Source organism: Cupressus sempervirens, chromosome 1, assembly GCF_028749045.1.
Source record: "Cupressus sempervirens isolate cs-2001-9-10 chromosome 1, ASM2874904v1, whole genome shotgun sequence".
Classification (NCBI taxonomy): domain Eukaryota; kingdom Viridiplantae; phylum Streptophyta; class Pinopsida; order Cupressales; family Cupressaceae; genus Cupressus; species Cupressus sempervirens.
Genome location: NC_143118.1, coordinates 356,795,809 through 356,939,987, shown reverse-complemented (window position 1 = coordinate 356,939,987; position 144,179 = coordinate 356,795,809). Strand labels below are relative to the sequence as shown.

The following is a 144,179-nucleotide window of genomic DNA, read 5'->3' as shown; positions in this document are numbered from 1 at the left end:
CCCTCAGCTGCAAACACCATATCTTTAGGTAGGTCTTTCTTAACCCAAATTTTCTTACATCTTAAAATAATTAAGTTATTAATGACTGAAAGAAACAAAGAAATAACTCCCTATGTGCAAAATTATAGATTATCTTCTTCAATCTCAAAAAATTATATCGAATTTAGTATGATTATATCTATGATCGCATCTACTTTATTAGGATTAATAATGAATCCAATTGTTGCAATTTCCCAGGATACATTATTTTAGAGATTGATATTTTTTTAATAGAATTTTCACTAACTATTAAAAAAGGAAGAATTGCCCTTATATTCATATTCTTAAAATCATAGGGAATAGGCTAGACTTAAATTATCAGATGAACTTCTAATTACAAAATCAACTTGATCATTTAATTAGAAGTTCATTTTGGTTATAATATAGAATTTGTTCATTTTGTAACAAAACAAAATATAGATTTTCTATCTCAAAAAAAAGTCGTTCAAACATGTGTAAATAAAATATTTATAATTGTGAACTTCTCTTATAAATAGAAGTTAAGAATTAGAAGACAGGGATGGAGATAATCTAATCTCCATATTGAATTGAATTGAGATAACCTTGCTATTTATTATGCATCCAACATGAATTGAATATTCTAAACCTCTTAAATCTTCTAAATATCTTGTCTGTCCAAGAGAAAAACAAAGATTACGTTTTCATTATGGACTTCCAGAGCACCGATTACTTCAATATGTTTGTATTGGCAGAAGAGCCAAGGGACCAATAGGTCAAGTTCTATTACAATTATTGGAAATGCGCTTGGATAATATCCTTTTTCAATTGGGTATGGTGCTTACTATTCTTGAAGCCAGACAACTAGTCAACCATAGGCATATCCTAGTCAATGGTTGTATAGTAGATATACCAAGTTATCATTGCAAACCTCAAGATTTAATTTCTATAAAAGAGAAACAAGGATTGATAAATATAATTAGGAAAAATATAGAATTTTTTCAAAAGGATAAAATGAGGGTGCCCCCCCATTTAAATCGGATTAAACAAAAGTCATAGTATAGTGGATTAGTTAAAAAAAGAAAGATAATAAGCATATTGGTATGAAGATTAATGAATTATTGGTCGTAGAATACTATTCCCATCGTGTTTAAATTATTCCCAATTTAAAGGGAGTGAAAAGAAAGGATTTCTGTACATCTCTTCCTTTGTATGTTCCTATCGGGTTTATATTCACGAGAAAATGATGCAAAAAAGAATACAAATATGCGAAAAGAGAGGGATTCGAACCCTCGGTAAATAGAAGCCTACATAGTACTTCCAATGCCATGCCTTGAGTCATTTAGCCATCTTTCCTACACCTTTATTTGTCAACAAAATGAAAACAACAAGGTTTTTTTTTTTTTCTAATTCATGCCCAAAAATGAGATATTTGACCTTTGCATAAGTCAAGTGTTTTTGAATAAAGACAAAAGAGTATTTTACCAAAATTGCTTTTCTTCTTATTTCAAGATATTTTCTTTCATCAATCTAATATTATTCTTTTAGAATATTCAGGTTTTTATTGCCTGATCCAATTGTGAAATTAAGTTAGATCTATTGATATATCCTATAATTATTATAGGATAATTTCCTATAATTATTAAGAATAATTATTTGGTTAGTAAGTCAATTAATGGTACAAATTGTACCATAATGACACAAATTCTATCATAATAATATGCTCAATAGATTCTATACTTATATAATAAGTATGCACAAACACAATCAATCATCATTTTTTCATTTTATGCCAATTTGATGTTTACTTGTTTGATCGTTGCGGTGGTGAGTAACTGAGCACGAAATAAAAAAAATTTCTCAATTTATTTTTATTGATTGCTATCGATTTAATCAAATTTTTCAAATATTCCCAATTTTTCTTTATTTAGTTTACATATTTGCAATCGTAAGGAAATTTATTATGCTATTGTGCATTGGCAAATGATTTTGTTCATGGAATCATTTCTTTATGGGGAATGAAAGAAATTATCAAATTTATAAATTGACCATACCTAGATCTTAGAGAAACGACAATTTTATGGACAAGACTTTCACAATTGTAGCGTATATTTTATTACCTTTAGGGGAGAAAAAGGCATTTAACTATTACAGAGATGGTGTGATTTGATTTTTTTTCTTTCTACTTATTGGGATATTCTATTTATTAAAAGTAAAAACTGACATTTAGTGAAGTGAGTTTTAGAAATAGAACAATTCTTTCTATTGTGTATCCCCAATTTACGCAACCTCAGATGCTTTGATCTTCTAAGATTCTAGTATTAAGTGAAAGGTTATATCTATTACATAGATGTTAATGGTCAAAACTATATGATAGGTGTGGATCACTCTCATCCAAATGGTTTTCCAGATTCAAAAGATTCAAGATTCAAAATTCTTTGCGATGTCTTGGAAGAAAAATATCTTCAAAAATGAAAGAACTTGAACTTTTTGCATTTACATCCTGTATTTTTCTTCGTCATTGAGATCTATGAAAAGGATTGACATGAATCTTTTTCTTCTTTAGTTTGAATAAAAGGCTTGCAATTTTATATACAAAGAATCGTTCATTAAAGTGCCCCAATACAAGTGGAATAGATCTTCGGGATGCCTCACGAAAAACTCTACATATATCATCATGTTTCAGAAAGACACTTTTGAGATACAATACAATCTCCAATAATTTTAAGTCAAGATCTCCATTTTTGGCATATGGGAAAAGTAAGTTGGCTACCACAGTTTTGTTGCCTAATTTTTTCTTATCAAACAAACGAGACACATTTCTAAACTTGGAAACCCAAGGAGTTAACAACAATTTTTCGAGCTTGAATTTCATTCTCCAAGTATAAATATTTTTGGCCATTTCTCAATAGGTTAATCTTTCTTTTTCTAATTTTGGTTCCACTACTTCTTCTCCCTCAAGTTTTATCTCCTCCTTTAACTCTTCCTCCCTTGTATAAAACCAATTGGGTTATTGTTGTTGGAATTATAGATGGAGTAACTAAGGGGGGGGGGGGGGGGGGGGGGGGTGGTGGGGGTGAATCAGTTACCACAAAAACAATTCCACAGATCCCTTGGATGTCTTAAAATTTAATTACTACTGATACACAGTAGCCAAAATAAAATGCTCTAACTCGGTAGATTAACTTGTTATTGATCTTAAGAATTCACAATTATTAACATGCATACAAAAGGAAATAACATGAGCACAAGAGACACCAGATTTATCGTGGAAACCCAATATGGGAAAAACCACCAAGTAACTAGCTACCAATTTTCACTCTTCTGAAGTGAGCTCTGTTAAAGGTTACAAAACACACTGTAAGGTGTGACCCTATTAGAGGATTTAATCACCTTGTTAGGAGTGGCCTTGCTGGAGGACTTTAGAACAATTCAATGGAACTATCCACCTTGTTAGAGGGTTTACAAAATTGTTGTTAAACCAACTCTGTTAAGAGATTTAAGAATCACTGCTACAATGGTTAGAAAGTAACAATGAAATGACCTGAATAAGATGCAACTAAATTTTCTGATTACAGATCTCTATTCTACACCATTAGATCCTCCTTGATCAAATATAGCTTTGCTACTCCTTAATATTCATATCACATCAAATTCATCACACTTAAAATTTGCAACTTGACCTTTCATATATACCATTCAGATTATCAAGTCAGCTCAATTACAAGTTACAATCACCTATAATTATTACCATGGTCGGTTGGAAATAATACTTAAAAAAATTAAGCATTAAATCATGTTAGAAAGGTTAATCTTTCCTTGGATATATTTTAATTGGGATATTCCAAGGGTCCCTACATGTAGTTTGTCCACTTGTACACATGTGGAGGACATGTCATTGTTTATCCTTTATTCCACATGTAAGGACAACTCTTGTTTATTTCTTTATTTAGTTTATCCTCCTTAAGAGGATTGTGACACTTTGCACACACCTATTATGAATGTGGCATTCATAGAAATGGGAGTTACAAATGCAACTCCTCTCTCATCTCTATATAAGAGATGCTCCTACTTCTTTCTTCACAACATAACAACACTCTTAGCACTTGATGTTATTGTATTGAGCTACTTTTGCTCCAACATTCTCTCTCTCTCTCTTCTCTAGGCATTTGCCTTCATTCATAATACTCACAAGGGGTTTTCTTTGCTTTCCCCTTATAAATCCTTGTCTCCATTGTTGAACCATCTTGGTGTATGCTCTTGGAGTTGCTTATCTTATGGTAACATTGTTTCACACTTAACTTACTTGGATTGTTTCTCGTTCCTTGCTCAACATTATCATTTCTTACATGGTATCAGAGCTTGGTTATCTAATCCTTGTTTTAAGTTTTGTGGTGAAGGTTGCCATTCATTGGAGCACACCTTATTTGGAGACGTTATTGAGAGAAGAAGTTTGTGTTGTGATTTTAGCTCTTTTTAACTAATCTTGTGCATGCATGTTTCATATTTTTTTTACTAACCCTCTTTGGAAGGCTTGCCGCCAAAGGGTTTTCTTGTAAAGTTTCATATTTTTACTAACCCTCTTTGGAAGGCTTGCCGCCAAAGGGTTTTCTTGGTAAATTTCAATTTTTTTTTGTTTTGGACGGCATGCCGCCAAAACAAAAAGTATTACATTATTAAAGTTTTATATAACTCTCTATTATTTCTTACTTCATTTAAAAAAAAAAAAAAAAAAAAAAAATATTCCTATATATTGGGTTTTTGTTATATGCTCTTCAAAATTCAATTTCTTCCATTGCTTATTCTCACATCAATTATCATTGCATTTTTTTTAAAAAAAAAAAAATAAAAAAAAATCTTGAATTGTTTTGGGCAGCCGCGCCACCCGCGCACCACCCCCGCGCCGCCGCGCGCAATCGTCGCCGACTGTAAAGACCCCGCGCCGCCGTGCGCAGCCGCCACAGTTTGCAGAGCCGCCGCGCCGCTGCACGGAACCCTCTCGCCGTCGCGCCACCGCCGCGTGCCACCAGTCTGCAACGCCGTCGCCGAGCCACTCGCGCTGCCACCAATCTGCAATGCCACGGCCGACGCCCTCTTCTCTGTGTCGCCCCCTGCCTCTGCCGTGTCCGTGGCTAAAATTTAAGCTCCGCCACTGCCGCTCGCCGCCTAAACCCTTTATATTAAACGTTGGTCTTTTTTTATTTTAGAGACCCCACGCGACACCCCCCTTCCACTGCTTCTTGGCGCGGCCCGCGTCCCGGCCACGCGGCAACCGCCGCCTGCGCGGGCAGAGCCCGCATCCTTATCTTCTTTTTTTAAAATCTCCAAACCCTGCCTTTTTTCCACCGACCTCCACCGCCCACCCTTTTAAAATAAGCAAAAAAAAAACTTGTTTTATTTATTAAAACCTAAACTTTTATAACATTTTTATCACATTTTTTCTTTTTTTTTTTAAAACAAATAAAAATATTAATTCAAAAACAAACAAAAGATATCTTCTTACTTTTATATATTTAAAAAAATATATATATATATAAAATAATTTTTTTTTCCATTAATAAAATTAAAATTTTTTTCTCATTTAACAATTTTTTCCATTCATCTAATTTTCCAATTAAGGATTTTTTTTTTCAAAAAAAGAGAAGAATTTTTTTTCTTAATCATGTCAACATTAATTCCAGAAATCAAACTTAATTATTCTAATTATCATTCTTGGAAAACTCATATCTCATTTATTTTTCGTTTTAAACATCTCTTCGAAATAGCCACTGACCCTTCTCTTGAACCCGGTTCAGTGGCTACTCAAGACGAGAAAGATACTTGGAAAGCTAAAAACGAAGAAGCTTTAGGGTTAATTGGTATTTCCATTATTCCAGATTTATATGTTTTAATTGCTCACTGTTCTAAAGCTCATGATGCATGGTCCATCTTGAAAACCAAGTATGACAGTGGCGATGAATACCGCAAAATACAATTGCAAGATCAACTCGAAGATCTCAGGTATGCAGATTTTAAAAGTATGGATGAATTCCTCTTAAAATTTGATTCTCTTAAAAGTCAAATTATGGCTTTAGGTGTTCAATTAGAGGACATTCGTTTAATTCATCTTATTCTTAAAAAATGTCTTCCTAGACAGTTTCAACAGTTTATAACTAATATTCATGCACAGCTTGCTATTCCTACTTTAACTTCTTAGTTAACTTATGTTATTTTTCAAACTTTATCAAGACAGGAAGAAGCTAAGCTAATTCAGTTTGGTACCCTCAAATCAACTGAACATGCATTTGTGTCTAGAAATTCAACTAATACTTTTCCTTCCAATAATACTAATTACAAACAATCAAATTCTAATTCAAATAACTCCAACAATAAATTTCATGCCAAATATAATAATAATACCAATCATCCTAATAATACTCGTAATACTAATAATCAAAGGAATCATTCCAATTCCAAACCTCATTGTTCTTATTGTGGCAAAGATGGTCATCTTGTCAATAATTGTTTTAAAAAGCAAAATGATAAAAAACCTATGAATCATAGTAACAATCATCAAACCTCAAACCATAAAAAAGGTAATTCGACTAGTCATGCTTTTACTTGTAGCTTTAATCTTTGTAGACCTTTAGAATGGATTGTTGATAGTGGTGCATCACAACATGTCGCTTCTCATAAAGAAATTTTTGATTCTTTACAACCTGATATTGCTAACATTCCTATTCAGTTAGCTAATAATCAGACTTGTAAAGTTGAAGGACTAGGTGATGTTACTATTCCTAATGGTAAATTGCATGATGTTTTATATGTACCTGACTTGAAAACTAATCTGCTTTCTGTTTCACAGTTATGTCAGAACTATAAAGTTGAATTCTACAAAGATACATGTTATATCATAGATCCTCAAACTCTCAAAGTGATTGCTCATGCTAAAATGGATAATGACAATTTGTTCAAATTCCATGAATTTTCTAGTTCACGATATTCTTTACATACTTCTATTGATTTCAATATATGGCATGAAAGACTTGGTCATTTAAATTCTAATTATATTACTTTCATGTAAAAGCATAATATGGTTGATGGCTTGCCTCACATTATTCCTTCCAAGATTGCCTGTACAGGTTGTATGAGTGGTAAGATGCATAGGGAGCCCTTTCCAAGTGGAAAATCATGGTGAGCAACTCATAAGTTGCATCTTGTCCATAGTGATCTTTTGGGCCCCATGGAGAATACCTCCATCCAAGGTTCTCGGTATGCACTTACCTTTGTTGATGATTTTTCTAGACGAACTTGGATCTATTTTTTGCATAGCAAGGCTCAATTTCTTGATATATTTATTGAATTTCAGTTATATGTTGAAAGGCAATCTGGGTTTAAACTTAAAATTCTTAGAACTGATAATGGGAAGGAATATGTGAATAATGCTTTTCATTCTTATTTGAAATCATGTGGAATTAAGCACGAGCTTACTATTCCTTATACACCACAACAAAATGGTGTGGCGGAAAGAAAACATCGGACCATTGTTGAAATGGCTAGAAGCATGTTGCATGCTAAGAATTTGCATTATAAATTTTGGACTGAAGCCATGTTTTGTGCAACTTATATTCTTAATCGGACTCCTACCAAAGCTCTCAAGGCTATCACTCCAGAAGAGGCTTGGTCTGGTAGGAAACCAAATTTACATCATTTACGGATATTTGGTTCTCTTGCTTATGTTCATATGCCTAAACAGAAAAGGCATAAATTAGATGCTAAGTCATCTCCTTATATGTTTGTTGGCTATGATGAAAACACTAAGGGTTATCGTGTTTATGATTCCACTACTAACAAAGTTCAAATTGCTAGAGATGTTTGTATTGCAGAAAAAAAAGTTCATGATTGCTCTACTACACAAGATGAAGAATTCAGTGGCACTAAAATTGTGCTGGTGGAGGACCAACCTCCTTCTCTTAACCCTACTCTTTCTCTTAATCAAGTACCACCGATTATTTCTGCTCCTACATCTCATGATACTCAAGTAGATACTAATGATACTTTTATTACTCATGATTCTTCCTCTAGTGATAATTCCATTACAACTAAACGTAAACCTAAATGGGCTCAAAACCTAATCAATGAAGCTGATGATTATATTTCTAAATCTGGTGGAATTAAACATAGAAGGATTAATTATTGTAATTATGCTTTGATGACTACTATTATGAATTCTAACGATCCTAAGTCTTTTGATCAAGCTAACTCTCAACCTATTTGGTAGAAAGCCATGCAAGAGGAATATGATTCTTTACTTGCTAATCAAACTTGGGACTTAGTTAAATTACCTCTTGGCAAGAATCTAGTTTCATGTAAATGGTTATACAAAACCAAATTGAATACTAATAATGAAATTAGTAAATTTAAAGCTAGACTAGTTGCTAGAGGTTTTTCCCAAATTGAAGGCTTAGACTATAATGAAACTTTTGCACCTGTTGCTAAAATGCCTACTATCAAATTAGTTCTTGCTTTAGCATCTAAAATGAATTGGCCCATTCATCAAATGGATGTTAAAAGTGCCTTCTTAAATGGTGATTTACATGAAGAAATCTATATGGCTCAACCTCTTGGATTTGTTAAGAAAGGTAGTGAAAATCTGGTTTGCAAATTGAACAAATCTATTTATGGTCTTAAACAATCACCTAGAGAATGGTATTCTAAAATTAATTCTTTCTTCATTTCTCAAGGTTTTACTAGAAGTAAAAATGATCCTAATTTGTATATTAAACATACTAACGATGATATTATCATTGTTATTGTTTATGAAGATGATCTAATTCTCACTTCTAGTTCAGACATTTTGATTTCTGATATTAAATTCCAACTTAAACAGAAATTTCAAATGACCGATTTAGGTATCTTACATTATTTCTTAGGTATGCAAATTTTTCAAACCCCTAAAGGTATCTTTTATGCTTATGATCTTTTAGAAAAATTTAAGATGAATGACTCTAACCATGTTTCAATTCCATGTGAATTAGGAACTAAATGAATGAATGATATGAATACTCCTTTTGTTGATGAAACTTTGTATAGACAGTTAGTAGGAAGTTTAAATTATTTAACTCTTACTAGACCTGATATTGCTTATAGTGTTGGTTTAGTTTCTCGATTTATGTCTAAACCTCAACAAACTCATTTTAAAGTTGCTAAATGCATCTTAAGGTATATTAAAGGAACTATTACTATGGGATTATTTTATGATGCAAACTCTGAATTTATTTTACATGGCTATACTGATTCCGATCTAGGTGGAGATCCCAATGATGGGAAATCCACTTGTGGTTATTTTTTCTTTGTTGGTTCAGGTCCAATTTCTTGGAAAAGCAAAAAAAAACACTCTATTTCCCTATGCTCAACTGAAGCTGAATACAAAGGTTGTACCAATGCAACTAAGGAAGCTTTGTGGATTCGAAGACTTCTTGACGATTTGGGTCTACCTCAACAATCACCTACACCTATACATTGTGACAATCAAAGTGCTATTGCCTTGGCAAAGAATCCAATTTATCATGCACGCACCAAACATATTTTACTTCAACATCACTTCATTCGAGAACAAGTTGAAGACAATCAAATTATTCTTCTTTATTGTAAAGGAGAAGATCAAGTGGCTGATATTTTAACCAAACCACTTTCTAAAGAGAGATTTCAGTTCCATTGTAAAAATTTGGGTTTACAACCTGTTGAAGTAAACTCCCCAAGTAAAGATTAAGGGGGGGTGTTAGAAAGGTTAATCTTTCCTTGGATATATTTTAATTGGGATATTCCAAGGGTCCCTACATGTAGTTTGTCCACTTGTACACATGTGGAGGACATGTCATTGTTTGTCCTTTATTCCACATGTAAGGAAAACTCTTGTTTATTTCTTTATTTAGTTTATCCTCCTTAAGAGGATTGTGACACTTTGCACACACCTATTATGAATGTGGCATTCATAGAAATGGGAGTTACAAATGCAACTCCTCTCTCATCTCTATATAAGAGATGCTCCTCCTTCTTTCTTCACAACATAACAACACTCTTAGCACTTGATGTTATTGTATTGAGCTACTTTTGCTCCAACACTCTCTCTCTCTCTTCTCTAGGCATTTGCCTTCATTCATAATACTCACAAGGGGTTTTCTTTGCTTTCCCCTTATAAATCCTTGTCTCCATTGTTGAACCATCTTGGTGTATGCTCTTGGAGTTTCTTATCTTATGGTAACATTGTTTCACACTTAACTTACTTGGATTGTTTCTCATTCCTTGCTCAACATTATCATTTCTTACAAATCATAAATTAACAAATTTGTTTACTGGCTGACCCTGCTCAGTAAACACTGCTTCAAAAATAATTTCTTGAGTTAACCATCTCAACTCAGTTAACACTACAAATTTTGCGAAATCCTTTGGTTGCCAAGTGAACTTGGTAAGAACTAAATTTCCTTCGCTGACCATGAGAGCTCGACGAGAACTAAATTCTGCCACATTTTCCTTTGATAATTGAGTTAGTTCGGTAGACATTGGATTTCCTTTGCTAACCTTGAAAGATCAGTAACAACTGTCTGCACAAGGTAAAGTCTAAGAACACTCAGTAGACACTGTAAATCTTCTTGTAAACCAACTGAGCTCGGTAAGGGCTAACAGATGACTTGTATGACATTTGTGTAACATCAAAGACAACACACAATTGGATAATTGTATCTTGGATAATTGTATCCAACAATTGGTCATAATAGCAAGGATATTTTAGAGGCTCATAAAGGTCCATTTATAGGGTAAGGACATATAGGTCTTTACGAGATCTTAACTACTTCATGGCATGCTCAATTAGCTCTTAACCTAGTACGTTAGGATCTTTAACTATTATCATAGCTCATCATATGTATTCTATGCCTCCCTATCCATATCTAGCTACTAACTATAGTACCCAACTATCTCTGTTCATGCACCATATGTGGATTTCTCATAGTTGGTACTGCTGCACATGTAGCTATTTTTATGGTAAGAGACTATGATCCGACTACTCAGTACAACAATATTTTAGACCATGTTCTAAGACATTGTGATGCAATTGTATCACACCTCAATTGGGTGTGTATTTTCTTAGGTTTCTATAGTTTTGGTCTCTATATTTATAATGATACTATGAGCGCTTTAGGACATCCTAAAGATATGTTTTCAGATATTGCTATCCAATTACAACCTATCTTTTCTCAATGGATACAAAACACTCATGCTTTAGCACCCAATTTGATAGCTCCTGATAATAGCAAGTACCAACTTAACTTGGGGAGGTGGTGACTTCTTCACATATTTTCTCATAATCTTTGTTTTCTTCACATATTTTCTCATATTTTTTTTACATATATTATTACATGTACAACTTAACTTTTAATAGACACAAATACAAACCATCATACTTTAGCTCAATTTGGGTGCGAGCTTGAATAGATTGCAGGTCCTTGCCCCCTCAAGCCTAGATCTACTGATCCATTGACCCCATTGAGTAATCTAGAATATTAGATATTAGGCAAATACCTTTCCTCTAGCCAAATTATTCTATTCCCATCTAATCACTATTCAGCTCAATCTTAAAAGAAAAGATTGGGCTGAGTTTGCTTCAATTAAGGAACCAAATAGACGAAAGTCACTTGATTACAAGTGATCAATCATATCAAATTAAAATTTGATATCCTTCCATACTTCACAAGCGGAAGCTAGTTTAGGACTCAATTTAGTAGCTTCACAGATCACTTTATTACCTTCACGCGCAAGACCACATCCTTCATTACAAGCTTGTACACAAGCTTCTAAAATGACCTGATTAGCCATTGCACTAGATGCATTTTCCCAAGGGTGCCCAAAAGTCCCTCCACCAAACTATAATAAGAAATCATCTCCAAAGATCTCAATCAGAGCAGGCATACGCCAAACGTGAATACCTCTTGAAGCCACATGCAAAATACTCGGCATAGAGACCTAATCTTGAGTGAAATAAATACCACAACTTTGATCTTTTTCAATAAAATTATCATGAAATAGATCAACAAAACCCAACGAAATAGATCAATACATGGAAGTGTATACCATGATTTCTTTGTTTGTCAATATGAAGAAGTAGGTTGTTATCTCAGCAATAATGAGTGAACGAAGTACTTTTCATAAAATCTCCAATCAAATAATCATGCATGACTGTAGGAACTCCCAATTCTCTGGCAAATACAGCTCTTTTAATCATTTCTTCACATGTACTTGCAGTCACATTCAAGTAATGTCCCTTAATGTCACCTGTCTCAGCTTGAGCTTTATAAATTGCTTATGCACAAAAGCAGAAACAATCTCTCTAGTGCATAAATAAATGAGAACTCATTTTTTCATCATCCTTGGTAAAATCAAGTCCACCATGGAGACATTCATAAACCACTCTACCATAATTCTTGGTAGATAGACCCAATTTTGGTTTGATAGTACATCCCAATAAAGGATGACCATATTTGTTTAATTTATCTCTTTCTACTTGAATATCATGTGGCGGGCCTTGAAAAGTTAAGAGGAAAGAACTACAAATTCTAACAATCAATAGATCTTGAAAACCAAGTAGCTTGGGAAACAAATTGAGTTTGTTCATCGATATAAGGTTAATAATCAACTCTTTTATTTGATGAACTAAGAGTCAATGTATTCACATTTTTTTGAATTTGGCGGATCCACTCTGCCATATCTATAGCTCCCATGGGAGCTATAGATATGTAAGGCATCCCATATTCTTTATTTAAATATACTGCTGTCATTAAGCCCACTTCACGATAAGGAATTAAATTTCATTAAATTTTTGAATTTTTCAAGTCTTGCTTCTATAGTAAATGAATTAGTTAACATACCTGCTAGCCATTTTTTATTTACATAATGACGTCAAGCTGCTAAAGTAGCTAATTTAACTGCATCAATTATTTGATGTTTTCTACCAACTGTCATAAATTATTTTCCTCTTTTTGCTCTATCAAACACAAAATCACAGGCTTTTGATAAAAAATGACTGCTATAGGTCAAATTTATAATATGATTATTTTGACGTTCTTAAAAAATGTAAGGTGTCATTTTAGGATTCCTTTTTTTTGTCTCATGACCAAAATGAACTCCTATTTTTACCATCTCTTTTAAATTGATGTTCTAATTTTTTTTCATCATTTTATTTTTTTGCTTTTTAATATGAATTGGAATATCTACACTCCAATGGAATGGGTTAGATTGCTTGCCATAGCATACTTGGCACAAGTATTCATTTGATTTTTTATTTATTTTTATACAATAAAGCAAATTGTTAGATTTCTTTCTTTATAAATTACTTTTTTAACTACTTCTCATTTTTATTTTTTCTTTATTTTGACTAGTTTTTTTTAGAACTTTTTTGTTTTGTTTTTTGCAATAAAACTTTCAAGAATTTTTTTTTCACTTTTATGATAATATATTTTTCTTACTCATTCTCGGATCCATTTTACTCCATTTTTCCAAAGGGTTGAATCAAGTACCAACAGGTATCATTCTTCGAAGAATAACATTTTCCTTGAGCCTTTCAACCAATCAATGCGACCTTGAAGATCAGATTTCGTTAAGACCTGAGCAGTTTCCTGAAAACTTGCTTTTGATAGAAAACTTTGAGTATTCAAAGATGCGTTTGTTATTCTCAATACAATGGTTTGATAGTTTATTGTTTTTTTGAGAGCATGATCCTTTCTTTATGCTTGTGATAATCTAATGAGTTCTTTGGGTACAAAAATACTATTTAGTCCATTTTCAAAATTTTTATTTTCAGACTTTTTGACATCTACAACTAAAATTTTTGATGTAATTTGGTGCACAATAATTTCTATATGCTTATCAAAAATTTGTATCCCCTGGGATCGATAAATCTTTTGACTTTCATTGACCAACTGATTATGACTATCCTCCATAGTTATTCTAACACTGGTGAATGACCCCCAAAAGTTTCCAAAAAATATTGCTAGGTATCTATTCAATTCTTTAATTTTATTTTTTTGATTTTTCAATATAAAGTATTTAAGTGGGCTTCTAATAATTGTTCAACTTTAGGAAGAACTTGAATTATATCATTAGATTTTAATCTTTCATATGACATGGTGATTAATGTATCTCCTTCATAAAGAATTTTCTCATAATAACTATTATGAGTTGCTCCTTGAGTACCCAAATAGGGTTTAGCTAATCTAATGCTAAAAGATTCCTCACGAATAACTACAATTTGACCAGATCCTTGGAGTTGTTTATCTTCAAATATCCATATACTTTTGCCAAAAAATTGTCCAAGGCTTACTAGTGGCAATGTTTTTAAAAAACAATGGATAGGGAGAAGTAAAAATTCAAATTTGAAATTAATATTTCTACATGAATCAAATTTATAAATTTCCCTCTTTTCGTCCATAAAACAACATTTAGTTACTTGAAAAGTATTCGAGTCATTGTTAGAAATTGAACGTTCATTTAGTAATACTTTTTTTATAAGTCATCAAATGACAGTATGGAAAATGATTAGCTAATCTAATGATAAAATATTTCTCACGAAAAACTCCAATTTGACCAGATCCTTAGAGTTGTTTATCTTCGAATATCCATATACTTTTGCAAAAAAATTGTCCAAGACTGACCACTGGAAACATTTTTTCAAAAAAATTGGAAAGGGAAAAGTACAAATTCAAATTGAAAATAATATTTCTGCATGAATCAATTTATAAATTTCCATCTTTTCATCCATAAAATAGCATTTAGCTACTTGAAAAGTATTCAAGTCATTGTTAGAAATTGAATGCTCATTTAGTAATACTTTTTAATAAGTCATTAAATGTCAATATGGAAAATGATTAGCAATACTATATAAATAACCTAGGAGACTTGACATTGCAATTTTTTTATTTGCATCTGACTTTTTTACTATATTTAAGCTTTTTAAATCATAAAACAAAATGATTTGCAAAAAACTAGAAGTAGACAAAATAATACAAAATTGATTTTTTTTATTCTCATTAGGTACTGAATGAATAGTTCCCTTACTAAGTAATTTACTTTGATCATTTGAGAAAAAAAGAATTAGTGTGACCTAATTTGTTATGAAACAAAAATGGAGAACTTGCCATATTGAAAAAAGGGTATTTCAACAAGCTAATTTGAATCATATTGATAATGATCTTATTTGTTCTTACTGAAATGAGAGAAGCATAAGCCTTTTTTATTTTTAATCTGGGTCTTCCATCTAATTGATTTTCAAGAAAATTCCTTTCTTTTTCAATCGAATATTTTATAATTTTTGAACGATGGTCATTCAAAAAAGCAAAAATGTTGTTATTTTCATTTTTATAGAAAATATGTTCTATAGGCATTCTAATAATTTGTATATGCATTGAATTCCTTGATCCACCGCTTCTGATCAAAAAATAAAGTTGAGATTCTTAGAATGACATGCTGCTTTTTCCATTTTTTTAAGGATCAGTCATAGTCTTATTAATTTTACCAATGGTATAGATGAATTTAATAGTTCATCTGAACATGTAAAAGACCATAGTTGCACTTAAAAGTTGGCTACTCTACCATTGAGTTGGCAACCCTTATTTGTATATATATAGTTGAAGTAGAGCAGTTACTTGATTCAATCGATCTAAAATAGAACCTTTACAATAAATCATCAAGGATATTAATAATCAAATCAAACTTTACCATTTCTTAATCAAATCAATTGATCTTTCTAGATCGGATTATTTACTGATTCATTGAACGAATTCACCATAAATAATAAGTAAATAGCAGATTTATTATATCACAAAAATATGCTATTGTCAATCTCAAAATGTTGGGAAGGATTGTTGGATTGACATTATATTAAGATGAGAAATGATTCTAAATGTAAAGAAAATATCATTAGAAATGGCAGTAAACTGTAAAAAAAAGTACAAATTTATTTTCTATTTAATGAATAAAAAATTATAACAATTGTTTATCATTTTTTGTTTCATTTATTTAGTCCGTTCTCACAATTCTAATCTTTTTCATTTCTTCTTCTTCTTCAATTGAAGAACCACTTAACAAAATTATTTATGTGCTTCCCTGTATAAGATCTTAGGGGAAGAAAATACATGAAATGAAGATATAATAAAATAAATATAAATGGATAATAATAAAACAACCATGATACAAAAATTATATAATAACTAAATTTTATATGATCTAAAGCTAAATGTAGACACATTACTTAGAATACCCCCTTTCTAATAAATTTAAAAAATTGAAAGTGTTTTAAAAATGATAATTTTTTGTAGAAAAATACCATGACACAATTTCTGTAATTTGAATTCCTAATTTGAGAAATTATACAATAGCACTATAAATCAAACAAGTTTTATTCTTATTGATTGAACCCAATTTTTGAAGAGCTCTTCCCTTCGAGATTTAACACCAAATTCAATAGGTAGCTCATTGATTTAATTTCCATTAACCCTAGATTTTGCCCCTAGCTGAATTTTTTTTTGATACTAAGCTCCTATATCTTTTTTTGATAAATATTGAGCTAAGAGTATCTTCATGTCAAAATAGCGGATGTCATAATCCATAGAACTAATCATGTTGCTTAAGTCACACATTTCTTTTTACCCCATCATTTTAAGACAATTTTTATCATACAGATAGAGCTTTTATCCAATCTTAAAATAGATATGTAATTATGAATAATCATTCACTCAATTTCTAGAATACATTTTTTTTGAATTAATTGGTCTAGTTAGCTAGGTGTTCAACGCTTCTTTAGTTGCGTACATTACTTCGACAGTAATGGTTTCAATCCTTTTTTTTTCATGCAAATTTTTCAGTGTTTCTTTCCACCTTTTCTCTGGAAAAATGAGGAATTTTACTTAATTCTAGTCTACTTTTAGGATTCCAAATTGAGCCTTATATCTATAGATATAGATTTGGATATTATTTCTTTAGTATCATGACCACCAAAAATATCTAGAAGATGGTCCTCCATACCTAGAGCAAATGAGTTATAAATTAAATCATCCATTTGATTAGTACCTTCGTAACCTAAAAAAGGTTAGTATCCCAAAGGAAAGTTTTGTATATGAACTAGTGCAGAAATAACTCCACATGGAATATCAAGATGTTTACCAATACAATGTTCCATTTGAGTACCAAATATTGCACATGGTTCCATGTGAGTGATCATATCTCCTACCACAACATGATCATCTGTGATCAATATTTCATTGCAAAAACTTTGAATTTTCTCTTTGAACCATTCTGCATCGTGTTTACAATAAGTACCTGCATAACTGACATGAATCCCCATTTCTCAAAAAAGTATCTTAGTGATTGAAGCAGCATGAGTTGTATCACCAAAAAAATTTATTTCTTTACCCGTCAAATTTTGACAATCAATAGAACTTGAAAACCAATCAGCTTGGGAAACAAATCGAGTTTGTCCGTTGATATAAGGTTCATAATCCACTCTTTTATTTGATGAACTAAGAGTCAACATATTCACATTTTTTGAATCTAGAAGGTCCACTCTGCTATATCTACAACTCCCATGGGAGCTATAGATATGTAAGGCATCCCATATTCTTTATTTAAATATACCACTGTCATTAAGCCCACTTCATGATAAGGAATTAAATTGAACCAAGCCAGCAGTGACTCCACCAGTTGTCAGAGATGTAAGAACTAAAATATATGGCAATTTTTTTCCCTTTTGATGTGTATGCAACACATCAGCTATCTTATTCATTTGCATTAAGCTAAAAATTCCTTCTTGCATATGAGCTCCACTAGAAGCACATATGAGAATTAATGGAAGAAGATGCTTAGTAGCATACTATATTAAATGGATTATTTTCTCACCCACTATCCATCCCATATTGCCTCCCATGAACTAAAAATCCATAACTCTAAGTGTGATAGGAAGGCCATTTATTTGACCTGTGCTTGTTTGAATAGTGTCGAGTAAACCTATTTCTTTTTGACAAGAATTGTTATAATCGTCATAACATTGTTCTTCTATTTCTATGAATTCATCCTTTCCTAGATTAAGTGTACTCTTAATTAGTTTTACACTAGCGTCGACATACCCTTTTTCTTCTTTAGTTAAAGAAGCATAAGTTAAAGGATATTCATCTTCAATATCCTCAGTATCTTCAATATCTTCTATATAAGTTTCTTCATTTTTCTCACAATTTTTTTCTTTGCTATCTAGTGCTAGTTGTATCTGTAGTTCTTTCCTCTTAACTTCAGGTGAACAACCTTAAATAGAAAATACCTATTCGCTTGATAGATGATCCCTGTAGAAAGATAAGATTGAAAAATTCTTAATATTGGACTCAAAAATATTTCTAATCACTTCATTCCCTATTTCTACTGATTGCGATCCTAGAGGAAATCAAAATTCACCAAGCTCAAACAAAACGGTGACTAAAGAAAACCAAAGTCACTATTACCTGGCTATTTGACTCCAACTTTTGTTATTCTAGTAGTTGAACATTTAGTTTAGCTATGATGAAAATTAATATTTTGATATCCATGGATCTTTGATTGATTCGATTAGATAGATTGGTCTAATCCTTTAAAAAATTCTACATTCTATTTAACCATCTTGAATGGAAAATATGGTTATTTAATCATTCCAAATTCAAATTATGAGAGTGCGCACAATTCCTTTCCTGACCTAGGGTATTCATAGGAGAGGTTTAGAACCTATATAGTAAATAGAGTTTTTTATATAAAAAAATATAAACGAGATTTAAAAGATCCTTCAACTCTATTGAATATAATGATAGAACAAATCACACTTTTACCACTAAACTATACCCGCCACAATTTTAATCAATTTTTTGTCCAATAGGGAAAAGAAAAAATAATTTTTAGATTCTAATAAGAATCTAATGCAAGTTTCGATCATCATATTTTTCCATTCCCGAAATCTCAATAAAAAATAGTTTCTTTTCACTTCTTCCATCCCTTACCTTTCACTTCTTTTGTCCCTTACCTTATTGTTTTGTTTTTACTCTTACAAGAAAAATCCTTAATCAATATTGTAGGGAATACTCCATGACTAATAGTATGATTTTCTTTAGTAACTAGTCTAATTATAGATAGTTGCTATGATTATTAATACATTCTTTAGAATAATTCAAGTAATTTGGAATTTGTTTTTCTTTATGACAGATATAGAAAATAAAAATCATCCACTCTTAGTCTTTGAAATCTCTTTTTTACCCTTCAATATGGTCTATAAATTTTCAATCCAATCTAGAACATCTCATCTAGATTATAATATGAAATAGTTGGAATTAAAAAATAAATATAGATGTGCTTATCTATTAATCTTATAATAAGAGATAATAATATATTACATAAAAGGAAATATAAGAAATGATATCACAAAGTCAAATTTTGACAGCCCTTTTTATTGCTATTACTTTTATAATAATGATTTTAGCTTTCAGATTAGGTGGAGCACTGCATACGATTCCTGTAGTAGCGGTGAGCGAAATACGATTAGCCTAAACCATTAAAACAGGGTTCTGTGAGAGCAATCTAAGCATCATGTTGCTAGGCAAAGTCTATTTGAAATAGTGGAATACAAAACCCTAGATGGTGAAAGTCTAGTAGTCGAAAGCATCGTGACAGTTTACGCTCTAATGCAAGTAGCATGGGGCACGTGGAATCCCTTGTGAATTAGCAAGGACCACCTTGCAAGGCTAAATACTCCTGGGTGATTGATAATGATTTAGTACCATGAGGGAAAGGTAAAAAGAACCCCCGACGGGGATTGAAATAGAATATGAAACCATAATACTTTCAAGCAGTAGGAGGAGTCGACCTGCTTTGATTTGTTATTTGACAGAAACAACACAATAAAAAATGAATGCACTTGTTTGTTAGAAACAACAAACATTAAATGTGGAAAATTATTTTGTTTGACAAAAATTGAATAAAGCAAGTGTTGATTGCATGCTTATTGAAGAATGAGCTGACGACTTATATGTAGTGGCTTGGTTAAGGGAACCCACTAGAACCATAGTGAGAGTGAGTCTTCATAGGGCAATTAAATTGTCACTACTTATGGACCCAAACCTAGCTGATCTATCTATGACTATGATGAAGCTAAGTAGAGGTCTGAACCAACTGATATTGAAAAATTAGTGGATGAGTTGTGGTTAAGGGTTAAATGCCACTCAAACCTAGAGCTAGCTGGTTCTCCTCAAAATGTGTTGAGGTGTAGTAGTTGACTAGATCTTCTAGGGGTAAAGCATTATTTTAGTGTGGGCTATGTGAGTGGTACCAAATGGAGACAAACTATGAGTACTAGAGATAAACAAGGTCAGCCAGTAAGACGATGGGGGATAAGCTTCATCATTGAGAGGGAAGCAACCAAGATCACCAGCTAAGGCCCTTAAATGATCACTTAGTGATGAAGGAGGTGTTGTGGTTTCACAACACACACCCCATTTCTCCTAGAAATGGGGACCCCCTAGTAAATTTTTTGTCTCCCAGACCCCTAGTCCAGGGCTTGGGTCATTTTGGGAACTCCGTCTGGAGTCTAGAGCTTGGGTCATTTTGGGAACTCTGTCTGGGGTCTGGGGCCTGGGTCATTTTGGGAACTTCGTTTGGAGTCTAGGTCTTGTCTTTGTTCTTTAATTAAGAAAATCTAGTTGTTAGAATTGGGAAAGGTTGGGAAAAGAGAGTGTTTTTGTGCTTAAGAGCACACATGCACACCTATTTATGTTGTGCAAGTGCATTAAATGTTTATGTGCACCCTTGTCTCCCTTTGGAGATGCACAACACAAGTGCGCATCCCCAAGGGTACACACTTACCTAAAGAGATAAAATCTTTAAAAAGCTATAAAAAACCCTAAGTAAAAGGTGCAGGCATGTGCACCTTTTCATTCTTCCAACCTAAGGCTTAAAACAAATAAGCCTAAAGGAAAGGTGTGCATGTGCGCACCTCCTTATGGTGCATACATGCACACCTTTCAAAGGCCCTAAGGCGCACATAAGGGTGCACAAGTGCGCATGTTAAACAAGGCATAGACTTAAGGTCCCCTCCCTTTATGCACATGTGCACACCTCACCAAGGTGTGCAGGTGCGCAACTATGCCAAAATGGCCTTAAAATGACCATTCAATGCACTTAGCACACCTATCAAGGTGCGCCAGGTGTGTTATTTTGCGTATTAGGGGCATATAGGGGGATTCAATTATTTTTTCACTATTTTGGAGCATTTGGGCTAGGTTTTTTGTCAGTTAGGGTTTGTTTTGGGTTATATGTTTCAACTCTTCGGACTAATGTTTGCTTCTTTGTGTAGGTAAAAAGGCATCCTTAACTTGTCGAGGTCATAACTTTTGACCTAGAGCTTGAAATTCACAACCATTTACATCATTGGGAAGAAGAACTAAAATTCTAATTTCAGTCCCTAAAACAGTGAGCCTTCAACTACCAAATTTTAGGGACCAATGAAAGTTTCAACTTAAAATTTTGAGTAGAAGACCTCCGAAAAAGCCAGTTAAAAACACCTAGAAATCTTGTTAAAAAAATATGAAAAAGTTTCAAACATTTGATCATTTTGGATAATATGGATCACGTGGTCTCTGATAAAAAAGGATCGGCTAGTTAGAGAGAAGAAAAAATCAAGGAATGGACTTTACAGTGCACAAAGAGGTGCATAACATGAAGGTGCGCAAGTGCACATAACATGAAGGTATGGCGCATAATGCACTTGAGCACAGATTATCATAGCATCTTCATTGTTAGCAACAATATAGATCTCACCTAAGCTGGTAACCTTCACCTTCAAAGGAGTCACACGAAAGTTTTGATTCATGAATTTGTACTAAAGATCAAAGATACAGAGGTTGGACACATGAACCAGAACAAGTTCCTCATTTTATGAAACTATTAATGATGAGATTCAACACATGTACCTTGGAATTTCAGATAGAAGAAGCAGAAGGTGTTCAAATCTATGAAAATGTTTGGCTGTAAAGAGGGTATAAATCCTTGAAATGGGCAAAATAAGTACACTAGAGTACTCCTAGACCTCGTCTAAGAAAAACCCAAAAATTGTTTTCAAAACTGAGAACTTTGATTTTTTTGGCAAATTGAGCACCTTGCACAAATTTCACTAAAGTGTGCTTCTCCAAAGGTGCACTGAAAGTTTTGAAGAAGTTAGAGGTGCAGTGATAGTTAACTACCAGTTCTAAATTTAGAGCTTTCCATGCACTAGAAACGCGTTTTGACGATAGTTTAACTCCTACAAACATCTAGAGAAGGTTGAGCTTCTATTTTTGGCATCTCCAAAGACTTCTACATCATCTAATGACTTTGTTCTTCTTATTTTCTCATTCCTTTTTTTAAGACATGTAAAGGCTCATGCACCCATTAAATGATATAAACAATGGCAGAGTCCTACTTAGCACCAGTTAGAGAGTCAATTTGTACATAAATAGTTTTGTTTTATTAGTTTTGAAGCATATATTTGCATGAAGAGATCTCTCACTCAACACAAATTGAGGAGAAGATAATTTCCTATAAATTGAGGAATTAAATATATATTTCAAGCCATTATTTCGATGCAATAATAAATGCTATTGGTTCTCTCATTCAAAGTGTAGTTATTCTTGCCCGAGCATGTTATATTTTGTGAATGTATGTTCATGGAGTGTAATGGAGACAATAGTTTTGTTGTGTTATTTTGATTGAGCGATCTTTTAATTTTGGTGTTTGCCACGTATTTACAAATTCCACTAATGTACTTAGTTCTAAAAGAGATCACCTATTGTTCCTACATAGCTTTTTGTCTCACATGAGTGCACTTTACGTGGCCTTGCAATTTGATGAAAAGCGAAACATCTTACAGTTACTGAATTCCCATCAACGATTGCATTAGTGGAATTAAGGAAGTGCAACTCCTATTTTCATTGGTTACTTAGTGATATTTTCAAAGGCTTAACTTGTAGATGTGTTGTTTCCATGGTTTATGTCTGTTAGGAATTTTTCTTTCATGCTATTTGCTTTCATCTCTTATTTCCTTATCTTTGTTATTTACTTTGCTAACCCTTGGTTAAATTAGGAATTCATATAGTTGCATTGTTAGATTGTATTCATTTCAAACATAAAATACAAAAATATATCTCTTTTGTGGTTAATTTTGAAACAACAAGTAGATTGATCATCTTATCCGAAATTGGTTCGAACCAACAAAGGCCTCTTTGTGAAAAAACACATTTATCTTCAACTGAGCAGATTCCAGTAGGTCACAAGATCACCCAGAACCTTGGAGTTGATCCTAGATCATCTTTTCAAGAGAGGAGTTTGAAAGGATTCCTTCTGTTAAGCATCGTGCAAAACAATAGCTCAACAGGAGGTAGGAATGCAAAGATAGCTAGGAGGTTCACCTAGAAGCAATGATCCTTGAAAGAGTGTGTAATAGCTTAATGCTTGAGTGCTCTTGCACCGAAGATGATTGGGACTAAGCGATCTTTTGAAGCTGTGGGATGTAATAAAAAATACATAGGTAGGGGAGCGTTCTACCTTAGAGAGAAGTATTTGTGCAAACAAAGTTAGACGAAGCAGAAGTGAGAATGTTGGCTTGAGTAACACAAACATTGGTGAGAATCCAATGCCTCGAAAACCTACGGATTCCTCTGCAAGGTTCATTCATAGAGGATGAGCCAGGGCCTAAGATCAGGCCAAAATACATAGTTGATGGACAATAGGTTAATATTCCTGTACCACCCTTTGTTGGTTCCAAGGGATGAAGTAGGCTAGGTTAGCTATCTTAATTATGGTTTTGCAGTTTAAGGTGAGAAGGTGACCCTAAAAAAGTAGGGTCAAAATGAGGTAGAGAAAATGTTAAAGTAACTAAGATTGTTTCTACAAATGTATTTTCATTTCCATTGTAATTGATGATTTCCAAATGCAGATTTGGATCTCATATATGTATAATATGAGAGGAGGAGACATGTCTATTCAAGAGACATGAAGAGACATGTCTCTATAGTTAATCACCATTTAGTTTATAAATAACTATATGCATATCTCATCTTATATATAATATTAATATATTAACCATATATGTAATATAACATAATATTATTATATTATTATATAATAATATATAATGCATAATATATATTACATATTATATTACATATATCATATATATTATATATATTAGATATATAATGCATAATATATAATATATATTATATATATATATATATATATATCACCAATAACAATTTATCTGAAAAACATAAGCATAGATTAATATATCAAATAATCAATGTTTTACTTCTACTAACGCTAAAACTTTAACACTCCCTCTTTAGCAAGCGAGAAGTAAAACATCATTAGATTAGAATTAGAATCATTATGTAATCAACACAATGTATATTAAAAATCTCTTAGCAACATACAATATTTCCTATGATCTCTACTTGCACTTAACCAATGTCTAGAGATGTCCATAGCGATTAAAATTTTCATGATCTCTACTTGCACTTAAGCAATGTCTAGAGATGTCCATGGCACAATTACAGTTCATGATCTGTACTTGCACTTAAGCAATGTATAGAGATGTTCATGATACACTCATGATCTCTACTTGCACTTAAGAAATGTCTAGAGATGCCCATAACACATTCATGATCTCTACTTGTACTTAAGAAATGTCTAGAGATGTTCATGATACACTCATGATCTCTACTTGCACTTAAGCAATGTCTAGAGATGTCCATGATACACATATGATCTCTACTTGCACTTAAGCAATGTCTAGAGATTCCCATAACACACTCATGATCTCTACTTGCACTTAAGCAATGTCTAGAGATGCCCATAACACATTCATCATCTCTACTTGCACTTAAGCAATGTCTAGAGCTGACCATGATAAAAAACCTATCATTTATAAGATCGTCACCTTACAAAGATTACCTTCTGTTTATATATGTCAATGAAAATACATTTCCAGAAATGATCTTAGTTACTTTAACAGAAAATACCTTGAGCCAATGTCCAAATTCTAGCATGGCATATAAAAAGTAAAAAGATAGACAACATGTTGGGCAACCCACGTCATATTCCTAGGAAAAGCTCAAACAACCTTTAACAAATGGGTACCTATACGTAAAACCAACATAGGTAGGTAGATAGATAATACCTAGGGGTGCGAGATAACTATCTCTAAGAAACTTGACAAAATAGCACTGTAACTTCAGGAGAAGGAGTGCCTCCTCAAAGGAGGTCGCAATGACTAAGCCCAAGCGACAGTTTACCAAAAAAGTAGGTCTTCGCAAAGTTGTAAGACCTTGTATGGGGGCTGGCGCCTACCTAGTGTCGAAAGGTTAAGGAAGTTGGTGACCTGATGATAGGGAAGCCAGTGACCAAAGCCTCAAAGAAAAGTGAGCTAATCTAACTAATCGTGCTTGAATAATGGAAAGAGCTATCGACTTATCTCTCCATCGAACTAAATTAGCTAGAGGTGTGCGTTTATGAGCCCATGCAAGAGTTTCAATTAGTTCCTACCAATATCCATGCCAAGAAATAAGAAACAAAAATCCAATAACCCAAACAAGATGTCCAAATAGGAACATCCATGCCCAGATAGATAAACTGTTCATACAAAAAGGATTGTATCCATTAATTAGTTGTGAAGAATTTAAAGAAAGAAAATATCTTAACCACCATATTAAATAAGTGGAAGACTCATTAAATTGAGCTACATTTCCCTTCCATAAGGTGATATGTTTCCAATGCCAATAGAAAGTAACCCATCCAATGGTATTCAACATCCAAAAAACTACTAAATAAAAAGCATCCCAAGCCAAAATATTGCAAGTACCTCCTTGTCCCAGACCATCGCAAGGAAAACTATAACCAAAACCTTTCTTATTTGTCATTAGCTTAGAATTATGTGCATCTAAAGCACCTTTTACTAAAATCAATGTAGTCGTATGCAAACCTAGAGCAATAACATGATGAACCAAAAAGTCTCCGGGACCAATTGTTACGAAGAGTGAATTTTTATTATCATTAATAGCATTCAATCAATTGGGTAACCATAAGCTTTTTCCAACATTGAATGCTGGATCATTTGTTGAAGATAAGAGCACATCAAAGCCATATAAGGCCTTACCATGAGCAGATTGTATCCATTGAGCAAATATAGGCTCAATCAAGATTTGTTTTTTTGGAGTACCAAAAGCGAGCATAACATCATTATGAACATAAAGTCCCAAGGTATGAACACTTAGGAATAAACTAACCCAACTCAAATGAGAAATTATGGCTTCCTTATGCTCCAAAATTCTCACCAATACATTATCCTTATTTTGTTATGGATTGTAATCTCTAATGAGAAATATAGCTCCATGAGAAAATGCCCCTATCATAATGAATTTGACAATGTATTGATGATGAGTATACAAAGCAACTTGAGTAGTAAAATCTTGTGCTATGAATGCATAGGCAGGCAACGAATACATGTGTTGAGCTACTAAAGAAGTAACAACTCCCAAAGAAGTCGTAAATTGATCAAATCCTCTTGTATTTTTTTTCATTAAATTTTTGAATTTTTCAAGTCTTGCTTTTATAGTAAACCAATTAATTAACATACCCTCGAGCCATTTTTTATTTACATAATGGCATCGAGCTGCTAAAGCAACTAATTTAGTTGCATCAACTATTTGATGTTTTGTACCAACTATCATAAAGTGTTTTCCTCTTTTTGCTCCATCAAGCACAAAATCATAGGCTTCTAATAAAAACCGAGTGGTATAAGTCAAATTTATAATATGACTATTTTGACATTCTTTAAAAATGTAAGGTACCATTTTAGGATTCCATTTTTTGTCTCATAACCAAAATGAACTCCTAATTTTACCATCTCTTTTAAATTGATGTTCCAATTTTTTTCGTAATTTTATTTTTTAGCTTTTCAATATGAACTGGAATATCTACATTCTAATGGAATGGGTTAGATTGCTTGCCATAGATTTGATTTTTTTTTTTTTTTATACAATAAAGAAAATTGTTAGATTTCTTTCTTTATAAATTAGTTTTTTACTACTTCTACTCATTTTGATTTTTTCTTTATTTTGACAAATTTTTTTAGAACTAAAGATTGAAAAAGCTAATGGAATCTAATCCCTTAGAATCAGTAGGAGACCTGTTCATAATATGGTCTTAAATCAAATATCCAATTTATCGCCACGTCGGTACTTTAAATATGCAGTTACAGGAATTAGACCTAACACAATTTTGGATAGCAAAACTTCAATCATTTTTTTTAAATTAAAAAAGAATAGGTAAGGATTAATAGCTAATCTACATAGTACCTCAAATTGACTTGGAATCTCAATTCCTATTGAGGTTATTTTCTATTTCAAATAAGTTCTATATTGCTTAACCTAATGAATAAGACCAAGGTGAAAATAAGAAAAACTAATAAAAAACCAAAATAACTAATTATAGTAAGCATGGAAGAAATCAATAAAAAAAAAACAATGGATGATATATATTTTTGTCAAGCAATTACCTCAATTTATTCTTTAGGAGTAGAAAAAAGAGTAAAAATAAAAATGATTAGGAATATAAAGAAAAGATAGTTAGAAATGGTAGTAAAGTAAAAATATTAGCAGAAATTTTATTTTCTATTTAATGAATAAAAAATGATAAGAATTGTTTATCATTTTTTTGTTTCATTCATTAATTTCATTCTTGCAATTCTAATCTTTTTCATTTCTTCTTCTTCTCCTGAAGAACCACTTAGCAAAATTCCTTATGTACTGCCCTATATAAGATCGCAATGGAAGAAAATAAATGAAATGAAGATATAATAAAACAAATATAAATTGATAATAATAAAACAACCATGATAAAAAATTTATATAATAACTAAATTTAATATGATCTAAAGCTAAATGTAGACGGATTATTTAGAATACCCCCTTTTTAATAAATTAAAAAAAATTGAAAGCGCATTTAAAATGATAATTTTTTTTGCAGAAAAATACCATTACACAATTTCTATAAATTGAGTTCCTAATTTGAGAAACTATACAATAGCACTATCAATCAAGCGAGTTTTATTCTTATTGTTTGAACCCAATTCCTGAAGAGGTCTCCCCTTCAAGACTATAAACCATATTGATTGATGGATCCATTGTAGTAATGAAAAAGATTTATCCAAATTAGATTGAATCGATTGAGAATATCATCATCTCATAGACTGGTGCAAGACAATTTACTAATTGGCCACCCTGAGATGTCACAAAACTTTTCTTTAGCTAAAGAAAAAAGAATTGATTTAATCAGAGTTGTTGAGTTTAATTCATTGGTAAAAAGATTGGTAATGAATAAATCATCTAGCATTTTGGCTCTAACCATGGGAGGTCTCATTTTTACATGCATAAAAAAACCTAAAAAAGAAAAATAAATCTTCGATAATTCAAGACTGCATATCCTATATGGTTGAAACCAAAGACAAAAATAGTCTTGCCAAAAATGAAATAGATGATATCTACATTTTTTCACTTGAAGATGCATACCCTTTAGAGCTATAAGGGATCTTTCTCCATATCTCACATAATGGATGAAAGAATCCTTCAACAACTAGATCTTTTTTGTCGATTTTTTTTGAAGAGGAAATATAACAATAGCTTTGATCTTTTTCTCAAAATAAGTTCAATTTGGAAAAGATTCATATAACAATGATTGTGAATTAAAAAATCATTTCATAAGAGGAATTAAAAATGAGTCACATTCATACACATAAGAATTCCATCCCAACCCATAAAATAATGACAACTTAAAACGATTTACATACTAAATATATTATGATTGCTCAAAAGCCCATAGTTCATATGAAGAGAAAAGTAAAGCCAATCATTAATTGGTGCAAGATAAGATAAGATAAGATAAGATAAGATAAGATAAAATTATTAATGTCCACGAAAAATCAAAATGGTTTATGGGACTAAGCATACAAACAGAAGAGCCAGCCAAGTAAAGGCACCAAATGGTGACTGAAAAGGAACAAAGCAACAAGAAGAAAGAAAGACAAGGTAAGGACTAAGGGTCCTTCATTGTCAGAAAGAAATCCGTAATAGAGAGGTACATCCGTGGACAATCCATAAACAGAAGAGCCAGCCAAGTAAAGGCACCAAACGGTGATTGAAAAGGAACAAAGCAACAAGAAGAAAGAAAGACAAGGTAAGGACTAAGGGTCCTTCATTGTCACAAAGAAATCCATAATAGAGAGGTACATTCGTGGACAATCCATAGTCTTCGGATGCCGTGAAGAACCCCTATATGACTGATGCTGCTTGTAGAGATTGGTACAATGTCTGACAAATCTGGAATGTGAAGTAATGGAAGACCTTTTGAAACCCCCTCAGAGGAGATAAGGGAGAGAAAAAGGTGGTAATGAGCTGATCAGAAGTTTGTCTTTGATGAAAGGACTGCAGGGTATTCTCTTGAAGATGGGTGGCCTCCTGAAGATAAAGTGCTAAACACCGCTGATCAATATAACTGAAGAACATCGAGAGATAAGAACAGTCTCTAAAAAGGTAATAGAATCTCCCTCTGATCTCATAGTAATGAGGACAATGAAATATGAAGTGAGTCTCAGTCTCAGCCTCCATCAGAGTGCATAACTGGCATAATCGATCAACAAGAGTAAATGCCATAAAGTAGAGCCCAAAAATCACCATGAGTGTTATTCATTTGGGATACAAAAATGATAGAAAGGTCATCTAATATAGATACAAGCCTACCATGTCCCTGAAGTGTATATGAAATCTCAAAAGAATAGGTGAAATCTGTAAAAAATAAACATATGTAAGCAAAGAGAAGTCCAAACAATTTTGTATTAGGAGTCTTTATAATGATTTATATTAATTTTGATATTTTTATTTAATAAAAAAATTAATCATTATTTTAATTAATAAAAAATAGATAACAAGATTTTTTGGATTTTTTTATATAGAGGGTTTTTTATTAGTGATGGTTTTTTTGGTCATACCATCAAACTCATCCTATTAGTTGTTTCTGGTACTCTTCTATCTCAAGTATATATAGCTCTCTTAGGTTTTGTATCATATCATCATATAGTAATGGAATTTGGCTCTGATTTGATCACTCTTGGTTCAGTTTGACTCTGAATTGGTATGATCCAAAATAGTTATGTGTATTATTAAAGTTCGTAGGAGATCAAATTACAATAGTTATATCCAATTTAAGGTCAAGAATCATAATGGTTTTGTTAATCACCTCTATATCTCAATTCAGTAATATATGTTTTATAATATAAAATGCAAAAGATAATAGAAGCTGTAACATGGGTTAAGATTCTAAAGAACAAAGTAACATTCAAAGCTGAAAAAATAAATATATAAGTATAATAATCTAAGAAGAGAGTACAATACATAAATCTAAGTAAGAGTGATCTAGATCTGGCATAAATGTTCAAAATTTAACCAACATAATTATAATAGTTTTTTTGAATAAAGTGGAAGGATGTCCATTGTCCCTTGGATCTTCATTTTCAGACAGTGTTTATATGTATACATTGTGATGAATTATAACACTTAGTTCACTACTTTGAGATAAATATGACATTAAAGAGCATCATTAACTTCTCGCTCCTTGCTACATTTTGAGATCTCTTTATTGCTTTCTCTTTTTAGACTATTGTCATTATTTGTTGATTCTTAAGCTGAATTCTCCCTAGTACTAAGGCATAGTAAGGTTAATTTATTCAATAAATCTTCTATTTAAGACTAACAAATGAAATGAGTGTGTATTTTGTAGCAAAATTCAGAAGCTACAAAGATAGATACTATATCAAAGCTAAAGTAATTCAGAGGTAAGAGGAACCTGGTCAAGCAAAATTTAATCAAGAGTTCAAATTTCCTAAAGAAGCAAAGATGGAATCATAGAGAAAGTAAAAGCTTTCAAGTTGAAAATGTAATCTGAGTATTGACACAAAAATGAATACAAGTAAATCACTATAAAGTAATGATAAATATGTAAACTAGGGTGTGCCCCTTTTATATTGTAAAAGTGCATAGGACAAATGTCCTGGGCAAGACTGGAGGTTTTCTTCTCCATTCTTTCCTACCAGTGTTCGTTTGAATAGAGACAATGTAAATTTTTATTTAATTTTATATAAGTAATATGGCTACGGCCTTTTACCAATAAAAAAAAGAAGATTTTTTTGATTTTATTGTGATGAATTTTTTTACTTATATATTTTTTCAATTATTACAAATCTATTTTATTTATTATTATAAAGATTTATGAATATTATTTTTGTTGATTTTTGTGTATATTTTTAAATTTATTCAAATACATGATTTTTTTTATCAAAATAAAAATATTGAGAAATTATTTATTTAATTTTAAATATAAAAAGTAATCTTAAATTTAGTATATAAATTTTTGAAGATATTATTATAATTTATTTATTTTAAATGTGAAGATATTATCATTGTATTTATATTTTATTCACTCAAGGATATATATTTTTTATTAATTAAAAATTAAAAATTTAATTAATTAAAAAATAGATAACAAAATATATTGCTGCTTTTATAGCTAAAAGAATAATTAAATTAGAGAAGAAATAAAATTGTTATACTATCATTTACCAAGAAAACATATAAAGTTTTTTATACTATCATTTTACTTATACTTTCAATACATATATTTTTCACCCAAAAAACATAATTTTGGGGTTTTATACATTCTACTATTATTTTATACAATATGTTATTGTTTATTTTAATTTTCAAATTGATTAAAAATAAATATAATTAGTAATGATTATTTTACCGAATAAAATATAGATAAGAAGAGTTTTTTCAAATAAAATTAGAAATATATAATGAACATCGTTTTCTTAATATGAACAGATTTTATGACCATCGCAAAATGGTTTTACGATTTTCTAAATTTTTTTTTTATGACTTTTAAAGTAGTTTCACACGCGAGACAAACTTTCTAGTCAAAAAGTACAAGGGCAATCCCATATTAAAAGCCTATCAGCTAATAATTATATTCTTGTTTTATCAAATTAAATTCTCCTTTTGATTTTAAGGAATTAAAAATGATTATTATTTATGTCATACACCATTTTTACTCATTATACAAAGCATATTGTTTCTATCAGCTTATCGTTGCATGTACAAAAATGCGCAACTGCTAGTATTTATTTGTTTGGAAACAATGTTGTCAAAAAATATTAAACATTAAACAGTTTTTTAAATTTTTATTAAACAATATTTATAATACATGGTAGTTTTATTGTATTGTCGTAGGCTAAATACTATTGTAATAACTTGTACTTAACTAGTGATTAAACTTTTTTATCTCAACCAATTACATATAAGTATTTTCTTTTTAATTTTATAATATTTATTTGTGAAAATTTTAATTTCTAAAATTCAAAAAACTATTTGAGGAAGCACAACATGCATAAAGCATATTAACTTTTTAAATATGAAAGAGAGATATGAACTAATAAATTGGTTAAAATTTATCATAGATAAAAATTTCTACATTTTAATTTTGTGGAAATAAATATTTTTTAGGTTAAATATTTATTTTAACATGTACACTATAATATTTCATCATTTTATATTTTTAATGCTTAATATGTTATATTTGTGATAGAGTATCAATATTTTATTATGTAAAAATATTATAAAAATAATATATTTTTAAAAATAAAGTACAATTTGTTATGAATACAGAGGACCAAAATTTCTACATTTTAACATAGTTTTCTTCATGATTATATTTTTAATGAATAATATTCTATATAATATTTTTAAATTTTTAATTTTTTTAATACTTTAAGGTACAATCTATTTAGTTATAATAGAACATGACATTTATATTATTAATTATAAATTACTTTTAGTTATAAATTATTAGTCCTTGCCTTGCATAAGGCAGGGTAATAATGTTTTTGGTAGGGGCACCCAATTAATTTCATTTATATGACAAACTATCATTTCCTAAGGTTAAAACATGTATTATTTAAAAAAATTATTTTTTGTGTTCTAAATCCTAATTTTCTATTGGTTGAAAGGCATTTTGCTAGGGGTAATTATCTTTTTAATTATTAAAAATAAAGAAAAAAAACTAGACAAATAAGGGTAATAACTATGAGAATTGTCATTGTCAGAAAGTATCCCATCAACTATCCCATCGTTAGGTCAACATCGTTCGGTGAAGTGTTTCTTTGTGACAGTTGGTGTCCTATAACTATGCCAGAATAACTTGTGGGACCAGTGCAGTGTCTTATGTTTGACATTTCCTTCTTATCTAGAGCCGCTACTTCTCTCTCAACTTTTACACCAAGAGATGTACAAACACAAGAATGCCTATGTAGCAAAAAAATCTGTATTGTTCTGTGATTTTGTCCTTAACTAATAAATGTCAAAAATGTCATCTCAGATATAAATTTCTGTTGCACAATAGAGGTGTATTCACACTAAATAACGTTTAAATTATCCAATTGAAGTATTTAATTCACAGACTTGAAACAATTCCTTGCTAATGTGCCACTGCCAAATTTAACTTCAACAATTTATTTTTGGCTGAAAAGCATCTACTGCACAAAAATTATGGACTGATTGATTTTAGTATTCAAAGTTCAAAGACAGAGCATGCAAGGATTGTTCGGTTGATTAATTTACTTTATATATGCGGTATTTGCTAGTTTTGAAAAAACTAGTGGGATTAGTTTAATTTTTATAAATTAGGTGAATTTAAATCAATAGTTATAAATATGTATATCATGAATTCATGTATTATTAATAGTTTATTTAAAATAAATATAAAGTTCATTTTAAAAGAAAAAATGTTAAATATTAATATATTTTATATTAATTTTTTGTATTTTAAATTATATTATATTTTATGTACACGAAATATATTATTAATATATCTTTTAATGAATAATTACATTTACAACTTATGTATTTTTTTTTTTGATCAATAAATAGCAAAAGCCTTAATTTTATTTATTAATATAAGTTTTTACATATCCACCGTTCAAACGGGCACTGGTAGGAAAGAATGGGGAAGAAAACCTCCAGTCTTTCTCGGGACAATGTCCTTTATTTTACATATATCTTAGGGGCATACCCCAGCAATTATATCATGTCTTAATATCACTTTTACAATTACCACTTTGAACCATTTATCATACAATTTACAAATATGGTATTTTCCAATGGATCTCATGGGCCTCTGTTATAATATGGCGAGTACCAAGAAGATTATTTTTGACAATTGCTGCTAAACTTGCTTTTAACCTGTTTGCTTCTACACAAAACCAAACAAGAGATACTTCCAAAGAGAAGGAATTAGTATTGTTAGAACTCAATATAAAGTTTTGGGTTAATACCTCATGATAATATCATAATTCTTCGATTTTGGAACATTTAATATTTATTATTTTTGTATGAATTATTTAATCCTTCGTGCTCCGTATTGAGATCTATTTGATGTCACTGGATCAGAGAAAGAGATAACAATTTATAGTGGAGATTTGTAATAACTTCACATCCTATATTTTAGCAAAACATCCATTTATCTATGTTGACACTCATATATACATGCTTACTTACTAACATATATATATATATATATATATATATATATATATATATATATATATATATATATATATATCAATGCCCCACATATAATTGCATATGTTCCTCTTTTCTAGACTGCATAGTTATTACCAAATCCTTACCATTCTGTTATCCATTGAAAACTATATCAAGTAACGACTAAGTGCTGAAAAAAGGCCTATATGGTAATAACAAATGAAGACACAGAAGGGCTATTATAAGCTGTGAGTGAATTTTCATAGATATAGCATCATTGTCTGCATAGAAACCTTCCAACAATCATTGGCAGCATGAAAGTAAAAATAGGAAGTGAAAGAAAAAAACTTATACAAGAAACAAGATGATTAACAACTTGATCAATTATATGCCTCAATGGTTCAGATTAAAACATAAGATTAGTCAATTAATCATGCTATGTTATATCTATCCCATAAGATTGTTTTACTATAATATGGGGCAAAGAAGGATGCCACAAAAGAGAGGATTTACTATGAGTTTATTAGCTCTTGCATATGCTATTAACCTGTACATATTTATCCATATACATATATTTAAACCCTATTTCCAACAACGTAAGTTCTACAGAGTTTCAATGAGTTGTTGCTTAAGGAAAATCTACTACATTTTAATCAAAATTTTCTCTTATCTCACTTGTTTTGAGAGATTCAAAATGAGAGTACACAGAATTACTCTGCTTCTACAGTTTTCTCCTTAAACACCATGATAATTTTTGAGATATCCATTGAATCTTTTGACTGGAAGTTGGGGGGAAACACATAGGCTGTTCTGGCTTTATTGGATTTGTCCAAATTGGGAATGCAAAAGGAGAGTGAAGGAAGATTATCAAGATCTGAACCCGGTTCTATGTAAGCTCTGGTAGATTTGAGATAAGTAAGAAGCCATTCCTGGCTATTATCTTCAAGGATTCCTCTCCATTGCAATAGAAAGTGGATGCTTGTCTCCATGTTTTCCCACTCCTTGTTGACGGTGGGACGGTCGCGTATAAGGATAACAGGGCGAGTGGGGTGTAAAGTGGTATCAAGAATTCTAGGAGGTAAGGCCATGTAAAGTTCAGGAAGAGGAATGAGATTTTTTTTATTGATACTCATTATTGCCTCTTCCAATCCTATTAGCCATACAAAATTGAAAATATTGTAACAGAGGCGAATAGTATCCCATTTATCAATTTTTGCCCTTATCATGCAACCTATGAACGATCCTATAATATCATTGTTTGTTCTCCATGTGTATTCATACCTGAAAATGCTTTCACCAATTGCCCTGCTAATCACAACTCTTGTCATGTCATCAATTGGATTAAGGATCCAAGTCCATCGTTCCGGTGTAATATTCCCCTTAAATGCCATAGTTTAGTTTTCATTTGTATGATACAGGTTGATGAACGCTTCCATAGTTCTAGTTGAGGTGAGGTAGAGAGAAACTAGGGATGCAGATTTAGCTTACTATAAAGGGCCGAAGGTTCTAGAGAATTTGAGAAGCTTCTAGAGGTTCTAGAAAGTTCCTTTCAAGCTTCCTAGAAGTTCGAAAACCTAATTTTGATCTATTTATTAAGAGGTTCAAAAAATTCAAAGTTATTCGTAGGGTTAAATTCAAAATCTTATACCAAACTTTAATCTTGAATTTATTTGTTCTGAAAACAATATGTTATCCCTTCCATTTCAAGTTAATATTCGAGTGTTTGAGGACTAATCTATAGTTTTAGCCTTTTAACATGAGGGGCATGAGGATCTAATAATAATTTCATATAGCCCGCTATACATGAATCTAATAATTGATCTATTATATAATAATCTTATATGAATCTATGCTTATATGTCCTAAAGTACATGGAACTTGAGTATTGTTAGGGTTCTTAAAAATATTAATTAGTTAGTTTATTATTTGATTATTTAAAAGGATGTTGTTGCCATTTGCTCCTTCATTAGCCAACTTATCCGCCTCACAATTTCCTTCACAGTAGATATGTTGGATAATAACTTCTTCTATTATGTCTAATTTTTTATTTACTTCTTCTAATTTAGAGTTGATTTTCCAATTCGGAGTGGATCTTTTCCTAAGGGCATATAGGATGATTTGTGAATCTCCTTCGATTATTAATTTTTTAATTTTATGTTTACTACAGTATGAAAGTCCTTCGTTTACTGCTTCTAATTCTGCCAAGTTATTGGTTGTAATACCTAGGGGTTTTGCTTTTTTGACAATCCATTGTCCCAGATGATCTCTTAGGATAAAACCTGATCCATATACCCCTGGGTTTCCACGGGAGGCTCCATCAAAATTAAGTTTTTTCCACCCTTGAGGGGGTGGTTCCCATTTGCATTCTTTTCGTGCTGAGGTATTCTTGGAATTGTAATATAATGGAGGATTAATTAACTGAGGCCAGTGTTTTTTGATTTCTGCATCCCAAGTTGTAAAAGTGCCTTCTTGTTTATGAGTAACTTTGAGGTAATTATTTAAGACTTCAGTTATGGCTATTTCCATTTTATTGACTAATTGAGAGATTGTCATTTCAGTGTTATTGAATATTCTTCTATTTCTCTCTTTCCATAATTCCCAAGTTACAATTGCAGGAGTGGCATTCCAAATTTTATCATAAATGTTTATCTCTCTACTTTTGGGCCATCCATTGATATGATCCTTCCAAGTCTCAGGAAGTGGCGATGTCCAGCTGATTTTTCTCTTGATCCTATGCCAACATTCATTGGAGAAGCTGCATTGGTAAAGTAAATGATTTACTATTTCATTGTTGTTGTTGCATAGAGAACATCTAGAGGGACCTTGGAATCCCATTTTAGTTATTCTATCAGCAGTGAGAATACGGTTTTGGAAAGCCGCCCATAGGAATATTCCTGCTTTGGGCAAAATGGCAGGATCCCAACAGAGGTTCATAGGGATGTTGATTTCCTCCCATCTTTGGGAGTTGATGATCGCATTGTATCCTTCTTTAACTTTATATGTTCCGTCATTAGATAGAGTCCATCTTAAGTTATCTTCTCTGTTAGTAATATGGATTTTTCGGTCTTGGAGGATACCTTCTAGCTTGGATTGATTGATTATAGAAATGTTAGTATTGGATAGGGGTTTCCATTTCCATGGAGTGTCCTCATTTGTTGGATCATGTTCCACATAATCTCTTAATTTTGTCCCCCATCTCTCTTTGAGGAGGTTCACTGTTTGATTGGAAATGTTATACGTTTCAAGACGAGGAAGCCCATTCCAGGAATCTTCCCAAAAGAGAGCTTTTTTGCCATTTCCAATGTCCCAAGTTGCATTTTTGAAATGATATGACGACATGTTGTTAGAAAATTCCAAAATTCTGATCCTCGGGGAGGGTTTTTAATTCTAAATAAGGAGGTTGGATCATCAGGATTTAGGTATTTATTGTATAAGAGTATGGACCATTTACTATCCTTGTCCTAAAACATGCGCCATGCCAGTTTAGCCCCTAATGCTTCGTTTTGCCATTCTAGGTTTTTTATGCCTAATCCTCCCATCTTCTTTGGTCGACATATATTTTCCCATTTAATTAAGGCCGCTTTCTTTTTATTTTCAGTCCTGTTCCAAAAGAAGTTTCTGAGTTTTTTTTCAATTTTTTTACTGGTATTTTTAGGAATTTGAAGACAAGATAATTGATATGTCAGAAGTGCTGATAGGACTGCTTTAATTTTGGTAGTTCTGCCGGCTTTTGTTAACCATTTCTCATTCCAGCTGTCTGTGTGTTTATTAATTTTGGAGAGGACATCTTGCCAGCCTAGATTTTGATTTTTATCATCTCCTATGTATATCCCTAGGTATTTACATGAAAATTTTCTTTTTTTATACCCTAGTAAATTGCATATTTGATCTTCCTAATTGTTTCCTGTGTTCAGAAAGAAATTTTTTGATTTTTCTGCATTAATTTTTTGTCCTGACGCTTTGGTGTAATTATCTATGATGGTTTTGTAATTTCTTGCTTCATTGATAGTGCTAAGTCCAACCATAATAATATCGTCTGCAAATTGCTCATGAGTTGTGTTTTCAACATTTTCTGTTACCGGAATTCCTTGAATTTCGGATAGGATTTGAGCTTGTTTGATAGTTCTACCCAAGGTTTCAGCCATTATTATAAAAAGAAAGGGTGAAATTGGGTCACCCTGTCGTATGCCTCTTGAAGCATTGAAGAAACCTTCTGGGGTTCCATTGATGAGTATTGAAAATTTTGGTGTAGCTATACATTGGTAGGAGGTTTATCCATCTTTTTGAGAATCCAAATTTCTCCATAGTCTTGCATAAAAATCACCAGTCTACTTTATTATATGCTTTTTGAATATCTAATTTGAGGAACATGCATGTTTCTCTGTTTGTCTTTGCTGAGTAAATTGTTTCCTGTATAATAGATATTCTGTCAATTATGGATTTTCCAGGCATAAAGCCTATTTGTTCTTCTGATATAATTTTAGATAAAAGAGTCTTGAGTCTGGCGGCTAGGGCTTTTGATAGGATTTTGTATATAGTATTACAGAGAGCTATAGGTCTGTAGTCCCCTGGGGTTTCAGTATTACTATTTTTTGGTATTAGTGTCAAGAAAGTATGATTAATTTCTTTGAGTATGTGTCCCCCATTTCTAGTAGCTTCTATGGCAGCCCAAAGCTCTTCCCCGATAAAATCCTAGCATTTTTGATAAAAGAATGCTTGGAATCCATCCGGACCGGGGGATTTATCTGGGTTCATGCTGAAGAGGGTTGTCCTAATTTCCTCCAAAGTGAATGGTTTATTTAAGAATTTGTTGTCATCATCTGAGATAATTCTGGGCATATTACTGAGCATTTCCTGCTGGGCAGTAATGTGAGATGTTTCATAATTATTGAGACAGTCTTGAAAATACTTTATAATTTCCTCAGAGATCTTAGGAGGTTCCGAGGTTAGGTTTCCTTTAGAGTTTTTTATTTGAGTTATGAGTCTAAGATTACGATTATGAAGAGTACTGTTATGAAAATATACATTTACAACTTATGTATTATTATTTATTATTTATCTATAATTTTTTAGATAATTAAAGATGTATATAATTTTTCAAATTTCTCAAAAAAATTAAATTAAATTCTATAATTTATAAGTTGTTGTCCTAATGATTTTATGTTGAGGATTTATTTGAGATTTTTCATTCTCATTTTCTTTACCTTTGTTCACATGTACAATTTTTTATGGAATGTGCATCTAATAATTGGCTAACTTTCAAAATTAAGTTAAATTTATGCTAGTAGTTACAATGTCTCATTTGCTTGGTACATTTTCAGTGCAAAAGGTAGGGACTCAAGCTTGAACAGAGCTCTTGTTTATATTAAAAGATATATTTAAAAAGAAAATTTGAAATAGAATGATGAGTTTTTAATCTTTCTAAATTCAAAACTAGTTTTTTTAATGTAAAAGCACCATTTAAAAATGTTCAAAATTAATGAAATATTAATAAAATTATATTAAATATTATCAAATTTTTAACTTTACTATTCTACTTAGTTAAACTAGTTCGACAAATACATTATTTGTCATTATTTATTATACTCTACGACGCAATACATTATTGCATTGAACTTTACATAATTAGTGAATCCTTTTGTAGCAATTATTTTTTTACAAGATTTTTAAAAATATAATACATACATCCATCTAATTACATGATAGAATTAATTGATTATAAATCATTATAATAGTTAAATTATTATTATTATTATTATTTTAATTCCGAATTCTAAATAAAATAAACTTTTTAACACCTAATCTATTATATTAATTTTATTTTTTTCTAAATTATAGATAAAATAAACTTCAATAAAATAAATTTCAACACCTAATCTTTTATATTTAATTAATAATTTTCTAACTAGACAAACTATTATATCAATAATTAATTATTAATCATTATTTTCTCTCTTTAAATAATAATTATATACCACATTCCACATTTGCATCGACTATACATTTTCCTATAAAAAAGAATATAAGTTCTATATTTTACCATTCTCATTACATCTATATAACAATCTTAGATTACTTAATCAAATATATTAAAAACGAATATTTTACAATGATAAATAAACTACAGTAAATGGATAATCATACAACAATTCTTTTGAGGTTTATTGAAAATGAGTTCACCACAATTTAAAAAAAAATATTGAAACAAATTACTCTATAAGTTAGACATTTAGGATACTAATTGAACTATGGCCGAATTCAATTTACGCTAATCACATTAAAAAATATACATTAAATTTTATTCAAAGAAAAATTGTTAAACTAACCTTTTGAAAATAAAATTTCAATCATAGAAGAAATTTACTAAAATAATTGATATAATTAAAATCGAATATATAAGTAACAACTTATATATTTTTAGAATTTCTAAACAAAAATACTTCTAAATTCTTCTTTCTAACTAATCTAAAAACATTCCTATTCTAATCATAATATACAATTTAAAATATTTTAAATCACTAAAGCTAAACTCTATTCTTAAACATGTAAAATTTCTATTACTAAACAATGTTTGCAATTTAATAATGTCTCAATCAATAGCATAATTTGCATACCGTAGTGCAACTACCACATGCCACTAGTGGTACTTATCTTTATTTTGTATTTTTTAAAGATTTTTTTTTCTTATTGGTTCTTCATATGTTTCTTAGTGATTTTTTATTTTACATTCATAAATTTTAATAAAATTATTTTATGATCAATAAAAAATAAGTACAAAAGAAATATTGGAATGAAGTTAGTTCATTTCTACCTATACTGGACAGAACTCATTTATGTAATGGTGCAACAGGTACAAATATCACAAGGTTTAGGGTTTCAACTGTAGAATGACATTGGCTTTTCCTAATTGTAGAACAAGGGTTTCATTGATCGTCTTGGTGGAAGATGGCCTTTTAATCAAAGAAATCAATAGTGGTTTCAAACAAGACCAGTGGCTCATCAAATGGGATTGAATAATGGGTTTGGACATAGGTCTGTTGGAGGTGGAACGACAGAAGGGAATGGAAGGGATGGGAGAGATCTTGGCGAAATCCTCTACTCCAAGGTGGGTTGTTCCCAATAAAAAAAAAAATTCAACTTTTAGAAGATTGTGCATAAATTTTGGAGACAAAAATCCCAAATGAATCATTTGAATAACCCTCAACCAGTAAGTGATAATGTAAGGCTCGTTAGGGCTTCTTCTCTATTAGTTAATAATAAGCAATGATTATATTCCATTTCCTTCTAGGAAGAGAAGGCCTTCATCATGAAATGGACCGGTCCTTGGCCATCTTTGGGTAAGCTAAGAAATTGGTGTGAGGACTAGTAGAGGAAGGATTGCATTTTGAAAATGATGGCAAATGGGTTCTATTTAGTTACTTGTTCCTCTAAGAATGATAAGAAGTGGATTCTTAATGATGTATCTTATTTAATTGATGGTAAAGGCGTCTATGTAAGAGATTGGAGTTTGAACTTTGATCCTCGAGCAAAGAAAGCGTTAAGGAGCTTCCTATCTTGACAAAGCTTCATAGCCTACCACACAAATATTGGGATGGTGAATCCTTCATCTATCAAAGGAATTAGTTGATAAACAATGCTTCTTTATTTATGTGAGGATTCTAGTCCAAATGTAAGAATACTACCAGGCCCCAAACTATATAGTGTTTGGGCCTAGCAGAGGATAATGGAGATATGATCTTATTATGGAGAAGGATGATTTTGTGAGTGTAGTTAAGAATGGATTAGAAGATTTAGCCAAGGGAAAGGACTAGAAACAAACATATTGATTGATGAGATTGTGAGGGATACATAAAAGTGTGATGTTATTGATGCTAAAAGTACCTTCTATAGGAGGAGAGCATGATCTTGAATGAATCTCATACTAGTCATAATGGGAATAGTGAATGGGTTTCTACTAGAATGAAAGAGATCTCACAGATCTTTACTTTGAAAATGAGTTGTGAGCTTGAATTTGACAAGTTCTATAGTTTTGTCTAAATGGTAAAGAAGACTCCTTTATCTACAAGAAGTCCAATATGGTAGGAGGACAACTCTCCAGGAAGATGGATTGTAGAAGTCCAAAGAAATCTAAAAGACACAGGAAGTTTGTGATATTATGTGCAAAGAATCAACTTATGTTCAAGATGAGTTAGCACAAGTGGAGTCATTTTTTGTCTAGGGTGTTCTTGAAACTAATGAGAATAATGGCTCTGGATCTAAAGAGGGAGGAATTAAGGTAGGAAATGATAGGAGTTTTAAACCTTAGGAGGAATCTGACACCATTTTCTAGTTGATTAATGAGACGGCCTACACCTTATCCAAGGAACTAAGTGAAAGTAGCGTAGAACCTTCCTTCAAGGACATAAAAATCTGTCCAATAAAGAATTTGGATAGTTCTTGGGATAAAGGAAGAAATAGTGGAGGTAATATAATTGAGTGAGAATCTGAATTTAAGACTCAAGATGATGAAGGGGAAAAGGATGACCTTGGCATTTTTAGAATTTGGGCATTTTGGAGAATAGAATGGTTGGTCAAACTCCTTCATCCATGACAAAAACAAAAATAGGGGAAAAGAAAATAAGGGGAGAAAGAACCTTTGGCAATTTGGTTGAGTTGATAGGTGTTGTCATTAATGGCAACATTATGATGTATTAAGGTCGTTGATGTAAAGAGATAAGTTCAGTATAAGGTAACTTAGAGAATTGTCTAAGTATGAAGTAGGAATACAGTACACGGATAGAATATTTTGTCCGGCGAAGTTCATAGAGAGAATACAAGCTTGAGGGATTAGAGGAAGTTAGATTGGAAATCATAGAAGACATGGTTAAGGCCGCTAAACATTATGTTGAATTTTGCATATGTTTTGGTTAGATTTGTTGAAGGCAGTTTTACATCGCTGGAACAGAGAAGTCAGTAGAGTATTGACATGTTGGTTAATTAATTGGTTTGACTTATCAAATCAAGAACTTGACAAGATAGGTACGACATCCTAGATGTTAACCCTCACATGGCATATCTTAATTTTGAGTTTTGGTAACGGGTCAAGAAGATCAAGGCTGACAGTTTAAAGACTTTGATATAAAGGAGAGAAGCTTTTGATTAGCAAAGTGTGTAGATTGAAATCCAATGGAAAAATCTCAAAAAGAAATGCGGGATAAGATAAGATAAGATAAATCTATTAATGTCAAACAAGAGACCACAAAGAGGGTCTAAGGGACTGGAAAACAAAATATGAAGATGCATTTTGTTAATATTTATTTATTTTTCAATAAAGGTGGCATCACATTAGTAATTTGTAATATTTGAAGTTGCCAATGAAACATCCAAAGATATGGTACCAAAATAATAACCAGGCTCCACTCGGTGCATCTATTCTATCCACAAACTACACATCCAAAACCAAAATGTACGAAAGACAATTTCCACCTGTATATAGCAAAAGGATATGCAGTAAACCATTCTTACAATATCTTAGATTCTTTCCTTCTCAGTCCCTTCGTGGAGTGAGGAATTAATTGGCATAAGGATTCGTTAGCCAAAAATCTGTCAGAAATGAAACAAAAGGAGGAAAAATTAAGGCATAACCAATGCTGACATCATTATGCCTACCTTACAACATTTTGGATGCACATAAAACACATCAGGCTGTTTCCATCAAAAAACTTTTGCAATTATCTTAATCAAAGCAATATCATTTCTATACCTGCTAAAGCACAATATTTTAATGTTTCACTGTACCTAGTAATATCCAGTTTAGTTACACAAATACAGGGATTAAGGTAAATTATAAAGGAGATGTTGCCAGATATAAAGTATTTCTATAAAAATCCATCTCTTGTATGAATTGGTGGATATACCAAAAATAATAAATCAGTCTGCAATGTTGAGCAGCAATTACAAATCCCACTTGGAGGGTGGGGTCTCCACATTTGCTCATGTTGGTGCTTACTTATTAACTACACCCCTCTCAATACTCAATGGTGAATGATGAAGCTATCTCCATGAAGATATACTCTTGCACATACAATAATACAAAGGGGATCCAACTTCTTGGGAAATAAATCTTTCTACAAATAAAAGCAGGTATCACTGGCACTATCTGTGCTGCTGCAGAAAAAGACTTATTTCTTGCCAACAAATCACAGCTTTTATAGTGAGCTCATTCAAATTAATTCACTAACATGTAGCAAATCCTATAAATTTTTCAAGATGTTTCCCTGATCAATAAATAAATGTTTTGGCCTCTCTGCCAAATGACTAAAAAAATTGGAAGCAAATACAAGAATAAGCATCAGATGTTTACCTGGGAAGGAATAATGAAGTATTGTGCAATAAGGAACAAAACAATTTGGAGCCACACTAAACATTGACAGAGATTCATGCATTGGATTTTATCTAAGCCACAGAATTCGGATGTTCAAATATTTGAAAAAGAAACCCCCCATTTACTCAGATATTGTAAAATTGTTGCTAAGTGTTGATTTGCAAATACGAATCCCCTTTTTCAAAGGAACTTCTCCAATCCATAGACCAAGGACTGCAGAAAAAATTAAACTTCAACAGTATTGAATCTCTAAATAAGTTCTATTCATTTGCTTTCACTCAAGCCAAAAAAACTCATACTTTCAGAAAGGAAAAAAATGTGGAGATGACATGACAAGTACCTTTAGTCGAACAACTCTCCGAATAGCCAAAAGAAGGCCTGGCATTAATGACTGCAAATTTGTAGTGTCATGCTTTATGGATAAAACCTGCAAGTATAATGGGAAGATTAAGGCATGCTATTTCAACATAGAGTTATCCTTAACAATCAAGTCTAAAAGGAATGCCAAAAAAATTGAACTTTATTTCATTGTAACTACCTCTCCAGGTGCAGAGAAGTGTACTTCCATGCTTGAGCAGAGCCCTGGCAAAACCATACTATGTACACGTACACCATCTCCAACAACTGCACCCCTTGCCTTTGTTCATCAAATGCCCACAGTTTCAACTAACCTTTAGTTGTTTACTTAAAATGACCAGTTTACAAGGTGAAAATTTCATAGAGAAATTTATAGCATTTCGCAATAGAATCTTTTATACAGATATCACCAATCTCAATTAATAGCTACCATCTTAATATAATCCTCTTGTTTCATATACAAAAAAGGTAACACCCATTATGATTTTTGCATATTAGAGCTCCATGACTGCAAATACAGAGTAAGAAAAATGTAATCTCTGGTATCAAAGGCTACACCTAAATAGATGGGAACTTTACAAACATGTACCTTATGTAATTCTTTGTAAATTTCTGTTGAAATAAATCTAGCAGTAAGTTTCTCTGACTTATCACTAAATATTTTTCTATACCAAAAAGAATCATGCATAAACCATTTGAATAGAATATTTCAGAGTCAAAATTAGTATACATCATAACTATAGCTATGGTATTGTGATCGTGGTCATCTAACCTTCATAATGGGGTTGGCATTATTACAATCTGAAAAATATAGCATAGAATGATTTCCAAGATATTCAATGCTAAACTAAGGAGTGAAAGTCTCCTTAAGTAAGAGTTACACGAGCTTTACCCATAATGGATAAGCGTGACAACTACGAAAGAAAAGGCAAGAATTTAACTAAATGGATAAAGAAATATTCCTATAGTGTAGATTCTAAAGACTTATTTGATCATTATAAACTAAATATTACAATATTACTTTACTACCCTCCATTGATAGTCAATCTACTAGCTACACCAACTTATTACTGTTTGAGTCCAACTTGGTTCTCTTTGTATCTAGAATACAAACATATGCAATAGAATTGAAGATCTTATGATGTCCTCCTAGACCAAGTTTACTCTAGGGTCTTCTCCTCCTATGCTTTTGGCAAAGAACTATTGAGAAGATAGACTACAATGTAAATTACCTCAATCCAAAACTTCTTGGGAATACTCCTGTTCTCCAACATACACTAGGTCCTCTCCATGATTGTATAGTGATGTCTCTCAACTACTCCATTCTACTGTGGAGTACAGGGTGTTATTGTGTTACCTCTTGATTTTGTATTTAGCACAAAAGTTATTAGATTTTATTAGAACATAATTGCGTCGGTCAGATTTCAAGGATATTGATTAGGATCATCCTTGCATTAACTAATCAACCTAAGTATGAAAATCTGAGCAACCAGATTATTGTTATCTCCTGGATTAGACTGTACATCCCTGATCTATATCGATCATATGTGTATCAGGATGGATAATGTGAAATGACTCACTACCATAAACAGATTGGAGGATATGAATGAATCGTTTAGCCTGTTGCAAAAGGCACAATGGTTAATCCACAAACTAACATGTTTGTTTGTTAATTAGAATTTTCCTGTGTATCTTCAAAGAGACATTTGCCTAAACAGTCACATCCATTCCTCCTTATGTCTTTTGATGGCACTATATATATTGACCGATCACAAAGAGGAGAATATCGAAATCAATAAATGTCCTGCCTTGTTGGGGATCGAATAAACAATAGTTCAGATTCAGACCTGTAAATCTTTATTCAGTATTTTTCAATATTGATTTAGCATAATCTTCATCATGGTATCAGAGCAAGGTTCCTTTGAAGAAAGCTTTACCGCTTAAGGAAGATCCTAAAGACCTGAATACATAGAAGCATGGCAGGATGGAACATTCACTGCAAAACCCTCTGCACATATTCAGGTATATATATCATTCTTGCAAATCTGTCAAAGAAACAGAGCACTATGCTAAAGAATAAAGAATGCATATGGGGTGAGATCAAGGATATACTGGAATTGATATTTATTCTACCTGTCTGAGTCTGTACTTTCGAGCAGCCTGATGGAGTCTCAATGATCCACCCGAAACAGTCGCTAGGATTACCTCGAGGGACTGATGGTCATCTGCAGAAGTCCTTCGGCTATGGTGTTAAAAGAATTGTCCATCTCAATGAAGAAAATCTCCACTCAATCTTGTCAAAACACACGGGAATCAGAAATGGTTGGAGTCAATGAAGGCCCGACTAAAACTTGTTCATCTTGGCCATCATTTTTTAGTGAAAAGATTTAGTCTAATGTCACTCCAATGGTAGAAGCCCTGTACATGAATTTGGAGCCTAGGACGAAATGCTTTGGCTCACGCATATGTATGCTTGGTATTGCTTGGGAGATGAAGATTTTCTTGAGAAGGTCTTCAAAGGAAGATAAGTTCCCAAGCAATATAAATATCACAAGTTCTTACTCCTTGTTAGTATACGTCAAAGTCACTTTTTCGGTGCAGATGTTCTTGGGATTGAAGAACTATCCAAGGGGAGTACAGTTACAATAGACATGGAAGCTTTTCCCTTGATTGATTTCATGATTTTCCATATGTATCTCAAAAGGGTAGTGGGGAAATTGTCGGCTATACTTGTTGTTTTAGGCGGTATACTTGATCCTAAAGATATTGGTGATCACTGAGCTACTTACATGAAGGCTATATGATGAAACATTTGCATGGTTCTAACTTTGCATAGTGTTCTCAATAAGGAGTCATGTTTGATGCACATGCAAATGATATAGTTAATTGCATGTGTATAGTAAAGCTCAGGTAAAGGGATAGTAGCTACTCCTTGGATACATGAAGATTCCATAAAAGGACATCTAATGATCATAGTGTAGAGCCCCAAGAAGCCCTTTTCCACCTTGACATCTTCACTGAAATTGAGGGGATTCAGTCGGGAGGGAGTTGCAATGCCCCTCAAAAATTGCAATCCATTCCATGTGAGTCACAGTGCCTCTCAGAGCAACAACAATGTTCCTTTGCTCGCTTAATCTCCTCTTCATCCTTTGCAACTGCTACGTAACCAATATAGTTGCACCCTTCACCTTCCACTCTCTTCTTCAACAGCTCTGGGCTGTTCACATCTGGCATAGCGTAGATATACATGGTGACTTTACAAACAATCCTCCATAACCAAGTCTCGAAAAATACTCTTCCAGCTATACTTGCAGCTCCCATAATGCTTGGATCTAGGCTGCAGTTCAATGGACTCGTAGCAGGCTCTCACAAACACTCCATATTTTATGATCTTGACTAACAAAGAAAGACTCAAGGGACTCAACATTCCTTCCCTATTTTTAGACCCCTGAATTTCTCTCTGTGACTCTAAAAAACACAACTCCTCATTGTTCTCTGATGGAGTAGTAGAGTCCTCATGATTGTCCAGATGAGTGAAATGGAAGGTCTCATCTGAATAAAGAGTGGAAGAGAAAGTGGAGCCAATTCGGGAGTGGGGCTCTGCACAACAAGGTATCTGTCTGTAAGACGAGGAGGTTCTTTAGTAATGGCAATGGCGTTGATATGCAAATTACTTCTTGATTGTTGTTTCTTGCTGAAGGCACTGGCAATTGTAGGACAAGAAGATTTCGCGGATTTTGCTGCACAAGATAAGTGGTGGCAAGAGTGGGCAAGCATCTCTATTTGCAATGAGAGATGAAATAATAAAGTCAAAAGCTTGGAAATAACTTTATAATGAGTGATTATAAAATTAAGAGAGTCGATTATTGAATTAGGCATTAAATTATATCTTGTGGCGTAATAAAGCATACTTGAAATGTTATTATTAATCCATTGAGTTTTTTCTAAAAGTTTATTAAAGCAACTATATTTATATAGGCTATAAATATAAAGTTAGTATTCAAATAAGAAGAAAGTATTTTTCAATTAGGATCCCTACTTTACAAGCTTATCAAGTAGAATCATTGATTTTCACATATATTAATTGAAGCAAACTTCATATGGTTATAGTTTGAGGAGATATTCTACACATAATTAAACAAAATCAATACAAGGAGTTCCATTTAGTTGTAGAAGAGGCAACCTTGGAAAGAGGGGGAGCATATATGCTTCAGTCAAATTTTGATGAAACAGGTTAGCCATCCCAACAATAATTATTATACATATATTTCAGAGTGAAGCTAAAATAGCAATGAGAGAAGAATAAAAATAACTAAGTTTTCCATACTTGAATATGATGCAAAATTGTTCAACAATATAAGATTGGGAACTTCGCATTGTGGAGGGGAATGATAAACAATGTTCCATTCCCACTTGAAACATCTTTATCCATTAATGTGCAAATAAGTATTTCTCATCTTTGAGTATTACATTTATCTACTCACTGTATTCTTTCTATTAATAATATTTCTATATGTGGTATAAAGAGCCATTTGCTTGATCTTTTCCTTTGTCTTTGAGGTTGTTCTTGAAGGAAAATTTTGGTCTAGAATTCATTAGTCATTTAATGATCATGCTAGATAGAGTGAGACTGTTGAAGTGAATATCTTTGATGATTGAGATTATATCTTTCTATGTGAAGAGGAAGCCTAACATTTCACTTGTGCTACTGCGAATCATGGTATGTCTTTGTAACAAAAAGAGTTGCTAGAAGATCTACCAAGTGGATCTTTAATCATAATTATTCAAAGGAGACATGGATCACTCATATCAAAATAGTTATTATAAGGTATATATGCAGATAGTAGGTATACATGCTAGTGACATTCTTGGTGTTTTGCTTGAAACAACAAGGAAAAACCAAGAAGCATAAGAAATTGCACTCAAGGGAAAGAAAAACTTGATAATTGAAGTTACGAAACTGAATTGAAGATGGACATCAGATTCAGAGGGAGTTTGATGAGAAGGTCAAGAGGTTGATGCATGTAATTGGAGCTTCAGATAGAACCCATATTATCATGAATGTTGGTGTCCCCAAGCTTGGAGATAAATCCATAGTTTATTTCATTCACTCATGTTACTATGAAATCAAACAAGTTTGCATGCGAGGGACTACTACTACAAATAATATTGTGATTGGAACAAAGAAAGTTGCTAGAGGATCTACCTAGTGGATCTTTGATCATAGTGAATCAGAGGGAATAAATATTGGAGATGGTCGCTAGACAAGTTACATTATCACTATAGAACGAACAATAGATATTCTCACCAAGTCCCCTACCAATGTAAAGGTTGTCAATTTGAGGACTGCTTGGAGTTGCCAAGAGGGAGTCTCGTGCATTTGAAGACTAGCTTGAAGTTGGTAAGAGAGTCTTGGCAACAATGATTTGTTGAAGTGTACTTTATTGGATTCTTCTTTGTGAGAGAGAAGCTTAAAGTGGAACACTTGTTCCACACTCTGGGAGTAGTTCTGAAAGATCCACCCTCTAATATGGTTCATGGTGGATGTCACATGTGTGGCACCATGGCACCATGACAACACCACATGAGAGAATTTGTGGTAACTTTGTGCACAATCTTTTACTGTCATGTGTGTGACTCCATGACTTTAATAGGCCTTCTCTCGTGTGTACATACCTAAAAGGTGATGATCTTTCAAATAATGAACACTTGTATTCAACATTGTAAGGTGACAACTTTACAATGTTCACTATCATGACGAATATCATGTTGACTTGATATTCATGGAAATATCTTGATAGTTAATATCTCTTTGACTTATTGATAGATATCATGTTGACTTGATATCGTTTGTGTATCAATATGTTCTTAATGAGATAATCATGTGTTATAATGTGAAGCCTAATCATACTTAGAGGTTAATTTTCCCCCACTTTATTCAGTGTGGTTTCCCCTAGATTTTAGCAAGACGGGGTCAAGGGGCATTGCCCCTTGTGGGGTCTTGGGGCAACGCCCTTGTGGGGATTTTCGTGAAAGCTCAACCGACTTTATATTTGTAAAAGGTGTTGACTGCTATTTTTCTATTGGATAAATTATTCTAGCCCTAATTTTGTAAGCGACAAAAAGCTTGTATAAAATGGCTTACGGTTAGGGATTTCATAATGTAATGATGAGATTGTAGCTTCTTGTGACAGTATTGAGTTGTAAGGGATTGCGGATTGTAATCATTGGATGATAATAATATTGGACTTTTTGTTGGTGGACATAGCCTAGGGATTGGGTGAACCACGTTAAACCTTTGTGTCTTGTGTTCTCTTTTGTGCAATTTATTATTTTCTGATATTGGTTATATTTGCATGTAATTATTATTTGTCCATGGTTAATCCTAAAATCATGGTGGATATTATGTGACATTATATCCATGGACATGCCATGATATGTTATGGTAGACATCATGCAATGTGATATTAGTGCACATAACATAACTAGGATAAATGAATGTCATGTGACTTGATGTTTTGTATACTCCTTGATATCACGAGTTAGGTGATATCTAAACCAGTTCATACTTAGTTATCTTCCCTAGCTAAGAGGGAGTGTTAAAACATGATAGCATCGATCAGAATTCAAGGATATTCAAAAGGATCATCCTTGCATTAACTGATCAACCTAAGTATGAAAATTTGAGCAATCAGATTATTGTTTTCTCTTGGATTGGGCTGTAACTACTTGATCTATATCGATCATATGTGCATGAAGATAGTTCATGTGAAATGATCCACTAGCATAAACAGATCAGAGGATATGAATGAATTGTTTAGTATGTTGCAAAATGCACAATGGTTAATCCACAAACTAATGGGTTTGTTTGTTAATTAGAATATTCCTTTGTGTCCCTTCAAAGAGACATTTTCCTGAAGAGTCACATCCATTCCTCCTTATGTCTTTTGATGGCACTATCTATTGAGTCATTGACCGATCACAAAGAGGAGAATATCGATATCAATAAATGTTCTGCCTTGTTGGGGATCAAATAAACACTAGTTCAAATTAAGACCTATAAATCTTTATTCAGCATTTTTCAATATTGATTTAGCATAATCTTCATCATATTTGTTTGAACATAATTCACTTCCATTATTAGATCTAAGAGTTATAATGTTGCATCTTTGTTGAACAGACCAAATAACTAAAAGGGGGTTGAATCAATTATTCTGGCACAAAATTATAAGACTTCGGCTCTATCAGTAAACTTATAAATAATATCAACTGCAAGTTTTAATCTATTGGTTAAGCACATTAAACATCCATTGAAAATGTAAACATAAAAAGCACAAAAACATTGACACAAAGAACAAGATTTATGTTGAAATTCAAACTAGGCAAAGCAACATAGAAGCTAAGTCCCATCAAATGAACACTAGTTACGGTGACACTGGTTAAGGTGATTTTTACAAGAGGCTCACTATTGGTAATGCTCACTGCAATATGGGTCACCATCGATAGGCTTCACTGCCAATGTTGATAACTACCCATAGATATAATGAAGGCTCATTACCAAAAAATCAACTTAGAACCAAAATACAAGGAGTGAAAGTTAAATCCACCACTAAACACAGTCACTGATACTCAACAACATAGTCTGCCACTGCTTGCACCAATTCACACTTACATCGCATATACATCACATAAAAGCATCATGTACACACACCAACTAGAATCTTCACTCTACTTATACTACTTACTTCCCTCAAACCTGTTGACCAAAACAATTTAAAACATATCACACCAAGATCTTCCTGTCGTGTGAAAAAATGAAACATAGATCACCTTGACCAAACAGTCATCCTCGAATCATCACACATGCGATGCCATCTACACAATCTTTAGTGCCAACGGACATGGCAAACACGTTACAAAGTGGTTGCCAGAAACAAAACATAAAGAAAGATCAACACATGTAGAATAGATGCTTTATTCATATATGCACTTACTGATTACAATCTGAATACGATGACTACAATGATCACAATGATTACAATGATGATTCCAAAGTCCATTTCAGGCGTGTACATATACCTTTCTCAAGCGTCATGCGCCCGTTCGGATACTATACCCGTTGGCTACACTATACATTTTACCAACTACAACTACCCATAGATATAATGAAGGCTCATTACCAAAAAATCAACTTAGAACCAAAATACAAGGATTGAAAGTTAAATCCACCACTAAACACAGTCACTGATACTCAACAACATAGTCTGCCACTGCTTACACCAATTCACACTTACATCGCATATACGTCACATAAAAGCATCATGCACACACACCAACTGGAATCTTCACTCTACTTATACTACTTCCCTCAAACCTGTTAACCAAAACAATTTAAAATAGATCACACCAAGATCTTCCTGTCATGTGAAAAAAAATGAAACATAGATCACCTTGACCAAACAGTCGTCGTCGAACCATCACACATGCAATGCCATCTACACAATCTTCAGTGCCAATGGACATGGCAAACACGTTATAAAGTAGTTGCCAGAAACAAAACATAAAGAAAGATCAACACATGTAGAACAAATGCTTTATTCATATATGCACTTACTGATTACAATCTGAATACAATGACTACAATGATCACAATGATTACAATGATGATTCCAAAGTCCATCTCAGACGTGTACATATACCTTTCTGAAGGGGTGACTCAAGCGTCACGCGCCCGTTCGGGTACTACTCTACTCGTCGGCTACACTACACATTTTACCGACTACAACTACCCATAGATATAATGAAGGCTCATTACCAAAAATCAACTTAGAACCAAAATACAAAGAGTGAAAGTTAAATCCACCACTAAACACAGTCACTGATACTCAACAACATAGTCTGCCATTGCTTGCACAAATTCACACTTAAATCACATATATGTCGCATAAAAGCATCATGCATGCACACCAACTGGTATCTTCACTCTACTTATACTACTTACTTCCCTCAAACCTGTTGACCAAAACAATTTAAAACAGATCACACCAAGATCTTCCCATCCTGTGAAAAAAATGAAACACAGATCACCTTGACCAAACAATCATCCTCGAATCATCACACATGCGATGCCATCTACACAATCTTCAGTGCCAACGGACATGGCAAACACATTACAAAGTAGTCGCCAGAAACAAAACATAAATGCTTTGGATAAACCCAAAAATACAATTCACCAAATGTTGCACACCAAGTAGATCTACCAACACTACGAAGATCTACCCCAAAGACGTAGACAAATAAAACATTTAAACCAATTCCATCGATGAACACGTCAACCAATACACAGGTTGTTAGTAAATGTTGACCAATACACAACTGATATGCCATACCTATCGGTACACACCACACAATACACAACCGACACACCAAGAGGTTAGAACAATGTTGACATCAATGACAACAACATGGATATCATCAACCTCACATTCTAACAATCTCCTCTATTGTCATTGATGGAAATACTCGTTAATAATAAAGCGCAACAAGGATCTCAATATCCAAACAACTCCCCCTTTGACAACAATGACAAGGGCCAAACAAAATTCCTCCTTGCTAAAACATTTTGCTCTCTTGAAGAGGAAGCCTCCAAGCATTGATCTAGAGAAGTATAGACATGCAAAGAACTGGACCAATGCACACACTAGTGCATTTAGCAAACACTAAAAAGGGGCAGAATGCCCAACTTTCCCTAACATAAAACTATCCTTGCACAAACGTTTGACACATATGTCTGCAATTTGATCCTTTGTGGGGTACATAATCTTAACTTCACCTTCTTCAACCTTTTGTCCGATAAAGTGATATGTGATGTCAATATATTTTGTTTTACGATGCATTATTGGATTCTTTGACATATGTATTATTGCACATTATATGAAGCAGTTAAAAATATATTATGATTTAGTAGTTGACAAAGTTACAAAATCTTGCTTCTTGCTTGACCAAGCATCTAACTGTGAGCCAAGGAAATTGGCTCCGCCATTGGTACTTCTTTTGTTATCCAAAAAACTTGCCCAATCTACATTTGTATATATTGTCGGTGTAAAATATGATTCTATGGAATACCATCATCCCATATCTTCATTTCCTTTCAAATATTTGAAGCTTCTCTTTATTGCCACAACATGTGATTCTCTCAGTTCTTGCTGAAAGTTGGTTGCCAAGCATAAAACATTCATAATGTCTAGCAAAATAGCAGTTAGGTACAATAATCCTCCAATCATCAGTCTGTACTTGTATCAACTTTTGGTGAACTATCCTCCTTGGTCAACTTACATCTAGTAACAATAGGATTGCAAACAGGTTTTGAATTTTCTAAATCAAACTTCAACAATTCTTTCACATAGTTGGATTGAGAAATAAAAGTAAATTTATTGTTTTGAACTACATACAATCCAAGAAAGAATTTAACACACCAATCATTGACATTTCAAATTCCTTCCACATTTCTTCTACAAATTTCTTGCATAAGTCATCTTTGTTAGAATGATTTAGAACGACTGAGAGGGGGGTGAATCGGTTATCCTCAAATCCATACATTGAAACGCTCAAACACGATTTGTTATATATTAGATGTTCTAGGTCATCCATTCTTATCTTCAACATGTTTTACATATTCCAATAATTCAATTGTGTCAGCTGAAAATCAAAGTTTTCTCATAAACTAAAAAAATGTTGTTACTCGGCTAACACTGTGCTGAAACTTGGTCATCACTGAATTACTCGGTCAATACTAATTGTTCTTCTTAGCATACTTTCTGATACTTGGTCGATATTGATACTCGATCGACACTATATTTTGCTTAGCTTATATTGTTGCTTGGTCAACACTAGCATCACTTGGCATATACTTCTAGTTCTTTAATCTTCTACTCTTTGATCGGTAAAGCCTATGCATTTGGTCTTCTATTGATCACTCTTTCTAGGCTTCAATACAACTATCGTCTTCACTTAGGTTACGTGTCAACAATCACATTGTCTTGTCAAGGTCTAACTAATCAGTGCCCATTGTAGTTTCTCATAACCCAACCTTTCCTCTAGGTCCTTTTGTTATCTCACCTTTTTAAATCCTCTTCATCAATCAACTTGATATGGTACTCTACTCAAATAGCAAATGTCTTACCAATAAGGTTTGACATCAATGACAGCATAACAATTGTTCTGATTGTAGTTCCAACAATCTCCCTCTTTGGCATTGATGGCAACACTTCTAGTTACCATGCAATCCAAAACATGTAATTGCTTTGAGCAACTCCCTTGGTTTCATTCTAATTCTCATCTCAGTGTTTAACAATCTCCATTTTAATTTTATTTTGATTCTCATTCATGCAGCTCTGATATGCAACACACAAATCATGAAATAAATTAGTTCCCTCTTGATATACAACTCCTGAACTTCTGAATTCCTTGATTGTTGGCAACACCATTCACTGATTTGTCTTCGTTAATGTATTCTCCCTCTTTCCAACATCTCTTTTTGTTTTCTTCTTCATATGGTAACTCTTCATGAATATCTCCCTCTTTGACAACAATGCCAAAGACACTTCATCTTTCTCATACATCTTCACCATATAGATATCTTCATGTCAGTGTTTTGAATTTAGTTCTCCAATTGTCATCTATCTTATGAATGATACAACATCATGTACTTCTCTCTTCACTACTTTAGGCAGCTCCTAAAGTATAACTTTTTGCATCAACTTTAAAATATTCTAATCAACACATTTGATCCAAAGTTCCATCTTTGCTTAAATACCCTCAGCTAGGGGAATCATCCCTAATTTACCTCTTAGATACTCATGTGCATCCATAGGTAAAGCCTTAGCGAAAATATCAACTATTTGTTCCTTAGTGTTTACATACTCCAATCTTACTTCTTTATCTTGAACTAGTTCCCTCGAGTAATGATACTTGATAGCAATACACTTGGTCTATACGTGCATCACAAGATTCTTTGATATATTTATAGCACTTGTGTTATCACAACAAATAGCAACTAGATCAATGATCTCTTCATTCCTTTTAACAATTGTTTGATCCACACAATGTTAGAACAATTCACTCTTGCTGCTACATATTCAGCTTTTGTTGTTGATTGTGAAATGGAGTTCTGAATCTTGCTTGTCCATGAAACCAATCTCTTTGCTAGAAAGAAAACTCCACCACTTGTAATCTTTCTGTCATCAACATTTCCTGCCCAATCAGCATCTGTGTACACTTTCAGTTCAAACTTGTCATTCTTTTTGTAATATAGTCCATAATCCTCTGTTCTTTTCAGATATCTTAGAATTCTTTTCACTGTCATCATGTGATTCTCCTCATGATTTGCAGAAAATCTTGCAACAATCCCAACTTCTAGTGTAATATCAGGTCTATTATGAACAACATATTGTAACTTCCCAATCATTGATGTATACAATGTCTGATTCACATTAGTAGAATCATGATTCTTAGAAACTTTATATCCACTAGCCATAGGCGTGCTGACTAGTCTAGAATCTTTCATCCCAAAGGTTTTCAGTATCTCCTAGATGTATTTGAATTGGGTAATGCAGATAGCTTTCCTCATCCGATATACTTGTAAACCAACAAAGAATTTGATTTCCCCAAACATAAACATTTCAAATTCCTTTTGCATCTCATTAGCAAATGATTTGCATAATGCATCTTGTGCTCCAAATATGATATCATCCACAAATATTTCAGCCAACAGTATCCCTTTACCACCTTCAGTTTTCAAATACAGATTATTGTTGTCATTGGTTCTTGCAAAACCAACCTTTTCCAAATAGTTGTGCAACCTTTCATACCATGCTCTAGGGGCTTGTTTCAGTCCATATAATGCTTTATGTAGTTTACATACCATGTTCTTCTTGCTTAGATCAACAAATTCTTTTGGTTGTTCAATGTAAAGCTCTTCTTCTAGTATTCCATTCAAAATTGCAGATTTGACATCCATTTGATAAACTTTAAATCCTTTGTAAGCAGAATATGCAAGTAGAGTTCTAACTTCTTCCAATCTTGCAACTGGGGCAAATTTTTCTCCATAGTCAATGCCTTCTTGTGCATATCCTTTGCATACCAATCTAGCCTTGTTCCTTGCAACTTCTCCTTTCTCATTCGGCTTGTTCTTGAATACGCACTTAGTTCCAATAACATTTTTATCCTTTGGTCTAGGTACTAGTGACTAGGTTTTGTTCTTCTATATTTGTTCAATTTCTTCATTCATTGCTTGAATCCAATCTTCATCATCCAAAGCATCCTTCAATGTTTAGGTTCAAATTCACAAAGTAAACATGTGTCATTGCTCAATCTTTTTCTTGTCATGACTCCAGAGTCTTTGTTTTCAATGATTTGTTTAGGTGCATGATGTCTTCTTACATACTTTGCTAATGTAGGCTCTTTTCCTCTTTCTTCTTTTTTAGGTTCATCTTGAAAATTTATTTCAAGTTCATTTTATATCTCTACTTCTACTTCTGGTTTCTTGGCGCTGGCTTCCTGAAGCTTGGTAGTCTCATCTTGTATCTCAATATCATCCTGTTGACACTCAACACCTACAACCTGTTGCTCGATAGCCTGCTACTGCAACTTGGCATTCATAGTTTGTTGTTGCTTAGTAGCCTTGTTTTCTAGCTTAGGTAAGGTGCAGGGCACACCTTCATTGACATTTATGAATGTGGTGTAATCTTTAGATTTTGTCTTGCATTCAACTTCATTCTTTTCCGCATATTTATCAACTTTCATATTTGCACTTTCCACAACTTTGTTACAGTTAGAATTCAAACATGTATAAGCTTTGCTATTAGTGGAATATCCTAGGAATATGCCTTCATCACTTTTAACATCAAGTTTTCCATTTCTATTGTCCTTCAGTATATAACATTTGCTTCCAAGGACTTTAAAGTATTTCACATTAGGTGCATAGGCATAGCATAACTCAAAGGGTGTAATATTTGTACCTTTCTTGACTTGATTCAAAGTATAGTTTGTTGTACTTACAACTTCTCTCCAATATTTCTATGATACATTCTTCTCCATCATCAGTGTTCTAGCACAATCCATGATTGATCTATTTCTTCTTTGAGCTATTCCGTTATGTGGAGGGTTTCTAGGTGTTGGCATATGTCTCTTAATTCCTCTATCATTGCAGAATATGTTGAATTTATTACAGATAAACTCTCCTCCTCTGTCAGATCTCAAGCACTTTAGACTTCTACCTATTTCCTTTTTAACTCTTGCCAAATACAACATAAACATTTGAAAAGCATCAGATTTTTCTTTTAAAAACATCACAATCATCATTCTAGAGTAGTCATCAACAAATAGAATAAAATATTTGTCACCACAGTAGCTTTGCACTCCAATAGGTCCACAAATGCCAGTATGAACTAATTCCAAAATATCATTAGATGAGTATGTCTTGCTCTTAAATGTCATTTTTCCCAACAGACATTGTTTACACAACATTATCAAGTTTCTTTACACATAGCATTATCAAGTTTCTTCAATCTTGGTAATCCTCTTTCTCTTTTTATTTTACTAATGCTTACCAAATTATCAAAGTTCACATGACATAGCCTCTTATGCCATAGCCATATTTCATCAAATTGTGCAAACAAGCAAGTCTCATCAGATAAATCTAGATAGAACAAGTTACCTCTTGTTTATTCTCCACTTCCAATTAGTTCACCATTTGTATCAAATATCTTGGATTTCTTGTGATGGAATTTGACTTTGTATCCTGATTTGATCAACTGTGCAACACTCAACAAACTATAGTTAAGTCCTTCAACCCAATAAACATTGTCACACTTGATCTTATCAGTCAGTTTTATTGATCCTTTACCTTTTACAACACATGGGGCATCATTACCAAACTTGGCACAACTACCTTTGTATTGTTCATGGTTTCAAACTTACTTTTATCACCAGTCATGTGATGTTAACAACCACTATCAATTATCCATCTATCACCTTTCACATATGAAATTAATGTAGTTTTCTCATCTTCATCAGAATCTTCTTTCATAGCAATATAGACAACTTCTTCATCATTACTATTCGACTCATTGTCAGTTTCTTCTTCAGCAATATAACAAAATTTCTTACCTTTGTCTTTGTAGTCGTTTTTTCTTCTATTGTCCCTACAATCTCTTCTGCCTTTATACTTTCTTTCCTTCCTGTCATCCTTGTCTTCTCTGTCAGGATATCTTGCAGCAATGTGACCAACCTTGTTACATGAAAAGCATATTATACGAAGCTTACCTTTGAATTTTGCTTTGGCTCTTGGAAGTCTTCTAGTCATTAATGCTTCAAGCTCATCAAGATCATCATCAAAAATATCACTATCACTATTCACACATTTTTCTTTCTTGTTTAGAACCAATTGAGATTTGAAAGCCGATTCAATAGCAGTAGGAGTAAAATTATCAAAGTTTGACAATTCAAAAGCAGCAAGTCTACCAACTAATCCTTCCAAAGTCAGATTGTTACCAGGAGTACATCTCAGTTCTTGTATTGTAGAGACTCTAATAGCATAAATAGGAAGTAGGGTTCTCAGTATCTTGCTAATCACAGTTTCATCATCAATCTTTCCGTTGGACCCTCTTGTAGCATTTACCACCTCTTTTGACTTGTCCACAATATTAAGCAAAGATTTCACAATCTATCATTCTCATCTCATCAAACTTGCCTCTCAAGCTTTCTAATTTTGCTCTTAAAACATTTGTGTCTCATCCATAGATAGTTTGCAGTGTATCCCGCATTTTCTTGGCATTAGTGCACTCCTTTATGTCATCAAACTCGGTATAGCTTAGGGCTGATGCAATTTTCCACATTGCTTGATTGTGTTCTTGCTTCTCTTTCATCTGTTGAGCTGTCAGAGGTCTTTGTATCTCTACCTATGTATTTTCCACATAGTGCGCTCCTTCTCCAATTCCTACTAGATGCAACTTCATCAGACTCTGCCATGCAGGGCAGTTCTCCTTCTTCAGTCTTGGTACCTCCTTTTTGTACATCTTGATCTTTAGCTTCAAGTACCTTCAAACTTTTCTCTATGAAATATCCTTACTAAAGATTTAACAACAAAGATATTTAATTCTCAATACAATAGAGATGTAACTCAAGCTTTTACAACAAATGACTAAGTCAGAATTGAAAAAGAAAGCTACAACACAAAAGCTTTATTATTCAGTCTTAGGATAATACCAAACTCCTTTATTCAATCATGCAGAAACTTGTAAATGAGCCAGACCCTAATCTATACCAAACATTGATGCTATAGATTGCCCTTCGTTGGAAAGAAATAGACAAACTTGTTGTAGAGATTTGTTGGCGTCTGATATCCAGCACTGAAGAAGAGATTAGAGGTTGTTGAATAGTTGAACGACAAAACTTAGTTGTACGTCCAAGGCGGCAGGCTAGGGTTTGTGTCCCATCTGCTAACAGACTTGTAGAACAGTAAAAATCAGAATAACAATAACATAATCCTCTTTTGAACTTACTCTTCCTTATAAGGTTACCACAACCCTAAAGCCAATACCCTAATTAGGGTACAGAAACATGAACTCCACTACGAAGCCAAAAAATGATAATTTGAGCCACAACTTCAAAGTTTAGAATATATAAAATGATTCTCTTTTAATTCTCATACGGCCCCCTCTATGACTGAAATCTAGGGACTTAAGTGAAACTGGCCCTACCACCAAAATAACTTAGTTTCCTCTTTTTCCATAATTCGCCCAAATGTTGAAGTATAAAAAGTTTACACTTAGCAAAATAATATAATTACTATAGTTGCTAAAGAGGAGACATGACAATCATCCCTTCCCAAGATTGTTGGTCCACAAGCAATCGTCTGTTTGGGTGTTGCAATATTTCTTCTCCTTCCCAAGAGGCATCATTGAGTGGCAAGCTCTTCCATTTGATCAAGTATTCATGTAGAGTCTTGTTCCTCAATTTCCTTTCTCTCCAATCAGCAACACCTTTTGGTTCCATACTAATTTCCCTTCTTTATCCAATGGTGGTAACTCAGGGGAAGCTACAGTCACTTGACCCAATAACTTCTTTAGGAAAGACACATGAAAAACGTTATGAATCTAGCTCCCTGCTGACAGTTCTAACTCATAAGCAACCTCGCCATTTATCTCGAGCACTTTGTATGGCCCATAGATCCTTGGATTCAACTTTTCTGTTCCACTGCTCTTGAAAGTTGATTGTTTGTAAGGATGCAATTGTAGGAAGATCAAATCCCCTACTTGAAAAAACCTCTCAATCCTATGCCTATTAGCATACTTTTTCTGTTGATTCTATGCTAGCAAAATGTTGTCTCTCAGAGCCTTAAGTATGCCTTGGTAATTCTGGATAATTTCCTTGGCTTTTGGAACCCTATTGTCTTCAAATGCTAAGTCTATAAGTGACGAAGCCTCATATCCATATAGAGCCTTGAACGGAGATATACCAATGGTCATATAATAGCTAGTGTTATAACATAACTCAACAAGATAAAGCCATTTGACCCATGCGTGCTGCTGCCCCAAAACATAGTTCATGAGGTTACCTTCCACCCATTTATTGACAATTTCAGTTTGCACATTTGTTTGCGAATGGTAGCTAGTGCCAGGTGTAAGTTCAGTGCTTGCCAAACGGAACAATTCCTGCCAAAATATGCTCATAAATATGTTGTCCCTGTTACTAACAATGGTTTTAGGCAACCTATGTAACTTGAAGACCTCCTAAAAAAGCAAACCAACAACCTAAGAAGCAAAAAAACCAATGGGAACGGCAAAGAAATGGGAGTATTTGGTTAATCTGTCCACTACTATAGAGATACAATCCTTTCCTTGCACTTGTGGTAAACCTGTGATGATATCCATAGATATTTCTTCCCGCTTTTGTTTCAGAATCGGAAGAGGTTGCAAAAGGCCCGCAAGAAAGGTGTATTCTATTGTATTTTGTTGGCACACAAAACATTCGCGGACATATTGCAGCACTTCATCCTTTAGTCCCTTCCATGAAAACTGTTCTCTCACTTGTCTATAAGTCTTGAAGAACCCTTGATGCCCTACAAGGGGAACATCATGGAGTACATGCAAAACTTTTCATTTCAATTTAGACTTAGGTACACCCCATATCTAAGCCATAAATACAACCTATAAGTATAGACCACTTAGAACACTACAAAACTTGTAGACCCAATAGTTCATTATACATTCTAATCTTGTAATATATCGTATCACCTAACATTGAGTATTTGTCTTCTTGAACTTTTCCCTCTATTATTTCACAAGCAAAAGTACTTTTAGCATACTTGGTCAACAGCTGCATTTTCCAATCAGCTGAGATTTCAGCAAGGAAAAATAGAAGGGGTCTTCTAGTAAGTGCATCAGCCATCACATTCTTTTTCCCTTTGATATATTCCACATCCAAATTATAAGCTTGGATCTTAGTGACCCACTTCTGTTGGCGTTCATTAAGATCCTTCTGTTCCAAAAAGTATTTGAGACTATTATGATCAGTCCTAACTAACAATAAACCTCGTACCTACCAAATATTGTCTAAACTTGGCCAAATTATGCTCATAAATATGTTGTCCCTGTCATTAACAATGGTTTTAGGCAACCTATGTAACCTGAAGACCTCCTAAAAAAGCAAACCAGCAACCTGAGAAGCAAAGAAACCAATGGGAATGGCAAAGAAATGGGAGTATTTGGTTAATCTGTCCACTACAATAGAGATACAATCCTTTCTTTGCACTCGTGGTAAACTTGTGATGAAATCCATATATATTTCTTCCCGCTTTTGTTTCATAATCGAAGAGGTTGCAAAAGGCCCGCAAGAAAGGTGTGTTCTACTGTATTTTGTTGGCGTACAAAACATTCCCGGACATATTGCAGCACTTCATCCTTTAGTCCCTTCCATGAAAACCGTTTTCTCACTTGTCTATAAGTCTTGAAGAACCCTCGATGCCCTGCAAGGGGAACATCATGAAGTACATGCAAAACTTTTCATTTCAATTTAGACTCAGGTACACCCCATATCTAAGCCATAAATACAACCTATAAGTATAGACCACTTACAACACTACAAAACTTGTAGACCCAATAAGTCATTATACATTCTATCCTTGTAACATATCATATCACCTAACACTGAGTATTTGTCTTCTTGAACTTTTCCCTCCATTATTTTACAAGCAAAAGTATTTTTGGCATACTCGGTCAACAGCTGCGTTTTCCAATCAGCTGAGATTTCAGCAAGGGAAAATAGAAGGGGTCTTCTAGTAAGTGCATCAGCCACCACATTCTTTTTCCCTTTGATATATTCCACATCCAAATTATAAGCTTGGATCTTAGTGACCCACTTTTGTTGGCATTCATTAAGATCCTTTTGTTCCAAAAGTATTTGAGACTATTATGATCAGTCCTAACTAACAATAAACCTTGTGCCCACCAAATATTGTCTAAACTTGGCCAAATTATGCATTATAGGCAACATTTCTTTATCATAAGTGGAATATAATTTTTCTGCATTTTGGAGCTTCCCGCTTTCAAAAACAATGGGATGTTTATCTTGCATTAGTGCAACACCAATTCCTTGACCTGAAGCATCACATTCCACTACAAAAGGTTTGGTGAAATCAGGGAGTGCAAGTACTGGACAAAAGCTCATGGTATCTTTGAGCCTTTCAAAAGTAATTTGGGCTTCAAAAGAGCACTGGAAAGCCCTTTTCTTTATAAGATCAGTTAATGGTGAGGCTAGCTATGAAAACCCTTGTACAAATCTTCTATAATAGCAACACAAACCCAAGAATCCCCTTAAGATCAGAAATGTTTTTAGGACTAGGCCATTCCTAAATAGCTTGTATCTTTTGTTAATGGGATTTGATTCCCTCCATACTAATCACATAACCTAGATACAAAATTTATGACATTCCAAATTCACATTTGGAAGCTCTAGCATACAATGATTGCTGCTCCATAATACTCATAACAACATATAGGTGTTTCAGGTGCTCTTTCCAAGTTTTACTATAAATCAGATATCATCAAAAAATACCAGCACAAATTTCCTTAACTACTCACGGAAAATATGGTTCATACAAGATTCGAATGTAGCGGCTGCATTCGTGAGACCGAAAGGCATCACCAAAAATTCAAAGTGCCCATAATGACACCATGATGCTGTCTTCTGAATGTCCTCTTCTCTCAAACTTATTTGATGGTATCCTGAATGTAAATCAATTTTGGAGAAGAAAATTGAACCATGCAACTCATCCACTAGTTCATTGATCCTGGGAATAGGATGTTTGTTCTTAATAGAGCGCTTATTGAAGGCTCTATAGTCAATAAACATCCTTAATGTGCCATCTTTCTTCTTGACCGGTACTGCTGAAGAAGCAAATGAGCTAGAGCTCGGTTGGATGTGACCCATTTTCAGGAACTCCATCATCTTTTAAATTTCTTCTTTGAAATGTTGAGGATGCCTATAAGGGTTGGTTATGATTGGTTTAGAATCTTCTTCCAGTTCAATCACATGCTCAAATCCTCTATCTGGTGGCTGTCTTGGAGGGATACCCCTAAACACCGCTCCATGTTTATCCAGCATAGATTGTATATCAACATGGTAAGAATGTTTGTCATTCACAACATTATTAGAAACAAAACAATGAGCTGTCCATTCAATGGCATCATGACGAACAAATGCTTCCATTCTTTTAGCAAAAACTACTTTGGGTCCTCCATCTTCCATAGCTTTCAACACTGTTTTCTTACCATCCACCATAAACTCCAATTGCCTTTGTTTGAAGTCCTGCACATACCGACCTAAAGACTTAAGCCACTAGAGACCCAAAACAACATCCACATTGCTGAGATTGAGAACATAAAAATCTCCTATCAAGTTATACTCTCCAATTTGAATGTTAAGATGAAGTAAAACTTAAGAACAACTCAAGGGAAATCCATCAGCTACAATCACATTAAATCCAAGAAACTCTTCTACTTGCAATCCACACCTTCTAATATGACCCTCATCAATGAAATTGTGGGTGGCACTGCTGTCCACCAAGCATATTGTTCGCTATCCCTTAATGACTCCTTTCAGCCTGAATGGTCTACATCTTGAAATTCCTGAGAGAGCGACAATCTGTGAGTTTTCTCTAACTATAGTATCCTCAAGCTCAATTTGAGGAGGCTGAGACTCCTCATTATGTTCCTCTTCAACTGCCTCTTTAAATTCATCCTCATAATACACTTCAATTAAAGGAAGTTTCCCTTTTCCAAGGCAGTGATGCCCAGGGTCCCATAGTTCTTTGCAAGCAAAGCATAGCTTCCTCCTCCTAAGTTTATTTTGAGATTCTTGTTCAGTCTTTGTAGGAGCACTTTTAGGCTGATTGAAATTGATGCTTTTCTGTGTATTTGTCCCTTTTTTGTCATATTTCCAAGGGCTGAAATCCTTCTTCTGTGTTGGTGAGGTGCTGAAACTTCAATATCCATTGCTAATCCAATAGCATCATCAAGTGATACAGGCCTATGACCTTTTACTAACCCCTTAAGTCTGTCACGACTCACTTAAGCCTTCAACAAAGAGCACGGTGACTCTTTTCTAAGGCATATCAGGAACCATCACTGTAATCTTTTGAAATTCACTTATATAAGTTTCAAGTTGTCCTGTTTGGGTTAATTAAGCTAACTCTCGGTAGTATACTTCAATATCTTTCCTCTCAAAATGTGTAACCAACCCTTTGACAAATTTTTCATAAGAATCAATCCTAGAATGATCTTGGAAAATGATCCCATGGTGCCACCAATTGTAAGCTACCCCTCCTAGATGCATGGCAGCAAATTGTATAGCTTTTCCTTCTTCCATGGGCTTAAGTGCCAGGAACGTGTCCAACCGGTGAATCCACGACCTTGCTGATAACTCTTTGGTTCCATCAAAAGTTGGAATATTTATCCTCTTCAAAGCATCCTTGTATTCCATAGGTTGCATGCTCTGCCTAGCTAAATCTTTGGGCCTCCCACTTGGTTTGTCTAGAAGGTTTCTGGCCTTATCTTTACGCTAATTCATGAACTGATTCAAGTTTATCCGTTGTCTCACATCAACTGGTAACTGTAAGTACTCATCCTTGGCTACCATAATGTCATCAGTAATATGAGTTTCCTCTTCCGCTGCTTCTGGAATAGGGTTCCTTTCCACTATAGGAGAAAGGAAAGTGGGGCGTACAGGTCGATCAGACCTTGTATCTTTTGTTCTATTGTGAGTTTCTTGCCTTGCCGTATTCCAATTGTGTTGGCTACTAGATCTTCCAAAGTCTTGTTGCCTGAATTTACTCCTTGGATTATATCTAAGTGATTCAATTCCTTTGGAGTGCATAGAAATTTGTTATAGGGACATGCAACCAAAAAGCACAAAAAAGAAAACTAAAACCCCATAGGCTAGCAGGGTTTGTGGCTCTAATACCACGAAAATATCCTTACTAAAGATTTAACAACAAAGATATTTAATTCTTAGAACAATAAAGATGTAACTCAAGCTTTTACAACAAAAGACTAAGTCAGACTTGAAAAAGAAAGCTACAACAAATAATAAAAAGCTACAACAAAAAAGCTTTATTATTCGGTCTTAGGATAATACCTACGTCCTTTATTCAATCATGCAAAAACTTGTAAATGAACCAAATCCTAATTTGTACCAAACATTGATGCCATAGATCACCCTTCGTTGGAAAGAAATAGACAAACTTGTTGTAGAGATTTGTTGGCATCTAATATGTAGCACTAAAGAATAGATTAGAGGCTGTTGAATAGTTGAACGACCAAACTTGGTTGTACGTCCAAGGCAGCCAGCTAGGGTTTGCGTCCAAATTGATGACAAACTTGCGTAACAGTAAACATCAGAATAACAATAACATAACCCTCTTTTGAACTTGCTCTTCCTTATAAGGTTACCACAATCTTAAAGTCAATACCCTAATTAGGGCACCGAAACATGAACTCCACCACCAAGCCAAACACATTATAATTTGAGCCAGAATTTCAAAGTTTGGGATAAATAAAATGATTCTTTTTAAATTCTCATATGACTCCCTCTATGCCTGAAATCTACTTAAGTGAAATTGGTCCCACCACCAAAATGACCTAGTTTCTTCCTTTTCCATAATTCGCATAAGTGTTGAAGGATAATAAGTTTACACTTAGTGAAATAATAAAATTACTATAGTTGCTAAAGAGGGGACATGACACTCTACAAGCACCAATGTTCTGATACCAATTATTAGAATGATTTAGCATAACTGAGAAGCGGGGGTGAATCAGTTATCCTTGGGTTCAAATGTACCAATTCAACTTTTAATCACTTCAAATACTTCAAATCTAATCATTAGTAACTCCGTCTCTATAGCAAATAATCAACAACGTAAAACTTGCAGTCCACTATCCTTGTTGTAACAAACTTTGCAGAATGTAAAACATTAACAATAAAACATCTCAAATAACATCCACACAAGTATAACACCAGGATTTAATGTGGAAACCCAATTTAGGAAAAACCACCAGTAACATGCTACCAATTTTTCACTCCTCTGAATTGAGCTCTATGAGAGCCAACCCTATTAAAGGTTACAAAAAACATTGTTAAATGTGACCTTGTTAAAGGATTTAATCACCCTATTAGGAGTGGCCTTATTAAAGGGCTTTAGAACATTCCATTAGAATGTCACCTTGATTAAAAGATTTACAAATGATTGTTAGGTCAACCTTGATTAAAGGATTTCAATACTGATAGAATGATTAGAAAGTAATAGTTGGTTGATTTGATATATACAACTCACTTTGCAAATATAGATCACAATGTAGCTCATATGCTGATCCACTGACTAACCTCCATTATCATCTATGTTTTTGATTTTCTTGGCAATCCTTTAAGCGATCACACTTCACCACTTCATAACTCTTCTCAGCCTCCTACTTAAGTTCACCAGTCAATTGCATCAACAACTACTTGCCAACCTCTCTTAAGGTTACCCTTATGCTTCCTTAAATAGGTAATTCTGATCTTTTCTTGCTTAAACATCATCGTAGATCTTAGGGTTTGGTTAGATTCATCAAATCCTTCCATCTTTTCATTTCCTCCTTTCTCTTCTAGAAACTTCTCAAAACTTCTCATTAAAATCGATACATAGAAACACTCAAACACGATTCTCAAAACTTCTCTTTGAATCCATACATAGAAACACTCAAACACAATTTGCTATATATTAAATGCTCTAGGTCATCCATCCTTATCTTCAACACGTTTTACAAGTTCCAAGAATTCAATTGTGTCGGCTAGAAATCAAGATTTCCTCATAAACTGAAAAAATGCTATTACTCGGCCAACACTGTGTTCTAACACTTGGTCATCACTAAATTACTCGGTCAATACCAATTGTTCTGCTCACCATACTTTCTAATGCTCGATCGACATTGTATTTTGCTCGACTTATACTATTGCTCGGTCAACACTAGCATCACTCAACATATACTTCTAGTTCCTTAATCTTTTGCTCTTTGCTCGGTAAAGCCTATGCCTTTGGTCTTCTATTGATCACTTTTCCTAGGCTTTAATACAACTATCTTCTCCACTTAGGTTTTGATTCAACAATCACATTATCTTCTCAAGGTCTAATTAATCAAGTGTCCACTATAGTTTCTCATAACTCAACCTTTCCTCTAGGTCCTTTTGTTATCTCATCTTCTCAAATCCTCTTCATCAATCATCTTGATATGGCACTCTACTCAGATAGAAAATGTCTTACCAATAAGCTTTGACATCAATGGCAACATAACAATTGCTCCAATTTTAGTTCCAACAATCTTTTCCTCCAAAGATGATGTCATCCACATACACTACAATAATCAAAATTTTATCTGAGTATATCTTGAAGTATAGATTTTTGTTTGCCCAACCTTTCTTAAATCCTTGTTTGATCATATATTTATCTAATTTACCGTACCACGTAGACTTGAAATCCATCTAGTAAACATTGAGATTTTTTAATGCTGCAAATGCCAAGAACATCCTAACAGCCTCTATCCGAGAAACATAAGCATAGGCCTCATCAAAGTCAATTCCTTCAATTTGAGAGTAACCCTTGTATGTCAATCTTGCATTGTTTCTCACAACCTTTCCATTTTAATCTAGCTTGTTCTGGTACACCCACTTTGCACCTATCGAATTTTTGTTTGTCAGTTTGGGCACTAATTCTGAGGTCTGATTCTCTTCTATTTGATTAAGCTCTTCATTGCATTAATCCAACTCTGATCATTGCAAGCTTCTGCTGGAGTTTTAGGTTCAATTTTTTATAATGAGCAAAATAAAGCTCCCTCTAGAGACAACTCCGCTATTCTTATCTCCAATAATTTGATTTTCAAATGATGTTTCTAGACATACCTTGGTCTCTTGCTTGTAGATACAAGTCTTTGCTTTGTTTCTTCTTCTTTCTTGTCCTCCCTTTTTTTCGTATCAAATTCATACTCAACAACTCTCACAATCACATTGTCTACTATCTTTTTCAACCTTTTGTTAACACCAATACACTTTGCTTTTGGTGAAGTAACCTAAAATTATCCCTTCATTAACTTTGCTATCAAATTTTCTCAAGCTATCTTCATCTCACCGAATTTAGGATTTTCTTCCAAATTTTTTGGAGTATTTCGATGTAGGTGCGTTTCCATGCCACAATTCGTATGAAGTCTTGCCATATTTTTGTAGCTACAAAAGCTTGTTTAGTGTATACACATTCATGTGCACAACTTCTCTCCAATAGACTTCTAGTAGACTTGCCTCCTCGATCATTGTCCTTTCTACCTCTTGTATTGTTTGATTCATTCTTTCTACAACACCATTCTGTTGTGGTGTTATTGTTGTCAATAACTATCTTCTGATGTAGTTTTTCTCGTAGTGTATTTCAGATTCATCAGAATTGAACTCCTTGTCAAGTTTTAAATATTTAATCTTCTTAACACTTCCATTTTCAACTCTAGCTTTGAATATCTTGAACTTCTCAACTAGTTCTGAATTTTCTCTTAGAACTACAACCCTTGTATATCTTGAATAATCATCAATAAAAAGTACAAAGTACCTCTCACCTTGAAAACTTCTTGTTCTGGTAGGACCACAAATCTTGGTATGCACAAGCTCTAGTAAAGTGGTAGAGGGGTGATCTTTTTCCTTGATAGATTCTCTCCTTTTATTTCCTTCTTGACATCCTTTGTATTTAGCATTATCTAGTTTGCTCAAACTCGGTAAAGCTCTAGCAACATTGGATAAGCTTATTCTTACCAAGTTGTCAAAGTTGATGTTGTAGATCCTTTGATGCTAAAGCCAACTTCCATTATGCCGAGATATCATACATCCTTCTATAGCTCCATCAAGCTAGTACATGTTTCTACCAGTCCTCTTGCCAACTACAATAATTGCTCTAGTTTTTTTCCTGATCTCATAACCTTCATTCATGAATACATCATAAACTTGATAAGGGCACAATCCAAGACATAATTTACACAATAGGAAAGGAGACTTTTATTATCAGAAATGGTATGCTGTTACATTCATTACAACCTAAGTTACCTATACAAACTTTGCACTGGACCTAAACAAGCACTCATTCATGAAACTTCTGACTCTAATGAGATTTGGCATAGAAGATAAGGACATATACACTTTTGTGCCCTCATATCCATCGATAAATTGGTAACGAGACTACCCAAGCTAAATCCAACTACGTAAAGGGTGTGCCTTAGGGAAAAACACCAAAGGGTCCTTTTAAAACAGTTTGAGCAAAACTAAAAATATACTGGAATCAATCCACTTTGACCTATGTGGACCTGTCTACACCTCCAAGGCAGGTTCTCTACATAATGTAATTTTTGAAGATGACTTCTCCAAGAAGACATGGATCTACTTTCTAAAGTGTAAAGAATCAAAAGAGATACTTAAAAGGTTTAAGGAGTTCAAAGCACTAACATAAAACTCCTCTGTTAAGAAAATTAAAACATCAAAAACTGAAAATGGAAAAGAGTGCACTTCAGAAATCTTTAAAGAATTTTGTGTTACTGTCGGGATTAAGAGGGAGTTTACTGTACCCTATAATCCTCAACAAAATTGGGTAGCTAAAAGGAAAAACAAAACTATTGTGGAGGCTGCAAAATCAATGATGTATGACCAAAACTTAGACACCTCATTTTGGGCAGAAGCATCTAGAGCAGTTGTTTATATCGAAAACAGATGTCCACATTCACATCTTGATAACAAGACCCCTAAAGAGGCTTTTACTGACTTAAACCTGATAAAGCCATCTAAGGATATTTGGTTGCCCTGTATATATTCATGTACCCAAAGAGAAGAAGCCAAAACTAGAACCTTACGGGAGGAAATGAATTTTTGTCGGCTATGGTGAAACCTCAAAAGCCTATAGAATTTACATTCCTGGACAAAGACAAATAGAATTGAGTCAAGATGTCATATTTGAGGAAGACATTGCCTTCAAAAGGGAAAAGAGCTCAAATGAGTTTGAATTTCAAAACTCACCTTCAAACATGGAGGAAGACCCTTCTCCTAAGATTCAGAAGGAATATCCAGAAGAAAACTCAAATGAAATCCAACCCAATCCTAAGAATCAAAGGGAGCATCAAGAGGAATATCAAAACATCAACAACAAGAAAAGACCATTGTCGGCTAGGAAGATTGTTGAGGAAGTTGAAAACTTTGTAGCACCCAGGGGCATTTTTAGAGAAAGTAAGAGGCCTAGCAAATTCTCAAGCTATGTGGCCTTAATGAGTGAAATTATGAACTCAAAACCTAACAATGCAACAGAAGCTCTTCAACAAACAAGTTTGGAAAGATGCCATGAAAGAAGAGTATCAATCCATTTTGAACAATGATGTTTGGGATATAGTACCTAGGCCTAAAGAGAGATTTGTTGTCTCAATGGCTCTTCAAAATTAAACACGTTGTAGACAACAGTATAGAGAAACATAAAGCACATTTTGTTGCTAGAGGGTTCTCTCAAAAGGAAGGAATTGATTATGAGGAAACATTTGGCAATTGCTGCTAGATATACTTTTGTTAGACCAACCATAGCTATTACAGCAGCTAAAGGTTGGAAGATACACCAGATGGATGTGAAAATTGCATTGTTGAATGGGACTATCGAAGAAGTCTACTTGGAACAACCTGGAGGGTTTGTGATTCATAATGCAACATCTCATGTGTGCAAATTAAAGAAAGTCCTATACAAACTAAAGCAGGCTCCTCAAGCCTGGTATGAAAGGATTGACAACTATCTCATGGATCTAGGGTTCATAAAGACTGTTGTAGATCCAAACCTTTATTTTATAATTATCAAAGGTGACATGATAATACTAATCCTTTATGTTGATGATCTACTAATTGTAGGAGAGGATCATATTATTTCTCAATGCAAAAGGGATTTGGCTTTAGAATTTGATATGAAGGACATGGGTATTTTACACTACTTCCTAGGTTTGGAAGTTTGGCAGAAACCTGATGATATTCTTCTAAATTAAAAAAAATACACTATAGATAATTTGAAAAGATTTGGGATGTTAAATTGTAGGCCAATGTCCGCACCCATGGAAACAAACTTACATAAGTTAAAAGAGGCAGCAATAAAATCCAGATTTGCAAATCCTACCCTTTATAGATAGATTATCGGATCCCTGATGTACTTGGTCAACACTCGACCTGACATTTGCTATGTAGTGAATGCCTTGAGTCAGTTTATGTGCGAGCCATGTAAATACACCTTGTTTCTGCAAAACACATACATAGGTACCTACATGGTTTCATTGGATATGGTCTCAAATATAAGAAAGTTGATCTAGATCTACACGGATACTTAGATTCAGATTGGGCTAGGAGTGTGACTGGTCGAAAGAGAACATCTGAATGTTGCTTTAGTTTGGGATCAGCCATGATTTCTTAGATAAGTAGAAAACAATCTTGAGTAGCACAAAGCTCTATAGAAGCACAATACATTGCAGCCTCTATGGAAGCTAGAGAAGTAGTATGGCTCAAAAAATTGATTGTGGGACTATTTGGTGAGCCCCTGAAGCCTATCACTATCCACTGCGACAATCAAAGTTGTATTAAGCTCTCTGTGAATCTAGTGATCCACGATTGGTCCAAGCATATAGAGATTCCTTGTCACTATGTGACGGATATTGTTGAAAGGAATGCAATCCAGTTGGAGTATATTAGTACAAGTGATCAAACATGTAATATCCCCATCATAAAATAAATGTATTTAATTAAACCTTGTTAATGGGCCGATTGATTTAATATATCTCGGACCCATTTTTAATTTAATTGTTTCCATAGGTAGTTTGGCCGTCGGCTATCTTTGTACACCCTTGGAAGGTTTCTCCACAAGTATTTAAGCACGACATGTAGGTAGTCATAGGTATTTTTGGATTATTTCTTTGTACTGTGAATTCCAGTTGAGATTCTCTGTTGTTCGCCATTTCAGAAGTGAAAGATCTTCCCTACTCAGCCATTTCGGTTTCGGTGGGATTCAACCCTCACCCTATTCCGTCGCTTGAAACACTTCGCTAGGATCTGGCAGGTCAGAGCTCCATTCTTGTTGCAAGCTATTTATTATTTTATATATATATATTCTGTGTTTTGGTCACTTCAAGTTGGCAGTATCTGTGCGTTGGTTTTGTGTGTTGGATTCGTTTCTCTCTAGCATCACAACATCTCCATACCTTTCTCCATTGTCAGTACAGCCTCCTATCTCCATTCGTACCTCCACCCCTTTACATCTCCAGCATCTTACTTCAACATTGTCACCCTCCTAATCACCCTTCGTACAACCTGCAATTGCTAAGTGTACGGTCTGCATTATCCCCACCGTACAACCTATAGGATATTTCATACGACTGTCAACTTGGCCTCCCTTTCACACTGCATGGCCTCAGCTGTTTGAAAGATCCTTGATGGATCTCTTCTGCTGATCTGCTGTAGCTTTATATTTATAAATTTGTTTTCTTGTTTATTTATGTTTTCTTGTAGAACTAGACAAAAGTAAAAGTTTGTTTGTTTTTGATGGTTTTATAACATAGAAAGGAATAGGGAACAACAACCATGAAACAAGACTAAAATAAATAAGGTATTCAGTAAAAATCAGAATTATTGCAAACCGTACCAGGCAGATTTTTCTGAATTATAGAACCAAGCAATAAATCCAATGCATTTCCCAAAGCTCACTACAAATTTGATGTCAAACTAGAAGGTGAAGATTGTTCTTGAATCCAACATACATTTGGAGGTGAATACAAGTAATACTCTATACACCACGTGGTGTATCTGCTGCAAATGGCGTCCCACAGGCTGCAATGAACCACATCCCAACTGGAAAGATGATTTGCCACGTTGAAACCCCAATAAGAATTGATGCCTCTATCCTTAATCAACATGCACAATGCCTAAGAGATTTGGTGCCAAAGATAGCTGAGGGCTACGTCCTAGCCAATCACTAACTTGGGGTTTGCGTCCCAGACTAGAAATTGCCCATTCAGAGAAAATTCATAAACAAGTTGTCAAATATGCAAAAGATGATCTTAGAATGATGCTTCTATCTCCTTATAACCCCTCTCAATTGTAAATCGAACCCTAAGTGTCTCCAAGTGGCGTTGGGTAGTGAAAGTGTTATAATTTCTTATATTAAAGTGGTCATGTTACTAGAAAATGACCCTTTTACTCATAGACAAAAGTTTGTTCACTGAATTGCCCTAAGACCAAAGAGGAAGATTTAGAGAATTTCGAGACCTTTCCAACAAGCTATCACACCATAGGATGTGCATCCAGATGAGGCCAAAAACCCCTTATTACTCCAAAATGGCTAATAACTTAGCCTTATTTAATTATTAAACGCTAACTTAGGAAATATTAAAAATATAACCCAAATAGCCACAAGATGCCCAACTGACATCACAAACCATAAAATCATCCTATCACCTGTCTGTGACTGAAGTTGGAAATCAAGGATCCACTAGCAGTCTCATCCCTAAAATCTAGGGATGCTCCTAAAATTTAGAAAACAAGCCCTATCCCCCTGAAACTGAACCCAAAGAGTAATCTCATGGAGACCCAACTCTGGGCAAGATCATGCCTCCTAAAAATTAGGAACTGCCTCCTAGAAACAAGGAACGTCTCCCAATTGATCAATAACTGCCAGAACATCAAGTCCCCAACACTAAATAACCACACTGGGTCTCTATCCAACCCTGTCAGCCTACAAGACCCCATAATAAGTTGACTCACATGTCTCTGCTAGACTGAGCTAAAAGAAGGGACATGACAGTCCTCCCCTCTCGGAGATGCTTGCCCACAAGCAATACAACACTAATCCTCCACTATCCCAAGCAATCCAAATACAGAGCATTGCTCCACCCCAAACCTGAAGTGTCCCGTCAGGACAAACATACTCCCCACTGTAAGGTGTAGAAGTGAAGTAGATCACATCATCATAGTAGAGTATCTACCCTTGAATACCCTTGCGCCCAAGAATCCAAACAAATGGCCATCCTGCCCTCCTATCAAAATTCAGACTAGTAGCCAGTCCCAAAATAGTCCTGTTTATGCAACTCGTCCCAAACCTCATACAATTTCCGTGGCAAATTTAAGGCACTCGCTCCTGTGTGTTGAGATATTGAGGGACATGGGGTTATGATCAAATCACTGTTACTATCTGAGTCCTGATCCGTAATCATACTCCTAGCTGATCCACCCTAAGACAAAAGTGCGCATGCCTTGAGCACGATCTTCCTTCTCCCCATCATAAACTCCAATTGTCTCTTCCTGAAATCTTGGTTGTATCTCCCCAAGTATTGCAACCACTGTACACCCAAAACTACATCCGTGCCCCCTAGATCACACATGTAAAAGTCATCTATCAAGGTGTATCCCTATGCTCAACTATGGGATACCCTTGGCGCATTGCAAAGTAAGACCATTGGCCACAGTCACATCGATTCCTGTAAAATTCTGTGCTTGCAAACCACAGCGGTCTACCATTCTTGTATTTATAAAATTATGTGTAGACCCACTGTCCACCAAACAATACACAGTATGCCCATGGATCATACCCGAGATGTAGACGAGGTGAATCATTGGTGCACCTGACAATGTAGCCATAGTCCCCTGTGTTGCGACTGCTACTTCAGAATCTTCGAGCTCAATTTGGACACCATCATCTTTGTCATTTATATCTCGAATCTCCTCATCGTCCACATTTGATATGACCTCAATAAGATGTGCCTTTCCTTGCCCAAGGCACCTATGTCCCAGTACCCATGGCTCCTTACAACAAAAACATAATTTCCTCCTCCTTAGTTGATTGCTAGAATCCAGGTCTACTTTGGGAGGTGGAGGGGTGTGTCCTTAGCCTGTAAAAGAGGTCTCTGTGGTGCTTGTATATTCCCCAATGGTTTCTTATCAGTCTGATAAGAGGTAGGAGTGGTGTCCAATCTCAATGTCACATCAATAGCATCCTTAAGAGTGGCCGGCTAGAAAGCACAAACCAATCCCTTAAGCCTGTCCTGCAATCCCTCAATGAATAGCATCACACTACGCTTTTGTGTCATATCAGGTACCATAACTGCAATGCGTTGGAACTCATTAATATAAGCTTCTGCATGACCAATGTGTCTCAGATGAGCCAACTCTCTATAGTAAAGTTCTATATCCTTACGGTCAAACTATGTAATGAGTCGCTCAGTGAACTCAGCATAGGAATGTACTAAGGCATGATCCTGGGTAACCAATCCATGGTGCCACCAATCATAGGCAATCCCCTCTAGATGCAACACAACAAAATGAATAGCCTCAAGCTCAGGCATGGGCCATAATGAAAGATATATATCCAGCTTGTGAACCCAAGCTCGTGCACTCGTATCTTCTGAGCCATTATATGTAGCCAATGTGATCTTCCCAGTAGCTCTATTGAGGTCATAGTTCTATTGCTACTGTGGTGGTCTATAACCACGATCTCCCCTGAACCTAGTTGAATCTCTATGCTGTGCACAATACTGGGGAAGAGGGAAGACATCCCTAACCTTAGGGGGTAGAGCTCTCCACTCAGCTGTAGCTGCCAAAACTAACTCCTGGAACCTCACGTCTGGTGATTCCACCTAGGCTGGCCGTTCACCTGGTATGAACTGAGGAAGCAATGTTCTATTCATAGTAGGTGTACGATGGTGATGCCGCCTAGAGGAATGAAGGGAGCTCCCAACTGAAGAATGAGACTGATCGCTGCGTTGACTACCAACCACTGAAACTAATCTACTTCGCCTGCCTCTGTGTCTACCCATCTCCAAACACTCCAAGGTATCTTGTAATCTATCTAAAGCCTGTGCTATCCTAGGATGAGTAGTGAATAGGGTCCTCACCATCTCTCTCTCTTCATCATCCTGATTCCCTCTGTTGCCCACCTATTCTTCTACCATAATAAGTTCCTGGTCTATTCCAAACCCTTGCTCAAGTTGAGCTCTCTTGCACGTATAAAATCTGTGTATCTCAGCTCTTAGATGCATAGATTTGTATTCAATCCACCAACTAGTGACTACCCAAATGCTAATATGAATTATCAAAACTTTTGATCCAGTACCCAGATGCCAAAATGAATTATCAAAACTTTTTAACTAGTACCCAGATGCTGAAATGAATTATCAAAACTTTTTATCCAATTCTTAGATGCCAAAATGAATTATCAAAACTTTTTAGCTAGTTCTTAGATGCCAAAATGAATTATCAAAACTTTTTAGCCAGTACCCAGATGCTAAAATCTGTTGTGACAATTTCTCACAAACCCTACAGGCTGGCAGGATGTAAGCTCTGATACCACTGAAAGATCCTTGATGGATCTCTTCTGCTGATCTGCTGTAATTTTATATTTTTAAATTTGTTTTCCTATTTATTTATGTTTTCTTGCAGAACTAGATAGAAGTGCAAAAAGGTTTGTTTGTTTTTGATGGTTTTATAACATAGAAAGGAATAGGGAACAACCATGAAACAAGACTGAAATAAATAAGGTATTCAGTAAAAATCAGAATTATTGCAAATCATACCAGGTAGATTTTTCTGAATTATAGAACCAAGCAATAAATCCAATGCATTTCCCAAAGCTCACTACAAATTTGACGTCAAATTGGAAGGTGAAGATTGTTCTTGAATCCAACATACATTTGGAGGTGAATACAAGCAATACTCTATACACCACATGGTGTATCTGCTACAAATGGCGTCCCACAGGCTACAATGAACCACGTCCCAACTGGAAAGATGATTTGCCACCCTGAAACCCCAATGAGAATTGATGCCTCTATCCTTAATCACCACGCACAATGCCTAAGAGATTTGGTACCAAAGATTGTTGAGGGCTACGTCCCAGCCAACACTAACCTGGGGTTTGTGTCCCAAACTAGAAATCGCCATTTAGAGCAAATTCATAAACAAGTTGTCAAATATGCAAAAGATGATCTTAGAATGAAGCTTCTATCTCCTTATAACCCCTCTCAATTGCAAATCGAACCCTAAGTGTCTCCAAGTGGCGTTGGGTAGTGAAAGTGTTATAATTTCTTATTTTAAAGTGGTCATGTTACTAGAAAATGACCGTTTTCCTCATAGACAAAAATTTGTTCACTAAATTGCCCCAAGACCAAAGAGAAAGATTTAGAGAATTTCAAGACCTTTCCAATGAGCTATCACACTATAGGATGCACATCCAGATGAGGCCAAAAAACCCTTATTACTCGAAAATGGCTAATAACTTAGCCTTATTTAATTATTAAATGCTAACTTAGGATATATTAAAAATATAACCCAAATAGCCACAAAATGCCCAACTAACATCACAGACTATAAAATCATCTTGTCACCTGTCTGTGATTGAAGTCGGAAATCAAGGATCCATTGGCAATCTCATCCCTAAAATCTAGGGATGCTCCTAAAATTTAGGAAACAAGCCCTATCCCTCTAAAATTGAACCCAAAGAGTAATCTCATGGAGACCCAACCCTGGGCAAGATCATACCTCCTAAAAAGTAGGAACTGCCTCCTAAAAACAAGGAACGCCTCCCAACTGATCAATAATTGCCAGAACATCAAGTCCCCAACATTGAATAACCATACTGGGTCTCTATCCAACCCTGTCAGCCTACAAGACCCCATAATAAGCTAACTTACATGTCTCTGCTAGACTGAGCTAAAAGAGGGGACATGATACTGTCTGTACCTCCTTGCTTCCCCCCCTCACCATACGGTGTCTTGCCTTCACCGTACCCCTCGCCTCCACATCTTCTACCGTACAGTGCCCACATTCCCTACCGTGCAGAGTACACTCCCTACGATACGACCTTGATCACTAGCTTCCATACAAGCTTTCAGACCCCGTACGAACTCATATTATCCCCATTGTACAACCTTCCCATAGGTCTTGCTCGTGGTCATTCCATGCTTGTGATGGGTCCTCAAGTAACTCGATGAAAGGAAAATTACAGTGGTATCAGAGCTTTTGATTCTGCCAACCTGTGGAAGTGAATGCAAGTTTATACTCGAAGGAGAAGGCGAAATAACCTCATTGCTAGAATGGTAGATCATTAAGATCCTATGGCAGAACTCATGAATCTTTTAAGAGAGCTTAACAAAAACCAAATACAAATCAACGAAACCCAAAGGCTGATGCAAGAAACACTACAGAAATTATCCGAGGGAAAGATGGCAGGAGAACAAAATGGGCATAGTGATGACTCGGTTTCAAGAAGGGCAAACTTTCAACCCTCTTGCTCTTGACCCTCGATACCCATCTTCCTTCCAAGGACAAAAGCACCACGCAAAGAGAACCCACTTTTTAGGAAATGCAAGAAAAATTTCTTGAAGATTGGTGGAATGCGAATATGGAAGGTGATACATCTTACAGAGACTGTTGATCTAAGAATGAGATATTCTGGCTGAGGAAATCACGGCTATTTTAATGATGATCTTAGGAGAAAGATAAAAAAGGTAAACTTATCGCCATTTGATGGGTTTGGAGCCATTACTGCATAATCATGGGTTGTGAAGGCCGATACTTATTTCCAACTCAGTCTGATGCCTAAAGAGGAAGCAATCAAGTTCGCAGAACTTCATCTGGAAGGAGTGGTGCATGAGTGGTGGCATCATGGACTGGTCACTCTCGGACACGACCAAGTAACCTCTTATGTCGAGTTCATTGAGGGACTTATTAACCGTTTCGATGGGAAGGATCCTGAGCTAAACTTCAAACATCTAGCTCAGCTAAAGCAAACGGGCACGGTAGACAACTACATCACTGAATTCCAAAGGTTGTCAATATTAGTCACAGATATCTTTGAAAGACATCGAATTGTGTTATTCATGGATGGGTTGAGAGAACCTTTGAGAGGATGGATCAAAGGGTTCAACCCGTGTGCAGTCAACAAAGCTATTAAGAAGGTGTGTGACATGGCCACATCTTCTTCCAAAACTCACACAGCTACACTAACTCCAACTCCACAAGAAGACAAAGACAACGAGCTAATTTAGAAAAAACCTCAGTTCGATGAAGTTTCTCGGCAAGAGCTCTGAAGGAAAAACCCAAGGTTGCACGGGTACGTGGGTACGGGAACAGGAACGGGTACGGGAACGGGTACGGGTACGCATATTTTTCAAAATAGGGGACGGAGGTACGTGTGTAGGCCTAATTTTTTTCTATATAATTAATATTTTATAGAAAATATAAAAATCAAAATATATGTCATGAGTCATGACATTGAGCATTCAAAACAAGAAATTTGAAAATATGAGCTTTAAGTTAAATTATTATATATATATATACACACACATATGCTATTGCTGAATGTTTAATGTTTAAAGTATTTTTCATAATAGGGGACAGAGGTACTTGGGTATGTCAAACTTATTTAAAATATACTTTTATATTTATAAAAAATCTGAAATTATGAGTCATGGCAATGGTTTTTCAAAACAAGAACAGTGATAAAGTTTGCAAATGTAATGTATTGTTTTCAGTTTCAGATTTGCTATATGTTTGAGATAATAATACATGATAAATGCTTAGATGCATAACAAAGAAGGCAGACTTTAAACATGAACAAAAAGATCCTAAATCATATGACAATGACATATTGCAAATGATAAACTTATGACTTGAACAGTGATAAAGTTTATTGTTAATGAGTATCAAAGTTTCAAACTGATTTGGTATTGAATTAAGGTTGATAAACAACAAGCTAACACAAAAATTAAAAAACCAAAAAAAAAATCAGAATCTTAATCAAGGTCCTTAGCTATGATGCTCTCCACCGAGTACCCGGTATGTGGGATACGTGTACCCGGTACTTGGTGTTGATGCGAGTTTTGTATCACTTACATAACATATTAGGATTTGAATATTCAATATGGGATATCAAACATGCAACTCCTCTCTTGAAAAGTTATTACTCATGAAGACATAAGCAATAGCTCCAATGTTCCTTACACCGTTGGATGCTCAGTTTTATAGATGTGATTCGCTGGTAATCACGTAGGCAGCCTTACGCTATTCATTCAAGGATGACTTGGACTTTGGTGGAATGATGGAGATGATGATGGCTCGGTTTGTGAAATGTGTGGAAGTAGAAAATGTTGATGGTGGCGATGGTGATGGAAGGTGAGTGGATGCATTCTGATACTTGATCTACTCTAACTTTGTCTTCTCTAGACTTCAACTACCCAACTACTCACTATTCTACTCCTACTCCTATGAATGGAAGGTTAGCAAACAAACGGGGATCGAACCTAATGAGAGCTGACCAACGGCCTCACTTCCACATGTGCAATGATTCAAAGGAATAATAAACTAGTTGCCACACAAAGCTTCCCAACCAGCCGCTAGGATGCTAGTGGTCTAGTATTGATCCCTATCAAACATTTACCAATGCTACCATACAACTATTCATCTACTTTAACCTCACTTAAACAACTTCAAATGCAACCAACTTTAACAACTTGAAAGAAAAATCTAACTAAGTGGAAGTAGAAAACATGCAATAACACCCAATGTTCTTGATCAACATGCCAATCACAACAACGAAAAAGAGAGCATTTTGGTATTCTCTTCGCAACAATTTCTCCAACACTTTACAAATGAGAGCAAATGGCCTTTTATAGGGGCCAAAAATACAATGGATGATGGAGATCAAAACAAGATCAACGATCCAGATTGGATCCTCAAAACCCTAATTAGGGTTGCCACCCCATCAGCCAATGAGAAGTTGCCACCTCATCAATGGACCAATGAAAAAAGTGGCAACCAATGAGAAGGCACCAAAATGGTGGCCAATCAGAAATAGACACTTGTCCTATTCTAGAAGAAAAGGGAATTGCCACTTGGGCTTATATTAAATGATCTTCTAATATAAATCTTCCCTTTTCTTTCATTTTTTTAGCTAAGGCAATGAACTTAGCTAGCCTTTCATTAACTTCTTCCATAGGAGGACAAGGTATGTGCTTTGCCTTGAGTTCCGCTGACTTCGCCACGCTGTTCGCTGCTTGTAGTATTTTTTCATGATCCTTCTCATATTCCTTTGCAAATCCAATAAAAGCGCTGAGAGAGGAAAGGGTGCCCAAATGCTTTTTCCTGATGGCAACCTTTCCCAACTCCTCCAATTTCGATCCAAAATCTGTCTCGTTGACATCTTCTTCTCTGATATCTTCAAAACCAAGGGCTACGCCGTTGTCGCTCATCATGGTCACAATGGAAGTGTCAATGCCTGGGCTGTGATGTGCAACTTCCATTTGTATATCCTTTTATTGTACCGCCATTGGTATTGGTTATTCACCTCATTTTCAAGAAGAAGGGAGTTTTGGGCATCATATCCTCTTTGTCTTTCTTAGTGTTCGCCCGCTTGGGATTCTTACTTGCACTATCATCCTCCATGCTCGTCGCCCTATTACGGGATGGTAGAGTGGTGGACCAAAAGGCAAGAAGAACCAAGTGGAGCAATCCTTAGACTAGAACGAAAGATGGATGTCAGCTTAAGGACCCCTTGCAACTCTAAATGATTTGAAATTACCTCTACCTTTAGCCAAGGGGGATTGTCCTTCCTTCAGTCTGTCCCTCATCTGTATCATGTACACTGTACAGATATTGGTGTCAGTTATTCACTTCATTTTCGAGAAGGAAGTATTGGGCGTCATATTCTCTTTGTCTTTCTTAGTGTTCGCCCGCTTGGGATTCTTACTTGCACTATCATCCTCCATGCTCGTCGCCCTATTACGGGATGGTAGGGTGGTGGACCAAAAGGCAAGAAGAACCAAGTGGAGCAATCCTTAAACTAGAACGAAAGATGGATGTCAACTTAAGCACTCCTTGCAACTCTGGATGATGAAAATTCACCTTAACTAATAAACTTACAGCGACTTTTCCGAACCTAGGATATGACTTTCAAGTAGTTCAAATCCCTTGCAAATCAAGAATTTACCATGCAATTCACCTCCAAATAAAATTACCCAACCTAGGGCAAAAATCGCAGCCTCTTGAAAAAATCAGAATTTTATCTTCCACAAATTTCGGCTCCCACAAAATTCGGCTCCCACAAATTTCGCCCAAGTCTGGAAAAAATCTGCTCCTTCACAAAATTCGCCCACATGAAGAGGAAGAAATGATTTGTAAAAATGAGATGGGGAGGAGACTCCTTTTATAGCCAATTTTCTTTCTCCATAAAGCTGGCCTACATGGTCTAGGAGAAAACAAAAAACAAAAATTAAATTCAAGTTAAGGCCCACAATTAAATACTTAGCTCAAAAAAAATTAATTTTGCCAAAAGAAAAATGCACTTTTAAATTTACCAATTAGCATCCAATTGCAAAACGAAATTAAATGGCCTTGAGGGTGTTAAATATTTCTATTTAATGAGGATTTAGTAATTAATACGTCATTAAAATTGTATTTTGGCTAACCAAAAGTCATTTTTTCAATATTAAATTACTAAATTCATTAAAAACTTAAAAGTTTTCAAGGCAAATTAATCCAATTAAAGTCAATTTTTTGCAATTTTCTACCAAATCGATTTTGCCAAGCTAAAAACAAAAATTAAAAATTAAAATTGCATTTAGAACCAAAAATCGATTTTTTGCAATTTTCCACATTTCAACAAAATTAAAAATTTTCACCAAAGAAAAATTTGAGATTTTCCAAAAACTTAAGTCTAATTAAAATTTCTCTTTTGAGAATTATCCAAATTTACAGAGTTAAAACCAAAATTTCAAAAGAAAACGTCTAAGTACAAAATTCACAACTTTATCCTGCCAAGTTGAAGTTAACTTAGAAAATTATTCGGCTTATGGATAAAATTGATAGCTCTGGAAAATAAAGTTAAGAAAACCGGGTGAAAATAAGCTAAGCCTCCCATATCTGTCCTGAAGGTGCCAAGGCGTGACAATTTTCAAAACTCAAAATTTTGGGCAATCCAAAATTTTGCCGAGGAGATTAAAAAAAGGGGGGTCCCCAAAATTTTGGGGCGATGGTGTGAAAACCTCACAACACTTGGGTACATGGGTACGAGTACCCATGCAACCTTGGAAAGACCTCTATTTCACGTGCAAAGAACCATGGGGACCTGGTCATTGCTTCCTTGGGAAGGGAAAGATTCATTATATTGAGGTGATGCCTGATGACGACGAAGGACAAATACCTACAGCGACTGATGAAGAAATTACCTAGCAGGAGAGAATAAATGTCCTAATACAAATAGGGGGTTCCATTGCCACCCTCACGACCACGACTGGAAGTGGTATCTTCAAAGTTCATGGCATACTTAACGGAAAACGAGTCCCAATCATGACTGATTGTGGCGCCACACTCAATTTCATTAATTCATCCTTGGTCACTACTAAAGACTTGCGCGCAATTGAGCATAGAGGATTTGAGGTTAAGGTTGCAGGAGGAACCTTGTTACCTTGCAGTCATGTGATCCCACGGCTACAAATTTCCATGGGAAACTATACCTTGAAAAATGAATTCTTTGTCATAGATTTGGTTAATACTAACATCATTTTGGGCATCCAGAGGTTGGAAACTCTTGACCAGTACACCCAAAGTTTCAAAAGGATGGACTCTTAATTTGAGACGGATGGCAAGAAGCTACTACTAAGAGGAATGTCGAATAAAGGATCAAGGGAAGTCACAATCAAGAAGATGGAGCCCATTTTTAATCATGATTGGATCCCAGACACTGCAAGTAAAAACACGACAGTCAACACCTTACCCCATTCCTTGGATAGTTGGTGGGCCCATCTATTGGTTGAGTACTCCAACAACACTTTTGCATGTAAGTTGATGGATGGCTATGTACATGATGAAAGATACAAAATTATTGATGACATCATTTACTTCGGTGGGAAGATCTACTTAGTACCTGACTCGAGACTAAAGAAGCTGATTACGGAAGGTTTTCTATAGCCGGATTTGCATTTGCTTGAGGACAAGCAAATTTTGGGACAAGAGGACTATGATATCCCCGTCATAAAATAAATGTATTTAATTAAACCTTGTTAATGAGCCGATTGATTTAATATATCTCAGACCCATTTTTAATTTAATTGTTTTCGTAGGTAGTTTGGCCGTCGGCTATCTTTGTACACCCTCGAAAGGTTTCCTGATGGGTATTTAAGCACAGCATGTAGGTAGTCGTAAGTATTTTTGGATTATTTCTTTGTACTCTGAATTCCAATTGGGATTCTCTATTGTTCACCATTTCGGAAGTGAAAGATCTTCCCTACTTGGTCATTCTGGTTTCGGTGGGATTCAACCCTTGCCCTATTCCGTCACCTGAAACACTCTGTTTGGATCTGGCAAGTTGGAGCTCCATTCTTGTTGCAAGCTATTTATTATCTAATATATATAGATATTTTCTATGTTTTGGTCACTTCAAGTTGGCAATATTTATGCGTTGGTTTCGTGTATTGGATTCATTTCTCTCTAGCATCATAGCATCTCCGTACCTTTCTCTATCGTTCGTACAACCTCCTGTCTCCATCCGTACCTCCACCCTTTCACATCTTCGACATCTTACTTCAACATTGTCAACCTCCTAATCACCCTTCGTACGACCTGCAATCGCTAAGTATACGGTCTGCATTATCCCCACCGTATGGCCTCTAGGATATTCCATACAACTGTCAACTTGGCCTCCCTTTCACACCATATAGCCTCAGCTGTGTGTACCTCCTTCCTTCTCCCCTCACTGTATGGTGTCCTACATTCATCCTACCCCTCACCTCCACATCTTCTATCGTATGGTGCCCACATTCCCTACCGTGCGAAGTACACTCCTTACTGTACGGCCCTGATCACTAGCTCTCCATACAAGCTTTCAGACCTCATACGAACTCATATTATCCCCACTCTACGGCCTTCCTGTAGGTCTTATTCATGGTCAATTCGTGCTTGTGATGGGTCCTCAGGTAACCCCGACGAAAGGAACATTACAAAACAACAAACATTCTCACCAAGCCTCTCTCTAGAGTTAAGTGAAGCACTTCATAAAAAACTTGGTATAGTTGAAATGTAATTTATTGAGACTAAGTCTCAAAATTATTTTATTTGTACTAATATATATTGTAAAAGATGTTTAATGGGTAAACTCTTTTGTCATATGTGTAACTCTATGACTCTATGGGCTCCCTGTGTACATTACTGAAAGGTGATGCTCTTTTTGATAATACACACTTGTATTCAACATTGGAAGGTGAGGACTTTACAATGTTCACTATCATGATGAATGTCATGTGACTTGGTATTCATATGCATGTCATGATAGTATCTCTTGAACATTTTGATGGATATTATGACACGTGATATCTATTGTAGATCATTATGTTCTCTTTGAGATAATCATGGTGGATATTATGTGACATAATATCTATGGACATGCATTGATATGTTATTGTAGACATCACAAAACGTGGTGTCAGTGCACATAGCATAACCAAGATATACGAATGTCACATGACTTGATGTTCTGTATACTCCTTGATATCACAAGTTAGATGATATCTAAACCAATTCATACTTAGTTATCTTCCCTAGCTAAGAGGGAGTGTTAAGATATGATAGTTTCAATAAGATACAAGATTATTGATCATGGCAACTGCATACATATGTGCATGTATGTGAACTGATATACATGCACACATGCACATATTTTTAGGTACCAACATGTTCTTCAAATCCATTGATGCTTTTGCACATAGAAAAAATATAACATACCTATGTGAGGCTATAGAGGAAGTCGTGTGTGAAGCAAGGGAAGAAAACAAAGTTCAAGTGGTGACTGAAAATGCAACAAATTAAGTTGATGCAGGTAAGGCTATAGAGGAAGTCGTGTGTGAGGCAAGGGAAGAAAACAAAGTTCAAGTGGTGACTGAAAATGCAACAAATTAAGTTGATGCAGGTAGACTTTTGATGGAGAGGTACACAAGCATATTTTGGTTTCCTCTGTTGTCCATTGCCAACTGGTACAGTAACAGTATTGACTGGTATAGTAGAAGTGCTGGCTGGTACAATGGAAGTGTTGACTGGTACAGTGGCAATGTGTTGACTAGTACAGTGGTAGTGCTGATTGGTACGGTGGCAGTGTGCTACTAAGTAGGGTAAAAGGTTTGCACCATTGAGGTGTGCCATTCGGTACATCACAAAATCGTTACCTTGGACCCTTGGTAATCTGGTGTTAAAATCCACAGATAAGCTCTCCAATTTCTGATTTACAATGGGCAAAGGCTGCAATAACCCTGTTGGAAACATACACTCCTTGTTTTGTTGAGATTCCTTGCATTTTCTTACATGTTGCATTACATCCCTTTTCAGTCTTTTCCAAGAGAAACATGTCCTCACTTGTCTATAGGTTTTGAAAAAACCTAAATGACAAGTAGGCTATCTTGACCCTGTTATATTGCACCTTTCTCTTCAAAACATCCTTAGCAAACTGATTTTTGACAGTTGTAATTAATGACCTCCAAACACAAATATATTAGAGATAGAATGCAACTAAGGTTTCCTACACAAAGCATAACCACCACATTAGTATTCCCTTTAACATACTTGATGTCAAAGTGATACGCCCAAATTTTAAATACACACTTTTGTTTCCTATCATTTTAAATGTCTTTGATTAAAAGAGTAGTTCAAACTGTTATGATCAGTCTTGACCAAACACTTGTTGCAAACCAACTATTGTCTTAATTTGGCCAATGTGTGTATTATGGCCAGCATCTCTTTATCATAAATTGAGAGCTTATGTTTGGCCTCTTTGAGTTTCCTACTCTCATATCCTATGGGAAGTTTATTCTGCATCAAAACAGACGCTATTCCTTCATGGAGGCATAACACTCCAACACAAAAGGAAATGAAAAATATGGAATCGCCAATGCAGGACACAAACTCATAACTTCTTTGAGCCTATCAAAGTCTTGTTGAGTTGATGGAGACCACAAAAATGGTCCCTTCTTGGTAAGGTTTGTCAAGGAGGCATCAAGCTATGAAAATCCCCTTCCAAACCTGCTAGAATAGCTAGATAACCCAACAAATCCTCTCAGTTGCGTCAAATCGCTTGGTCTAGCCTAGGCTAATTTTGAATGGCCTTGATTTTCTACTCATCCACACTTACTCCTTGTTGCTGATTTTAAATTCCAAAATGCAATATTTCTTGAAGCCCAACTTCACAGTTAGATGCTTTGGCATTAAAAGGTTTCTTTTCTAAAATACCCAACACCTCACCAAGTGTTTAAAATGATCTTGCTAGTTTGGCTCTAAATTAAGATGTCATTAAAGAAGACTAACACAAACTTCTGAAACCGAAAAACAATACTTTATTCAAACACAATTGGAAACTTGCTAGAGCATTTGTTTGGCCAAAAGGTATCACAAAAAATTCAAAGTGCCCATAGTGACACTGAAACACTATCTTGTGCACATCTCCATCCCTAACTTTGATTGGTGGTATCCAGAATGCATGTCAATCTTGGAGAAGTACCTTGCTCCATGAAGCTCATCAATTTGTGGTATTGGGTAGCGGTTCTTGATAGTCCTCTTCTTGAGAGCTTGGTAGTCAATACACATCCTCATAGTTCCAGCTTTTGTAATGTCCCCATTTTTGCCAGCATCGGAGTTTCAGGGATTAGCCTATTATTGTGATCCTCGTAGGCTAATTTTTATGGATAGAGAGTTTTCTGAGGCAGTGACTTGGCTTGGGAGGGTCTTGTCTTCTCTACAATTCAGTAAGCTACAGGTTAGTCTTTGTTTGGCTCAGATTGGACTTCGTTTGGGCTTAGTTTTGTATACTTACTATTTGTCGTAAGTTGGGTGTTGATTGAGATGGACCCTTTCTTTTTTTGGAAAGTGCATTTGGTCACATGGAGAAATAATAGGTATGACTCCTATTTCAAACGACATATTTAAATGATGAGTGTTTTGGGAGTTACTATATTTTTAGTGGCCAAATTATTATTAATTTATTAAATGGCTTATTATAAAGTTATATTTTAACTTTATAATTTCACTTAATTTGAGAGTTGAGTATCATTGGAAAAAGCCATTTGTTAATTAGTTAAGCCAAGTCAAGTGAAAGAATCTAATAAAAGCTTCTAATTAATTTTGTGTGGTGAAGCTTCTTGAGCGAAATTACATTTTGGCAACAAAAAGGGCATATGGAGGTTATAAATACAAGCCCATTTGTTGAGAAAAGCACGCTTGAATATTTATTTGCTTTTGTTGCCTTTGTGGCTTTTTTGAGTTCTAATTTTCACGCCCTTGTTGAAGTATAAGGGTCTGAATTCTGAGTTGTTCCACTGGATCTACAAATGAAGTATTGTAGATTTGAATCTGCAATTTTATTCAGGGATTGCTTTGCAAATAGTTGCTGACATAAAATTATTTGCTAATTTCTCCTATTGTTCTAATTGTATATATGAAGAATTGCTGTTGAGGAAAGTCGTTTCATGCAAGTGAGTTAGATTGGTTTGGCGGAGTTTGAAGGCAGCGATTAGAAGCTACAGATCTGCAATTCTGTTTGGGAATAGTTGAGTCTGTTTGCTGGGGGTCTGGCCGACATTTTGCCAGCCTGTGATTGAGATTTCAGAGGCCGTGAGTATGCTGCTTGGGCCTGCATTTCACCTCCTTAGCCTGGTTTTTGGCGTACAGCTTGCATTGTCCATTTAAAAAGGCATCAGTACTAAGAGGGGATTATAAGGGGCAGTTTGGCATTTACAGTTTGCATTCACAAGTGGAGATAAATCAACTATACCAGGTTCTTCAAATTTAATTTGTTTGAATGATAAAGAGGTTTATTAATAGCAGCTAGTTGGCACAAACTGAGAAATCCATTTGTTCCTTGATAGAGTTTTCTTGCATTCTCAGCAGAGGATTATTGTACAAGTACCTTATTTGAGCTGGAATTGTTATTACGTTGTCTTGAACTAAGCAAATCTCATTAAATAAATAAATAAATGACTTGTGAAATCTCAATAGCCAGATTTATATGCAATTTGTGATAATTTATATATGACCAGCTGTTATCAGTTATTTCCATATTCCAATATTGTGTTTGAAATTAGCAATTACAAATAATTGGCATACTGTACCGGAAGGGGTCATTACAGCTTTCTTCTTCACCAACACCAGGGAAGATGCCAAGGCTCTGAAACTAGGCCTAATGTGTCCCATATCCAGCAGTTATTTTATGGTCTCTTCGATTTATTCCTTGTATACCTTTGGATGGCAATAGGGAGTGACCATCTGGGTTTTTCTCCCTCTTCAAGGTCGATGATGTGTTGGAGAGCTCTATTAGGCAGTAATCCTAGGGGAATATCTTTGAACACCTTGTTATATTTCTCCAAGATTAAATGGATCTGCATGTTGGTAGCCCCTCCTTTCCTAGTAGCACTTGTATTGGTGATGAGTCATTCCACTGCCCATGCTACTTAATCTTTATGAAAGATACGTTCCATTCTTTTGGCAGAAAATTCCACCATTATTTTACTAGATATTACATGTAACACTACCTTTCTCCCAATGTGTTGGAAAGAGATTTCCATTTTCTGATGGCTGGTCTCATATTTTTCAACTGTATACAGCTATTGACACCCTAGAACTACTTCCATGTCCATATTAATCACATGAAAATCATCCTGAAATTTGTAATCTCGCATTGCCAAATCCATCTGAGGTACCTTTCAAGTACATGAGAGAATTGTCCCACTAGCTACCTTCGCATGAAACCCCTCTACTGGGAATTATTATAGACCCAATCTCTTTACTACTTCCTCGTTAACAAAATTGTAAGTGGCTTCACCACCAATAAGGATGATTACCTTTTGGCCTTTCAGAACCTTTAATACAGAACACACCATAACGTGGTTCACCAGTGCAAGTGCCAAGATACCAGGGTCTTAAATATTTTCTGCTTCATTTTCAGAACCTTCAATGAAGATGATTTCAATCTAATGTACTCCGCCCTACCCTAAGCATTGACTTTCTAGCTGCCACGGCTCGTTGCATGTAAATTACAACCTTTTTCCTCCTCAATTCATTTCCACTCACATCTATTTGCTTTTTCCTTGCTGTAGACACCCTCAGGGGTGTTGAGCTTCTTTGGAAAGTAATTATGGTCTGTATAGCTGGAGCTGTCTTTTTACTACAAAAGTTGTCCTTACCAGTAAGTATTCCAAGTTGAGAGCTGTTGTGATGGCTTCTTTGAAAGTTTTAGGGTTTAAAGCTTTTAATAGCTCTATGAGGGGTTCAACTAAACCTTCACCAATGAGTACTATCAACATCCTATCTGCCACATCCAGCACCATTACACCTAGCTTTTGGAACTCAATTACATATTCCTACCCCACACCTGCTTATCTTAATTGGGCCAGGTTCCTAAAGTGCACTTTTTGGGATATCCCTTCAATCCTCTTGATCAACTTTGACTGAATTCTTCTATGGTGGAAATTCCATCATGTCCTTGACTCACCATTCCATGGTACCACCACACATGAGCTATCCCTCCCAGGTGCCGTAGTGAATTTGATGGCCTCTTCCTCCGTCATTTAATTCAAGGAGCAGTAGGTGAAAAGTTTTTATACCCATGATCTCATTGTGGTGCAACATGTTCCATCACAATTAAGCATTGTGAATTTCCCCGCACGATGCGGAATGTCCTTCTTTTCTTCATACCTTCTCCTTCTATGTCCACCTTTTGATTTCAGACTGCAACATTCTGTGTAGGACATGTTATTCTCGACTGCTTCAGTCAAAGCACTGTATTCAGCTATGAGGCTGTTCATTTCATTGATCTGATCTAGTTGGCCCTCATCAACTTCTTCATTTGTCAAAGACTTAGCCCTGAATGTCTTGGCTAGGACTTTTCCTCCATTAGAATTGTTATTTTCACCATTACTAACAGGCCTCCTTTTGTTAGCGGTATTTCCTTTGCTCCTATCTGTTTCAGACTTATCACAACCTTGATTCTGATCGAGTCCCTTCAACAACTAGGCCACTTCCTTTAATGTCTCAGACACATTGCAATGCAGCTCCTCAGACCCCAGCTCCTCAGACAGATTGCGATGCAGCTCCTCAGTTCATCAGTATCACCCATGTTGGTCCCTTTTCTTTTCTTCCTCTGTTGGTACCTCTGCTCCCTTTCACTCATGAAACTAACCCACAGCTGGCATGACTTATGGCTTTGATACCAATAAAGGAATCCAAACTCGAGAAACACATAAAATAGAGATGATCTATGGTTCACCAGCATAGATCTTTGCCTACTGTCATTGGTAGCTATAAATTTATACAATGTACCTGAATTCTGGAGATTGTGATAGTTCCAGTAACAAACAATTTTTGATAGATATTGATTGCTACTAGCTTCCAGGTGTTACAGATACACTGCCAAGCAAGGTAATTGCGTTTGACTTCCTCCCCTCAAACTGGCAGATGTGGGCTATATGAATCTGTAGATGGTTCCTTTGGTTGAAGACGAGTGTTGAGATGCAAACAGTCATCCTGTCTTTGAGCTCTCACTCCACTCCTTATTGCTGCTCCTGCAATCTCTGATGAATCCTCCATGATTCCTTATCTGCAATTCCTCAATGATACACAGCTGCAATAACAATATTCTGAATTATTGGCATGCAATTCCAAGCTTGGAAAATTGGATGACAAGAATGGAGGTTAACGTCGCACCTTGCTGGAGGCCTGAAATGATCGGCCCAGTACGTATCATGCACACGGGCAGATTCAATTAACCAAGACCCAGAATGATCTAAGCACTTCCTATTTATAAGGAAGCTATGCCATGAAGGGAAGAACCAACCTGAGGTCAGACCTAGTTATTTTTATTAAATCTAAACTACTCCCGAGTTGGTCAAAACCAAATTAGGGAATTTAAATAATTTCATTTGTTTAAAATTCCCAATTTACTAAATCAATGAAGCAATCAAAAGGGAAGATTTAAGACATGTGTTGTAAATCACCACTGAGGCCTGAGGCCCTTCCTCAAATCAAGGTCATCACAAATAGTATTCCTCAGCTTTAATATAGGGGTCCCCCAAGAGATCACTGAACTGGGTTGATCAATTTGCAAATATTTATTATTCATTTGCAATCAGCTAGTCTGGTGGTCTTTAAGTTCTTGGATTCAGTAACTTCAACTGGCTTAGGTAATATGATGTAACATATTTTACTTCATACTGCTGATAATCATACTAGAATGTTCTTAATTCATCTGTTCAAACTTTGTCATTGGCAAGCCTATAAGTAGATATTAGCAGATTTTAATCTTATGCAAATGCAGGCAATCAAAACATCATTGAAAGCAATAGTAGGCAGTTGGATATTCATTGGACCAAAACTGACATGGAGTAACTTTAATTTCCCCAGAAAAAACAGTGTAAGTAGCAATGGAAGAAATATATGCACACCACAGAATCTGTTGAAAGGTCATTTTTGTTGTATGTTTGGCCTAAGCCAGAAAGATTGTTTGCAAGCTGTATTGTATCAGGAGATGGACAAACCTGCACAGCACACAGTAAAATCAGAAAATCCTCAAAATGGTTAAGCTAAGTGCCAACAACAAGGAAAACCACACACAGATTAAAGTTAAAAAGAACATTGTTCAAAACATAAAAGAACATTCAAAGTGTTAAACAAATTGCAAAGATGGAAAGTTGGAACTATGAAATAGATATAAAAAATGAGAGAATAAATTGGATTTCCTTCTTGGTTTTCTTAAGTCTTTTCTTGGAAGTGCCCCTCTTCTGATTCGCTCTAGCAGTTTCTACTTGCACTTAGGTTTATTAGCCATTCTATAGGTCTTTTCAAATTGCACTCATGCAGTTTGTTCTCTACCGTCTCTCTATGTAATTTACTTACCTGTGCTGCTGGTTTTTTCAATAGTGCAACACTTCATCTGTGTCATTTACATCATTTGGGTCCATTCAGTTTAAACTGTCAAATTGTAAGGGCATTGAGCTATGACTTAGGCAATGTGGAGCTGATCTGTACCTCAAATTAGGAACTATTTCTAAATCCGAAATTGGTGATAGTTGATCCTAACACTTTCAAAAGTAATAATTAATTGGAAATAGTTAGCTCTTCCTTTCTATTTTAAAGAATCTTGTATCTGCATTAAGCTATAGCAAAGTGAGTCAAGGCTGCAGAACTGGAGTGACTGAGCCAGGTTTGTAGCTGCTAATAGTCCATGAAGGGCATAGATGTCCTCAAAAGCTAGTTCAGTTTTAAGTGGCCATGGGTTTCCTTTCTCTTCTCAATTGAGATATGCTCTCTCCAAGTCCTTTATTTGGAGCATTTAATAGATGATTTTGCACTCTTACAAATTTCCAATTTTAAACTAGATTGTATTCTGTTTGTATTTTCTTTGCAACTTGCCAAGATTTAGTTACAACCTTATTTACCGCCTACAATTAAAGTTGTTCAATGCATGCTACTGTATGAAAGTTATAACACATGCAAGTAAATGCAATACAACATCAAAGAACCGCCATGTATTCCATTAATATCAACCAAAGTTTACATCAACAACAACGTTAACGACAAGAATGATAATAATAAGTGATAATACTGATGCCCTCTTCCATCGGAGGGAGTGTACATATAACCTCCAAGGGGGTGTGACGTGAACCGTCGCAACTACAACTGCTTATCTCTCGGCCACACTAACTACCAACAACATGATTATCATTAAAAATTTTCGACAGCAAGTGATTTTATTGACAACATCATTCCACCAAAAATAAAGTTGTCTCCTGATGACATTCAAACAAAATGGAATGGTGTGAAAACCCACAAGTCATACTACTATGTACAAAAGAGAAAGAAAATCAAGATGGGGAAGGCTAAGAGTGCATTCTTGATGTCGTAGCTATGGATGAAGGTGGTGGAGTGGGTGATAAGAGAGCCCACAACTTGTACACCTATTGTGTTCTGAGTTGCAAGTTCCAATCTGCAACCATCTTACTTTCCATCGTCTTCTTCACCATCATTGCCGCCTCTAATAGTTGCTTCTCCTTGACATCGAGATCCACCATAGAACTTGCCACGTATGAGTCCAACATCACCTTATCTCCCTTGGCCTCCTCCAACTGAGCCACCAAAGTCTCCCTCTCTGCCTCCATGGTTGCCCTCTCTGGGGGCCATGCCTCCCTTTCCTGAGCCACATCTTCCTTCAGCGTCCCTAGCCCTATTGCCAACTCCATCCATGTTGTCTCACGAGTGTATGGAAAATGCTTAGAGCAATGTAAAGAGTAATACCCTTCCCTGAAGCCCTGCTCAATCTCCCTAAGTAACTCACCCTTCCAAGTCTATCCTAGCTTCTTAAGAGTCCAATGCTCCAACATGACAAGGAACTCTGTGGTAGGCCACCCTCTAGACTCATAACATGCTCTGAATGCCTCGTTTCCCTCCACTCATAAATGCCAAGAGCCTCTCCAATTCTTGTATTGCCTCCTCCTAAGCTTGTGATTGAGTTGAGGCTCTTATCCTCCTGAAACCTGCGACAATCTCCTGCAAGTATTTCTTCCAAGTCACTCTCTCTAGACCCTCTCCGACTAGACTCCATGTGAGACCCTACTCCACACTTCCTATTACAAGCGTCTCTTGAGTGGGCTTTGTGGCTAACTCCAACTATGTGTCAAGCTCTCAAGTGGGCTCAAAGTCTATCTGCTCTAACTCCATGGGCATAGGTGGCATAGGTCTCATTGGTGAGCTCTCATCATCCAAGCCAACTATCTCTTGAGGGGCTGGTGGGTGGTGTCGTGGAGAGATGAGGGTATCCTTAATGGGGCTCATCAATGCCATATTATATTGGCTTAACCATGAGTTTACTTGTGCTGCCTCCTCCTCTGCTATCCCGCCACCCTTTACTATCTCAACCCACTGTGTGGCTCTTTCTCCTCCATCTTTTCCTACCTATGCTCTTCTCCCTGTGACTCGACACCTAGTTACTCCATTTGTCTACTCTCACCAACCCCTATGACACTATAGGTACCGTCAACTCCACTGAAGGTGGTGGTGCCACTGAAGTGTACTCAATAGTAGCAGTAGAAACTAACTCCATGGAAGGTGTTGAAACTATCTTTGTCGCCGAAGGCACTGCAGTCATGGGTGTCATGCTCACTGGGGTGCGGATCTAGACAAAGGTTGGAATCATTGCTGAGTTTACCAATCTTGCTAACACCGCCGAAGTGAAGTATGCGTCTGATAATAAGAGCCATGTGAACAAGTCCTGTGTGGTTGCGGGTCTCGAGGTGACTATAGTAGTTGCTGGCTCAATAGGGTTGTCCTCGGCCACCTGGCTATTCCCCCTCATCTAAGGTACTAGAACTCTCTGATGTCTCCTCCCTCTCCTCCCTTCCACTGTCCACATCCTCAAACTTCGACCCAGAGACAACTTGCCTCCGCAACTTCTGCCCTGCAATCAAAACAACAAAAACACCATAAACTTGTAATCATAGTAATCATACCATCATATAGTTCAACATCAAAGATTCAAAACATTACAAATAAATCATAGCATCAAGTTCAAGTATCATTGTTTCACGTTCATTGTTCAACTAATGGAATAAAAATCTATTACTAATATTCTAAGTTCTTCAATCTTCATCTTCTTTTCATATTCATCTTCTTCATCTTCTTCTTCTTCTTCGTCGATATTAGTTGAGCTAAGGCCAATGGGATCAGCAGAAGAAGCAACAATGGTATTGGCATCAAAGTCATCAAAACCATCCACCATAAGCCGAGGAATGGAAGCATCCAAGTCCGCAATCTCTACACCTATATCTCACTTCTTTGTCTCCCATTCTTTGTATTCTTTACTCTTGTGCAAAAGAAGGCGCAAGTTGTAATATACAAGTACTAGGTTCTCTGCTTTATTTGACTGCAGCCTATTTGATGTAGAGAGCACAACCAAGAAGCTTCAAATGGGCTTCCCACTCTTGAAATCAACCAACTGGCTATCAAATCTTTAACCTTATTACAAGGTTTCAGAACACTCCAATCCTCCAATGGATCAAAGAAACACACTCTCCAACTTTACCAAGAATCCAAGGACAAAGAACCAAACTTGCCCGCTTTATGGGGTTTGCACCAATCTCCCACAACTAGGTCAATACTAGGAAAACACCATAGAAGTTTGTCCCAAGGGTTCTAAGAGGTTAAATGATCTTAGGGCACCTATTTAACACAGACTACACCACTAGTTTGAATCATACGCTTGCACAAAGCCTCAAACCCCAATTTGGCCTAGTAGCCCTGTGAGCCCCTTTTAGCCCTCTTGAAATGGATTTTTTGATCTAACTTCACAAAGTTTCAAAAAAAACCCAAAACAAATTAGGTTTTTGAATACCCTTTTCAAAGTTACTTCAAACCCCAAAGCATAAAGTTCTAGCCCCACTCCAGCATTCCCTTTCCTTCACAAAGCAACACAGACCTAAGTGATCAAGTTAGGCTTGGTTTACGAAGCAACCAGTAGGAAACGGGATCATGGAAATGAACTCAATACTTAGGAATGATGGCAACACTAAAATAACTTATTTCCAAATGCTCAACCCTTCACCAAGTCCCAAACTCCTTCCATTCACAAATTAGCACGCTACAAGAGCCCAAATCCTTCATGGTACTTGACCTAGGGCTTGATTGGAAAAATCACAAAACACATCCTCCAGTCTTGAAGCCCTGGAATATTGAAAAGGACCCTACTAACTACCATTTCCCAAGTTGCCATGAAATTCCAACCAAGGAAATTGCAGTTAGAGGCCCATCTTTGCCGTGTGCACCAAAATGCTGTCCTAAAAACCTAGTTTCACTAAATATGCAATAACTTGAGTTAGAAAACACGTAGAATGATGAGACCAGAAGCAAAAGAACGCTGATTCAAAGCTCTATCTCAAACATCCATCAGATCTGGTCTGACAATCCATACAGTTCGTGCAATGTGCAAACAACAGTAAAAATGACTCCAAAACTGAATTTCCTTCTTTGCAACTTCTTCCAATCCATACATTAATGCCCTCCAGAACTCACAAATGAGGTATATATATCTCCTATGTCTATTTTAATGTTACAACCAATATTTTAATAGTTATAACCCTTTTTCCACTAAGTTGCAAATTTGAGCAACTTTTACAACTTTCAACAATGCAACTTTGCACAAAAAGTGCAATTTTTACATTTTGCACTTGATTCCACTTCTAGGACTTGGAAAAGGTTCCAACATACCTAAAACCAACTAAAAATAACTAGTCCTAGGCTTTCTTGACCAAAAACATTAAAAATTCCAAATTTGCCTAACGAGCAACTTTTGCTTATAAATTGCATGAAGTGCCTTAAGCATACAAAATGGTGTCTTTCTTTGACAACCATGGACTTCTCATCCAAGGTTTTTTTATTCTAGCCTAAGTAGGTGAAAACAAACATGAAAACCAAAATATAAACCAAGTGCCTTTGTGCTCTGCACCATACTCCCCAGGTGAAAAGAAACTCAAGAGTTGGAATGTCTTCAAGTTTGCTCCCAAGCTTGATGATGTCGTTCTCTGAAAGCCAACTTGCATCCTCTATTGGTTTATTTTCCCACTTGACCAAGTATTCATAATATTGTTTCCTCCTCGTCTTTTGTGTTTGCCTTTTGCCCAAAATGGCTTCAATGGTAGGTTTAGGCACTTGTGGTAGTTCTTGAAGTAAATCTGATTCTTCTTGCTGCTGCATTGCCTCAACTTCCTCATTATCCTTTGGACCCTTGAATGCATAGATATTTGCCACATTAAAGATAGGAGAGATCTGTAAATCAGTAGGCAAGTCAATGTGATAGGCATTGTTGCCACATTTCTTCAGAATTTTGAATGGTCCTCTCTTCTTCATCATTAACTTAGTATACTTCTCTCTTGGCATTCTCTCCTCCTTTAGGTGAATCATTACTAGATCCCCTACCTGAAAATGTAAGATCCTTCTCTTCTTATCAGCATGTGCCTTGTACTGGCTTGCTGAAAGGTCCAACTTATCCTTAACTTGCTGATGGATGTCCTTCATAAACTTTGCAAAATCTTCCGCTTGTGCACTCCTCTTGTGACTATCTCCCAAGTCTCTCAAATCCAAGACTCCTCTTGGATGGCCTCCATATACAACCTGAAATGGAGTTAAACCTGTACTTCTATTCACTGAATCATTATATGAGAATTCAGCCTGTGGAAGAACAACATCCCACGCAACTCCATATTCTTTGGTTAGACATCTCAGTAGGTTACCTAATGACCTATTGATAACTTCAGTTTGGCCATCTGATTGGGGATGGTATGCTGAAGAAAATGACAGTTGTGTGCCCAGCCTCTTCTATAATGTTCTCCAAAAATGTCCAAGAAATTTAGAATCCCTATCTGACACAATGTTCAATGGTAATCCATGGAGTCTAACAACTTCCTTAAAGAAGATACCAGCTATGTGAGAAGCATCATGAGTTTTTTTACAAGATAGAATGTGATCCATCTTAGAGAACCTGTCAACAACAAAAAATATGCTATCAAATCCACTTTTAGTTCTAGCCTCTAGGCAACCCCATGAGAAAGTCCATGCTAATGGAGTCCCATGGCTTGGTATAGGTAAAGGAGTATACAGTCCAGCATTTGATGATCTCCCTTTGGCCTTTTGACAAATAATGCAGCATTCTACAAACTTCCTAATATCTACCTGCATCTTTGGCCAATAGAAAAACCTTCTAACCTACTCTAAAGTCTTATGAATTCCAAAGTGTCCTGCAAGACCCCCACAATGTTTTTCTTTGACAATGTTCTCCCTAATTGATCCTTTAGGTACACAAAGCTGATTACCTTTAAATAATAATCCATCTTGTAATATAAACTCAGAAAAATCAGTATGATACCTTTCAGTCATTGTTTGACAAACCTCATATGCCTCCTTGAAGTCTTCATCTGTTGCATACATGTTCTTCATGGCTTCAATACTAAAACTACTCACTTGAATTTCTTTTATTGTCAAATTCCTCCTGCTAAGGGCATCTGCAACTTTGTTTGTTGTTTGTTTCTTTTGTTTTATGGAGAAAGTGTAAGCTTGGATGAATTCCATCCCCTTCATGTGCCTGTGGTTCAACTTTTCCTGCCTATTCAAGAAGCTAAGAGCTTGATTATCAGTAAAAACAATAAATTCTTTGGGCAAGAGATAATGCCTCCACTTTCTCAAGGACTGAACCAAAGCATACATTTCTAAATCATAAGTTGAATACTTTTGTTTAGCTTCATTTAGCTTTTCACTAAAGAAGGCTATAGGCCTCCCTTCTTGGCTCAACACTCCTCCTATTGCCTTGTTACTAGCATCACATTCCATTGTGAATACCTTGTGGAAATCAGGTAATGCTAAGATTAGTTGCTCTGCAACTCTCCTCTTAAGATACTCAAATGATTTATCTGCCTCATTAGTCCATACAAATTTACATTTTCTCCCCCCTTTTATAGTATCAATCATAGGGGCACAAACACCACTAAAGTTCTTCACAAATTTTCTATAAAAACTTGCAAGACCATGAAAACTTTTTACCTCTGTGGCTGTCCTAGGTGTAGGCCAATTCAAAATTGCTTCTACCTTGGATGGATCCATCTTTAAATGATTTTTGGAAATGATGAACCCAAGGAACACCAACCCTTTCTTGCAAAAATGAACACTTGTCCAAATTTATCTTCAATTTCTCCTCATGTAACCTTTCAAGGACTAACTCCAAATGCTTTAGGTGCTCCTGCCTGCTCCTACCAAAAACAAGAATGTCATCCAGATAAACAACACAAAATTTGTTAATAAAAGGCTTTAAGACTTCATTCATAAGTCTCATAAATGTGTTGGATGCATTAGATAGGTCAAATGGCATCACAAGCCATTCATATAGTCCCTCATTTGCCTTTAAGGCTGTTTTCCATTCATCACCTTCCCTTATCCTGATTTGATGGTAACCACTCTTTAAGTCCATCTTTGAATAGTGACTTGCACCTGCGAGACAATCCAAAAGATCTTCAATTCTTGGCATGGGGAACCGATATCTAATAGTTATCTTGTTAATGGCTCTAGAATCCGCACATAGCCTCCATGTACCTTCCTTTTTAGGAGCTAGTAAAGCAGATACAACACAAGGACTAACACTCTTCCTTATGAAGCCTTGGCCAACAATTCTTCAATTTGTCTTGCTAATTCTGCATTTTTTTAGGGGTAAGTTTGTAGGCTGCCTTATTAGGTAATGTAGCACCTGGTATCAAGTCTATGCAATGGCTTATCTCCCTTTTTGGTGGCAAACATTCTGGTTCCCTGCTTGCAACAACACTCTTATATTGTTCCAACAACTCCCTGACCTCTCTCTAGGTCGTACTTGATGTTCCATGCTCTTGGCTTGGGGCATAACTTTAACTTCTTTCTTAGGTTTGACTATGATGGCAAAACATGGTGTTTTCTCCTCCTTAATGGTCTGCAAAAATTCTTTACCTCCTACCATCATGACACTAGTCACCCTATGGCTTCCATCATCAAGGAGTGGCCTCATAGTGTAGGTTTCTCCATCCTTGGTTATACTGTAAATGTTTTGTTTCCCATCATGCCTAGCATTTACATCATACTGCCAAGGCCTCCCTAAAAGTCAATGGCAAGCATCCATTTCAGTCACATCACATAAAATTTTATCTTTATACTCCCCAATCTGAAATTCTACCCATGCTTGTTCACTAATCAAGGCATGTTGCTCCTTGTACAACCAAGACACTCTATAGGGGTAAGGATGAGGTATTGTCTGCAATTCTAACTTGTCTACCATCTCCTTAGAAGCCAAATTATCAATTGAATAACTTTACAAACTTTACCGCTTACCTTGCATGTGGTTCTAAACAATGACCTTCTTTGTGGTGGCTACTTATCATTGGGTACCTTCAAGAGAGTTCTTTTCAGCATGAAGCACTCTCCTGTCTCTGGATCTACTGTCTTGGCATGAGAACTTGTACTTTGTACATCCTCATCTTGCAGCAAATTAATTCTTCTTTCACTTGGGCTGCTCATTGATCCTTGCTTCTCTGAACACCTAAAAGATTGATGACCCACTTGATTGCAATTGTAACACCTTCCCGTAAAAACACTTGTTCCCCTTCCACCAAATCTGCCTCTTTGATTAGGTGTCCTTCCTCTAAAGGAACCTTTGCTGCTGCTATCATTCTCAGCCCCTTGACTGCTGCTAGCTTCCCCTTGGTTTCTTGGGTAGTTTCCTCTTCCTTGAAATCTACCTCTTCCTCTAAAAGAGTTCCCTCTTCCTCTACTACTTTGTTCACCTTTTCTTTTTTGTTTCTCCTCAATCCTAAGAGCAAGCTGATAACATTTGTGGACTGATTCTACTATCACCAAGGTTAGTTCATCTTGTGTATTATATCTAAGCCCACTAATTTACTGTGCAAGCTTTTGTTTTTCATTTTCATACAACTTAGCTCTAAGAGTCAAAGTATGAAATGCTTGAGTATAAGCACTTACATCCATGTCCTTTTGCTCGAGGCTATGCAGCTTTTTGTGGAGCATCATTTCATAGTCCTGTGGAACAAATTGCTTTATGATTTCTGCCATCATCCTCTTCCATGTGGTAATGGGTTGCTTCTCCTCTTCTATCCTTTCATTTTGGAGAAAGTTCCACCAACTTAGAGCTGGTCCCTTCAACTTGGATTTTGCCACTTTCACCCTCTGATTTGCAAGTATCTCCTTTGCTTCAAAATGGTTTTCAAGAGCCTCTAACCATTCCATGCATGCCTCAGGTTCCAGCTTTCCATCAAACATAGGTAAATCCCCTTTGTCTTTTCTTCCTACCCTCTGTAGGGCTGCTACCATGATCTTTAGATCTTCAGGCATGTTAGGCAAGTTATCTCCTTCTTCTTCTTCTTCTTCAGGCTCCACGGTCTCCTCTCTGTACTTGCCCTTTCAACTTACCAATTTCTCTTCTCATTGCTCTATTTTCCTCTCTGACTACCTTGCTCTCAGCCATTTGTTCTTTCACTATTTTTGCCAACTCAATGTTGGTTATCCTCAAAGGGATATCTTCTTCGTCTGCCATTTTCTTTCCCAAAAGATACTTAGTGGCTCTAATACCACCTGATGCAGAGAGCACAACTAAGAAGCTTCAAATGGGCTTCCCACTCTTGAAATCAACCAACTGGCTATCAAATCTTTAACCTTATTACAAGGTTTCAGAACACTCCAATCCTCTAATGGATCAAAGAAACACACTCTCCAACTTCACCAAGAATCCAAGGACAAAGAACCAAACTTGCCCGCTTTATGGGGTTTGCACCAATCTCCCACAACTAGGTCAATACTAGGAAAACACCATAGAAGTTTGTCCCAAGGGTTCTAAGAGGTTAAATGATCTTAGGGCACCTATTTACCATAGACTACACCACTAGTTTGAATCATACGCTTGCACAAAGCCTCAACCCCAATTTGGCCTGGTAGCCCTGTAAGCCCCTTTTAGCCCTCCTAAAATGGATTTTTGAATCTAACTTCACAAAGTTTCAATAAAAACCCAAAACAAATTAGGTTTTTGAATACCCTTTTCAAAGTTACTTCAAACCCCAAAGCATAAAGTTCTAGCCCCACTCCAGCATTCCCTTTCCTTCACAAAGCAACACAGACCTAAGTGATCAAGTTAGGCTTGGTTTACGAAGCAACCAGTAGGAAATGGGGTCATGTAAATGAACTCAATACCCAAGAATGATTGACAACACTAAAATAACTTATTTCCAAATGCTCAAACCTTCACCAAGTCCCAAACTCCTGCCATTCACAAATCAGCATGCTACAAGAGGTCAAATCCTTCATGGTACTTGACCTAGGGCTTGATTGGAAAAATCACAAAACACATCCTCCAGTCTTGAAACCCTAGAATATTCAAAAGGACCCTACTAACTACCATTTCCCAAGTTTCCATGAAATTATAACCAAGGAAATTGCCTTTAGAGGCCCATCTTTGCTGTGTGCACCAAAATGCTGTCCTAAAAACCTAGTTTCACTAAAAATGCAATAACTTGAGTTAGAAAACACGTAGAATGATGAGACCAGAGGCAAAAGAAAGTTGATTCAAAGTTATATCTCAAACATCCATCAGATCTGGTCTAACAGTCTGTACAGTTTGTGCAGCGTGCAAACAACAGTAAAAATGACGCCAAAACTGAATTTTTTTCTTTGCAACTTCTTCCAATCTGTACATTAATGCCCTCCAAACCTCACAAATGAGGTATATATATCTCCTATATCTATTTTAATGGTTACAACCAATATTTTAATAGTTATAACCCTTTTTCCACTAAGTTGCAAATTTGAGCAATTTTTACAACTTTCAACAATGCAACTTTGCACAAAAAGTGCAATTTTTACATTTTTCACTTGATTCCACTTCTAGGACTTGGAAAAGGTTCCAACATACCTAAAACCAACTAAAAACAACTAATCCTAGGCTTTCTTGACCAAAAACATTAAAAATCCCAAATTTGCCTAATAAGCAACTTTTGCTTATAAATTGCATAAGTGCTTTAAGCATATAAAATGGTGTCTTTCTTTGACAACCATGGACTTCTCATACAAGGTTTGTTTATTCTAGCCTAAGTAGGTGAAAAAAAACATGAAAACCAAAATATAAACCAAGTGCCTTTGTGCTCTGCACCACTATTGCGCTTCACTGAGTGGATGAAAAAATAGATGCTCCAATTTCTTTGCGATGCAAAAGAACTAGCAACCTATGAAGACAACACATAGTATAACAATTAAAAAAGAATTAATTCAATCTTATAAACAAATTAAAATTACTCTCTAGTCATGACTCTTTTGAAGATAAAAGTGAGCTAATTTTTTTTTAATAAAACTTACTTGTGATATAACTTTGATTGCAAGGGGCTGCAATGTTCGGAATCCTTGTCCATGGAGGTACCACCAACTATGAGCATCCTTCTTGAATCGACGATGAAGAGCATCGTTACTTATGTTAAGTAACATGGATCTTTTCTGCAAATGTAATAATTTGGCCATTGTGATTGATATGTTCCAAATGCAGATTTGGATCTCACATAAATATGAGAGGAGACATGTCCCATGAAGAGACATGTCTCCAAGGTTTAATCATCATTTTATATATATATATATATATATATTAATATTATATGAATACGTATATATAGAAAATGATGATTTGCCAATAACAACAATGAATCTCAAATCGAATTTATCCGACTGAAGCTACAACTTTAACACTCCCTCTTAGCTAGGGAGGATTTGTAGAACACCTTGTGCTCTCAAGTATATTAAGAGATATTGACATAGTATGATATTCCTGGAATGACATATATAAGGATATCAACATAAATCCATCAACACACACACACACGCACATATATATTAACATATATTACATATGGAATTTGCTTCAATTCACTATTAGGCTAAATTTCTCAACACTCCCTCTCTAGCAAGGAGAGAATTTCAGCATAATACAAGATTTGAATACCACCTTAAGTGTGGTCTATGATAGATTTAGGTTGTGGTGTTCGGCAAGATCCAGCCCGAAGAACCATAACAATTTGATTTTCATGGTGTTTGGCAAAATCTGGCCCGAAGAATGATGATGAATTTACTATCAAGGTGTTTAGCAAAATCCGGCCCAAAGAACCATGATAAGTTGGTTATCAAGGTGCAGCAAAATCTGGCCCAAAGAATCATGATAACACTTGCTCCAACACATTTTTTGTGCTAATGCACAATTCCTTGTGGGCTTTCCATGCTTATTCTATCTAATACTATGTAAAAGGTTTCAGGTCCTTCAAAACCTGTTTTTACTTAATCAAAACACTTGCTCCAACACATTTTGGTGTTAGGAGATAGGTCAACTATTGATAAGGTCGTCACATTACAATGGTTACCTTCTGGTTGATACATTCATTATCATGGCTTCCAGCAATCTGGGACAACAACTTAATGAAGTCTGTCATGATAACAGGTCTACCATTTATAAGATCGTCACCTTACAATGGTTACCTTCTGTTTATATATGTCAATGAAAGATCGTCACCTTTCATTACATATCATATGTGAAATAGTAACCACCATGAACCTAGTTAGAGGGTGGTGCAAGGGCTTTCACTTCAATTCTCTCTCACAGAGAAGAATGCATTAGAAGGAATTTAACTTAGAATTTTCTCCTCATAGAGAAAACATCATTTACAAAGGATTGCACCTCAAAATTCTCCCTCTGAACATTGATCTTGGGAAGTCAGATCCTCTAGTTACTTCCTCAAAAGCTCTCTTCGCCCAAGGATGCTTTTCGAACTCTCTCTAAATCTGATATCAATTTTCCAACTTTCTGGTGCGCATGATATACATAGGATTAGGCCCATCAAAAACATGCAGTTACACCATGTATTTTTAGAATCCCTCGTATCAATCTTCTAAGCTCCTTCGTTGCTTTAGAAGATGTGTAATACTCCCTCTTAATGTAGAAGAATCTCATAATCTCGATCATCAAAGATGTTTGCTTCAAGAGCCTCATTTTATCCATCTTGAGCATTAAGGTCTTTGAAGCTACTATCACTAGATTGAGTCTGCAAAATATTAGGTAGCATTATGTAAAGTACTAACCTTCTTTTCCTGTAAGTATATCCTCAACCATAAAGGAAAAGATCGAGGTAAATAACCCTTATAGTACGTATAGAATTTAAAAGAGTAGATAAATGTAAATGATAAGAATACTTATCTGCACATGAAGATTCATAAATTGCCTTTTTAGTTATTTGAAAAAGGAACATCTCCCTTCTAAATAAGGTTCAAGTGGGAAAGGAACATTGACTATTATTCCCCCACAATGTAATATTTCCACTCATTCTTATATTGTTGAACAATTTTGTATCAATTATGACAACTTCTTTCGAAGTTCCAACTTGCTCTTTTTGTCCATTAAAGGTCCAAACATTCATTTAGCTTAATAGTAGAAGCAAACATGTCCTTCCATTTTCTGAAACTTGTCCACAATACACTAATATCTTGATTGAGTATGATTGTGCCACATGTATGAATCTACAACTCATACGTCGAGTTTCATTCATCAAAGAGAGACTCCTAGATGGTTCAAATGAATTCTTAAAAACTTCATTAACTTCTCACACCAACTCAAATCTCCTTTGTTCATGCAAAGGTATTTGTTTGATCTTTTTATTAAATCTATATTACGCACACCTTGCAATCTATGTATCCCAAATTTATATCATTAGTGAATCTATCACAACGTGGTTTACTCCCTCTGAATTCATATGATCAAGATCACCAAAGGTTGACTAGATCATATCCTCTATATGCTTCCTCTCTTTCAAGGTTGCTTGAAATGTTGGTCTTCCTCTGAATCTCAATCTCCCTCTTTTCTTGCAATAATATTCTTGGAGGAAAAGATCAAGGCACATAGCTCTTATAAAAATAAAAGAGAGAGACTGCAATAATAAATAGTTTGCAAAATTATATAAGATCATTTCAATAACATAAATAAATTAAAATATATATATATATATATATATATATATATATATATGTGTGTGTTCAATATTTAATCTGTCTCCTATTTATTATTTTCTTACTAATAAATATGTCTTTGATGCTTTTTCAATATACAAATACTCATTAATTAAAGATGTATTCATAATGAGTTAGGTAAGTACTTACCTTAATGTTACCTGATATATTTATATAGCAAGGGGAAACATGCCGTTGTGGTCCTCCTTACCCTGTAGTGTAGGAAAAACCTTTCAAGCTACTTCTCACCTTTATCTTGAAAAGAATGACTCCATTTATAAGGGACATATCCTTTAATATGATTTTGCTTTAATAAACAAATTCCATTTCCTTATTGTTAGTACTAAGTTATATTATTATTTAGATTGAAATTATCTCATTCCAATCAAGTATGAAGGTTGACTCAACCAGTTGGCTCATAAAGACTTCTTCTATCTTATGCTTGTCATAGCATCCCCTTTGCACACGTGTGCTCTCATTTGTAATTACAAAGACTTCAAATTCTTCATTTGTTTGAAAGCTAAAACTTTATTGCTGCACAAGTGGGTAGATCAAGTCCTCTCAAGTAAATGAATATGTCATGCCATCTTATTTTGATAGTGGATTTAGTATAACTAGGAATTTCTATTAAGATTCAATCAATCTCTTCGAACTTCTGTAATCATGTTGGTCACAACTATCTTCAATCTCAACATCATTCTCTGAAGTGCTTCTAGTTTAGATTGATTGTGAAGTCATGCATGCCATCTTGGCGAACTCAAGATCAATCATCAAGTTAGGTAGTTGTTAATTCTGCTTATAAAGCTTGGGAAGAAGAACATTTTAAGCATGATGAGTTAACCAACATCAGTACCAATGATACACTATCATTTAATTTTTACTACAAGATATAAATGATCTTCTAGTGAATGCATATACTTCTCTGAGTGCTATTTGATCCTTATGATTGTACTAAGGGTAGATTATAATCCCTTCCTCCGTTATGTATTCTCTTATGTTTAGTACTTGAGAATGATAGGTCATATTCTGAGAATGCAACATAAGCAATATGATTGACTATAAGAGAAGAAGCTCGCTGACATGTAATGCCATGCCTGTAATTTCTTTATTAATATAAGATTGAAAGATATCTGTTCAGAGATGCTTATCTTAGTCCTTGTAAGTTCTCAAATCACAGCTATTTTTAGTTAACACTCGTATATATATTGTGGTTACTCAGGCCGACAAATATAGATCATTCACAAAGTAATAAACTCTAATAATTTAATCCATAACTTAATCACCATAAGCAAGTTGATGTCCCCCTTTGGGACTTACAAATTTGAATCTCCATATTAATGTTCACTCTATCATATATAAAAATACTGACTATATGTTAAGTGTTGATGTGTTCATCCCTTCCTTGCCATTTTTCCTTCATTGGTCTGCGCTAAAGGACATTGATTATAGATTACTAACTCCAAGTATTACGGTAATTGCATTTGAAGTGCATCTAGTGCCTCTGATGAAATATCGGTTGCTCAAATATTAAATTATTTCCATTGAATATTTAATTCAGTTTTTGTAACTCCTTTGTCCAAATGGTATATTCTACCATTTTATAGATATATAATGTCAAGAGGAAAGCATACATCCAGTACTCTTTCCACATGCAGCCAGTCTACTATCCACGCCCAAAGAGTTTCTTGATAAAATAGGACTCCTAATCAGATGTTGCAATCATAGACATTTCCAACCAGTCTGCACTGGTATTTATGGCACCATTCATGTATTAAGAATATCCAATAATATTGTAGACTCCATATCTAGCTCACCTATCATGGTGTTGATGGCCTATATTTTCACTAAACCTAAAATTTTGATCTCTTGTGAAAATTAGGAAGATGCATGTTTTCATGATTAGGATTTCATGAGTTGTCAATTTCCAAGAGAAAGCCCTAACTTCATTTTACTCAAACCATAGGGGTTTTCAAAGTCATTAGGGTTTTGGTTTGCAAATTTGAAGAAGGACATGTTAAAACTTTGGTTATACGTATAAATGTGTTTATCCCTAAGTTAAGCTTTTAAATTCATGTGCTATAAGGTTATAGTCTAAAATATTTTAAGTCGTGAAGTTGCAAAAACCTTTTAATCGTTGTCTCTCTACATTATGTTTTCTAACCATTTGATGGTAGCGATGTTGTGAAGTAGTTAATTAGGAGGTTCACGCTATATCTCGAGCAATAAGGATAACGGTTAAGTTGAGGCTACGAAGTGAAGAAAAGCTTTGAATCGTGATGTCTTGACTTATAATTTGCAAGGTGATCTTTCAGTTACAAGGCTGCAAAATGTAATGTAGGGGTTAGAAGTCAGGTAGTCGCTACATCTCCTACAGTCAAAGGTGGAGTTGAGAGTGGAGAAGTAGAGAAAACCAATGGTCGTGGCGTCACAAGGTTAAGTTGTGAGTTAAGGTTTGTGGATGTGAAGCCGCAAAGGGAATAACGATTAGCTCAAAAGCAGTGTTCGTTTCATTGTGAGGGTTAAGGTTGACAAGTTACTAATTGTTGCGAAGCAGAAAAGCGGCCAAGATAAAGGTTTCGCAACATCGCTAGCATGATAGATATTTGGTTCTAAACTATGGAGATCCAGAGATGTACATAAAAAGGGGTTTTTCCACTTTGCAAGGTTAAAAGGTAAACAAGAATAACAAGTAGCAATGAAGAGATAAGCGATCATCACACCTTCGTGAGGTTCAAGTTGTAGTACAGTTTTAAAGGCGAGATGTGGCGATGAGGACTAGGTAGTTGTTCATGGTTATAAACTATTGGGTCATAGTTAGTGACATGGTTAATTGAATGGTTGTGAAGCTACGAAATGGTTATGGTGACCGAGTTCGCTTCTTCGCGGGTTACTCTCAAACAACATAAATTTGAGTTGCAATGGAGAAATAAGGCATAATTTAATAGTTAATGCCACATCTCCATGATGCTAAATGTTAAGCTCTTAGTTGGTGCGATGTTGTGTAGAAGGTTGTGAAGTGTGTTTTGCTACTTTGCGAATCTCCATAGTGAACATGATTGTACGGTAGTGAAAGTAGAGATGAATGGGTAACGCTACATCTCGGGGTGAAGTTGGTAGTTTAACAGGTGAGCGACAAAGCGACAAGAAGGTTATGATACTCGTGTTTGCATTGTCATGGCCAAAATTGATGAAGGTTAAGGAGCCACATAGAAGTAGAGAAAAGGGTTAATCGCCACATCGCTACCTTAAGTTTTGAAGGCACAAAACAAAAAGCAAAGCTCATTTCCAAGCTGGCATTGAATGATGAGTTGGAAGTACGAGCGACATAAAATTTGAACGCAAGGCAGCTTTTGAAATGTCGAAAGAATTTCGTGCATGCTGTTTTTAATGTCATTAATGTGACGCTCCGACTTGCAAAAAAGAAATAAAAGGTAAATAGGACAAGGATTTTGTCACCAATAGCAAAATACTTGAAATTGCAGAGCAAAATTGAGTTGCAGAGCAAAATTTAGCAAGCAAAATTTGGTAATATTGCGAAAGATTAAAACAATGGCACAAAAGGAGGGAGAGTTGATTGCACAAGTTCAAATTGAAGGAACTCCATCAAGTTCTTTGAAGGCCAAGGTTCCTAGCCCTTTTCTTGATGAATGATTATACTTCTTGCCAGGTTCATCAAATACCCAATCTGCAAATTCTCACACTTTCAGAGATTCGTATAGTTTTTGTAGAGATGCAGAGGTGCCAGACATGAATGGAAATAAATTGTTTTGGTTCTTTTATAACAACAGAGGGTGTAAGGTCCCTATATCAAACCCTTGGAATAGAAATTTGGGCAAGTTACTTGTGCCTGATGTCTTTGTGGGTGTCAATTTACTAAAAGCACTGATCAAAGCATACAATCCTATTAGTCGTGCATTCCACAAAAAGGACAAAAGTATACTCTGCACGCTAGACAAGGAGACTCTCATTGAGGCTTTCGGCTTAGGGGCACCAATGTCATTCCCTATTGACTTGGAAAATTTTGATAATGACTTCCAAAAATGTAAAAATTTCTACACTAAGAGGGCCATGTTAAGACACATTCCACAATTGATGAAGGAATAGGGAGACATACCAAAAAAAGTGGGAGATTACATGCCTCTCGGGTACTTCCGAAGATATCTTCAGAATACAAGCTTTGGTCTGAACAAAGTCTTAGGTTTGGGTGGGGCTATGAATGCTTTTAGTGGACTCTACATCATGGCATTGAATATTCAGGATCCACATACCAACATTAGGTATGATTTTGTTAGCTACATAGCAAATAGCATTCACAACGAGATTGTCTTTGCTCAACAAGGAGAACTAAAAATTTTCGAAGTTCACTAGTATTCTTTACTAATGCATTTGATCTGATACAAGAATGTGGGGTATATTGACCCAAGTTTTCATTGAAAACATAAAGAACTTAGAGAGAACTTGCCTGTGCAATGGTGGACTAGCAAAGGTTCTACCCTTACTCAAACTCTCTTTCCTTTTATAATGATTTTGCTTACCCCGTGTTAAATATGTTGAGGGCTGTAGTAGAAAGGGATCCTAGAAATGTTAGGAAATTAATTAAACCCTGTAAGTGCTTTGATGAAGGAAGAAAATTAGGGCATGATTGGGGAAGTGTTTTTCTGTTGGAAAATTGCACAATCATTAGGGTTTTTGGGTGCCCTCAGCCACCACATCTCCTTCCTAGATTTGTTCCACACAGGTTAGGAATTGTTGAATTTTTTTGGCAATTAATATCTATGAATAGGGAATATGTGGGCCCTACTATCAAGAAGGGAACATTCCTGCGTAGTAGTTTCAAGATTGGAGACTTTGAAATTGGTAAGGATGCAATTGAAGAGATTGATGCATTCCTTAGAAACTTTAAATTGCTAACTGCTCCTACGAGGACATATGATCCGTTTGATGTTGTTAGGAATGCTCTAAGGCAAATGAGGGGATATAACCTGCCCTTGAGTAAAAAATTCTGGGAAGAGGATGTTATTGCAGATTTTCTGGATGAAGATAGGTGTAGAGATAGGACAATAAAATGGAGAGAAATAATGGGCTTTGACAAGGAAATGAAAAGAATTGACCCCTCTTTTAAGGGTTTCTATCATGAAGAGGAATAATGGCCTAGATTCGATAAGTGCATTAATAATTTTGATGAAATTATAGCCCAAGTTCCTGAAGAGATAAAGAACAAAGTGAATCCTGAATCTCCTAAGCTTGATGTTGTACTAGAAGTAAATGATGATGAGGAGCAGCTTGAAAACTCAACATCGGCTCAAAAAGGCAAGAAGAAACAAAAAATGATTGAGATTCCTCATAAGGCAAGGGAGAAAGCCTTACAGATTATGCCATGGGGTAGGGAGTACTTTAATGATACGAGGCAAAGATTTTTGATGGCACAGGCCACTAAGAATGAGCAGAGGCCAAAGCAAATGGAGCTTGAGGCTATGATGCTAGATGACAGGATCATACAAGCTAAAGAATTTACGAAAGACAATAATTTTGTAAAAACAAAAGAGTTTAAGAGCTTCCTTTTTAAATGAAAGCAAAATGAATTGTCATTGCAAATAAAGCCAGGTAACTCCAATGAAAAAGTAGCAGAGATGATCAAAAGGCTACAGGAGTATGATCCTGAGAGTGAAACCTTAATTGTAGAAGAGGCAAGAGAGCTGATAAAAAGAAGTGGCATGATCATCTTTTTGGGATGGGAAATCAGCTTTCATTTTTGCTTGACCAGATTAGAAGACAAGAGAAGACAGTCTCTTTTGAGGATGTAAATCAGCATGGAGAATTGAGAGGGTCATCTTACAATATTGATGCACAGACCATGGCAATATGGAGCTTAGCTCCAAAAAATGAAAAGCCAACCCTCATGGAAGTTAAAGATTACCCTAGTGGAAATGCAATTTTCTGGAATATTCATCCTACATCCAGTGATCAACTTTATGGACTGATGACTTTAGCATCATTGTTCGGTAAGAATAAAATTGATGTGTTATAGGACCAATTGTACACGGCTTATGAAAGACATGTGGATGCAAGGAAACAGTATGAGGAGATGAAGAAGATGTATGTTTTAGAACAAAGAAATCTCCAATTAGAAAATGAGGTGAAAACATGGAAAAATATTGCCAGGCTTGTTGTTGAGATGTAAGACAAAGGAATACAAACAGATAATTATGCATCAGTTACGAGTGATATAGTAGGCCAACCTATAGTCACTAATGAAGAAGGGCTAGAATCAAGTAAAGAGATAGAAATTAGAACAATGCAGAAATTGTTGATTTGTAAGATAGGCTCTTTGAAACATTCCTCACAAAATGTACATAGCAGTTACATTGCTTTACAGGGAGCTAAATGCCAGTGTTCAAAAGAAATATCATTATTATCACCTTTATTTACAACATGGGGCCCATACACCCAATTTTTTGAAAGCCTTGTACCAATGCAGACACAGAAAAAGGAGTTACCTAAGGGAGTAATTATCCCTATTAGAAAATTGATTAATAGGGTTAAAGAATTAAATGGTTTTTTCTTGGGGGAATTACAACTGATCCAAAACAAAATGAAAACAATTGCCACAGGGACTCCTAATTTTGTGCCTAGCATTATTGATGAGAGTAGAAATGTAAAGGAATGATAAGAATGGTCTTCCTCTTTTGATGACATTTTGAAGCATGTAAGGTTTGTTGCATACTATAATAATGAGACAGATGTCATGACAGTATATGATATGATTGATCTATTATATAAAATTGAATCGGAAATGGGAAAGGTTACTGCAGAAGTATAAGGCAATAACAGATGCAAAATGGAACAAGTGTCTTGATGAGCTTGATACAATTAGAGATGCCACCTGGCCAAATATTGATAATGACATTGCCATCTGGGAGGTCATAGGTGGGATTAAAGCCTTACCATCCGCGAATAGTGATTAAGCATTCAAGGAAGAAACTGAGGTTATGCTCACGAGAAGCAGTTAGAAATCATAGCTAAATGACAAAAAAGACAAAATAGGGAAAGGGCAGTGATTATAATAGGTTGTTAAGTTGCACACATGCTTATCTTGGAAACACATGCAGAAACAAACCCATACTGTACCTAAAGATCAATTGCCACCTATCAGTTTTGGAACTGCTTCCCATCTTCCATCCAAGTAAAAAGAATGTTTTGTAAAAGAAAATGTTCGATGTCTTTGTATTTACTTTTAAATAAAATTTTGACAAGTGTCCTCCCATCTGTAGCTTGTTTGCAATCCTTCTCTATAAAATGATTTCCAATATGTGGAGTGAGGGTCCAAATTCTGTTTCATTTTTAGTGATAATGCTATTTTATAGTTGGTCCAATTTCTTGTGTTGATTTTATGTTGTTTCAAGTTTGTATTTCAAAAACATAGAGAATGAATGAATGAAATACTTGTCAAATCCTAAGTTATATTTTGAGTCTCGTATCAGATCCATGTATCATTCTCAAGAAGATCAATATAAAAAGAAGTTACTAAATATCTATGTCCTTAATTTTTGTCTCCATTTTCATATATTTGTCACTTTGAGATTAAATGAACAAAGTTCATTTCATTTAATGCAGCTTGGATAAGTTGTATATCAGTTCATTGTTGCTTTTAATTCAAGCAATTAAGTAAATGCTTCTGTGAGTTGATAGGGTTTCTAAGTCTATGGAAGGGATATCATAAGAATAGGATTTAGGGTTAACAACTGATATATTTGGTTGCAAGTCAATTAAATAGATCAAAATTTACTAATATGACTTTGTGTAACAATGGTTAAGGCACTGGTCATTAGTTAAGGTACAAGTTGGAGTAGTCATTTAGTGGCACAAATCACATTTTAAATCAAATCAATATCTAAAGTTTGTGACAATCAATTGCATGTTGGTCATTCACTTGTTGTAAGAGCTTTTGAGCTTATAGTTAGCTGCTATAAGTCAACAATTGATTTCAATTCGAAGAAGATTAAGAGACCAAATCTGCTTTAAGGGATGTGTAATGTGAAAATATGCAGAGACATTGAAATCCCTAGGTAAACCCGCCTTGATTAGTAGAGCCTACAATGTAGGAAGCATTGTTGCTTTGTTTAGTTGGTCCAAATCCAAATAGGTTTTGCTGCAAGTGGGAAGTAGCTAATCCCTAGGTATCTCTTTTTTGTTGTATTCTGGTATTGTTTAAAATCTGTGGGTCAAAACTCCAACAAGTGCAAAGATCCAACTTACAATAGACATTGGGCATTCATTTATTGCAGCTTGACTCTCAAAGAACGTTGTAGATCCATTGAAGAATACAATCATTCATTACACTATATGTTGAAAATGCAGTCTGGGATTACATACGATTAGAGGTTCACATTTGCTTCATTGAAGTCATCCCATGCACATGGCTAACATCTTTAATGCAATCTTTTACTAAATTTTTTATTTCTCCATAGCTAATAACAAGTTGTCTTCATGTGTGGGCATGCTCTATTGCTGCTTTTGTTGGAGTTTGAATTTCCTTCTTGATATGAATCTTTCTTACATTTGTAGCCTTGCTCTGATACCATGTTAAGTAACATGGATTTCTTTTGCAAATGTAATAATATGACCATTGTGATTGATATGTTCCAAATGCAGATTTGGATCTCATTTAAATATGAGAGGTGAAGAGGCATGTCTCCAAGGTTTAATCATCATTTTATATATATATATATATATATATATATATATATATTGGTGCAGGAGCACCACCTCCACCTTCGAATTTAAATCATTTTAGAATATCATCTAAAATCATTATCTAGTAAAATTGTAATGGTTGATTATTCGTGTATTCTTGGGAATACCCTAAACACTGAATTATATGTTAAATGTAATGGGGTAGATGTCAATATAATTTGTATGTAATTGGTTGGATGGACAGTTTTATAACTACCTAAGAAACTTGTGCTTTAAAAGTAGCACCATTGTAATTGATGGAGATAGAGAAGGAGATCAATAGGAAGTAAATCAGTTTTAGGGTGATTAGCTAGAATCTCCAAATGGCTCTTTGGTTGTCTCTTTTGTAATCTGCAGATGATTAAATGAATGGAAGTCTATGTTTGTAGTATTTGGTGTTTTAGTTTCTAGTTCCTATCATTATTGGTTTTGATATCTTATCTAGGGCAGTCAGCTTTTAATATAGTTGTAGAAGAAGAGAAAACGGTTATGGAAACCGTACACAAATTCTTGTTTAAGAGAAGAACCTGAAAGCCATTCTTGTTTGGAAACAAATTAATGGAAACAAATGTGAGATTTGGTGTTTTATGTGTGCCTCAGTTTTGAAGAAGGTGATATAATGACCTCCCATAATCCATATAGATACCAGGCACGAGCGGTGCCATGATGGAAATGAAGAGGGCTCGATTTCTTTAAGGGATCTGACACTAATGAGGATCGAGGATATTCATAAGGCAACCCAAAGCATTTGTGGTAATGCTCAATGTGTGGCAAAGGTGGCAGTTTCTCAAACCCCACTCTATAATGGAAGTCAACTCTCACTACAAGTGATTAATGAAGATATCTACGGTGGTAAGAGACTCTATCAAGGTCGGCCTTTTGTTTTTGTTGATACCTATTGCAAGTTGATGGATATCAGAGTGCAGACCAAGTGTGGAGGAACGAGTTTCTAAGTTTGGAAAGAGCAACCGAATGTATGAGCTATCGGTTTTTGGTGTTGAAAAAGGTGGTGCAATGTATTAGAACCATGACACACAATAAGTGTTGAAGGTTAGACAACCATTGGTGATTATGGTTCTTTGAAGTAATGAGGTTTAGTCTCGATCCGTGGGGAGGTAAAGTAGAATATGGTGAGTTTGACATCAAAATGATATTGTCATATCAAGCAATAATATTATTGTTATTGAAATATTAAAAGGTAGCGAGCCTCTAAATCAATGTCTAGAGAGACAACAACAAGCAAATATGTAAATTCAGATGTAGATCACTTTTCTCTACATCATATATATATATATATATATATATATATATATATATATATATGTATGTATGTATAATATATATATGTATTATATAATATTATCTATATATTATATACTATAATAGATATACTAATATATATTATTATTACATGAATACATATATATAGAAAACAATTATTTACCAATAACAACAATGAATCTCAGATTGAATTTATCTGATTGAAGCTACAACTTCAACAACTTAGACCTCTAGCATTCACAAACTCTATGAACTCATCCATGATTACATCTCTCATATCATCATCAGGAAATAGTCTTCTAAATGCTGCCCGGTACCCGTCAAACACTTCTATATCTCTATATGGTGGCAACCTTCCTGGTAGACTACAATATTGAGAGGTATAGTATTTGGGCATCAAGACATAGGCAAACAAATGTAGTTGAGTGGTTATTTTGTTCGATCTTTCAATAATAATTGCTTGCAATTGTTTGAAGAAGGTCTCTTGTGGATCTTGATCCTTCTCATTTATAATTTGCTTGATCTTCCAAAGCATTGAGTCTATGCCATCATAGATCTCTCCAAGGCAAGGCCTATCCATGTCAGTGTACTTAAACATGCTCGTAATGGGTTCGGTGATCTTAAGGAGATATTCCACACATTCCCACCACGAGTCAGCCAATACCCTATCCTTTATTTGTTTTCCCTATCAATGTTCATTTGCTTCCATACACCCAAATTGTGGTTGATTACCATACCTTGAAGTGCCTCTTTCACTTGCACAAGTTGTCTCAAGACAATTATATGTGATGCAAAATGGGTCTCAGCAATCTGTGACATAAAATAGAGCAAAAAACAACTATTAGATGCATATTTTAGAAAGCATATAAAGTGCACAAGAAAACTATGAAAAATAAAAAATTGTCAACTATTAAAAATTAAATTACTGACTTGAGTTCAAGTTCATTTACCTTCAGTAGTTCCAATTTTGAGTAGTTTCTGAAAAGAGATTGAGTCATGTGGTGGTTTCTAACAAACATTTAAATGTCCTCAACCTCTTCATACATTGTTTTGATCCACTCAATTTGGTTCCCAATCTTTTGTAACATAAGATTGAGTGAGTGGACCGCACAAGGTGTCCAAAAGATATGTTGATATCGTTCTTCAACTGGCAAACCAACAGCGCTACAATTCTTTGCATTGTCTGTTATGACTTGGACAATGTTTCTAGCACCCAATTGTTCAATGGCCTCAATTAGGATATTAGCAATAAATGACCCATATTTTACTTGGCCCTCACAATCCATTGCTTTCAAAAATATCGCCCATTTAGGGGACACCACAAGGACATTGATTAAGGGACGGTTCCTGGAATCCTTCCACCGATTTGAAACAATTGTCACATTGTCTCAACCTATGATTTCTTCATGGGCTTCAATTGATCTTCAATCTGTTGGATGTCTTGATCCAACAAGGTGCTGCATACTTTCTCAAACCCGGGGCCACAATACCCTCTTGGAGCTTCATTGGCACCCCTCAGCATGTCTTTCCAAAATGGATAAACAACATTAAAGGACAACCCATTTGCATAGAGGCATCTTCCGACCTTAATGTTAGCAATTTCTCAACTCTTATTTTGAAAAGCAATTTCTAGTGGTCTCTTTCTTTTGTGTGTAAGGGGTATAGATTCAATCTGTGTCTGTTATGGTACTTAAAAAGGGGTGGTCTTCTACTATAACAACTAGGGGGGGTTGCAATCCCTTTTCTCTTTTCTTAATTATATTGCTACTGAGTTTGGTTGCCCTACGTCCTTCTCTCTCTTATGTTGCCTCATGCCCTTCAATATATTTTAACACGGTTTCATTTGGTATAGGGGCACCTTTTTTGCCAAGGCATTTCTTGACTCCTCTTCCAATGTATTCACACGAATGACCTACCACATGATAATAAGAATTATTTCTTTCTACAACACAACCCCGACATCTCCAACGGAATGCACCACCTCTTGGAAGGGGTTTTATAATATCTACATACTTCTATAGAGAAGAATTAGAGTTGGGTTATATTCGTTGTTTGGTATTTCCTACTGATGAAGGGGTAGATGTTATTCCGGTTCCTTTTCCTATGGCAAGAAATTAGATACATGTTTAGTTTGTAATTCATATGCAAGAAAATAATTTTTTTTGAAAAAAATGGAAAGACCTTATGAAGAATGAAAGAGAAATGGAACAATAAAAAATGTAGAACAAAAACAAAAGCAAATAGAACAAGAACTTACCTTGTGTAGCCATTGTAAGCTTACAAATGTGTAGGAATGAGGCACAAACACTTGAAGAACACCCACCAATCAATCTTCAAACGCCTTCTTGCACAACCGGATTCTTGCTCAACCACTTATGCACTCTTCCTTAAGAAAAACTAACCTGTTTGGAAACATAAAATGACAATGAGAGGCCACGAAAAGTAATTCCTAACAACCTTCAACCTTTTAGGTTTGTGGATGCCAAAAAACTATTAAATTTTGCAAAAAAAATATTTTCAGGCATCCACGGGGTCCAGTATGTGGCCGAATTTCCTAGCTTGGTTTGCCCAAGTTTGAACCCCATCATACCCATGGGTCAAAAGTGGAACCCGGCCCGAACCAAAGTGTGAACTAGACCTAAACTTCGGACCAGTTCAAACTTTCGTTGGTTCGGGGGAGGGGTGGTACCATGGTGACTTAGTTGTAAACAGATAAAACACTTATAACCATCCATTCCTCTAGCCTTTTATGCCCACAACTATCTCCATATCAACATATACATTTAAAGTTATGTTTCTCCCTAAGCAACATCTCTTGGTTGAATCAACATCTCAAAAATTTCAGCTAAAACAATGACCAAGTCATGAATTAATAAATGACAACCATACATCCTTATGACAATCAAATCTACATATAATTGATGGATTGCAAGAATAGGTATCATCCATTTGTCATTGCAAGAATAGCTATCATCCATTTGTCACCAAAGTGTGATGGGACTCGGTTGGAAGCCAAACCAAAGCATCAAGCTTCCTTTTCCACTTGCCCACCCTCACAATAATTCATGCTAAGTTCTAGGATCACCCAAGAAACCAATACTGATAAATGGCGATCCATATTGTGACATGACCGACTTTGTCATCCTTTGGCATTGTTGCAAGTCATTATGATTTTTGCTTGTTTTTCTCATTCCTTCTGAAAACTCATATTTTTAGTAGATCGCATGTTTTTTATGTAATAACGAGTATCATGTTCAACCATGTAACTAGATGGAATCGTAATCAAATCATGATTCATAAATATCAACAATTCATTATTATTACAACTAGAACTACATAAATTCATAGATTGCAGGAATAGCTATCATCCATGTGTCACCAAAGCATGAAGGACTTCACATTGAGGTCAAGTCCAAGTATCAAGCCTCATTTTCCACTAGGCACCCTCACAAATAATTCATGCCAATTTTTAGGGTTGTGTCAAGAGGCCAACACTAGTAAAAGGGATGGTCCATGTAACATGTGTGACCATGTAATCTCATGGCTCATTGTGAGTGCTTCATATTTTTGTTTTCTCCAATTTCCTTCCCAAAACTCAATGTAAAGTAGGAGATGGCATTTTTTTCTTTTTCTTCTTTGAGTTGAGTTTTTTTTTAATTTCCTTGATCTTCCCTCCCCAAATCAATGTCTGTAGAAAAGTAACAATATTTTCCTCACCAATTCCAGCCTTCCTTTTCTATCAAGCAAAAAATTGGAGGCTAGAAGAGGCGAAATTCAATGCCTTGCAAACTGGACCATCTTAACTTCTTAAGGACACATTTATTACAGTTGCACAAAAATCTTCCAAGGCTTCTTCAAGCTCATTTCTTTGGAAAAGATTATTTCCTTATTCAAAGCTTTTCTTCATTTATTAGTAAGTTACTAAGCAGATCACATATTTTTGCCTAAAAATAAAACTCTTTCTTTTTCTGAGTTTTGTTTTAACTCAATCTTGTTCTCTTAGATAGATTAGATTGAGTTTGCTTTCTTTACTTTCCTTGCAAACATCTCTACCAAAAACAGAAAAAGGTATGTAGTTTGAGTTTTGTTTTAACTCAGTGTTACTCTCTTAGATGTATTAGATTTAGATTACTTTCTTTACTTTCCTTGAAAACATCTCTACCAAAAACACAAAAAAGTAGGTAGTTTAGATTGTATTTGAAAAGTAAAATAGAAAATTGTGTAAAAGAAAGGAGTAGATAAAAGCTCTCTTGCATGCATTTTAGAATAGCTATTTTAATCATAATCAAGCAAAACGTGAGAGAGAGAGAGAGAGAGAGAGAGAGAGAGAGAGAGAGAGAGAGAGAGAGAGAGAGAGAGAGAACGAACATTATGATGCACCTCACAAGCATTCAATAAATTGTCAACAAATTTCTGAATAGTGAAAAACACTACAAGCAAAGAAAAGCAAACTAACTCACCAAAAATCACACTTGTTCAACTTCCCTAGCTCTCCCACTTGTATTTTCATGCCAAAAGTGTCCGAGATTAGAAAAAATACAATTGTATTGGCTCTAAACAAGATAGAAGAAAAAGTGCCTCTTTTAGGCCCATTTGAGAACACAATGAACAAAGGAAGTTATGAGAACATTGTGCACTTGAGCTCTATATTTTTAGAGGAACTCCTTGAAATCATTAACCCTAGAAATGCAGCACTAGTGGTCCAGTGAGCAGCAAAACAATGCGCTAACATACCAATGTTTCAATATCCAACAGCACAAATCAACAAAATAATCCGCCATCCGAACATTCTTCCTCATGAATGAATGAGTGTTACATCCCAATTTTTGCCCTAAATATTTTTAACCTAAATATAGCCATTGAACCAAAATAATTTTTCAAGTTCAAGTGAAGTTAGTCGTTGTTTCATCATGGTAGTTATAGCCGTTGCTTTATTTATTCATGTTCATGTGAAATTGAAGCAGTTATCTTAAGACGTTGCATCGATCTAAATTACTATATGAATTTAAGTTAGTTAAATTTAGCCATTGTGTTCATGTGAAATGAAGATAATTTTTAGCCGTTGTTCAATCAGTTAGTATTTATGATGAAATTCCTAATGATTTTATTTAACAAATTATGAATTATGAATTGATGTTTTGGTGAGAATGATTGTTTTGAAGGTTGCAAGATAAAGACCCGAGAAGGAGGGGAAGCATTACGAAACAAGGTCATCTGGAAATGGGATGATCATATGACCTAATTATCAGGAATATCAGGTTTGATCTAAAAGTCGCCATGGCAAGATTGTTAAAGCTTGACAATAAATTTCTAAGTGGAAAATTACATGAGCTAAAAATAAAATAAAATAAAATTCTTACCTCTATTTATTAAATAGTAATATCATTTAATATTATATCACTCTCTTGATTAAAATCACAAATAAATATTTGCAAAGTGGCACTATTATATTAGGATTTATAATACAATAATGCCACCTTGTATATACTTAATTATAATCTAACCAATACAATAATATAACATTAAATAATATTAATAAAACTTTTTCACCTTTGTTCCAACGATTCATTTTTCCAATCGATGGAATTCAAAGCGCATATGAGTCTTGTAACGGCAGAAGCGGAAAAGCCATTTCAAAATCTTTTTATATGTTTTCCTTTGTCGTTTTCAGGCACACCAACAAGATATCCATCTGTTCCTTGTTCCGCCATAGTCTCAAAACTTTACTATTCTGCAACCCGAGTTTGCCCATCAGAGGAAGTCTATCCGCCTTGTATCCTGAGATATCCGTCTCAAACTCTTCTTTTGCAAATATGTTTAACACCCTGCTAAAATTCGTCGACCATTCTGCAATACATTTATCACCTGCAACATCGTCCTGTCTAGCCACGATATCATACCTCTGAGCTTCCACGAAATCATTCTTGTGCATCTCTGAACATCGGATTCAGCGGATATTTGAAGAGGTCACCAAGCAGGATACAGTAACCCGTAGCCAAGTAAGGATGTGTTAAATCATTTTTAACTTCCAACTTTCACTCACGTTTTCTTTGTCTTTTCTAAGTCGGGTTGATACAATATAAGAGCTGCGTGCACAGAATAGAATCTTGCTGTTTACCATATGCTTAGAATATTAGAAAATGCCAATAGAACTTATTTACATGGTTGCTAATGAAGTAGTTGGTGATTATAATAAAAGCCGACTATGGAAGTATTGAAGCTTTATATTCTCATTGTATTCATTCTCTATTACTTCCGATTGCCATTCCTTAATTTAAAAAAATACTTTTGAATATAGATTTTACCATTATCAAACCACTTATGTCTTAATCTGTAGATCTTAACTTGAAATGTTCTGTTCTCAAACAAACAGTAGTAATGATCAATTCTGAATACCAAGGAATATCTTAGAATGTAAAGTCATAATCTTATAAATTGATATAAGATGTAATGGTTCAAGCACTGAGGAGACACCAATTTGGAGACCTGTTGATGGTGTGAGGTGTAGATGAATCTGATAAAAGAAAAAAAAGAATGATATCAGTAATTGATAAAAACATAAATTAGTTTAATGCAAATAGCTCATGTGATTCCACTTTGATAATTAGTTGTCACGCTGAGTGGTGGAGATCGGGTTATAAAAACCCACCTCTGAAATCCCTGGCCAGGGCGATAAAAGGCAGACTTGCCACAACAAAATGATCGCATTGTTGTCCTGATGCTTCAGTTATTCAACCAAATAGCTATTGGGACCTCAACCCCCCTGAGTACTATGATGACTGGATCAATGAACATCCCAAGCCTAACCTTAGGGTAGGGAGGGCTGTTCTATTAATTTAGAACTTGTGGGGATAAGTAAAAAGGTCCGAGGTTGGGAGGTTAAGCCTACGATAATGCTTCTCCTCTCATCAAAGTCAGAGCTTGGTCAATTAATTTGAGAAGTCTCTTAAGTAAATCAGTACGTATCTTTGTTTTTAAGTTAGTTTACTTTATTTTTCCAACTGAAAGATTTTTCTTGGAAATTGATGTAACATAGAAATATAATTTAATTCTCTTTAGCATGTTAGATGCAACTTCTCAATTCAACAATTCAGATCAGTGTTAAATTTTAGCATTTAGATTCAATTTCAGTATTAGATTAGATTTATTCTCTTAAAATTTAGATTAAATTTAAATTCAATAATTAGAATAGATTTGGTTTCAGTTTAACTTCAGTATTTAGTCCAGATTGATCTCAATGGTTAGTTTAGATTTTTTTTTTAGATTCAGCTGATTATGTAATTAGATAAATGAAGAAAGTAGTTGTAGAAAAACCAGCTGTTACAATGAGCCTAGTGGTGAATTTCATATCAACAATAATTGTCTTACTTTCTAGACTGCTCAAGTTCAAGAAGAAGGTAGGTAATTAACTTTTTGTCACTTGAATGGCTTTTGCAACAAGAGCTAGTGTAGTTGGATCTTCACCATTAAGCAAGGGTGTAGTGAAAAACAATGTTCTAAATCCATGTCATACATTTGGGGTGAGGCAAATCTAGAATATCATATCTTCCAAACATTTGTGGCATCATTTTCAAGCAACCCTTTTTGCAAGAATTTTCTTAGTTGTGATGATATATCTACTCCAGTTTAACCATCTCAATCTCTGCCTAAATTGATTGCATTGAACAATCGATGTTTTCATGTTGATATTATGACTTCTACTCGGCCTTGGTTTTTCCTTTACTGTTCCACTCATTCATGGAATGCTTTGGGATGCCAGTAAAACTGGGGTGGGTTTGAACATGTATACAGCCCAAGAAACACAATAAATTGATTAAAAAATAACTTTCTGTTGAAAAGTTGACATTGATGCCAAATGTGATACCTGGAGGAAGAGAGATGGACAAAGGAACACTGAATTAATAAATTTATCAACACACAAGACATAAGGTTGTGGAAGGGAATGCAGAGTAGCATTATTCATAATGGCTCCTATTCCACTTGTTGATTATCTACTTATCATATGTTTCATGTCATGGATATGAAAATCCATTGATTTTAAATTATGTGGATCATTTCTGGAACTTGAAAACAGAAAGAAACTATTTTCTACTTTATTTCTGATTCAGTAGTTTGATTACTTTTCCTTGATCAATGGATTAGCATGAGTTTGTCTTTAAATTGAATATAGTTCAAGTTACTTCTTCTGATATGAAATAAAATTGTGATATAGTGATCCTATCATATCTCTAGCCACTATAGTCCTCTCCACCCTGCATGGAGCGGTGGGCTAATTTATTCATGGTGATCCTAGCCCCTACCCCTACCTTTATAGTGGTAGGGCTCTTGTTCACATGGCATAGCAAGCTCAAAAGCATGGGGACTATTCGAGCAACTCCCAAACTATCTACAGTAGGGCACCCATAATAAACAGAAGTCTGATATGTGTAAAGAGCCACACTATTTTTCACAACAATGTGATCTAATATTAGATAGATGGTACAGAAGTGTTGAGAGTGCATATTGTTGCATTTCAGACCTGTATTTAAATAGGTCTGAGGTAGTATCCAGATTATCCATCCAAACACCCAGAAAACAATGACAAAAAAATTTCAATGCCCACAACAATCTCCATATCAACATATACATTTAAAGTTGTTTTTGTCAGTAATCAACACCTCTTGGTTGAGTGACACCTGCTTGTCCTATATCATACCAATTATTTAATGATATCTTCAAATCAACTTGTAATTGAAATTCTTTTCCTTAAGCCGCAATTTCATTCACTTATTTGCAATTATTGGCAAAAGATACTTTCCGTTTGAGTGAAATAATCCTACATCTACAATTTCCACTCTTTCAGTTTTCAAGTTTAATAAATGACAGCAAACTGGCCATGCCAACTCACAGATGTATCTGGCCTTGATTCAACAATCTCCACGTGATTATAGTGGTATGCTGCAGTCATAGCAGCTTTCTCAAGAAGGAGAGAACCGATAGATAATGTTGGAGAAATAATACAGCCCTGCATGAACTCCAAGTCAATATTAATTACTAGTTAGTGTACACAGACAACTCACCCTAGAAACATAAATTGAATTCTTCGGATGCTTACAGTTAGTCTCAATTTAGGATATTAAAATAAGAAATAATCATGTCACATAGCTTTAATTACTGTTCACAAACCTACTTGCACACTCTTTTCAATAACAGAAAAGAACCTCACCAAAGCTCACCATGCTCGCCTTCTCACAAAATTTAGATAATGATGCTATGACATCCATATCAACCCCGGGGACATGAACCACACTTCTCATACCAAAAGCTGTAGCCTGAAATGACACCTCCAGAGGCAACTCAAGTGAGATGAATCAGCAGCAATATTAAGGGGAAATAATTGAAAGCAATTACAATGGTGTTCAGTTTCTAAATATTCTGTATGGTGCAGTAAGGATTAAAGAAGATCTTATAGAATCCAACATTAGACATAATTTTTGAATTATTATTGGTTGGAAAACTTTGAAGCACACTACACACAAACGATCTAAATTTCTAACAACGATTGAAAAATTAGCAGTTCATGCAAGTTTCTACAAATTGACTTAACAACTTTGCTGGAATTTTATGGTTGAGGATGTTATAATAAATTTTTACAACCTAGACTATTGATTTGGTTAAAAGAATATCAAAATAATCTTCAGCATCAATATTAAGGGGAAATAATTGAAAGCAATTACAATGGTGTTCAGTTTCTAAATATTCTGTATGGTGCAGTAAGGATTAAAGAAGATCTTATAGAATCCAACATTAGACATAATTTTTGAATTATTATTGGTTGGAAAACTTTGAAGCACACTACACACAAACGATCTAAATTTATAACAACGATTGAAAAATTAGCAGTTCATGCAAGTTTCTACAAATTGACTTAACAACTTTGCTGGAATTTTATGGTTGAGGATGTTATAATAAATTTTTACAACCTAGACTATTGATTTGGCGATCGAGGATCCCCAAACTTTCCTGTGGTCAGTACCCATATCGAAGTTGTGGGCTAACATTCCATAAGAACTGAATTGCGCATCAGAAAGTTATGCCATGCGGGGATAATTGTGTACCGGCAGACTTAGGGCTTGAATGCTAATCTATGCTTATAATGACACCCGAGTCCTAAGGTTTTCTATGGATAAATTCTGCAGCAAGGAATCCGCCTGACTTAGGGCTGAAACACCAATCCACTAACCATGTTGACCATTATCTCAAGAAGTAACAAAAGAAATCAGTAACAAGGCTCAAATAGACGGAGATAGACAGCACTACAGTGCTTTAAGTTTATATAATGTCAATATTCGGCAAGACAATTTTTTAACCCCTGATGAGAATGTATTGAATGACTAAGAATTTACTAGTTACAATTACATATATAGCTACTTCTGAAAGATGGGAGTGATAGCACCTGTCTGACATTGTCATATACAGAAGAAGGCTCTGAGAAGTCCACCAAAACCCCTGCAGTCCTAGACTGCACACAAAACAAGCACTGAGTTAATATATGCCGCATGCATTGCAGTGTAAACTGAACACTTTCTTCATGTTTCATAATCCAAATATCACCTGTGATAGAGAGGTTAACAACATAACCAAATCATTCAGCACAGGGACCTCCAGAGGTTCATCCAAGTTGGCTATCTGTATTAACGAGTGAAACTCTGATTGTCACAGTAAAATATACTAGACAGGAACCCCACTGTAATGTGGGCGTATGATGGAAACAAAAAAAAAAATTGGAATTAAAGCAAAGAAACCACCTCTCCAGCATCCCTTCCTACAAGTAAGGGATCAATTGCACCAGCCAGTTCCATTCCTCTTGCTTTGCTGATTGCAGCTATTGCAGCTCTTCCAATATCCTTGCCTGCTCCATTCACAATTACCTGTATTTGCTTTAACGACTCATCACTTTGCAACCCGGTTATATGCCATAGATGAAAATATTCTCAGAAGAATCAAATCAGTCGTTTTTACGCATAAGGGAGTAAATTATGGGTTGATGGATTTTATAAAGTACCTTGATTGTGCCGGTTCTTGAAGGCATTGAACATTTTATCAGCGACCTTGTGGCAATGGGCTTCACTCCACAGTACGTGGAAGCTACCATTGGCAATGTCATAGCCATTGCACTTGTTAAAATTTTAGTGGATGAGCATTCGATGTTGTTTGTATATATGGGTGCTGAAACGAAAATAGCAAGCTCAAATAGTGATCAGATAATGAAATAGTTTAAATATCATATATTTAGAAAGCACTCTTTGGCCTAATCAAAATCAGATTTTACCCTCGAATTATAGTCCCTCCAATTTTAAATTAAACAATATCAGGGATGCAGGTAATTTTGGAGTAGATAACGGGTAGGATAAATACGTCATATTAAAATCAGAGTCAAAATCAGCATAGGCCGCATAGCGCAGTGGATTAGCGCGTTTGACTTCGGATCAAAAGGTCGTGGGTTCGACTCCCACTGTGGTCGTAGCATATAGTTTTCAGCCATTTTGATTTTAATTAGTTTAAAATTGGAAATTGGAAGACCCAGCCATAGGCTTTCCTACCAAATTTGTTTACCCAGCATAGGCTTTCCTCCCAAATTTGTTTTTTCCAATAGAAATGGTGTAAGTAGATTTCTTGGTTTTACCTGTGATGTTAAAAGATTCATTTTTAAAAATTGAAGTTTCCTTAGCATTGTCAATGTTGTGAAACAGTTTCTAATTTCGTTTTCTTCTCATAAGTTTCTAATTTTCCCTCTATTTAAGTTACAAGATTTACTAATTAATCTCTGTTTTTCTCCCATTTTTCATATTGTGAAGGCTTTAATGGATTTCTTTTCTTATCACTAATTTCTGTTATTTTCTCTTATTTTACATGTCCATTGTTTTGGCTCAATATATGCAGGGACTATAATGTCACAAGTTTATATACTGGTTTGAATTGTTTGACAAGTTCAACATAAAAATAAATACATAATGAGTAAATACAAAATACATACATATAGATTATAGAGAAGTTGAGGAAACAAATAGAAATGGTAATGCATACATGACAACAAAGAAGTGCACACAACTAAATCATAGTAGTTCTAAAGTTTCTTCAATTTCATACAACTCCAAGTTTGTTTCAATTTCATGTTCAAATCATTTTTGATAGATTAGATTTGATTTGCAAATTTATCCATCTCTTTGCAAACGTCATGTTGCTCGTAAATTTTGTCATTTATGAAAGATCTTGAAATTGCATTCTTTTTATTATCACATATGTAAACAATGATTCATGTTTTTTATAAATGTTAAAATAAATAATATAATCAATTTATATAAAAATTCTGATTTTATTTATAATTAAATTACTTATTGCTATGTTTCAAAATTTAAAAATACATTATCTTAAATTTGAATTTGAAATGCAAAAATACAATAGAATACAAAATTTCTAAAAAATAAATTAAAAAATTACATTTGTATCTAAATTTTATTATTTGATAGAAATGTTGTTTATAAGAAAAATATAGAAAGATTATTTTAATATCAATTACAATTTGAAATAATATGCATGCAAAAACATAAAATAGAATAGAAATACTTATATATATATATATATATATATATATATATATATATATAAAGTTTACATTAAGTCTAGATTTTTTATTTTTTTAGATTTAAATTTAAGTTCATTCATTTTAGAAAATTGAATTATATAATTTGAAAATTTTAAATAATTTATAATAAACAAGAAGATTTTAAAATATGTTTTGCACATATTTATTTCTATTTTTTATACTTAGTCACTATTAAGATAAAATTAAAATGCATGTAAAAAAGTACTTTACATATCTTCGATATAGAAAGATTTCCTTTGTATCTAGATTTTAGTTTTAAATTTATAGTTTAATTTTATCATTTTTTTTTTTTTAACATAAAAATGATTTAAAATTTTAAAGAAGTTTGTTATTTCTACCATCTACCATATAGCAAAAATATAGAAAAATTATTTTCATATCAATTACAATTTGAAATCATACAAGAAAAAACAATAAAAGAGAATAAAAATACTTCTTACGATTTTAGAAAAATATAGAAAGTTTACATTTAAGTCTAGATTTTAGTTTTTAAATTTTAAATTTATGTTGGTTCATTTTTAAAAAGACATACAATTTTGCAAAATTTTTAAGATTTTAAATGATTTATAGGTAAGAAAAAATTAAAATACATGTTATACGTATTTATTTCTATATTTTTACTTTATTTCTATTTTTGTAATTTAGTATATATATAAGATTTGTATCTAGATTTTAGTTTTAAATTTATAATTTGATTTTTTAACAAAAATAAATAAATTTAAAAATCTTTGTCATATATGTAAATTACTTTCAACCATAATTATAACAATTTTTTTTAATTTAAAATAAATTAAATTATTGTAATGTCAACATAGTACATAATATAGGCATCTATTTACCTATATTATAATAATGTATTCTAGGGCCATTATATTCTCACAATTCTTATAGCTATCCATTATGTAAGTCCTAACTATAACCATAACTTAGTCCTAACTATAACCATAATCTCAATTCTAACCTTAATAATTTTCCCAAACCCTTAACTCTAGGCTAAACCTTAATCCAAACTTTAATCATAATGTAATTACAATGTGACCTTAACTATGGCTTAAATATTAAACATAATGTGAATCTTAATTTGATTTATTGTATAGATTAAAAATTGTATTCACCTACTAAAAATATAAATTCATGTATCTTAATAAATTAACTATTAGCCTAACATTAAACTTTATTAAATCATAAGTACAAATTGAACCCTTATCCTTAAAAAAAAATTTCAATACGTTCCAAAATCTTCTCCAATAAATAAAACTTTAAACCTAACTCTAATACTTAGACACAACCAAATTGAATCCTAATCTATTTAAAATCTAAATAAGTTAACCCTAATCCTACACCATATAACCAATTTTAAGAATTTTTTGTGTACCATGGCCCTAATCCTAAATGATATTAAAAATTTATGATATATTTGAATCATAATCCTTACTCCAATCTTATCCAACTTGAAATCTAACCTCAAACTTAATTCTAACCCTAATTAAACATTATGTTAAATTGAAAACCTAATCTAATTATAATCCTAAAATTAACCATAATATTTCTTCTTTTCCTTTCAATCAATTATACAAATCATTCCTATTGGCTAATTGGTGCACATACATAAATGTGCAACTGCTAGTTTGGTTACTATTTTGGGGTTTTGGGGCCATTGGCTATAAGATTTTGACATCATATTATGAAGTTTCAACTAATTTAATTGGTATGTTTTTAATTTTTTTAAATAAATTATTACTTAATTTAATACAAGTGCTATTAGTGGCATGTAAGAATAACTGTTTAATTCTAGTTTGAAACTTTCTATAATTGTAATACCCAATATTTATTATATTTATTAAATTAATAAATAGTTATTATCATAGGCAATATATTATTGCAATCACTTCTACATTTTTTTTTCAACCAATATTTTTATTTTAGATTTAGATTTTTATGTTTTCTAATGTATATACCGTAGATTTTTAATTTAAAAAATTCATAAAACTATTTTACTTCAATTTAATTGGCTCACACATTTGGGGTCTTAGAGGGGTGGATTTCTAGATATCCCTATTATCAAAGAGATCAAATATACTTTAAAGAGTTTTGAATTTAAATAAAATAAAACGTTATGCTAAGATTATATTATATTTATATTCTAAATTAGAAATAAATTTAATGACAATTAAATATATTTTAAATTAGACAGAATAAAACACAATATCAATAACTAACTAACATTACATTTATAGTATCCCCTACTTGGGAATCTTGAGAATCTTTTGTTAGGATGGCCTAAATGTTGTTCTTTTAATATTTACGAAAAACTTTGGAAGATTGGCCCATTTATTCTTATGTGGGAGATCTAGAAGGAAATGAACATGTGAATTTTATGTGATTCAGATCTCAACTCATCATGTTTTCTTAACAAAATTGAAGCCTATATAATAGAAGTTATGAACAATAACATAAGAAGGATAGTAAAAGAGGAAGGATCCTTCACAAACTGGGACAAAGAAATGAAGTGAAATTGGAAGAGAATTATTAATCCTTCACTAGTATACAAGAAGCACAATTAGAAAGCTAGGATGGAATGCGAATGAGAACCTCCACCAAAAGGTTGGTCGAAATTGAATTTTGATGAAGCATGATCTAGGGGAAATCTTGAAAAAGTAGGAATAGGTTGTATCATTACACTAGATTCTAGAAAATGGGTAGCTAAAAGAGCCAAGCCTATGGGTATCATCATGAACAATATAACAGAATTAGAAGCCCTCCAAGAGGGGCTTCAACTAAGCTTAAACTTAGGAATTAAGAAACTAATTATAGAGGAAGACTCCCAAATTGTGCTTAATGCCTTAAGGAAAAGGAAAAGGAAAACCCCAAATTGGATATTAAATTTAAAACTTGAAGAAGTATTAAAATTATTGGACTTAATAGAAGAAACCAAAATTCAACATATATTTCAAGAAGGCAACAAAAAGGTAGATCTCCTTGCAAATAAGGGAGTGGATGGAGAGGATATATTAATTCGTCAAAACTATTAATCACATGACTTTATATTTAAATTTTATCCTAAGTATATGTATTTATTTTTCTATATCCTCCTAAACCTATTAACCTTTAGGATTTTATCTTTTAATTATTATAGATAATGAGTATGAGAAATAGCAATAAAGGCTTTGATAGTTTGGATTCAATCATGTAGCCTTCGCTTTGCTTTTTCTATTAGTTTCTAGATCCTTTGTTTTTGGCATCCTCTATAAAAGAGACATCCTTTTCTATCGCTCTCTACCCTGTCCCTTGTGTCTCCTGCAAACCGTGTTAGTCTCTGTATCAAATGGAGACAATTAAAGTAGTCTTTCATGCTTTAGAAACTCAAACCATGGCATTTAGGGGAAATGTAAAACCAGAAAGGTGGAATAGACTCTTGAATCCTATGGATGATTTTTCAAGGATAGTTATTAGCAAAGTCTTAGGTGAGTAGGCTTTCAATTATGATTTCACTTGGGACACTAATAGCTCAGTCATAGGGTCTTTCATTGCTTTCCTGGGTAGGGCAAATGTTGACCACTTAGAGATTATTAGCCTCTATCACAACATCTTCGACCCTACATGGCTGGAGGGCTTGGAGAATGTTGTTCATAGTATTAATCGCCAATTGAGGATTCCTCTTCTAGAGTTTTATATGAGCTAGGCCCCTAGTAGTTTAGGGCTAGCAAATGTTCATAAGTGTCCTATCTTTTCAATTAGGGACAACATTTTATTTTTCCAAGAATGGCCAAAGATGGAGCCCAAGATCAAATTCCTTCTGCATTGGAGAGGGATCATGGAGGAATAGAACACATGGTATGGCTTCAGAATTACTTGAATTTGTACTCTACATACGTTGAACCAGTGGTGGATTTGGACAATCTTAATGATGTAGAGTTCATTCTCCCAAATCTATACAATTCTAGCAAAGAAAAGACAGCTTATGTTTTTCCTCCTAGGTGTTTGGTGACAAATATACAAGAAGCTTTGGAAATCATTGTGGTATGTGTGAAGAAGGAGGAGGACTAGGTTAAAGATAGTGGTTATTATATTATTTTGGTTTTTTGGGTCCTTGGGAATTTTCTTATGTTTTTTTTGGAACCCAGTTTCTTCTCTTTATCATTTTAAAATCTTCTCTTGTGGCTCTGCTCATGTTTTGTCTAATCCCCTTATGTATTATTTGGGATCCTTTGGTCTAAATCTATGTTGGAGGTTTTTGGGTATTATAGGCAGCTCCATTTCTTTTGGGCTCCCCTGTCAAAAGGGGGTTTTCTCACACATTATTTTTGCCTTCCTCTATGGATAGTCTTTGTTGATATCTAAAGAAGGAATATGTCTTTGTAGCTTGAAATCATCCTTTGTAGAATTTCTTGGATAGTCTTCAGAGTCTTAGTAGTCATGTAAATTAGACTATACAGGAAGGATTATATGAATATCTCAAATGATCTTATGTAATACTCTAATTATCAATAATATACTCTTTAGGTGCAATTGGTTTAGTCTAGATCTTTGTATTGATTTCATTTCTATACAAAAGTTAGTTGGAAAAGGTTATGGAGAAACATGTTATGAATAAAACTAACCCATAATGATGAGCATCTATTTCCTGTATTAACCTTGCAAGTTTTTCAATCCTTATGATTAGGGTACATTTGGAATTAAAATCAAGCAGTTTGTATTTTAATTTTATTTCAATTGGACCTATCATACTTAAATCCTCAAAAAATAAGTAAATTCAAAAGTAAAACATTAATAGTATTTGACATATTAATTTTGTCATGTGTTTTAATGTCTAAGGAAATAGAGGTGATACTCATCACAACTCGAGCTCATTTTGATTAGAATATTAATACCGTCATAATTAAATAAATTGACAAAAACTTAGAACTATGGGTAATCTTTCTAATAAAATCTGACTTAAGAAGGACTCCTACTATTTGATAGAGCATTAAATTCTAACCAGATTGGTTTGAGTGACATTTGAATTAGGCACAAGTGTTTCTCATGAAAGTGGTTTAGTAGGTTTTTTCTTCCTTACAAATATATTGTATAACAAGTGAACCTTATATCCTTTAGATAATCGTATTCGACAAGCATCACCAATTGAGTAAACAGGGTTATCAAATATATTGATAGAACTAACATTTATCTAAGTTTCAATACATATTAGTAGGTAAGGAAGGTGTAATCTCGAAATCTAGTATTGTTATGATATAGTCTTTTTGCAAGGAAATGAAGATCAAATCATCTTGTCACGCTCTCCCTTTTCTTTATAAAGAAAAAGAAATCCTTAACTAAGTTTTTTGTACCCATCTTCTTTCAGTATCTTATCAATACTCTTGTATACAAAACAAATAATAACATATTTGAGATTGGGGTATGCCCCTTTTAATCATGTAATAATAAAGGACTATGTTCCCTGGCAAGACTAGAGGTTTTCTTCTTTGTTCTTTCCTACCAGTGCCCATTTGAATGGAGATAAATGTATTTGTTTTATTTAATTAATATAATTCATAAGGCTTTGGCCGTTTACTGATAAAATGTAAAATAAAAAAATTACATTTATATTATAAATTAGTATTTATTTTTAATAATAAATATTTTAATATTAAAATATGAAATAATGTTAAAAAAATTGATTATTTTTTTAAAATCAGAAATTGAATAATAAAGACTGATTGAATTTTTCGACCACGGAGAAGAGGGCTTTGCAACTCAGCATCCATAGAGGCCACTTCATCCACCCTTGTATTGGCTTTTAATGGCCTTGACCTCTCTAGGATTTGAAAAATCTGACTATATTAAGCAATTAATCCTGACTGACTTTAAATACAATAATGGTGCCCATCTCCATGCGAAGGTTAACAACAATCAATTTATTTCTCATAGTCACACCACTTCTCATGCTTGCTCTGACGACCGCCATGGAGAACATGAAGAAGATGTAAGTAAATAGGAAGAAAGAAGAGGAAGCATAATTTCGTTCAAACCAGCGTTGCAAGGAATTCAACATGTCCCAATCAAAGCCATGTTCATTAGGAATAGTTCCTCCTTAATCACTCAACCCAACATAAAATGGAGATGGAGGTAAGGATTCATCTTCATCCTATTTCATTATTAAACCTAATGACTAGATGAAGTTAGAGTTAGATAAAGAAAAAAATAGGTTAATAACTCTGCAATTTTCTTTGTTGCATTGGACCCTTGTAATGTACCTTCAAGGAATTTCCTTAATGATTGGTTTCAAAGAGTATGGGGCCACAAATTAGAGCCCCATTTTTCCTTATGTCATATGTTGTAGAAGGTTTAATTTATAGTGATATTCTGCAACCCTAATTCCCAAAAAGCTATAGTTGAGAAACAATTCTAGAAAGTTGACAATGCAGAGTTTAGGGCCTTGCTATGGTCTCCGGAATTAGTTAACAATGAAGTACTAGCCCTTGCTAGCCCAAGATGGATTACTAGTAGCAATCTTCCCCCTTTTTTTTGGAACTTGCATCTGTAATTGCTTGAGCCTTTTGAAAAGATCATTAAAATTGATCTACCCTAATGCCCAATGTCGATATCAAAGTCCTTGTTTCAATCCTCCATGATGTTGATTCCCTTGAAATATCTACCTAGATGATGGTTATTCTCCTCTTTGTTGCCCTGTAATTTATATGGGAAGGCTTAATGCCTATCATTTATGTAGAAGGGAAGGGTACATGAGAAATAACTACTCACTTCTTGCTGGTAGAAAACCCCTTAATCCTTCCTCCATTCCTCCCCGCCTCCTATGAAACTCAAGTCTATCATCTCCTTCACGCGAAAAGATTCCACATAAATCTCTATTAACCCCCAATCTTCTCTTTGGTTAAAGGACTCTAACAACATCAAAGCCTCCTTGGATGCCTTGAAGGACTAGATTGTTAAGCTCCTAGTTGTTCCTAAAATACCAAATATGCAAGCCTCCTTAGATGATCCTACTACCCTACTAAATCTTCATTCCTTATACTTTGGTCTTGACCCCAACCCTTCTACCACAAGCTCTCTCCCTTTGAATTCTCACCAACTCACATTGAGATCTCTGAAAGAGAAGGATAAATTGGTTGGCAAAGGTTAGTCCTCCTCGATTTTGAAGTCCTCCCCTAGTCCAAGTTGGATGAGTAAAGAGGAAGCCTCTCATCCATCATCTATCCCTAGGGATGAAGCTAACGTAGAGAACCTAAAAACTTTGGATTTAGCTGTCTCCTTGCCTTCTAGGATGGATTGTTTGAATAATGAGGAAAGGCTTCATGACTACTCTCTCATTGTCATCCTTGTTGCTTCTGGTTCACCTATTAATGGTATAACAGAGGTGGATCCTTCCACTCTTGTTAGTGGTGAATCCAACATCACTCAATCTCCCTTAGAGAATGATTGCTGAGAGAGGGAGGTGCAACCTATTATCCATTTTGGAGTTGGAGTGGGAGAGTGATCTAGAATTAATAGTAGTTTGGAGGAGAGCACCTTTGTCTTTAGTGCTGAAAAATGTAAAGATAAGAGGAGACATAAGAAAAGAATCCCCCCTCTAATGGATGAAAATGGATAATTTGTTAGGAGGAAAATGGGCAGGCTTGCTTAGATGAGTGTTAATACAAAACTCTTCAAGATGGCTAGAACCAAAATGCCTAAATGTTTCAAGGGCTTTTAGACCCCTATGGAGAGAGATAAATAATCATTTTCATGGGCATGTTAAAACTAGCTTCATGGAATGTCAGGGGTCTAGAAACCTCAGATCAAAAGTATATTGTTAAGAGATTCCTAAAGTGGGCAAAAACTATTGACATCATGTTGATTCAAGAGGTCAAAGAAGTTGGATTTGCACTTGAAATAGCTCTCAAATGCATATGGAAGGATGCAACTTCCTTCTCAACTAAGCACTCTAAAGGGAAGGGGGGACTACCATTTTGATAGGCCCTAAATGGAGGAAGAAAATTAGTAACTCAATGTATTCACCCTGTAATAGAGCCTCATGGGTAATTTTTAAGACTAATAACTTTGAATTTGGAATTTTTTTAGTTTATGCCCCTGAGGACCATTATGATAGGATCAAGTTATGGAAATGGTTAACCTCTCTACCAAATATCCCATGGATATTAATGTTGGAGACTTTAATACGGTGGAGAGGCCTCAAGATAAGTCTAGAGGCCATAAAAGTTTGTTTGGAAAGGGAATGAACAATGCTTCTAGTATAGAATGATAAAAAAAATCAATCTCATTGACCCCCTTGCTGATTTCAGACATCATTCCTTGGGCATTTGGTTCACCTAGTCCAACTACCAAAGAGGAGACAAGAGGATATACTCTAGACTTGATAGAGTTTATTTTGACAAGATCATTTTTAGTTGCACCAAGCCCTCAAATAAAAACCCTATCTAGGTCCTCCCTTACTCTCTCTCTATGATCATCACTCTATTTTAGTTGAAAATTTTTAACTTGGAGCCCCCCAGTCTGGTTTCAAAACCCCTTAAGTCATTTGCTCTTAATGCCTCATTACTAGAAGATCAAGACGTGTTTGCTACTACCAAAATTATATAGCAGTACAATTCAACCATTTGAAGGCACGCAAACTCCATATTAGAATGGAATCAAATTGTTAACACTTGGCAGAAACTATTTAAAACCATGGGGGAAAAAAGGCCAAGGATGGTAGAGCCTAGGAACTCTCTCTGATCAATTCACTGCAAGAGGTTGAATCCTCTCTTCAAAGCCATCCCTCCAACCCTTAGATTATTGAGGATGTTACTAAAACTAAGCATGGCCTCAGGATACTCCAAACAAAGAATATTTAGGGAGCCAAAGTCTGCTCCAGGGTTAATTGGTTAAATATGGGGGACAAAGGATCAATTTTTTTCTTCAAAGCATTGAAATTTAAGGAAGAAAAAGACAAATTTGAGTGTATATGCGAGAATGGTGACACATTTATAGATTTGGAGAGAATCCTTTGTGCCTTCACCAAATTTTACAAAATATTGTTCTCCTCAGAAGATGTTGGTGATAATATGACTAGAGCTAGGAGTAAGATCCAATCTATTATCCCAAAGAAACTAGTTGACTCAGGGTCCTCTCAGCTAGAAGCACCAACTCCCTTATGGAGATCAAAGATGACATATGTACCTTGGACAAAAAGAAAGTACCAAGTCTGGATGGGCTTCACGTGGAGTTCTTTAAGACCAGCATAGATTGGATTAGCCCCACCCTTCAAGAAGTATATATAAATTCTCTAGAAGAAGGCTCTTTGGGTCAAGACATCAATACATGCCTCATCAAATTAATTCATGAGGGAGAGGATAAAACTCTTATTAAAAATTGGAGACCAATTACTCTTCTAAATGTGTCTTATAAAATCCTTGCAAAGATCTTGGCTTCCAAGTTAATGCACATCCACCCTAAGATTATTAGTCAAACTTAGACAAGATTTTTCAAAGGCAGATATATCTTGGAGAACCTCCTTACTTGTTGGGAAACCATGGACTAGGCTAGATGTTCAAAACAAGATATTGGTATGCTACTTATTGACTATGAGAAGGCGTGTGATAGAATTGAGTGGAACTTCATTTTCTTGATGTCGTGGGCCCTAGGGTTTCTGAAAACTTTTATTCACATGGTAGGTATACTCCTAAAGGATGTTAATGCTGCAGTTGAGTGAATGGAATCATATTAGAATGTTTTACACTCTCAAGATGTATTAGGCAAGGTTGTCCCCTAGCTCCAACATTGTTTGTGATAGCTGCAAAATCCTTGCACTACATTTTTAGAGACAATTCTTTGTCCCCCAAAGTTCCAAGTCCCTTCTTACCAAATGGAAATGAAATTTCAATATCCATTTTGCAGATGAAACTACTATTTTGTTTAAACTAGATGAGAAAAACATGGAGCACCTGATGGATAAATGAGATCTTTTCTGTGTTGCTTTAGGGAAAAAAAAATCCATTTCTAAATCCATCCTCTTTAGATGGGACACTAAGCCTCCTCCTTAGTGTAGCAAGTTTGGTATCAATGGGGGTGGCCCAAATCATGTTGTTAAGTACTTTTGAATTCCCTTTGTCATTAATCCAAACATTAATTATATGTGGATTTGGGTTAGAGAGAATATTAACAAATAGAAACTATGTACTTATCATTAGGTTTGCCAGAAAATCATTTCTTCTTACTCAATATACTTCTCCTTGGCATGGCTCTTTAACATTAGCCAATTTTTTTTTTCGCAAAAAATCATTTGAGACTTCCTTTGGTCTGATGGGAAGGGAACATGTAAAACCTGTAAGTATATAAGATGGGAGTGGTGTACTAAAAGAAAAGAACTAGGGGGGTTGGGTTTGAAAGATTTGAGAACCCAAGGAATTTCTCTAATAGTTAAATGGATTGTGAAAGGAACACAAGGAGATGAACCTTGGAAAATCCTGATCAGACATAACTTAAGCAGGGGACACCCGTGTGGAGTTAAAAGTTGTAATAACTGGAATATTCTAGATTTCCTGGCCTTAGAATGTAAAACTATGGTGGGAGGCTCCAATGTGTTTAAATCTCTATGGAAGAGTTGAGAAAAAGTAAGACCCTTGCTTGGGTTTGAAAGATTTGAGAACCCAAGGAATTGCTCTAATAGTTAAATGGATTGTGAAAGCAACACAAGGGGATGAACCTTGGAAAATCATGATCAGACATAACTTAAGCAGGGGACACCCATGTGGAGTTAAAATTTCTAATAACTGGAATATTCTAGATTTCCTAGCCTTGGAATGTAAAACTATGGTGAGAGGCTCCAATGTGTTTAAATCTCTATGGAAGAGTTGGGAAAAAGTGAGACCCTTGCTTGGTACTATTCAGAGATTAGAGATGGGTAACATATGGTGTGGCTCTAGTTCTATTTGGTGGAACTTGAAAAGTAATTCTAAGCCTCTAGCCCTTGTGCAATGATGTTCAACAAAGAAATAGGCTAAGGCTGGTACTAAGACTATTAATGATATTATTAGTAATGGAAGTATAGTGGAATGACATGAGTTAAAAGATGAATTCTCATGACAATATTCTCATTGGATAACATTTAGAATGATCAGGAGTGTTATTGAATCATTTGGGCTTAGATTTGAATGTTGCTCTATTGATTCTTGTTCCTTTTAGTTGAGGTGGTCTAACTCCCCCTCCTTGCACCTTGTCAAATCTAAATATATCTACTCCATCTTCTCCTCTAGTTATGTAATCCTTGACCATCTCAATACTCCATGGAATATTTCCCTCCCCCATAACAACTAGAAGAAGCTCCTTAACAAGCTTTGGACCAGACCAATTGAACCAGAGATCATTTATTTTCTCTGGAGATTGCTCCTTCACAAGCTACCTTTGAAAAAACTTGGAGGTGACCCCAACTTTTGTCGCGTCTTCTCTCAGCCAAAATCTATGCTACATATGTTCTTTAATTGTATGTTCTTTAATTGCCCATTTTCTCAAGATATTTGGTTGTTGTTTGGGCTTGCTTTTGACTATAATTTTTTCATTAAAAACATTATATTTGGGAAAATCTATCCTAACAACAAAGAAATTAATTTGTTTTGGTCTATTCTCTGGTCTCTTTGGAAATTAAGGAATGATAATGTTACTGAGTCTCTAAGGAGGCTCATAGATGTTGATATTATTGTGTAGGTTACTGCTATATTCAAGTTGAAGGAGGAGTAATTTGGGAAATTTATGCAAGAAGGCAAAGGATTACTGAACAAGAAAGATCTGCACTATGAATTTATCTCAATGAAGAAAAAGGAAGGATGCTACTCATGGGATGATTTTAATGTTCCCTTATCACAAGTCATTAGAAGGATCA

The 144,179-nt window shown here is 34.8% G+C and overlaps 1 protein-coding gene and 1 non-coding gene across 3 annotated transcripts; one reads left to right on the top strand and one right to left on the bottom strand.

Moving 5' to 3' along the window:
- Positions 1-44,543: 44,543 nt before the first annotated feature.
- CRR1 (Dihydrodipicolinate reductase, bacterial/plant) lies at positions 44,544-130,970 on the bottom strand. 2 transcript variants are annotated; one of them, XM_089825337.1, is made up of 10 exons: positions 130,724-130,970; positions 130,467-130,589; positions 130,273-130,347; positions 130,115-130,180; positions 128,895-128,990; positions 128,567-128,683; positions 95,511-95,603; positions 45,608-45,706; positions 45,410-45,496; positions 44,544-45,282 (listed from the first exon to the last, which is right to left on the bottom strand). In XM_089825337.1, the coding sequence occupies exons 1-10, from the start codon at positions 130,829-130,831 to the stop codon at positions 45,250-45,252; spliced, it is 897 nt and encodes a 298-aa protein (XP_089681463.1). In that variant the 5' UTR covers positions 130,832-130,970; the 3' UTR covers positions 44,544-45,249. The 2 variants fall into 2 exon arrangements, with proteins under 2 accessions (XP_089681463.1, XP_089681472.1); XM_089825346.1 differs by having other exon boundaries at positions 44,914-45,282; positions 130,467-130,570; positions 130,724-130,895.
- Positions 130,971-131,108: 138 nt separating this feature from the next.
- TRNAR-UCG (transfer RNA arginine (anticodon UCG)) lies at positions 131,109-131,182 on the top strand. Its single transcript has one exon. It is a non-coding gene; the product is annotated as a tRNA-Arg (tRNA).
- Positions 131,183-144,179: the final 12,997 nt, after the last annotated feature.

Excerpts from the sequence above, each read along its gene's own strand:
- CRR1 (XM_089825337.1), bottom strand. The coding sequence starts at position 130,831 with ATGGCTATGACATTGCCAATGGTAGCTTCCACGTACTGTGGAGTGAAG. Across the intron at positions 128,684-128,894 it reads TTTGTGAGAAGGCGAGCATG|GGCTGTATTATTTCTCCAAC; the intron begins GTGAGCTTTGGT and ends GAGTTCATGCAG. Across the intron at positions 45,707-95,510 it reads ACCTTTCAACAGATTCTGTG|GCAAGGGGTGCAGTTGTTGG; the intron begins GTGTGCATATAT and ends TGATGAACAAAG.